Genomic DNA, 144179 nt, shown 5'->3' with positions numbered 1-144179 from the left:
GAGAACTTTGAGAGGATGCGCAATTTTTTAAGTTTAATTATAATTGCCAAGTGTCGCACCAACGTTGTAAAAGCATTTAGTTTATCTGATAAAGCTGCTGTGTCCTCGAGATCACGGATATCACGGTAAGCCACTGCATCATCGGCAAATAAACGTATCTTACAAGTGAAATCCGCTGGAGCATTCATCCTAATAAAATACGAGGTACGTTCAACAAGTATCGCGACTTTTGACTTTTTTCAAAAATTATTTATATATTCATGAATATCTATTTCGGTCCCTTCAAAGTAATCCCCATTACATATTATACACTTGTGCCAACGTTTTTTCTAATCCTCGAGAAGCACTTCAGAAAATCATTTTTTGTGATCTTGCTCAGCTCCTACTTCGACGCAGTCTTTATCTCGTCAATCGTAGCGTAGCGTCGTCCTTTCACGGGCCTCTGTTTCGGAAACAAGAAAAAGTGACTGGGGGCCAGATCTGGGGACTACGGTGGCTGCGGCATCATAACGCCACAAAAAAATCGAAAATCAACTATACGCAACCCACGAAAACTATAAACACGCGATACTTTTTGAACAGACTTCGTAAGTTTGTAAAGTATTTCTACTAATGTTGTGGGTTTTAAGATTAGATCCCATCAAGGTTGGTTTTCTGGGGAGAGGAACTCACTCAGTTTTTACCCGCAGAGTACATGAAGAATTGGGAGAGGAATAAAAGTAGAAACGCCCAAAGTCTGTGAGGAGGGAATTTAGGGCAGAGCGATGAGGTTGGCAACCCTGCTTCCCCACGGGAGAGCCCCACGCCCTCGTGCGACCGATCCGATGATGGGAGATAAAGCGGCGCCTCTGGTTGATCACCGCGTGCAGCGCTTGTCTCTCGCCACGGCGCGGAAGAGGGGCGTGGACCCACGGCGGGAAAGGTTGACGCGAACGTCAGGGGGAAGGAGAGGGTGTGGGAGAGGGAGGGTTGGAGGAGAGGGGGTGGTTTCCTTGGAGGGGAGTGAATGGGGTTGCGAGATTAACTTTCGCCTAGTCTCGCGGCGCTACAAACGATAATAATGGACGCCCTTGAGGTCGTCTCCTCTTCCTCTCCTCTCGACCAATCTCTCCGGCGCCATCTACCCGCTTCCCTCTCGGCTCGCCTTTAAACCCCCGGGGGCCCAGGAACAAGAGAGTGGAGGGGCGGGAGAGAAAGGGAGAGAGAGGAGACCTTATGTAGGGAGGGTGCACCAATGCCTCTTTCGCGCACTCTTTTGTCATTGTTTGGGCAACGTAGCTCGCACTCAGGGCGACTGGGAAGGGCGTGGTATAATCTTCCAACCGATCATCAAAAACCACGATTTGAATTTCAGATTTTTATGGATCCTTTTTACCATAAGACGACGTAGGAAAGAGCTCGGTCATTAGCCCATTGTCTGCAGCAACTCTTCAACCCCTTAACCACAGGCTCCATCCCCCGTGCCCCCCCTTGAGCACTCGAGTTCCGTGATTAATAATCATTTGCCCGGGTGGAGAAACAAAACATTCTCGGGACGTCAAGATAGACGGGGGCCGGAGAGGGGGAGGGAGGTCGGAGGAAGAGAGGGGAGTGCGTGGGGCGGGGGGAGATAGATAGATAGATAGATAGATAGCGGGCTTTATTTGGGCGAAATTGAGACCAAATGGTCCCTTCTTCCATTTAACCCATCGTCATATACATACTTAGTATTATATTAGCCATTTAAACTTACAGTTACATTCAAATCTAAACGTAAACACATAGAGATAGACATAAATTCATTAATCCAAATTTGCACATCGAAAAGAAAAAAGTATATACATATATATAGACACACACATACACATACATACACATACACACACATATATACCTATATGCATACACATACATACACATATACATACATATCCACACACACATACATATACACACAGAAAACATACATACATGCATTCATACACATGCATAAATACATACATAAGTACGCACATACACACCCATACATACATACATATACATATATAAATTAAGAATACTCCTTCAAATACTCAAATTAAATGACAGTGAAGATAGAGTACAATAAAATGAGGAAAGTCTAAGCAAAGAATGAGGTTTGTGGGAAAAGCTAGGGAGAGCGTGGCATTGCTCAACTAGTATAAACCCACGCAGGAAAAACACCCACGAAGAGAAGGGGGGTGTGAAAAACCTGCGAAAACCCTATTAATTAGAGGAAAGATACATGTACATTGTAACAATCATTTTTACAGAGTATACATATTATTAAGTTACTGAAATTGAAATGGAGAAATTAAATACATTGACAACACATGCGGAGTAATGAGAAGCGTGATGTTTCTAAAAATAATTACGCAAACTCCTACCGCTTGAGATGACAAAACAAAAAGCAGGGTAAAAAACAAAGTAGACACAGTGATCTGTATAACAGCTGAGTGGAATGACGGAGGGATACTGGTTAAGTTAAGTACCTGAGGAAAATGAACTTGTGAAGTGCTCTTCTAAATGTTGTTGTTGATGAAGAGTTTTTTATATCATCTGGGAGAGAGTTCCACAGACGGCATGCTGTAACATGAAAAGATTTGTGATAGATTTCCGTGCGATGGTGTGGGACAAGAAGTTTGTTATTACCCCTGGTATTTCTGTTGTGGATTGAGTTGATGAAGAGGAAGTTTTTGTATAGATAATTAGGGGTGTGCTTTGAAAGTATTCCGTAGAGAAGTGAAAGAATATGTAAATGCCTGCGGCCTTCTAGCTTTAACCAGGATATTCTATTAAATGAGTCGGAAATATGATCGTACTTCCTAAGATCACATATGAACCGCACACAGGAATTATGGGTCTTCTGGAGTTTGGTTTTTAGTTCGCCTGAAAGGTCTTGGTATACTACATCACAGTAATCAAAGTGGGGTATGAGAAGAGTGGACACAAGAAGCATCTTTAAGGAGGGGGGAGCAATGTGCTTTAACCTTTTCAGTGAATGCAGGGATGAGTTAATTTTTCTGCAGATAGCAATTGCATGATCAGTCCAAGATAATGTTTCATTTATGGTTAAGCCTAAATTATTTACTGTCCTTAGGTATGGTATGATAGATCCTTGCAATTTCAGTGGTGGTAGTTTATCAATACTTATTTTAGAATGTATTTTATGGTATCCAATTATGATGGACTGACTTTTGATTGGGTTTATTTTCAATAAATTTTTTATTCCCCATAGTGACAAAGCAGCCAGATCTGCATTAATTTCGTTTATAATTGTAGGTAGGTCTTGAAGGCGGGAATGGTGATATATTTGTAAATCATCGGCATAAAGGTGATGATTGCAATTTAAAATGCATTTACTAATATCGTTTATATACAGGGAAAAAAGCAAGGGTCCAAGAATGGATCCTTGTGGAACACCCCTGTGTATTTGAAGCCAGTTAGAGGATGAATTAGGTGTAGTGACACTTTGGAATCGGTTACTTAGGTATGAGCGAATCCACAGTAAAGACGAGGAAGAAAAATTCAGGTTTTGAAGTTTTGCTAAGAGAATATCTTTGTCAATAGAGTCGAAGGCTTTGGTAAAGTCTAGGAGAGTCATTATTGTCACCTCTTTGCGATCCATGGATAGTCGGATGTCATCTGTTATTTTAAGGAGAGCGGTAGCTGTGCTGTGAGAGGACCGAAAGCCAGATTGTAGAGGATCAAGTAAGTTATTTTCATTCAGAAACTTTGAGATTTGTTCGTGAATGAGTCTCTCGAATGCTTTTGATAAAGGAGGCAAGATGCTGATTGGTCTGTATTCAGCAATGTTAGTGGGTGTGGATTTTTTGGGGATGGGACGGACGAGGGCACGTTTCCAGAGGGAGGGATATGTTTCAGTTAAAATAGACCAATTAAAGATATGAGTTAAAACAGGAAGTACAATGGGAAGTAACTTTTGTATGAGAGGGAGAGGAGAAGGGAGAGGGAGAGGAGAAGGGAGTAGAATAAGAAGGCTTACGTCACGTATCCGCGCGTGAATTGTTCCCAATGGGAACTACAATGCGCGCAGGGCAGCTTTGAAAAAAAATAATAAGTCCTTTGAGACTTGATAGTCCGATACACACACAAGCAAAAAATAAATAATTTTTAAAAAATAAAAAAGGACAAATCCTCGATCGGCCATTTGATTTCCCCGCGCAGTCGCCCCGAAGGAAAACAATGCGTCCACTTTTCACGGGATTTATGTTTTCATATTGAGGGTCTAATGAAGATGTTAATTCAACTCTCCTCCACACTTTTTGATTCGAGAAAAATAACGCTCTACAAGCGATCGGAGTGGAGGCCAATTATACCCGTACGCAAATACGCATGCCTTGCCGCAAAAAGTGCTTCGGAGTGGAGATGGGGTGGTGTGGGGGAGAATAACGGCCGATGGACAGAAAAGAAGACCCGAGGCAATGGAGTCGACCTTCCGAGAGCACCTCCGCCCAAAAGGACTCCCACACTCCGAGACTGAAGAATAATGACATCGGCAAATGCTTGTCCCCCTTATTTCCAAAAAGGCCGCCGTTTCATTTCGGAAGAAGTTCGTCGGGCACGAAAACGACGCTCTCTCTATCTCGTCATCTTAAATCTGCCTCCTTACGGGCCGTGGGACCAATGACGGTAAAGAAGGCGCATAACACTGGAGATTTTTTCTGCCTGAAATCCGATCTGTTTAGAGCATAACGAGAGTATTAACAGGTCTCTTCTGCTTTAACAATGGTACCCTGCAAGCTAGAGTACGTGGCAGGGGGTGATTACGCAATAGGCATTAAACAACAAAAAATGAAGGTTTCTCTATTATATATATACATATATATATATATATATATATATATATATATATATATATATATATACAATTATTATCACATGGTAATCTACCGAATAAGGTAGGTTTTTGGATGGACATAATTATTAATTAAATAATTTGTGACCCCTAGCAAAACACAACATCCTACTCTACATCAGGTCCCTCTTCAGCTCTGAGTACTTTCTTCCTCCCTTCATCCTGTCCAAAATCCCTATCCTGTTCCTTCCCTTTCCTCGTTTGCCTAACATTCTCCCCTCAATTACAGTCTTCAACATTCCAATGTCAGTCAATACCCCCTTCATCCGTTTCTCCTGCTTCCATAGGATTTCTCCCAACAAACCCCTCTCTTCGCCCACCGTACCAAGAACTTCCTCATTTGTTTTCTTCTCCGTCCATTTCACCTTCTCCATTCTTCTCCAAACCCACATTTTAAAAGCCTCCAATCTACCCCCATCCTCCTGCTTCAATGTCCACGTTTCCGCGCCGTACATAGCTACGCTCCATATCAAAGTTTTTACGAGTCTTTTCTTAATATCCTAACTCAACGACCCTGTCATCAACTCCCTCCTCCTTGTGAAAGCCTCTTTGCCTGGCGCATTCTTCTCCTTATGTCCCTACTGCTTTGACCGTGTTGGTCAAAAACACTGCCCAGATACTTCAACTAATCTACCTCCTCTAGTTTTTGCCCTCCTATTTTAATGTTTAGCTTAGCCTTTTTCTTTATAGAAAATCGCATAACCTTTGTTCGCATAATCGCATACCTCCTGGTTCTATTGTATATTCCTCTCGATTAATAACTCATTACTGCAATGGCATCACGCGTACCTCTCCCCTTCCTAAACCCAAACTGATCATCCCCTAAGTAATCATTTGCCCTACTCTCTATCCTTTTGTTTATGATCCTTAGAACAACTTTAGCTGCGTAATATATCAATCTTATCGTCCTGTAGTCCTCACATGATGTAGCCTTTACCTTTTTCGGAATAGGAACTAAAACTGATCTCACAAAGTCTTTCGGCCAGGTTCCTTCCTCATAAATACTACGGATCAGCCCATACAGCCTCTTCCTCCCACATTTTCCTAAGCATTTTAAAAGTTCCACGGGAATGTTATCCACCCCCACGGCCTTATTTAGTTTCATCTCCCTTAATGCCCTTTCTATCTCATCGTCTAGTATGCCTGGACCTAAGCTATCTTCCTCTACGTCATGTTCCTTTTCTATGTCTAGCTTTGTTGGTCGAAGCTCTTTACTATACAGTTCTTCTATATACTCCTTCAATCTCTCTTGGATCTTTCCTCTGTCAACTATTGCCTTACCCACCTTATCTCTAACTGCTATCGTTGATCTCCCTTTCTTACTTCCCGATAAAGATTTAACTTTGCTGTACAGTTCACCGATTTCACCCTTCCTCTGCAGACATTCCATATCCTCGCACTGCGTCTTCCACCAGGCTTCTTTTGCCTTATTTATTGCCCGCATCAATTTATTGTATAGTTCTTTGTACTTCGTTTTGCCTAATTCTGTATTTACATTCTTCCATTTTCGCCGTCACCATTCTTCCATGCCATCGCCAGATGGTTGAATGAACGAGGCGTTTAATCGAGAATTAGAATGTGAACATGAATATGATCGACTTGAATCAGACCAATCAGTTCAAACAAATTCACCCCTGCTGCACCACCAACAAAAGGAAGTATATGATACATTACTGAAGTCATTTGATGACGGAAATGGTGGTTTATCTTTACTGGATGCCCCTGGTGGAACTGGGAAGACATTCCTCATATGATTGCTCTTGGACACTGTTTATGCGCGATCGGACTTCGCGGTAGCAGTTTATTCTTCTGGCATAGCGGCCACATTGTTGGAAGGATGCCGTACGGCTCATTCAGCGTTTAAGTTGCCCTTAAACCAACAGAATTCTGAGCAAGTGACATGTAACATTTCGAAACAGTCCGCGGATGAGAATCAATATTTATGAAACAAATTTTATGCGATTTTCTAGAAAGAAAAAGGCTAAGCTAAACATTAAAATAGGAGGGCAAAAACTAGAGCAGGTAGAACAGTTTGCGTATCTCGAAAGTGATTTGGACCATTGCAGGAGTAATATCAATCCTGTCCTGTCTTCTTCCACGTTTCTCACGCCCACCCCCGGTTACCTCCGCCGCAATAGCGACCAGGAGGAGAGTCGCGAGTGGCAACCGTAAAAAGAGGGTTTTTTTCCACGTTGTGCATTTGAACGATACGTTAAGAATCCGAGCCTAACGGGGGAGGTGGCGGTAAAAGGAAATTCCAAAATTAATTTCCCACGACCTCGACAGCAAGCTTAGTTTGTCAACAACAAGAAATAAACAAGTAATCGAAAAACCTGAACCACGTTCTCTCTCTCTCTCTTTTTGTCTTTATCTTTCGCTAGAAAAGTGGAGGAGACAGAGCAATGTGGTCGGAAAAAACTGGGTGTGGTTTTTTTCTTACTGTCTAGATTCAGAAACGACGTGCGACAACGCGACACATTGAGATGACTGCACTTTCATGTTCTCGATATTCCCGAAGGGCTAAGCGAACTGAAAGAAAGTGAATAGGGCGCAGTGTCCCAAGGAAGAAACAAAAGTGCATGTTCGGCAGTTCGTCAGTGGGAAGAGCATGTTCCTCTCCATAAAAATCTACTCTACCAAAAAATTAAGCCTCAGTGATCATACGACATAGGCGTCCATCATCATAAATCATCCGGTGGCACACACCTACCTTACGAGACAAACGTAAGTATTTTTGTTATTTGGACAACGGTATTCGGCAACACAAAAGGTCAAGGACAAGATTTCTACAACTGCCTATGACAAAAAAAATAAAATGCATAAACCGATTAGCGCAAGGTTTATACTAGGAGTGAATTTCGCAGAAAGTAAAATTCCTCTTTCTCACATGCTCAAGTTAGAAATCCGTGGAGATCACTCGGCACCACAGAGATAATAATTACTAATGCAGGATCATTTATGTTCATCCCCAAAGAAATCAAATACGTCAACAAATTATATAATCCCCTTAAAGTTTTTTTGGGGGGAATTATTAATGATATTTATGACACCGACAAAATACAGACAACAAACAAAAAATAGGCGTCAGAGATATTTTTCTCCAATCAGCTCAGTTTCAGTATTGTAACCCCTAGTTTCCGACATGTTTGAGTCATCAGCCTCCCACAGGGATATTTGCGACTCTTCTCACGACAAGCCGCTGTTAAAACTATACCATGGTCTATGGAACATGCCACAATATGCCACACTCCGTATACTTGATTACGATCATTCAGTTACGTGAATTGGTCTGTATACATAATAAAAACGTCCTGAAAATATTTCGCTAGTCTTTGTAATTCCCACTTTTCACCTCGTATCAAACAAATCTGTCTATAACAGAACTGCCTTTCATGTCTTCGAACAAACAGACCAATTATTCTACACATTATACGCGTTTTGTTTTGAGACGAATGCGTCTTTCTTGCCATCTCATCTCTATTGTCTCTAGCCATCATGGAAAGTACTCCGCAGTGCGTTGAAATATCATATGTCCAAAGGAGAACTTAATTAGCATGGACTCAACGAGGTCATTCCAGATTTTATACAAAAAACGTGGACGTCAAATCCAGGTGCGTGCGGTGTGCGTTTAGATTGTAGCCGCGTGGATGTATTACATCTCTTTTGAGAATCCTTCCCGGAGAGGAAAGAGGAACAAAATTATTCACGGGCATCCGAATATCTCTCATGCGATTTTTTTTGGGACAACAACCCATCTCTCGATCTCCGAGCATCAGAACAAGCTCGCCGTGTAACAAGCCGTTACACACACACAAACACACATAACACGAGAGAGAGAGAGAGAGAATCGCTGAGCACGTGAAGAAAAAGACATCTTGGGAATGAATGGGAAGGAATCTTAGAAACGAGGGAAGTCTTAGTGTCGGATGGGGCCCAAGGACATTTAAATCTCTTGAATGGACCTACTATATACACACATGCTTTCCTTCGGAGTAGTAGTAGTAGTTTTGAGGGAAGGCGACCGACAGCTAAGGTCATTTGCGCCATAGGGGAAGGACAGGAAAGGATGAAGGGTGGAGAGAAACCCGGCGTCGGCATTAGCCTACTCTTTACGAAAGGCGCCAACGGGTCCGCCGTTTAACGTCCCATCCGACGGACGGCGTACTCACTCAAAGTGCCCTCCACAAAGCACCTCAAGTAGGGATCGAGATACCTCTGAAAAATATTCAACACCGCCGGGATTTGAACCCGCGCCCTCAGGGTGGGAAGCCAGTACGTTAGCCCCCGCACCATCTCGATCCCCTTTCCTTCGGGGAGACGATAAATAAAGTAAAGTCAGAAAAATATATTTGATCAAAAACATCGAGAATTGAGACATGCTTTCCAAAATGAATAAAACGTGGGAGTGACTTGGTGTCGGATGCTTTCGAGCCACAACTTCGACCTCCGTCGGCATTATTTTTTATCACCCATCGTTCTCCGTTAAAAAAATGTCTATCGGACTTCCGCTATACACCCATGACAATCACCATGCAGCGAGACCCATGTACATCATATATAAAAAAACTAGAAAAGGTAGAAAAATATATTTTACAGCGAGAGCTAGATAAAAGTGTGTGCGTGTGTGTGTGGAGAAAATACCTTTAATTAAACACGCCATCCTGTTTATATGGAATTCTATGATTGTTTACATCATTGCCATGGATGCAATATAACTGAGAGAAATTATAACCAAGTAAAAAGAAGGTTTTATTTTAATGGGAAATTCGAGCGTGCCCATTCTATTTCGGAGTTCCCCGGTAAGGGAAGGCATCAGGGACGAGTGGCTGGCATTACGCAGACGCAAAAGGAGGCAGGATGCATTGAGGGCGAACAAATCGCCCTCTCCGGGCACTTTTCCGTATTATATTTTATGGCCGGAAATGAGTGGTTGCGAGAAATGACATAAAGAGTGGGGGGAGACGGTAAGGGAGAAGGGAAGGAAGGAAGGAGGGAGATGAAAGGAAGGAAAAGAATGTATAAACAAAATAACGAACGCAACAAGCAGGAATAGAGAGGTGAAGCAATCGGCGTTCGAACGAAAAAAAAACACTCGTGGTGGTTCCAAATGATCCAACGTTGAGGTGAACCAATGACTTGGAATGTTTTCTTGTTTTTATTTGACAATTTCCCTCTTCTCTCTCTTTTCTCTCTCTCTCTCTCTTTCTTTCCTCTCCACAACATTCCTTTTAACTTGAGAATGGCAGCCCTCAAGAAAGAAACAATCATCGGTTTATCTACGCATGTAGAGAAGTACGGATGTGACGTGGTTAAATTAAATAAAATGGTCCGTTCTCAGCAAACCAAGTCCGATGTGTCCGTAGTCCACACCCTGTCTCTTTCTCCCCGACTTTTCACCGATGTCTACAGAGTAGATTTGGTACGAACTATTGACTTTGAGAATTGAAAGGATTCCACTAATAAGCAATAGGCGATGCGCCGAGACCACTTAATTAAACGTCAGAGAGGTCATCAACTTAGGTCGTCTAATGAGGACGTTACAACCGTGTTTTTTTAATTGTGCGCGACCCTTTCCGCTCTGAATTGACGGTTGCAGTCACTGGCACCCTCGCTTTTTCCGGCAATAAGCATTAACCACAATTTCCACCCCTAATAACTGACACGGATCTAACACCTTAATGGCGAGATTGGCCTCGAGCGTCTTCCGCAGTAATGATTGCTAAACTTTTCGTAAAACATGATTGAGGATTGCCCGGCATGCATCGCGCGCTCGCCGGCACCTCGTAAGGCTACCCGTTTGATTCCCATCTCGGAATGGGATGCGTTTATTCAAGTTCAATTTACAGTTGGGCTATTGGGCCTTCGGTCGAATGTTTGAAAAAATTAATCACAGCTATAGGGTCGAAAGCTTGTCAACACTACTCAATTTTTACATATCCTCTAAAAAAGTGGGAAACTTAAAATACAAAACTCATTTGACCATATAAATTGGAATGTTTTAAGGGTCGCAGATGATTTTTTTATTGGAACTTCTATTTGGCATGCTTCAAGTACATTTTTTTAAATCAACTCTTGGCCATGGAAAACAAGTTGCCGGGAAACCATTATTTCTCCACGGAATTACTTCGCCATCGCATTCAAGATTTCCAGGGTTTGTGGGCGGGTGATAATAAATGCCACATCTCTCTCCACATCTCCACTGCCTACGCGCCCTAGAGTTCCGGGCGGAGTCTTAAAGAGGAAGGATCCAGGAGAGCGGACGTGGCGGCATTGACCGAGAGGACCGAATTTAAGGGATGGGACTCTCGAACAGAGTCAGGAAATGAAATCACTATAATTTCACACGATGAACGTAAATGAGCCCAAGTCCCGCTTAAAAAAAATTGGGAGGAAAAGATTTTTGTTTGGGAAAAAGATATTCAAGGCGAAGATAAAAAATACGCGCCTTTTGACAGGAAAAAGAGATTTCCCATTATCATCGCGTATGGATGGATCGTAGGCGTGTAAACGTAGGCCAACAGATGTACGGCCCTTTTGCCGCTAAAGCACAGATCCACTATTTCCTTAGTCTATTAAGGTATTGGGATGCCATTCTTAGGAACACAACTCGGTAATTAATTATACGATTTGAAGAATCAGTAGGGAGACAGAAAAATCAGTAGGCTTTCTCATGGACCTACATCACTGATATTCAAATATTTTTTCCGGCGACTACTGTTAAAAAAAACGCAATGCCTTCGACCCACCGACGTAAGAACTCGTTGTAAATCGTCAAAAACGATTTTCAAAAGAGCTCTACGACATCTCTAGCAGCCCACCAGCCTTTGGTGATGAGATGTCCTCAGAATAGAACCGCTTTTTTTGTTTCTCAATGTCTTAAAGGTACACGCAACTCTGAATGTATGTATATATATATATATATATATATATATATATATATATATATATATATATATATATATATATATATATATGCGTATATTTATACATACATATAAGTCATCATTCAATGAAATTTCCACTCAAATGAAGGGAGAGTACCAGAACCCCGATTTTGATAACTCTATCAGGGTCCCTGGTTGTGGCCGGGTAAGACGAAATGCAACCGGCCCACCAGGGCGGCCTGACTCGTGTAACTGACTCTTCACCGGTCATATTCGTTCAATGTAGCATCTCTCGCGTCGAACGAAAGGGAATATGTGGGGTTCCCCACAATAACATTTTAATGCCCCAGGGGGAAAGAAAAGAGCATTGTGTGTGTGTGTTGCCCCCCCCAACCCCGCCCCTTCGACCACGTCGCGTTCTCAACATTCCAACGGCTCCCACACGCTCACTCACTCACCTCTTGCCCGCACTATCTCCTCCTCGCTTCTTCCTTCCTCCTCCTCCTCCGTTGTATCTTCTTCGCACTCGGGAAGGTGGTCAGCGGCGGGGGCCGGTACTCCTCCGGGCCAGCGGCAGGGCCATTCTCTTCCCCGGAGAGAGGGAGATATATAGACACAGGGGGGGTTGGAGAGTGGGGGCGAGAGGTCAGAGGCGGGCGACGCGGCGCTAGCGAGGGGGGAGGGGGTCTACGCCCGAGAGACCCGCGACGTCGTCGGCGTATATCTCTCACCCCTTCAATCGCGGGGGAATCCACTCAGCTTTGTGGCGGGACAATCCGAATTCTGAGAGGGCACGGCCGTCGAGTCAACAACACACGCACTCCCCCTTCCTCCCTTTCGACGAGTCCACTGCGATTGTCCAACCCAAAACAACTAGCCTTCTTCGGCGTGGGCACACCAGGGGGAGAGGAAGATCGGTCGTCGAAGTCTCCTTCGCGGACTGATTGGAAAGAAGCCGCTCTATGACACGGAGAGGACGACAACTCAAACCACGCCCGCTCTCAATCTTTCCTGGACCGTCGGGCGATGATGCACAGGAAGGTTTGCGAGTCGTCGCCGGGTGTCCTGGGGCACGGGAAAGAAAAAGATTGTCCTTCCCTTCTTTGTTTATTTTTGCTGGGAAAAAATAAACTGGAGGGCAAGGAGCGTCTATCGGCGGTGTTGGTCACGGCTTCGCACGTTCTGTGTAGTCCGTATTTGACAGACGATAGCGCAGATCAAGGGGGCGGGGAGACGCTGATGCGGAACGCGAGAGCGGCGCACGGCGGCGGTCGATCGTTCGGCTTTCGTTCGTTTCACGGCACGGAGCGATCCCTTCCGACACCGCTCACCGACTGAGCCGCTCGTGGAGAAACGGGACGCCGCCGGACGGTGTATCGGGGAGGGGAAGGAGCGAAGACAGGGGCGGGAGGGGAGGGGAGAAAGCAAAGAAGTGAGGAGAGAGAGATCAACCCTTCTTTTCCCCCTACCCTCCCCATCCCACCACCCTGAATCCCATTCCCCCAGCGAAGAAATTAAAAAAAAAAACTTATCCTCCTCTCCAACCATCTCAACCACCTTCCGAACACGACAACCTCCGATCCCTTTCATAAACCCACAACTTGACAAGTTAACTATTTCACAAGCCCAAGTCCCAGGCGAGCACGGCGGAATGACTCAACAGGGCCGTTTCCGTGGATTTGCAGCAGTAACGGACAACTTACATCCCGAGGAGGGACGTCAATGAGTTACGCGAGCTTTCGGGCATAAATAGGTGGACCGACGGACTTGAAGACTCTTTCACTTGTAACTTGTCGGGTAGGGATTTACGAATCAAACCCATGCCCCCCGCCAACTTCCGAAACCTACGTCTGGTTAAAAAAAACCCTCTGGACTCTATCCCTTGGCATCCTAGTTCGCCGCCGACCTCTCCTTCCCCCTTTCCCGACCCTCCTCCTCCCCCACCTATCTTGAAAAAAGAAAAGCGTGTTCAAAAACATCCCTCGCTCGGTCTCACACCCTCCCTGGTCTCCGTCGCGCGCGGGAGGACCGGCGTTCCTGGCTCGAGGGGGTTCGCGCTGGCCCCTGTGGGAACCCTCGGCCGCTTATCCACCCCCCCACCCCTCCCCTCTCCACCACCGCTCGGAACGGAAGCGCACGGAGTTGTGGTCAGGTTTGACCGTAGAGAGGGCACCGCGGAGGACGGAAATCGCAGTTCTGTCCTCCGCGAATCGCACAAGTATTTACCCGATTCTGTGGCTCTCATTTTCATTGTTTTAATTTGACCGAATACCCTTAAGTTCTGTCGATATTATACAAGTCGCAATATTCCCCATACCTTTGTATGACAAGAATGATAATCGCCACCCGCATCGTGATGTAAATAATTAGTTTTATTTATACAATTATGCAAGCATTTTACACTAATCTCGTGTGTTTTACTGGCAAATTCCTCACCGCATGCCCGCATGGGACTAACTTCCCATTGATGTAGTGCATGCTACAACGCTACCCAAAATATTGCGTTGTATTTTCACTCTTCCCTTTCCATTCATTTTCCCTCTCCGTGGGGGCGATGCAGTCCACTATCAATAGCGGGGTGGCACATTCTCTACTTGTGACTTCAGGGGCGGGGGGGATCATAAGTTCCTTCCTATCCCTTCATACGCCAATTCCCACGACCTTTCATTCGACCAGTGTTTTGCTCTCAGCATCCTAGAATCCCTACCAGATTCAGCCACCAATATAGAGGGGAGAACACGAGAATCCGCGTACATATTAGCTTTCCGATCTTTCAAAATTCCCACCCTTAACCGCCATGTTTAATTTCCCTCCCAGCATTCCCTGCACCACACCTCCCCTCCCAGCCCATACCCCTTACCCCTCTCCAGCATATTTTCAGTCTTACTTGAAGAAGGCCTCGGAGAAGGCCGAAAGCTCAAACAATTTACCGTGTGAGTGTCCTTTTAAATGTTTGGGACCTGATGTAGAGTAGGATGTTGTGTTTTGCTAGGGGTCACAAAATTTTTTATTTAATTAGTAATTATGTCCATCCAAATATCTACCTTAACAAGTAGATTACCTAATAATAATAATAATAATATATATATATATATATATATACTCATATATACAGAAACATATATAAGGAAAAGGGATAGGAACACGTATAAAGGACGAACACAATAGAGGTGGGGAAGGCGGAATCGAACGGATCACAAGAGTAAAAATATTTCCTCAACCGGGACTCGAACACCGGATCTTTCCACTTGCCGGGCGGATGCTCTTAACCACTTGAGCTATCGAGGATATGTAATTTACCCTGAGATCCGTGGGTCTTATATGCCGCCAAGCGCCCCGATTCTTTAGCCAAGAGATGGCGTCAGGGGGCTGTTTCACCCACCAAAGGAGAAATAGACAATACTATACACAAGAGGAAAGGACAGTGGTTAGAATTCATACAACATCATACAGGAAAAGAACAGTGCGTTTTGTGGCACGCATAGCCAGAAGAAAGAGATGAGCCACATTGGCCAAATACACATTCAAACACGAAATCCCGCCAAACGGCGAATAAATACTCATATATACAGAAACATATATAAGGAAAAGGGATAGGAACACGTATAAAGGACGAACACAATAGAGGTGGGGAAGGCGGAATCGAACGGATCACAAGAGTAAAAATTTTTTACTCTTGTGATCCGTTCGATTCCGCCTTCCCCACCTCTATTGTGTTCGTCCTTTATACGTGTTCCTATCCCTTTTCCTTATATATGTTTCTGTATATATGAGTATTTATTCGCCGTTTGGCGGGATTTCGTGTTTGAATGTGTATATATATATATATATATATATATATATATATATATATATATATATATATATATATATATATATATATATATATATATAATCATTATTAGGTAATCTACGGGTTAAGGTAGGTTTTTGGATGGACAGAGCTAAATTAATAAATATGTGTGTGTGTGAGTGTGCGTGCGTGTGTATGTGTTTGTGTGTGTGTGTATGTGTTTTTCCCCGAAGAGTTGGAGAATGCTTTACGCACCATCGCAAGTCATCGAGACTTACGGTGTGTGGGACTCTCCTAGGGTGGGCACTGCTGCCACCGGTGTCCATCCCTTGGCCTACCCACTAAACTCCCAACTCTTTAGTGCCTGCCCCCCGGAAACCGCCGCTAGGCATTACTTCGGTGGGGCAGTCATGCCCTTTAGGCCACTCCCGATGCTCTTTCAAGCTCAGATTGGCTCCGCTTCCATCCTCCTTTCTTCCTGTTGCCTTAGGCGACTCAGCTCCTCTACAATTTGTGATGCGAACGCGTATTTTCGAGATCTACGAAACAGGCAAATACCTCCTGGTTGTGTTTTATATTCCTCTCGATTAATAACCTCATTACTTCAATGGCATCACGCGTACCCCTCCCCCTCCTAAACCCAAACTGATCCTCCCCTAAGTAATCATTTGCCCTACTCTCTATACTTTTGTTTATGATCCTGAGAACAACTTTAGCTGCGTGGGATATCAAACTTATCGTCCTGTAGTCATCACATGATGTAGCCTTTACCCTTTTCGGAATAGGAACTAAAACTGATCTCACAAATTCTTCCGGCCAGATTCTTTCCTCATAAATACTACGGATCAGCCCATCCAGCCTCTTCTTCCCACATTTTCCTAAGCCTTTTAAAAGTTCCACGGGAATGTTATCCACCCCCACGGCCTTATTTAGTTTCATCTCCCTTAATGCCCTTTCTATCTCATCGTCTAGTATGCCTGGACCTAAGCTATCTTCCTCTACGTCATGTTCCTTTTCTATGTCTAGCTTTGTTGGTCGAAGCTCTTTACTATACAGTTCTTCTATATACTCCTTCAATCTCTCTTGGATCTTTCCTCTGTCAACTATTGCCTTACCCACCTTATCTCTAACTGCTATCGTTGATCTCCCTTTCTTACTTCCCGATAAAGATTTAAATTTACTTTAGAGCGCACCGATTTCACCCTTACTCTGCAGACTTTCCATATCCTCGCACTGCGTCTCCCAGCATGCTTCTTTTGCTTTATTTGTTGCCCGCCTCAATTTATTGTTTAATTCTTTGTACTTCATTTTGCCTAATTCTGTATTTACATTCTTCCATTTTCGCCGCTCATCCATCTTTGTAATCATCTCATCCGTGATCCATGGTTTCCTAGTCCTTTTAGTGTTAACGGTTCCAATAGTGTCTTTTGCGGCTTTAGACAACCCTTTCTTAATACTTTCCCATTTTTCTTCGATAGTACTTAGCTCTTTACCATCCTCCATGATTTCCTCTACCGCCTTTTTGTATTGCTTCCTTTTCAAACCATTTATTGCTTCCACATTCCATTTTCTAACTCGCCGCCCCTGCCTTATCTTTTTGAAACAGACGCTACATTTCATAACAACTTAAATTGTGGTCAGAATCAGCATACGCTCCCGGGAAGCTGTGCGAATTTATCACACTATTACTAAACCTGTGTCTAACCAGGATATAATCTAGCTGATATCTTCCCCAGTCACCTGGCATTTTCCATGTATACCTGCGTCTTTTGTGGTGTATGAACCAAGTGTTGGTGATAACTAAGCCCTGTCTCCTGCAGAACTCAACTGCTTTCTCCCCGCGGTCATTCCTCGTGCCTAAACCATAGTCCCCCACCTCATCACCATCTCTCCCTTCGCCTACTGTCGCATTCCAATCCCCCATCACTATCAAATGTTTCCCTGCAGGAACACACGCAATCATGTCCTCTAACTGATCGTATATCCTATCGACCTCTTCTTCCTTATGGTTGCTCGGTGGCATGTATACCTGAATAATAACTAAGTTCGTCGGTTCTGCTTTTATCTACACTAGTAGTATTCTATCCGTTACCTGCTCTATGTTGACTACGCTTCTTCCTACCTCTTCATTTAATACTATGGCAACCCCTTGTTGGCTCTCGTCCCCGCCGCTGTATATTATTCTATACTTATCACTCCAGTAATCCCCGCTATCTTTCCATCTCACCTCGCATAGACCTAAAATATCTATACTAGTATTTCCCCATTCCATCTCTCGCTTAACATTCTCCAATTTTCCTGTCCTCATCATTGTCCTAACATTCCACGTTCCTATTCTAACTAATGTGGTCTTCTTCTCCTGCGTCTTCTGTCCTGCTGCTGCTGGTTTTCCCTTGCAAGGGTTTCGTGGGATGACGACCGCGGAAGCCTTGCCTCCCATATATATATATATATATATATATATATATATATATACTACCTTTATCAAAAAGTTCCCGGAATAACCACCGTGTGGCGCTCCCATCGTTCCGATTTGAGTTCTGTTTTTTTTTGTTAAATTGGTACATCTGTTGTTGATATTCCCTTTAAATCTTAGTGTCATAACTTGACATTTGCAAAAGTTACGTAGCCAAGAGTACATCTATCTCTGTGTGTGTTGGCGATTTTTTACAATTGCAGAAATGGATTTAAATTTGCAACAACGAACTTGTATTAAATTTTGCGTAAAAAACGGATTTAGTGGCGCACGGACGTTGGAAATGTTGGAAAAGTGTTTCGGCAACGATTCTCTAAAAAAAACGGTCGTTTACCAGTGGCACGAGCGGTTCAGAAGTGGTCGTGAGTCAATCGAAGATGATGAACGCAGTGGCAGACCATCGACATCGAAAGTCGGTGAAAAAATTGATAAAGTAAAAGAAATGTTGGTCAATAACCGCAAATTAACCATCAGAGAAATAGCGGAGGACTTGAACATTGCCTATGGATCCGCCCAAGACATTGTGGTTAATGATTTGCGTTTCCGTCGTGTAGCAGCAAAGTTGGTGCCAAAAGACCTCAATTTCATGCAAAAAAGAGACCGTGTTGACGTCGCAAAAGACATGATTTGCGAGGCTGAATCCGATCCCACATTCATCAAAAGGATCATTACTGGAGACGAGACGTGGGTTTATGAGTACGACACGCAATCCAGACATCAGGCAAGTGAATGGCGTTCACCAAATGAGCCGAGACCAAAAAAACCACGTCGTTTTCAGTCAAAAAAGAAGGCAATGCTGACGGTTTTCATGGATTACAACGGTGTAGTGCATCATGAATTTTTGCCAGAAGGCCAGACAGTAAACAAAGAGTATTATTTGGGCGTAATGAGACGTTTGCGTGAAGCAATTCGCCGAAAGAGACCAGAAATGTGGGCAGTAAACTCGTGGATTTTGCACCATGATAACGCACCGTCGCACAGTGCTATCATTATTCGTAATTTTTTGACGAAAAATGCAACAAATACCATCCAACAGCCACCGAATTCACCTGATTTGGCTCCCTGTGACTTCTTTCTGTTCAATCGAGTTAAAAAACCATTACGGGGAACGCGTTTTAGCAGCCGAGAGGAAGTAATGGAAAAATCGCAGGAAGCACTGATGGACATACCGAAAACCGAATATAAAAAATGTTTCGAGGATTGGATCAAGCGCTGGCATAAGTGTGTTGCAGTCGATGGGGATTACTTTGAAGGGGACAATATAGATTTAGATGAATAAACTTGTATTTTTAATTTTCTGAATAAATTCCGGGAAATTTTTGATCAAGGTAGTATATATATATATATATTAATTATTTAAATATTTCAGAAGATGTTTCAAGCAATTCTTCACAGTTCATTATTCTAATGAGTTGCATTGAAAATGTCATCCACTCTCTGGCCACCTTACAACTTTTTCCCATCAATTAAATGGCTCAACTTTCGACCAATGTTCAAGTGAAAGATCATGAAGACGTTAGGAGGCGAATGGTTGGTCGCATGGGTTCAATGGACATTAAAGTAGGCTCTATCCACGGTCACACCAGGATCGCGAAGATGAAATTAGCTACCAGTTTATGGGCTCTCAAGAAAATCCTCGCCTGCAAAATGACCCACTTCGTTGAACTAAGGGTTGAGAACGGTGAATGTCAACTCGACCTGTTTGTGCACGAACGCCATGTTTTCTTCCGAAGTTACAAGTGAAAAAATAATTTACCACAGTTTCTTACGTCAAGTTATCTCCAAGACTTATTTTCACCACAATTTACGCTCAGACTCCTTCCCGTTGGACTGCTTTGTATTATGATTGATGAAGCTGGAGAGTGCCGCCGAATGATATCCGATTACCTTTCCCGTGTCGAGGTCATTATTTGCCGATTCAAAACAAATCAGAGAGAGGCCTTTCATGCAGGAGCTTCGAGCAGGAGGGTAGTTTTAATGAGTCGAAAGAAAACTCAGGCGTCATAAGCGGGCGTCGCATAATAGCACGCCTTTGTCGGCGTTGCTTGCGTCTTAGCAACCGCCGGTGTCACGTGACGCGGGCATAATTTATTTATAAGGCCCAGATGAGGAAACGCGATAGCGGGGACTCCTTCGGTGACCTCTTCACTATTCCCGAGGGGCAACGATGAAAGTCTTGGAGGCGCTCATTTAGTGCATGCATCGATTGAAATGAGAATCCGCTCCCCCCCCCCATGCCGTTGCACCCTTCCTCGAGAGGCGTCCTTGTCCTCAGACCCCGTGGCCGCCTTCTCCATTCACCGCGACTGTGAGGTGGTGTGGGGGTCGCGCCTTGGGAAGGGCCGCCGAAGTTAAGGAAATTCTTTAATGTCACATTATTTATTCTTTTAGCGCGAAATGCGCTATCTTGCATTTTAATTCGTTCCATGCCAGTGGCCCCCAAATATGAAGAATGGAGGCGTTCGTTATCTGCAAACCGAGGGCAACGACCAAGTGTCACCTTGGTATCTTGGAAAGGCTTTCTTACTCATCACTGGAGTAACTCCTTGGGAGGTCGTCATCTTTTACTTTTGATTTCTGCCCATTGCTCTGAATGCCAAAGTGAAGAAATTCAAGCAAGCGCGGGTAAACGGCGGGAGTAACTATGACTCTCATAAGAGTGGTAGCTTGCTCACTCTTGATGAGCGGTTAGTTGGTCCACTCATTCCCGTAATACCCCCTTCCTCCTCGTGGAGAGAGCCAGTAACGGTTGGTTTTCTGAAGAGGTTCTACCTTTGCGGATCGCCGGAGGAGTAAACGGCCAAATGTGGGGCGGTTCACCGGACGTCCGGGTTGCCTCCCCGGACGTTCTTTTTTTGTTTGGTCTCGATAAGAAAGTAAAAGTTGGTTTCTCCCTTCCGTTCTCGGATGACGGACCTCGGCGGAACTCCTGTGGAGACTATGCTGGGAGCCCAACAAACTCAATTCCTGCGACCAGCACTTGCCTGCCTCCTTCAAACCTAAAGAACGTCTGTGAAGTTTGTAGCGTTTCCTTTACCACCAAAACCGGCCTTGAAGTTCACATCAGGCGTAGACATCCCGTTCTGACAGACGCTATGATCTCAACCGTTAGGAAAAAGCCCCGTCGGGAAACCGAGGAGCTTCGGCTCCTTGCGGAGGTGGAGAGAAGAGCAATTGACCGTGGTTTAAGGTTTATTAATCAGCACCTCGCCCAAGAGTTTCCTGAGTGGACCTTGGAGCAAATCAAAAATAAGCGGATGAAGCCAGAATATAAGGCTATCTTGGAAGAGCTCATGACACCGAGAGCTCCTTCTTCTCCCAAACCGGCGAACAGCGAGAGCCAACACCCATTCCGCCTACGTGTGTTTGTCCCCTCGAGAAATGGCTGCGAGAAGCTTGCTCGCGGCTCTCGAGGGAAGAGAGCCCCTTGCCCCAACAGCAGGCGAATATCTGCCAATCCGCTCTCGAGGGAAAGGACTGCCGAATCCTGGTCTCTGATTGAGTGAAAGCAGCCTTCCCGTGCCCTAAGAAAGCTTTTCCGAAGCGGAATAACACCAAGAGATCTTCCCCCGAGGAAAGTAGGAAAATGCGAAAGCGCAGACTGTATGCCGAAATTCAGAACACGTGGCGAAAGAACACAGTGGCAGCAGCCCAGCGTATCCTTGATGGGAAGCCCAGTTTACCGGCCTTTCTCGATTCTCGGGAGATGTTGGGATACTGGGGTGGGATGTGGGGACCTGATGGAGACGCCCTGTACTGGTAATCCCCGAGTCGGCGAACACCTGCCGGCGGCGGATTCTCCGCTTATCTTGAAGCTCGTCACTGCGGAGGAGGTGGTGGCAAACGAGCTTAGGAAATGTTCTGCCCTTGGGCTGGACGGTTTTAAGGTGGAAGATTGGAGGACACTTTCACCAAATCTGCGCGCTACTCTTTTTAATATTATATTGCTGAAAGGAGAGATCCCTTCTGACTTGGCTCTTAGCCGAACAGCCCTCATTCCTAAGTCTTTGGAACCGAAGGAACCCGGGGACTTTCGACCGCTCTCAGTAGCGTCGGTAGTGCTCCGGCAGATGATTAAGATCTTGGACATCCGATTGATAGAGAAAACCGCTGGAGACACACGTCAGAGGGCTTTTGGCCCTGTAGACGGTGTGTGCGAGAATGTGGCATCGCTTGATGCCCTCTTGCTGCATGCCCGATCGCGTCGGGCCCAGGTCCATCTGGCTATTGTTTATGTGTCAAAGGTATTTGATACGGTAGACCACGATGCGACCGTGGGCGTGGCACACGAGAATGCCGGAAGGGCTGGGATACCCCCAAGCCACATTGAGGCTCTTCACAATCCAGCAAGCACGAGAATCGGGTGGCATGGAAAGACTCGGAATGAGGTACGTCGGAGAGGAGTCAGGGAAGAGGACCACCCATTGAGCTCCTTCCTGTTTAATCGAGTCATAGATGGAGTACACAAAGCGATACCGAACGAGGTTGGATATCAGCTGGGAAATGTTAGGGTTAACGCCCTGGCTTTCGCGGATGATGTGATCCTCGTTTCGGGGACAGCTGTCGGTATGCGAAGGTCTTTGGCTAGATTTGAGGAAGTGGCTAGTAAGCAAGGCCTAGCTTTATCTACCTCGAAAAGCAAAACTTTCCCTCTAGTGACTGATGGGAAAGGCAAGCGGCTCAAGGTCGCCACGGATTTAGGCTTCTCGCTGAGCGGGGGTCAGATCCTGGAAGCGTTGGATTCCACTTCCACCTGGAGGTACCTGGAAGTGAAGTATGGCCCGGCTAGTGGAGTAAGTCCAGTGCAGTCAAAACTCTCCGAGCACCTAGAGAGTGTGAGTAAGTCCCCTTTGAAGCCACAGCAGACGCTTCATTTGTTAAGGGCCTTCGTCATACCTAGGTTGACTCACAGCCTGGTCTTGGGGAAGGCCACGAAAGGGGTCCTGATTACATTGTATCGCCAAATCCGAGCTTCGGTAAGGAAATGGCTCCACCTACCGCATGCCGTTACGGAGGGGTATTTTCATGCTTCCCAAAAGGATGGGGGCCTAGGTATTCCCAATCTCGAAACTCTGATTCCAACCTGGAAAATTGAACGCCTAAACCGCCTGAACATCTCTTTGTACGACGTTTTACGGGTGGCTTTCGAGTCTCCCGCTATTCAACTCCAGCTGAAGTGGGCCAACAAGATCCTGGACCACCATAAGATCCCAGCTAGTACGAAGGACGCGGTGCGAAAGATGTTCGGTGAAAAATTACGTCAATCCACCGATGGGAGAGGATTAAGGGAGTGTTTCCGGACTACCCTCTCAACGAGCTGGATCTCGGCGCACACACGGGGCATCCCCGGTCGCGACTTTTGCCACTTTCACCAAGTACGCAAATCGCTTTGCCTACGCGCATGAGAACCACCAGGGGACGGCGGGAGGGTGGAGTCGACACTAAGTGTCGTGCAGGCTGTAACATCCAAGAGTCTGCAGGTCATGTGGTTCAGGGGTAGTTTAGAACACATGGCCTAAGAGCGCGGAGGTATGACGGCATATAAGAGTCTGCCGGTCATGTGGTTCAGGGGTAGTTTAGAACACATGGCCTAAGAGTGCGGAGGTATGACGGCATATAAGAGTCTGCCGGTCATGTGGTTCAGGGGTAGTTTAGAACACATGGCCTAAGAGTGCGGAGGTATGACGGCATATAAGAGTCTGCCGGTCATGTGGTTCAGGGGTAGTTTAGAACACATGGCCTAAGAGTGCGGAGGTATGACGGCATATAAGAGTCTGCCGGTCATGTGGTTCAGGGGTAGTTTAGAACACATGGCCTAAGAGTGCGGAGGTATGACGGCATATAAGAGTCTGCCGGTCATGTGGTTCAGGGGTAGTTTAGAACACATGGCCTAAGAGTGCGGAGGTATGACGGCATATAAGAGTCTGCCGGTCATGTGGTTCAGGGGTAGTTTAGAACACATGGCCTAAGAGTGCGGAGGTATGACGGCATATAAGAGTCTGCCGGTCATGTGGTTCAGGGGTAGTTTAGAACACATGGCCTAAGAGTGCGGAGGTATGACGGCATATAAGAGTCTGCCGGTCATGTGGTTCAGGGGTAGTTTAGAACACATGGCCTAAGAGTGCGGAGGTATGACGGCATATAAGAGTCTGCCGGTCATGTGGTTCAGGGGTAGTTTAGAACACATGGCCTAAGAGTGCGGAGGTATGACGGCATATAAGAGTCTGCCGGTCATGTGGTTCAGGGGTAGTTTAGAACACATGGCCTAAGAGTGCGGAGGTATGACGGCATATAAGAGTCTGCGGGTCATGTGGTTCAGGGGTAGTTTAGAACACATGGCCTAAGAGTGCGGAGGTATGACGGCATATAAGAGTCTGCCGGTCATGTGGTTCAGGGGTAGTTTAGAACACATGGCCTAAGAGTGCGGAGGTATGACGGCATATAAGAGTCTGCCGGTCATGTGGTTCAGGGGTAGTTTAGAACACATGGCCTAAGAGTGCGGAAGTATGACGGCATATGCGGCTTTCTTGCGGACAATTTGAAGGGGCAGAATTATGTGGTGGAGAGGGAGGAGATTTACCAGTCAGATGAAGGCTATCGAAAGCCAGATATAATCGCCGCCAAGGACGGCAAGGTGGTTATGGATATGTCGTTCAGGAAGTAACTGATTCGGAGCCTCTCGACGGATCACACCGTCGGAAGGAATCCTACTACAGTGCCAACTAAAGCCTTAAGGCACGCATAGCGGAACGATGGGGGGTGGAACGCTCCGCTCTGACCTCGACTACCTGTACGCTGTTGTGGAGAGGTGTTTGGTCTGGGAAATCTGCGGAGGAACTCGGGAAACTGGGGATCTCCAAGGGTGCCCTAGCAAGAATTACTACGAGGGCGCTACAGGGTTCATGGATGCCATTTTGGGCATGGGGGCGTATGGCGTTCCGGGGACGAACCGATGACAGGGCAGGTTGAATAAATGAGAGGCAATGGTTGCGATGGTGATGACCCACTCAGGGGGAAGATCACCATGAAAATACGCTATGGAAGTGACGCTGTCTATTCCTGTTAAAAGCGAGTCTGAGTAGCCAAATGCCTCGTCGTCCAATTAGTGACGCGCATGAATGGATTAACGAGATTCCCACTGTCCCTATCTTCTATCTAGCGAAGCCACAGCCAAGGGCTTGGAAGAATCAGCGGGGAAAGAAGACCCTGTTGAGCTTGACTCTAGTCTGGCACTTTAAGGAGACATGAGAGGTGTAGCATAAGTGGCAGCTGTGGTTCCCTCGGGGACCGCAGTCGACGGTGAAATACCACTACTTTGATAGTTTCTTTACTTACTCGGCGAGGCGGAGAGCGTCACGGTGTTCTCGTTCCAAGGGTGTCAGGGTTGCGGGCGATACATAGACGCAGGCTGTCGCGGGGCGGTCGTCCAGGCCGAGGGTGACCTTCGGCCGCCTCGGCCCTAGCCCGTGTTTATCCCACCCGATCGGATCCGAGGACACCGCCAGGCTGGGAGTTTGACTGGGGCGGTACATCTGTCAAAGGATAACGCAGGTGTCCAAAGGCCAGCTCAGCGAGAACTGAAACCTCACGTGGATCAAAAGGGCAAATGCTGGCTTGATCCCGATGCTCAGTACGCATTGGGTCTGCGAAAGCCCGGCCTATCGATCCTTTGGGGTTTGACATGGAAACCTAGGACCAATCGATGGTTTACGGCGTAACTTTATGAAATCCATTGATTTTGGACATGAAACCATAGAAACTAGTCATTGCAATACAAATTTCTGACGACGCACCTGAAGATGACGTTGGAACGTCGAAACCCGGGTAGTATCGTAATACATTTTCAATTGAATCATTATGTTACCATTTATTACATAGACATTGTGTTTAAATAAAATATGATACCATTTAATTTATCTTGGCCTTAATATAAATATATGAGAGATCAAACATATAAATAGAAACGTCAAGTGTTCAAGTTAGTAATACTTGGACCATACCTTTCTCGTGTGACATTTGGTTAGCAAATATTTATTAAGTCCGTAATGTTTCAAATGACGATGACAATTGTTTCCAATATTACCTGTGATCTTTGGTAAATAGATCGGCCGTTCTATAGCGCTGGTCTCTTGTATCCTCTTGCAGTGGGAAGGCAACTACGACGCTTTGCGTTTCGGCGATCGGAATTACGTAATGACCGGATGGAAAAAAATTATCCTTGGAACAACAACGATGAAACTTCGCTCAGTGAATGTTAGTACGAAGAAAAAAAATCCCACGGCCTAACCAATTTCGTACATAAAATGGTTTTCCAATGCGAAGCTAGTGTAAGGCCTTGAAGAGTAACGACTTAACCTGACCAATTCCCATCCGCCCCAGGTGACAAACACGTTCGATATTATGAACGACAACTATTCCATTTACATCGACGCCTTTTGGATGAGGAGAACTATATATGGGTATAGTACCTTTCTTTTTCCTTCCGAAAGACAAAAGAAACCCGAACAATGCCCCCTTTACACAATAAATGAAAAATAAACTATTGAGAAAGTTTCCAAGGTTTGATTGGCATTTCGCCGCCGTAGCCAATGCTCATTCTCAGTCTAATTTCCGATATTCAACGTTTTTAGTCAAATTTTCCACTACCAACGTTTTTCCTTCCAATTTTCGATTTACTATGTTTTTCGCATCGCCATCTTTCCAATTTATGTTCTTCTACACATTAAATGAAGATCAAATGTAAAATAAACTATTCATAATGTTTCCAAGCTTTATTTCCATTCCTCCGCCATAACCAATAAGCGTACGTAGCATCATTTCCGATTTTCAAAGTTTTTCATAATCGCCATCTTCCCCATTTTTGCAAATTTTCACTCTCATTTGTTTTATGACAGACGTACCACCGATATTGTTCTTAATTAAAGGTAAAAGCATTAAATAAAGGCAATGAAGAGAACATGCCAGCACAAATGAGCGATTATAAATGCCTTCTTTAGATATTGCAAAATCGATCGACCGATGCATATCGGGTTGCCGGGAGTTCCCCTTGCCATCGCCGGGACTAGGGTTGGTCTCTCCTCGGGGTGCTGAGTTGGGTTCTCTCACCGGGTGGCTGGGAATACATCCGGTGTGTGATACTTCCCAGACGACCGTTTATTTACGGAGTGCGATAAACGGTATGGGAGTGCACTCCAACTCAATGCAAACCTTGTCCTACAAGCGTGTGTACCGGTAAGTAGGGCTGACGCTGGCCCAAACCCCTTATAAACCTCACATATCAGTCGTGCCAATTGCTAATGCAAAGCCTCGGATGCCTCACAGTTCTAGCCCCAACTGTGAGGAAAATTCGGGTGGTGGACGATACCCGATACGACCCTGCGACCGAACGGCTAACGAATACTGGATCATATACCCTATTCAGCCGCCATTCCCGTGCCCGCTATGCGCTAGCGAAATGCCTAACGTAAGAGGGATCACGGGACATGTTAGAATGGTGCACCCTGGTACGAGGCAACGATTTCGATGTTCGAAATGTGCAACGGAGTTTAGATCCCACCAATCCGTTGCATGCCACTATCCGCACTGCAAAGAGCAGATGAGTGGCGCCAGGGGGCCGGTTGAAAAAGAATTCCCTTGTGAAGGATGCCCGAGGTGTTTCCCCACGGCTCGGGGGTTAGCGGCCCATGGACGTCATACGCATCCCGCATTGCGAAATGAGAGGCGCCTCCAGTCGAGCCTAGTTCCGAAGGTTCCAAAACAATCGGGACGAAAGGAATATCTTTGGACCGAGGAAGAGTCTTCGAGTATCTCCGTGTTGATCAAGGAATTCCCTGGAGGCCGCCGCGTGAATATAAGCATTTCTGAGGCTTTAGGGTCCAAGACCCCGGCCCAGGTGGGTGCATGCTCGGATAGGGAGCGAAAAGCGGAATTGACGAAAGCCTCAATCGGGGACCTAGAAAAGCAAAGTATTCAGATGCCGCCAAAATGCTCAGATACCGGATCGGCAGAAGCAGAAAAGCTTGGACGGGGCTCTGATATCGAATCGGAAACGGCTTCCATCGAGTCAACCTACCTGGAATCGAGGGAGGAGAACCCTCGTCAGGTGAGGAGAGTTGCGCAACTGTCAGAGGGGAATCTTCCAAAAATCGCTCGACATCGGCGCGCCTAAAGGGGAAAAGGCGGCCGAGTTATGTAGCGCACTGGACGGTATCCTATGCAGAGCCATCCTAGGATTGGCCGGGGGGCGGATCCGTCATTTGATCGAAAACTTCGTGACCGACTGGCTGCACCCGTCTTTGATTCCAGACGAAGGAGAAGAGGAAGAGAAAAAGTGCTCACGCCGGGCAGTAAGTTCCTGCGGAAGGGCCCTCCGAGGAACGAAAGAGTAGCAAACGAAAACGGCTTGTCTACGCGAGGAGCTCTGATATGTTTGAGGACTGTGGATCGATTGGACTCGCTTAGGCAAGGAGGTGACGAGGACGAGAAACCGCCCGCCCACGCGGTGCGGAGCCTATACGAGGGACTCTGGGGGAAAGCTGCAGAGGACCACTTACTTGGTTCTAGGTGAATCCAGAGTCAAATCGAACCACAGTAATTTCGATACACTGGTGCCCCAAGGAGGTGAGGACACGACTGGGGACAACCCGTCCAGGGACCGCAGCTGGCCTGGATGGGATGGTCATTTGGTGAACTTCCCGGGCATTGCAAAGGTATTAGCGCAGCTCTTTAACTTACTGCTTGGGACAGGTTACTTTCCGAAAGAATGGAAGAAAAATAGGACCACCCTCCTTCCGAAGGACGAGTGTGATACGAGGAAATCAGAGAATTGGCGACCGATAAAGATCTCATCGCTCGTCGCGAGATTGTACTCCGCCCTGATAGCCGAAAGGCTGGGTAGGACGGTGACTCCCTCCACGCGGCAAAAGGGATTCGTATCGGAAAATGACTGTTTCCCAAACTTATTCCTCTTACACGAGGTAACGAAACTGGCCAAGGTCAAGGCCGGATCCACGGTAGCTCTGTTGAACGTCTCCAAGGCGTTCGACTCAATACCGCACTCTGCGATCCTGAAAGCACTAAGGTCAAAGGGAGTTCTCCCGCACGTACTGCGACTCGTCACTGAAATGTACACAGGGTCTCTACGGAGATCGGGGGCTTCGGGAAGGGTATCCGGCTTGATATCCGCAAGGGTGCCAAGCAGGGAGACCCCCTCTCGCCGCTTCTGTTCAATGTTCTATTAAACCCTCTGCAAATTGGAGAAACCCGGCCTCGGAGCGGTTGTTCCATCTGGGAAACTCCCCGTACTCGCTTTTGCCGACGATCTGACCCTGATAGGTCAAAATCCACATGAATGCCAACTCCTAATAAATGCCACGATTAAGTACTTAAACGCTCTAGGCATGAGGCTTAACGCGGGCAAATGTTCCTGTTTTTCAATCCGTAAGGTCGGGAGAACCTACACAGTCGAGGACCCCATGTTAATGATTGGGGACTCATTTGTCCCTGTAACTGACGCAGAAAAGTCGGTCACATACTTGGGAATGCCGGTCAGTACGGAATGGACTATTGAGCCACTGCAAAATGTCGGGAGGGCAGTGTTAAAAGAGCGGGGACTCAAGCGTTGAAGCCGAGCCGGAAACTACATCTAATATGCTCTTTCATAATTCCCAAATTCCCTTACAGACCGTGTGCGGGAGGACCATCGGTCGCGGCCCTGGAAAGGTTAGACCTAAATATGCGTAACGTTTACCGTAAGATTTACCACCTGCCTAATTCCACCGTCGTTAGCGTGTTCTACGCGCGACGGAGGGACGGTGGGCTAGGTATGTCTCGGTTGCGTTACACAATTCCGCTCTCAAGCATAAGGTCGATGCTTCGTCTGAAGGAGACCAAATGACCCAATCCATAATAGCGGCAAGCAGGATCGACGACCGCATACGGGACCTTGCCCGCGGTGTAAGGATAAAAGCCCCCGAAGGCTTGGGGAAGAGAGAGAATGGATCAAGAGGACTCTCTGCCAAAGGGAGATTAAGGAATGGTCTTCGAGGAAGTCGCAGAGAGTAGGCATCTCATTCTTTGAGGATGACCCCGACGCCAATTGTTGGCTCACGGAGGGCGAGATCCTCCTCCCCTCGCGGGAGAAAGAGGAGATCAAACTCCTGACGAACACCGTTGCCACACACGAAGCCCTGAAGCGGGATCGCCCGAATCAGGGGCGCGAGCCCTTGTGCCGTAGGTGTGGAGATCGAGTCGAAACGATCGGGCAAATCTTAGTCGAGTGCGGCGCTGTGAAAGGGCTTCGTATGCGACGTCACGACGCGATAGTGTCGAGCCTTGGCAACCACTTTCTGAAGATCCCAGGGGCGTAGGTCGCGAGAGAGCAAAGATGGTTTCGGTGGGTACGGAGGGGGAGTACCTGATTCCCGAACTGGTGGTTGCGGTTGAGAACGTAGTCTACGTGATCGATGCTACCGTCAGGTTCGAGGCGGAAGGCTCCCTCGAAGCTGCCCATACCGAAAAGCTTCTTAAGTACGAGCGACTCATACCCCAAGCCAAAACAATCTTCGAGGCAAAAGTAGACAAAGTGCTGGCAATAGTAGTGGGGGCCCGGGGAGCCCTTCCCAAGGAAACGAAGGCTCAGCTTAAAGAACTCGGTTTAGCGACGAAAGCGTATCTACGGTCACTATGCGTGGATACGCTTAAATCGAGTTTAAATATGCTTGCATGCTTTATGGATTTCGATAGTGCTAGACGAGACAAACATTTTTTGACAGTCTCTAAAGTGACAATAATACTTTGGTATTACTGTAAATATGTAAAGTAGCTCTAAGCTTGTTTCTGTAAATAATATTACATGTATATTTATTGTCAAGTTTTAAAGTAATAATTTATTTGTAGATACTAGTTATATTTATTTAACGTAAGGAAAAATCTTCATTCATTGAATTATTAATTACAGGTGGTGAACCGTTTATACGGCTGACAACCACAAGGGTCCCCAAGACGGAAATGAAGGGGAGCCCAAGATGCGAGGGTGCCACAGCCAGCCCACGCATTTCCAGTAAGTGGTCCAACGCAGTCTCGACGACCACTGCAGAGGTCTGCACTCGAGCGAGACGAATCACCCCAAAGATGGTCATCGGTAGGGCGGTCCGGAGGAAGGACTTGGTGGGAAGAGAGGATCCAATACCCCCCGCTGAGCCAACCGACCCAACCCAAGGATGTGAGCCTTCGAGGATGGTGGACCAAATAATTAAGAGGGAATCTGTAGAGAGAAAAGAAAGTCCACGGGGGACTCCCGGAAATGAGGATGGGAGTAACATTCCTCCTTAGTCGGAAGCCAAATGCCTAGTCAACCAATTAGTGACGCGTATGAATGGATTAACGATTAACAGTTATTAAGAAAGTCGATCTACGCTTATGATAATTCCCTATTGGGGATAGGTGGGTAATTTGGATTTTCAGGGAATGGGTGGAAGGGGAGATTTCGTTTCCCTTCATTGTTACGTTGAGAATATGATTTGTTTTTAAACTATATGAACTTCATAAGGATAATAATGGGATTTAACCATTTAATTAATAAGTTACAGATTTCTATTGACACTAATTTCCCCCTTAAATGGAACTCAATTTTCAATATTATTATTAACAGTGATACACACCTATATTTGGCTTCAATTTATCTAATGAAGACATTGTTTTGTCAAAGTTCAGGTCGAAACTGAGTGTGAACATAACAGTTTCAGGTTTAACTTTGTGGAATTCTTTCATTTTGAGGGTAAAAAGAAACTTAAGATTTCCACAATAATGATTCGATACCTCACACGACCATGGTTTCGATGATGTGCAGAATCATCGAAACCGTGGTCGTGTGAGGTATCGAATCATTATTGTGGAAGTGTTCAGTTCCTTTTTACCCTCATACTGAGAGTGAATTTTGCTTTACATTTAAGACAGATTGATTATTCCATAATTTTGGATTGCAAATAAAATGTTATTTTTAACTATAGTCCTATTGATTTGATCGCTCTCTCTGAGCCCATTGAACTCATTCATGATATAATCCTACTAATAGAATTCCAATAAACATGGAGAATGTGATTATTCAATTTGTTGAGTTGGACCACTTAAATGTTGTCATTGTAGGTAAAATGAGGTGGAAAAAACCCCCGTGTCTGCATTTGCCTCACACATCGTTACTTATTCGCGAATATTTGGCCAAAAATAACACACTAATAATTGCTGCAGCCACCGTATTCCCCAGATCTGGCCTCCAGTGACTTTTTCTCGTTCCCGAAACTGAAGAGGCCCATGAAAGGACGACGCTACGCTACGATTGACGAGATAAAGACTGCATCGAAGGAGGAGCTGAGCAAGATCACAAGAAATGATTTTTTAAAGTGCATTGAGGATAAGAAGAAACCTAGGCACAAATGTATAATATGTAATGGGGATTACTTTGAAGGGAACAAAATAGATATTAATGAATGAATAAATAAATTTTGAAATAACATAAAAGTCGCGATACTTTTTGAACAGACCTCGTCTGTGATATCTTCAGGTAACTCCGGTAGCTGAAGAAGTACCTAAAAGTATGAGACTATACTGGTTGTCCCGCAATACAATTTGGTGAATTATACCATTAAGTATTTTCTAAATCCTCAATATGTGATTTCACAAGGAGGAGTGAGATAACTTTTGTTAAGGAGTGATAAATTTGAATTAAGATGTCTCTAGCACTCTGCCAAAGCTTTAGACAAGGAATTCTTGCCCAGCCATCTCAGCTGGCCCCCATCAGCTGGAGGTAGGGTACTACTTACTTACTACTTCCCTCCATTCTACGCCTGTACATATATTTCATAAAACAGAAACATACAGTACCCTCAAGCTCAACATGAATAATACGAAATCACATCTCAATGACCTTACAGTAAAAGTATGAAACAAATTCATATCAATCTTGACACAGGTGCACAACGGCTTCACTGGCAAAAGGTGTCCAGGGAAGAGAGTAACTTAACAATATAAATCAAACTTCTTGTTCTGTCATCCTCACACATGGTTGCCTTACCTTTTTTGGAATGGGAACTAAAACTGATCTCACAAAGTCTTCCAACCAGATTCCTACCGAATAGATACTTCAAATCAGTCCAAATAGTCTCTTCCTCCCACATTTGCGTAAACCTTTCAGTAGTTCCACAGGAATGTTGTCTACTTTCATGGCTTTATTTGATTTCATCTCCCTTAATGCCCTTTCTACCTCATCATCGAGTATGTCTGGACCTGAGATATCTTCATCTTAGTCATATTTTCTTTCTATGTCCAACCTTTCTGGCATACATTCTTTACCAAACAATTCTTCTGAAATCTCCTTCCATCTCGCTTTGATCTTCCCACGTTCACTTTATATTCATCCTCGCATACGTTCGATTGTTTGCACATATTTTCCTTTCTTACAGCACCCCTTGCACCTTCCTGTACAGTACACCAATTACACCCTTCCTTTGCAAATATCACATAGCTTACACTTTGAGATTAATTGCTTGTATTTGAGAAGAATGATCCAGGAGGACAGCCAATTAACTAGATTAATTGAGCCATCAATTTGCACCCACCTCTTAAGGTTAGTGAATACACTGGCTCATTCCCATTAGGTGTTTTCAATAACATCCAGGTTCCCTGGGATATACCATTTAAAAATATTTTTTCAATATCATTCATAGAGGGAAAAACTCAAAAGAAAAGAAAGGGGTAATTAATTAAAGACATTAGTTGACAGTTGGGAAGGCCACCGAATAGTTAACTTCCTTTTGAAAAAACAAAATATTTTCAATGACCTGAACCTTCAGATTAATAATGCCAATAAAACATTTAAAGGAACTAACTAGTGATAATTGATTATTACAGCAGCTTTCACAAGAAAAATCTCCCAACATCGCATGCTTTTGTCTGAAATTTGCCATTTTCCTTTTGGAAAGGTGGGAGACTTATCAAAACTACCCGAGACCGTAATTGGTTGAACTACTTACAGACAGACTGCCACTGTCTGCCAGGTATACCAAAGTGCTTCATGGCATTTTTCCAACTCCATGCCGAGGCACAGGCTGTGCAACCATACAAAGGCACCTCATAAAGTCTATTCAAAGTGCCAAGAAATTCCAAAAATCAAATGCGGCTTTTAACTCCTCCATCATCAGCTATCATTTTTTTCTAGTGCACAACAAAACACTTGTAAGTCACTGGCCTTTCTCAAAATTGATTGAGTCAAAAATAGTGGTGAGGACTTTAAAAAGATCTACGATCCATAATATCTCTATGCAAAATGGGAAGCATACCACGGCTGAATGAGATGGAAACCTTTCACTTAACTGAGCTCTCTCTCTCCACAAAAGGCATTGAGTGTGGTTCAACTGGAAAAGAATGCACTGAAACAACAGCATTAAAATGTACAACTGCATATATAGCCCAGATATCTTGCTTTGAAATAGGGGCTGCACTTCAGTACCTAATTTACAATGAAAAGTATTCAGACAAAGAACCAGTGAGAATTAAACTGTTTACATGTCATCATCCACATATGCAATGAGATATTCGTGATTTTCAAGTTCATAAATGTGCTCAGAATACCTTATTCAATGGAATACCACACATATTTGATAAAATTTATTGGGGCAGCAATAACCTCCCTAAACATAGAATGCAAATATATGTCTTCAATGCATACAAATTTTCATGAACGAACGCCATATTTCTTAATGATTTATGAAATTTGTTTTATGTGCAATAATTAGATATAAATTCAAGGCATGTTCGTGGAAAGTAGAGAAGAATGGTCAATCGAAACACATTAAAGGAGCTATCTTTTGTAAAATAGAAATTCTAGATTCTGACTCGCACAATAGATTTCTCACAAGGAAGTATTCTCGGCATAACCTTTCACTTTCTATTTTCTCCTCGAAATAATCCCCTCCAAATGCCAGACTTCTCTGCACTAAAACCCCACTCAAAAGTAATGAGCAGAAAAAGAAGAACAAGGAAAATAAAAGTCGTTACCATAAACATGGGTCAGGTAATCTACATTTACTTCCATTGCAGAGTGAAATGCCCGGGATACGGAGATACCTGAAAGGCACCGAGGGAGACTTTCCCAAGAATCAAGTAGTCTGTCCTGAAATGAACCCCAAAATCTAATACAGTGCCTTGAATCTGCTTCTATTACTAGGAATAAATAATCCACTACCACCCGTTAATGTTGAAAAACAATTTATTGTTATGGCTGAAGCAGTGAATCTCACTGTGATGCTTGATCCCTGAAACTCCTCAGGGTCATTAGATACACACAAGCAAAATTTAAAGAAACACATTTGAACCACTCACTCCATGTAAGAAATTAAATTATGTTCCTTGAGAACCATGTAAATTATCCCCTTATGACCCCCCCCCCCAACATTGAACATGGATGAAATAGATTAGTTTGCAGTTTTTTTTAAGCAAAGCAATAATTGCAACAGTATAATTTGGCCGCTGGTGAATCATTGGACCATCATTGAAAAATACGGAGTTTATTATAAGAATAACATCGGTATCTTTTGTTAAGCATTTTCCTAATATTTCATAATATTAGTAACACGACGAGCAGAAAGGGATATTTCATTCATTTGGTAACAATGCGATTTGCAAGAATTCTGAATTAATGAGTTTTCCATAACAACAGCAATGAATGCATCATGATAAAAAGAGTCTTAACATGACACAAGTATTGTTTTTTAAAATATTTTACTACGGTAAAAAAACATCAGGTTCAATTATTACATGAACAAATAATAAATATTGAATTTAAACTTAACAATCAATATATATATGATTTTTAATTAACAAAATATGCAATAGCCAATATCAACTGAGAATAGAGATTTGAAAATGGGTAAATTATATATATATATATATATATATATATATATATATATATATATATATATATATATATATATATATATATATATATATATATATATATATATTTATATATATATATATATATATATATATATATATATATATATATATATATTTTTATATATATATATATATATATATATATATATATATATATATATATATATAATATATATATATATATTATACCAAATGCATGCCATGAATTTTAAATGCAATCACATATTTTTTAAAAAGTGCAAAACTTTAAAAAGAATACAAAATTCAAACATATTTGCACATTTGTATTTGATTAATAAACTAAAAACACGGACTAGTTGCCATGAAAATCTCCCATAGTATCATGAGTGGTAATATTTCATAATGAGCAAGTTATACATTCCATAACAACATGGAATCAAACCTTGGCATGAGCGTCTCACGACATCATGATTTGTTACAATGCAAAGTAAAAACCCACCATCAGTCATGCACACTGAGGTAGAACTCTCTCAGCGAAGCTTCCTCTCAATTTCGATGATAAGGGTATTGATTCGCTCAGATACACCCCTGAACTGAGATGGCGGAGGGCCTATCATCTGAATGAGCTGGGGGACGTCCTGCTGCGAGATGGTGCAGAAGCGCTGAAGGGCCTTGAAGCAACGGTAGAGCAGCTCTTCATCCCGGGAACCAGAGCTGAAGAACTCAAGCAATGCCATGGTTAGCTCCACAGCCACATCATCAAACACCTATGGAGAAGTGAAAATATTCACTCACAAAAACATTGGACGTGTAATTCACACACACACACACACAAAGCTGAGACCCACTGCACTTCTAACTCCTTACTGCATGCCCTTACCACAAGATATCGCTATCTAATCATGCTAGGGGCTCATCAACCATGGCACACTTGGTCTCACCCAAAAACCCATTACAATGAGAACGTGTCAGATGATCTGCCGGTAAAAATCAATGGCCAATCAATTGAGCATGCGACAGAATGCAAATTTCTAGGTATTCCTCTATGTGCAAATATTTCTTGAGATACTCATGTAAAAACCCTTCAACACAAATGCAAAAGAAAACGATGAGAGACATGAAGAATGATCTGGTACTTGTGATGATCTGGTACAATGAGAGACATCACCAGGAAACCTCACAATGCTCCATCAAGGCCCATTTTCCATGAATTAAATTCCACTCCCGTGCATCTACATTATGTTTTTAATTCTATATATAAAAAATAACATCGGCAACTATTCTCTTAACTCTGCCTATCATCATCATTACACCAGAGGCAGGAATGACTTCCATTTTGGGAATATAAGAACTAAAGCATTGAAATTAGGACCCAATGAAATGGGCATCAGATTATATAACAAACTAAATGGAGAAAGACAATATGGCGGCCGTTGGTTGTGTTCCGCAATGTGGCGTGTGTAATAGCTCGATTGATATTACGATTAAATCCGTTCAATGCATCTATTGCCCTCGCAATTTTCATTCTAAATGCTCGAGGCTCACGGACCTCTCTCTGAAAGCGTTATCTGAGTGCCGTGACATTTTCTGGAAACGTTTTTCTTGCCGGGCATCACCTTTTAATATTGGCAACATTGCCGCCGATATTAAAATGCTGAAAGATGGACTAAATAACCTCATATCTTCTCATGAGCCCACCATTCTGAAGCAATGTAAAAATGTCTCATTCTCGGATGCCGCTAAATCGGCATTTCCGTTGTCTAAAACACCACTACCTGTAGCAACTTCCCACGAACGACCCGTGACTCGACAAGTAAGTAGAAAAAGTGAACGACAACCTCCTGAATTGTCAATTGATTCCTCCGTTGAGGATTCAAAAACCTTTACCACCGATCCTTCCAGTCAAAGTGCGAATCATTTACGTGATGAATTGTGAGGTGATAGTGACGATGTGAATCCAGCTCCAGCTAGCAACGACGCTTTCGCTATCGTCAAAGCTAAACGCAAGCGTCGCCCAGCCCCGAGCATGGGCACCTCTATCAAGGAGTAGTAGTAGTATTTTTGTTTATGGGGTGCATCGACGGCTGAGGTCATTTTGCACCACGTCGAAACTTTTAAAAACCACAGTTAAGGTTTAATAAATAAATAAATAAATAAATAGATAAATATTAAAAACAAATGACATCGACAAGAATAAAAATACCACGGCTAAAGTTGCCTCATTAGGCCAGTTTCCTTTAAAAATAATAAAACCTTGCTTAAAGAGTTGGGGTCATCTCCTAATATTTGTTTCAAATCTCCCCTTACATGAAACTTTTCTCTAGCCCTTATATATTTTTGGCACTGCGTAAGAATATGTTTCATTGTAAGGGGCACGTCGCACTCATTGCAGCGCGGTTGCACTTTTCCCTCCGTGAAGAGGTACGAGTGCTCTATCAAGGAGCCCTCGCTTAAGGGCATTCCCAAACTCTCTCATGGGCATATCTGGAACCTTCCCAAAAATACCACGAAGGAAAGTGTACTTCAGTATATTAAAGATGAATTGCCCGACTCCGCAAATGTTACTCCCGATATTGAACAACTTGTGGTTACACGAGGGGAGTATGCCTCGTTTCGTATTACCGTCAGTGATGATCTGGGTGCTAAACTACTCACTCCTGGTTTCTGGCCTAAATATGTTCATTGGGGAAACTTTTTTTCCCCAAACTTCGCCCAAAATTGCAAGTGAGTGAGCACGAAGTTTGTATGTCCTTCATGTTAACATTCAGTGTCTGCGGAACAAACAACTTGACATGGAAGTGCTTCTCTCTCATCACCAGCCTGATGTAATTTGCATTGATGAGCATTGGTTCACGGCTAATGAACTTGCTTCTTTCCAGTTATCTGGCTATGTTGTGGCCGATGCTTTCTGTCGCTCCACACTCAAAAATGGTCGAGTCCTAATTCTTGTTTCTGTTTTTAACTTAACCTTTTGCTGCGTAACCTTTCCATATAATTGTCTCAATGTTGAACAGGTGTTCGAATCCAGCGTGACTATTGTCCACTTCTGTGATATCAGTTTTTTTATCTTCACTATATATCGCTCTCCCTGTGGTAATTTCAATGTGTTTATTGATAAATTTTCCAGCATTCTGACCAATGTTTATAACTCGGCTGATAAAACCCCTGTTGATTGTCACTGGTGACTTTAATTGTGACCTTCTTCATGGCACCAAAGAAAAATCAGAACTATTAGATGTTCTTTCCCTGTATAACTTAAATGTAACTGCTGACAAACCCACCAGGGTCAGCTCTACTTCTGCATCTGCCATTGATAACATTTTTACAAATATTGATTTTTGATTCGTGAAAACCGAGGTTATAATATCCCATATCTCCGACCACTATCCATTACTCTCCACATTCTGCATCAATGCCTCCGACAAGATTATAACAAAATACAGGAGAAAGTTCTCTGATGAGGATGTAAATGCTTTCTGCAATTTGCTCGTGTCTCATGCTTGGACCAATGTTGACTCCATGAGCTCCTTTGAAGATGGTTTTAATTGTTTTTACTCAACCTATTTATCCTATTTTGATTTTTGTTTTCCTGTATTACCTGTTAAAATTAAAAATTCGTCTCTGTCTAAGGGCAGAAAGTCATGGGTCACTGATGAAATCCAGTATGCATCCAGAGTCATGAAAAACATGGCTCTCCGTGACAAAAACAGATCGGTCCCCATTGAACCTCTCGAATACAAGGCAATGAGAAAGAATTACAAATGTCTTCTTCGTAATGCAAAAAGAACTTTTAATGATCGTAGAATATATAATGCTGGAAATAGATCAAAAGAAATATGGAAAATTATCAAGGAGTCAAAATTTCCTAAATCATTAACCCCCAATCTCAGGTTACTGGACTCTCAAGGTAATGAACTTGAGGACAGTTCTGCTATTGCCATGGCTTTTAATGACTTTTTCACTTCTCACCAGTCACCCAACGTGACTCAACAAAGCTATCATAGACAAACATCAAGCCAATGTAATTCCCTATTTCTCCGCCCATGCTCTGACATTGAATTAACTAATATCTTAAACAAAATGGGAAATAAGTACACCTCTGGTCCAGATGGCATTCCTTTTATCATCATTAAAAAATCCTTTGATGTCATTAAACCCCCTCTATTATTCTTAGTCAATGAATCTCTTAGGCTTGGTCAGTTTCCATCATCCCTTAAAAGCACCAAAGTCTTCCCCTTTATAAAGGTAAAGGAAATAAACAGCACATGAGCTCTTATCGTCTAATATCTATACTCAATCAATTCAGTAAAATTTTTGAATTAGTGTTTTATTCTCAATTAATATCATACCTGGAATCGCACAAACTGTTATCAACCTCCGAGCATGGATTTAGAAAATCCATGTCCACTACCAATGCTACCTACCATTGTATAAACAAAATATTGTCTGACCGAGACAATAAACTGGAATCTCTTGTTTTATTATTTGATTTCTCCAAGGCCTTTGAATGTGTCAATCACCATATGTTATTGCTGAAACTTCAAGAATCTGGCATAAGAGGTACTCCATATAATTGGATTAAATCTTTTCTAAACAACAGACAACAGAGTGTAAGTGTTACGAAAGATGGAATATCTCATGCATCGCCTGCAAAAACAATATCCTGCGGGGCTCCCCAGGGATCTGTTCTTGGCCCAGTGTTTTTTCTCATATACATAAATGACCTCCCTAGGATGCTTAATTCTGTACCTAATACACTTCCCATACTGTATGCCGACGACACAAATGTCTTAGTGTCTGCCTCTTCAATCAACGGCCTCATATCAAGTGCTAACAATACTATCCACCTTTTGCAAGTGTGGTTTGATCGTAATTTTCTTCATATTGATAAGGAAAAAACAAATTTAATATACCTTGTAAACAAAAATAAGCTTCTAACAGATAATTCAGTGTCTTTTGACAATGTGATTATTCCAAGGAGTGATAATGCCTCCTTCCTGGGTTTTACCCTGGATAGTAGACTAAACTGGGATAGCCATATTTCTAGTTTACGCTGAAAACTCTGTTCAGCGTGCTATTTGGTACGTTCTATCAGGCAAACTGTAAATAATGAAGTTCTTATGTCTATCTATTATGGTGAGTTTTATGCCCACGTAATTTTTAGTATTCTTTTTTGGGGCCCATTACCCTGCGCTCATGTTGTATTTAAAATCCAACAGAGGATACTAAGACTAATGTGCAATGCACCCCTCAGAGCTCCATGTCGCCCCCTTTTCAAAAAACTTTGTATTCTCCCTCTTCCCTGTGTGTATATGCTAAGTGCTATTGTTTATGCTAAACGCCATATCTCATTATATACCACTAACAATAGCATTCACAATCATTATACCAGGACCTGCAGTCATCTACACGTGAACTTCATCAGAACTTGCAAGCCCACTTTTTCCCTCCATAACATGGGACTCTTATTGTATAATAACCTTCCTCTGGTTATCAAGAGCATAGAAAAAATGTCCACCTTTTAATTCAAAGTGAGGGACTTTTTCATGCTACACTTATTCCACACTATTGATGAGTTTCTGAATATGTAACAATGTATATTGTATTTTATGTTGAGATCTTTGATGAGCCGTATATCGTGGAACATGAATGTACCCAGATCCTCAGGCAAATTAATAAATAAATAAATAAAATAAATAAACTACCCAAAAGTACCAAGGATACAAAGGGAACTGCTGCAATCAGGCATAAATTAAAAAGATATCTAAGTGAATATTGATTTCATTTTCTAAATAAGTACTTTAAAAATAATGAATTATAAACATTTAAAAAGAGTTCAAATTCTAATTTAAACTAAAAATTGATGCCATCAAAAATTAAGAAATAACATGGCACAGAAAAATATTAACAAATATATTTTTGCCCTTAAAGAAGAACACAACATAATTCAATGTCCAACAATCATCAAAGAATTTTCTACAGGTTTGCATTGAATTGCATACCAAAAACTAATTAGCTTGAAGGCTTTTAATCTGTAGGAAAATCAAAGCATCTAAATTATGCGTAGCACTCACTTTCACGCTCAGATATAATTAAGAATTTCCAAGGAATGGGCCCTTGTCCCAGTGATTGAATAAATATTGATGATTCAGCATTTAGAATAGTACGTACCAGCCAGAACATTACAATAAATATTGATGAATTACATTTCAGGGCTTCCTGCTACCAAAAGTGGACATCACTTGAAGATGCTAGAGTGCATCTAGCAAACATGAAGAAGATTTCTCAAGGAAAAATGCGAATGAGAGCATAATGTGAGATGACAGAGAGAAGACACAGGCGATATCAGGGGATACAGACCACAGTTTTTACCTCCTTGCAGGCCAAATTATGAATTATAGCAGAACCTCTGTCTCTCAGTGTATCATTTTGGGAAAGAAGAGCATTCACAGCAACCTTGGTTGTAATTCGTATGTTGCTTATGGTTTGGCCGTTGAGCTCCCATTCAGAAATGTACAACAGCCACTCTGAACTGCTCAAGTTCTCAAAGAGATTCGCCACCTGAAAGTAAAAACAGAGAAAATCAATTGATGTGCTTGACTTGACCCCAAAATAGAGTTTTTCCAATGTGAAAACTGTGAGACGTATTTTGCACCAAGTGGAATGTGAATTACGAGGTTACAATTAAAGATTCACAATTCGAGGAAAGTAAATGCACTCAGCAACATAAAGTGAATGAATGAAAATAAACAGTCAATATATGTGCAACCTTTACATGTCTCAGACTGCTCAGGTGCAAGTGGGAAACGGGGAGTCCAGATTGGGCAGTGTTAGGAAGGGGTGTGAGGCAGGGTTACCCATTATGACCGTTGCTGTTCAACCTGTATGCAGAGGAAATGATTAAAGAGGCATGGGAAGAACTCGACGTAAGAATGAAAGTGGGTGGGGAATTCATAAAATCAGTTAGGTTTGCTGATGACCAAGCTTTAGTTTATCAGTCAGCCAAGGGGCTGCAAGCATTGCTGAGTGAATTGGAAATTCAGTGCGACAGGTATGGGATGAGAATCAATATTAATAAAACAAAGGTTATGCGATTTTATAGAGAGAAAAAGGCTAAGCTAAAAATAGCTAAACATTAAAATAGGAGGGCAAAAACTAGAGCAGGTAGAACAGTTTACGTATCTCGAAACTGTTTCGGACCAAGACAGTCAAAGTAAGTGGGGACGTAAGGAGAAGAATTGTGCTAGGCAAAGAGACTTTCACAAGGAGGAGGGAGTTGATGACAGGGACGAGTAAGGATCTTAAGAAAAGACTCGTAAAACCTTTGATGTGGAGCGTAGCTATGTACAGCGCGGAAACGTGGTAATTGAAGCAGGAGGGGAGACATAGATTGGAGGCTTTCGAAATGTGGGTCTGGAGAAGAATGGAGAAGGTGAAATGGAGTGAAAGGAAAAGAAATGAGGATGTGCTAGGTATGGTGTACAATGAGAGAGGATTGTGGGGAGAAATCATAAGGAGGCAAAAAAATTGATGAAGGACGTATTGATCGGCAGTGGGATGTTGAAGACTGTAATAGAGGGGAGAATGTTAGGCAAATGAGGAAACAGCAGGCATAGGACAGGGATGTTGGACGGAATGTTGGATGGGATGAAGGGATGAAGGAAGTACTCAGGGATGAAGATGGGCTTGTTATAATATTGTATGTCGGGTTGTTTTTTTTTTTAGAGAGACAAAATATTTATTTGGTGGTTGTGTCCATCCAAAACTTACGTTAACCAATAGATTACCTAATAATAATATATGCAAATTGAAGCATGACAAAATATTTTCGAGGTAAGAAAGATTCATTATTTTCCTAAAGATTTGCCAAAAGTCTGCTAAGTCACTTTCCATTCAATAAAGAATTCATCAGCAACGATATAAGAGAGTTAAGATCATGCAAATGAAAGAAGAGAGAAAAGCGCTCACTAGTAAGGTAAGGGCCAGTTGTTCTTCGAGGGGAAGACGGTCAACACCATGCGCATAATTCATCAGAACATGCTCCCTCCGATCTTGGTGCAGTAAGAGGATGACATCGTCCTTCAAAGCTGCAGCAGCCAGGACTTTGAGTATACACAATCTCACATCCATTCGAAATGTTGTGTCATGAAGAATTCGGCCTGAAATACATATGACAAGATAAAACATTTCTAATGATGCAAGAGAAAACAATAGGTCTCAGATGAAACCCGCAAGGAAGGAAGAACAGAATGTATGCACCACAAGATGGTTAACTGAGAGTTCACTGGACATAAATATTTGGAAATCAGGAATAAATACCTTAGAGTAAGTGCAATGTACACATATCCTAAGCTGAAACCTATTATATACTATATATATATGTACGCTAGATTTCTGCCACCTCAGTGACTTCTATAACTCGTATTTATTGGTCTTATCTCAGATATATATACCTATACAATATTGTCAGTTTCTTCAAGGTCTGGTGACTAGTATTTAAAAGTAGAAACAAATATTGGACTGTTAATGTCCAGAAAACAGAAAAAACTTTAAATTTAACATTTCAAATGAAGGGTAACATGTTATATGGTAATATAATTTTGAATGAGCAACTATTATGAATTGTTTAAGTTTCCATCCTTGGCTTAATGTTATATTGAGCAATGTGCCCCATCCCATCCCTCGTGCTATGGTTAGAAATTTCATAGGACAAAGAAACAGTCCTCCTATTTGGAATGGGGACCCTCTTGATTTTGTTGTGGATGCAAAATTTTATAAATTTCTGTCTTTATTACGATAAGCAGAAATTATGTTACTGGTTGAATCAATCACAAGTGAGAAACATGAAACTTCAACACTTTTCTGTGCCATCATTATGCACTGTACATGAATGATTCATAATCCAAAAAGGTTTTGTTTACATATGACAATTTTTGAAATGCCCAGTACTTATATACTGTTACCTGCTGGAATATCAACTCAGATTGGAGCAGCTCAATTTTTGCGTAAAACAAACTAAATTACCATCTGATCATCCCCAGAGCATGCCGACAATATTTTACCTAAGATCATGGCATAAATATCACAAAATCTTACCAACAAAATTGAGGAAGCTATCACTAAGAGCCCAAGAGCCCTCATCTTCCAACATGTACTGGTGCAACTCCTCCAGGGACTGCTGTTCTTCTGGGTTTAAAAGGTTCCCCACATGCCCAACTAATGCATCAAATTCAACTTGAACCTGTTGAAAAAAATTAAATCCAATAATTCATTAAACCCAACTCAGTAAAACACACACATTTGAATCACGCCATTGGAACTTCCCAAAGTAGAATATTATAAAAATACCATTTGGTCAGCTCAAAAATTGTAATCAACACCAGTGGATGGAAGCATTAACCATAGCTTTTATAAAAATGCTTTGAAATGTCATTTGGGCCAAATTGAACCAAAAGTAATCATGAGTATGTTAATAATGCAATTCCAACTGTGGTCAAAAGAAAACTTTAATGCTTCACCACACTAGAAGCATTAAAACTGTACCCTGGAAAGGTTTTCAGCAAAATATAGGTAAATAGTAAGGAAGTATTTGTTTCTTCCCCACAGTTAGTGAAGATTTTCTAGGTTTCTTTTTGGTGTGATAAGTAAGTAAGTGGACCAATACATCTTAATTATATACTGACAGATGGTCATACAACAAGGTGATAAGTTAGTCGGGTTGCAAACCTTATTACTCCATTGGTTTCTCTAATAAATAACAAGATACCAAGACTGCCATAGATCCTTAAGTTGAAGAGACAATATGTAAAGACACCTTCTACGTAGATGTAAGCAGCCATTTTGGAATGATTTTTTTTGGATTGGTAAAAACCTTGGTCAAGCATTTCTCAACTCTGACCTGTCTTCCAATTAAAGCTCATTTCTTCTCTAAATGATGTGAGGTGCCTAGAATTTTATTCTCAATCAAAATTACAGTATATGGATAGAGTAGAAATTCATTTGCTCATACATTTGTGACCTCAGTGCAGAGGACAAATCTTCTTTGCCACCAACTGCTTTATGAAATTAAAATTTTCCCAAATAATTTTTCTTTCATCATTATCTGACGACCATCACCAAATAGAATTAAGCAACGAATTTCAAAAGGAATCAGAATACAAAAGAAAACCAGAGTCAAAAATATATGGCATACATAGCATACTCAAAATAATTAGAAATTCAAAATAAATGGATGATTCGGTACGTATTTGTTAAATGGCAATAAATATGAAAAATTGGCATGAAAATGAATACTTTAGATTAACAGTGAAAAACTATTAGATGGAGCCTTATTAATAAATGACAACAAGAACATCCCACTAGTTTCCATGCACATAAATGATTTAATATTTGCATTGAATCCATTTGCCAATTTATTTGCCGAGATAATTGATTTTACCACAACATAAGGAATAAAAAAGAAAGGCACTCACTTAACAAGACAAAAATGTCAAAAGAATATGCAGCGTTACATCGAAGAGTTTGCACGGTTTATTTTATGCATGAAACAGAGAAAATGATGATAGGATGCAGAGGAGTGAAAAACGATTTAGATATATGATTAATCACTTGAAGTTTTATAATCTACAAATACCCAGCAGTCTTCATTTTCCGATTCACTCATATTATCAAAGACTTTTAAGTTGCCTTCTACAATGTTCTCATGAGTTAAGAGAGTATTCTGCACATTGGCAGTATTCTACTACATTTTATAATGCATAAACATGAATTCATGCAAACAAAATTCAGCGCAATTGGCGATAACCAGCAGTGATATCTCTTCTCACCCTTAATTGCCCTTGCTTTATCATGAGGAGGAGGAATTTAATATTCAAAAAAGCAAAGCGATTAGTTGCCAAGGCATTGCATTTTGCATGGAGACAAGGGGGACTACATTTCAACGGTTATGCAAGAGGACACGTACATCGACGGCATCCTTGAACACAATGGGAGGGTCCCGCTGCTTCTTCTTGGCTGCCTCCCTCTCCTTCCTCTCCTCCGCCTCCATCTCGGCAGCCATCTCCTCAGCCCCACGCCCCCCCTGCCTATCCACCCTCGGCCCGTCCTCGCCGTTCGCTCCGCCCTCCTCCACCGCCCCATTGCTCCCGCCCACGCTCGCCATGGCCTTCACGCCTGCTGCCGCCGACTGTGGACTCTCTAGAGCCGCCAAGCTGCAATCGTTGAGATTTTTTTCAGTTAGCGAGGAAGAGCTACCACTGGCACTGCTGCTTTTCCTCTTCCCGTCCCCTCCACCCCCCTCTCCGCCCCCCCCTTCCTCCTTCTTCTTCTTCTTCTTCTTCTCCTTCTTCACGAGTTTCTCGTTGATGGCGTTGCGCTTCTCCTCCAACGCAACCGAGTCCCTCCTGCTCATGGGTCAAAGGGGGACAGGGAAGGGGGTCGGATTGGGGCCACGGAGGTTATCCCCACGCCAGGAGTGGAGCCGAGAGAGAGAGAAAAGGGAGGGACAAGTAAGGGAGAAGGAGGGGTCAAGAACCGAGGAGAAAGAGAGGAGAGAAAGAGAGAAGAGAAAGTGATCATTGAGACACCAACCCCACCACCCATGCACCAGAGTTAAGTAGACAAAGCTGTTTCAAGGCAAAGCATCAGAAAGGCAACTTCAAGACTACAGAAAAAAAAATAAGTTAGCGTGCCATCATGACATAAAATATAATGAGTGAAAAAAAAATTCACGAGAAAATATATACATTTTCCAAGACTTCTCATTAGCCATCAACACATGTATGCATTATTAGAGACAATGTTCTTCGATAAATATGTACAGTAACCATAAAGTTGACATGACTTCTTACATTAAATGTAGAAATACATACATACATATATCTTCAACACAAAGTGAATGGAAGAAACATGATTTCATACCACCTGTGATAATTTAAGAAAATGGTAAATGTTTAAGAATATCCCACATAATATTATTTTGAAAATTCACAAGTCTCCAAACTAAATATGAACATATAATTATTCAACACCCTTCGACAGATCCACATAAATGATATCTGAACACTAATGATTTCTAAACACAGAACACGTACATCACCAAAACTTAAAATCCCTTTCAACAAAGGAAAATTGATTGCAGGGAATCCATCAGAACCTCAGCAAACTAAGTTTAATGCATGAGGACAAGTCAATGATTATACGAATTCATCCTGTCATCAGCTAATTATTTCATAACATATTGCACCAATACGCTCAGATAACTTCCTCTTATCCTCGGTTATTAATCAATAATATTTACTATTTTTCTAAATGCTCACAAAATTCCCTGTCATTTTAGAACTAAACTGAAGAGCAAATTGAGTAGCTCCAGGCGTGATGCGGTGGAAATCGAACATAATGAATAACTGATCGTAGCACTTCTCCACTTGATGATTTTTTTAAATTTACGACCAGGTTTCAGTGTATTACATCATCATCAGGTGGTGATGATGTAATACATCAAAACATGGTCGTGAAATAAAATTTTATCAAGTGGAAAAGTGCTACGATCAGTTATTCATTATAAACTGAAGAGGTTAAAAATCCTTAGTTCAGTTCATAATTTACTGCTTTAATGCAATCTGATTTGGATTACTGCTTCTTATTAACTTCAAGAATAGTTAGGATAATAAGTGCATTTGCCTGAAATCAAACTCCCGGCTGTTACCTACTTTTTTTAATTAAAATATTTACAAGTGATTACTCAAGAAAGTGATTCAAATATAGTAATGGAGAGTACCTGAGTTAATGATATAAAATTACTTTTTTCTAGGTATTTTGTGCTTGTAATCATTACATTTCAACAAATTACTGGTAATTTTCTCATGGTTTTCTGAAAGCAATCATGAATTTCAGTAATCATTGCTTCATTTCAAATTCATAACATATATCTAAACCAATTCTGGCATAATCCTTCTCTCCCCTTATGTCAGAGCTTGAACAATAGTGATATCAAATTTGGAAGTTAAAGAGGAAGGTTTCTCTTAAACCTGTAAGTATCAAAACTTGTAAAATGCAGCTGAATAATATGTACTTTTACATTTCAATCTATGTATATGTGCCGCATAACTCCTGATAATTTATATTCAAGCACCTCTGTCAATAATGCTATTTTTATTTATCAAACATTATAAGTACGTCTTCCTCTCACTGAACTCATCATCTAGGCCCACTATTAACATTTGATCAAAAGCTAACTGCAATCCACTCGTAACTATTTATTATCAATCAACAGTACCAACTTGAGGTAGGTTATTGATGGACTATGTCTCTAAACACTACCGTAATCCTATGCCCTAACTGACGTGGCACAAGGAATCCTTCAACCCAACATCACTATTATTCATTCTTTAACTTTGCACACTTTCCAACTCCCTTAATCTCATCCAAGATGCCTTTTCCTTTCCCCCGTCCATCTCACTTTCCCAGAATTCTTCCCTCTTATCACCATCATCAATCAGCATCCCATTTCTCTCTCATCTTCTTCCACTTAAGCTGCCCTCTTCACATTTTTCCCAGCAGCCTCCTCCCTTCCTCTACCATGAATACAACTGCATCATTGGTCTTTATTTCTCTCCATTTTCTTTGAAAAGCCTCTGGTCTACACTTATCCTCTCACCTCAACAGCCAAGTCTTTGAATCAAACAGACAACACTCCATATTAAAGTTTTCAATAGACTTCTATTTGCATTTTTATGCTAGGTGCATGCAATTGCCTTCCGCCTCTTTACATATGACTTTTTACCAATTAAAATTCTTATTTTTAGGTCACCAGCACTCTGAACAACCTCCTCCAAAATACTTTCCAAATAGGTTTAACTGTTCCAACTGGTCTATTTCATGTACACCAACTTAAATGCTTATCTTAGCCATCACATTTCTTGAGACTCTCATTACCTTCATTGAATTATCATCCCAAATCTATCACACTAACTCTGCAACACCCTATGTAATGACTGTGATCCTGCAGCTGACTGACCATTTAACTAACACTTGATCATCTAATTGCTTGAAGAGTTCCCTCCCTGCTTTCAATCCAACCTCCAGCCCTTTCTAAGACTCCCTTCCGTTTCCCCTGCACGTACTACACTGAGAAGAGCACATGATGATGGCCATCCCCATCTTCCTCCCTCCCCTGCCAATCACTGCACAAACCAACACTCCATTTGCTGTCCATCCCTGCTCAGTCTGAGATTTGAAAACATTCTGGATGAGTCATCTATTTCTCCAGTCCGCTCCAACATTTTACAATATGTTCAATAACTATTCCCAATTCATTTGGTCCAATGCCATCTCAATTAATAAAAAAAATGTAATAGACACTGGCAACTGGTTGCAAATATAGAAGAGAAATAAAATGAAACCTTTACTTTTTTTAATATTCTCACATCTTTGGGTACTAATTAAAATATTAAATCAATTTAAGTAACAGACAAAAACAAATCTTCCCTCATCTCCAAGCAATTTTTTTGGCCATTTAAAAACTTGAACTCAAAATGAAGTTAAAGATAAACCAAAGGATAATTATAAAAATAGCAAACTTAACTATGGTAAGAAAGAATACGAAAACAAAAGTATGAACAATGCCAGAGAACATCAAACGACAATGAGTTTCATGTGCTCGTCCAACAATTAAAAAATTACATTAACCACAATGAATTATCTGTGAGCACTTGGCATTGAATGGTAATGATATCTCAGGATCAGATCCAGTGAATATGCAAGGATCCATTGCATCAAGGATTTCAAATTCAGTTACTTCATGAATTGATCATTTTCCTTGAGTGAATTTCTCGCAAAAAGAACGGCCATTACCTGCACCAGAGAACGATTTTGATGAATGCCTTGTGCAATGAATGATTACACACAAAAATTATTGACAATTGCTATTTTTTATAAGAAGAATTTTTAAGTAAAAAGTAGGAGAGTAGTCTTATACGTCCCATAGTGTAATTCAACTTTTCTTCATCAGCAATAACAAATGTAATACCATTGTCAAAGCAGGTATCTTAATCTTAGCTTTGGCATGTAACTATGGTTACTTATTTGGCAAAGCAATGATGCAATTAAAAATGTGCTATTCTAACAGGGTTATTCGCACACTTTACTTCAAAGAGCTAAATTAAATCGCAAAAGATTGGCACACAATTTCACAAGTGAAATATTTAACACAAAACAAGTAGATATTGAATGTTATAAGGTTATCAACAGAGCATTATTTTTACCTGACCTCAACCGCTGACCAAGAAACCACACTTCTTGAATACAAAATGTAACCTGGGTAATGTGTACCTAGGATGACGTCTGAGCAATACAGGAGAGCAACCCCAAAAGCTCTCCTAAAGAAATAACCCAGGAATAGTACGACATAAGCAATTAGGTGATGAGTGATATTATCATGCTTGAAAATATATATTATAAACCATTAAGCACACCTTCTTCAAGCACAGCCACACATCCTCAACATCAAGGTAAACAATCTGTCACAAAGCAGTCAGTCACACAAATGAATACATATATATACAAATATGTACATAGTGTTTCAAGAAATTTGCCATAAATTAAGAAAAAGACAAGAAACCCTTAGTCCTTCGGCCAGAGCCAAGATGAGCGACACAATGAGTGGGAGTCCTCATAGCCCTTGTTTTATTTAGCTTACACAGATGTATGTAGCCAGGCTATTTCTCCTTTGGGTCCCCAAATAAAAAGACCTAAAAATAAATATTTAAAGATCCGGCAGACAGCTATGAGGGCTCCTCTTCAGTTTTAGCAGCTAAGGTACAGTTTCACATGCATATTAAAATTGCAGAAACCATTATTGCACTGTCAAAGAGCATAAATGTGAGATGATGAAGCTTAGTAAACTTGTTAGCAAACATTGCATTCAATCATTCAAATTTTGGCCGAATGCAGCAATTACAGAAGGAGGAAATAAAAGTTAGGGTGTATCTTTTTACAATGGGAAGAGTAGGAGAAAGGACATTGTTTGCAGATTCCAAGATGACACATATTTTCAAAGAGTTGATAACCTAATTAATAGAGCATTTAATGCATAATTTTCATTTGAATTCTTTTTGTCATTCTCTGATATATTAGTTCTTGTCTCATTCATTTAACCAAGAGCAAGTTAAAAAACAAATTTCCCCAAAGCAATAATTAGCCTATTGGACTGAATTTAAAAAATAAATGTACTTCTTGATAAGCATTACCGATAAGCAAGTTAAACCAAACACTTTTTTTTTATTTTAAAATTTATCTAAGAATATGCATAAGGAACAATGTCAGCCAAGAGAAGTGTGACTAAAAATGCACCCAAAATTTGATGCAGCACATCTGGTTGCATTTCGATGGTTTCATAAATTATTTGATGACACTTGAAAATGGACTTGTGAAATTCATTGAGAGGGGCATGTGTAGGATTAGTGTAATGCATTTCATAAATAGCATCAATCGTGATTAAAAAAACGGCAGTGAGATAATTAAAAATGATTTAGGATTGCATCCAAGTATTATATAGTATAGGCATGAAACCAATTGAATAAATAAATGAAAACTGAGAAGTTTTAATGCTAAGTAATTAATATATTGAACGAACAGTTATGACTGCAATTATGTTTGCAATGACCGCGCTAACCAGGGCAAAGAGGGAAAAAAATTCCTTAATTAACTTAACCAAATTATTTACTGCAAAATGTTATGCAGTGAGGCATAAAAGAAGAGGTGTCAACAAAATTGTAAAGTAAGAATTAAACCAATGCTTTCTCTAGTGATTTTATGAGCAACAAGCACAAACACAGAGGCCGATGTAGAAGTTCAAATATCACAAAAAATATGTATGTCATATATATATAGTACGTGTTCGAATGTACGATTAAGTGAGTCAGGGGGGGGGGCCACGAGATGTGCAGCCAATTATCAATGCACTAAGCTGCTCATCAATTAGATTATCTGCGCGCGACAAAAAAAACCAATCATAATTGCCGACAAATTTTATAAACATGGAGTCAAAAAACTGATGTATTATAAACAGTAATTACTTCAACATAGTTCACATAAAAAATTAGGTGTCTTTTTCTCCAGTTAAACAGTTGTAGTGACAGTACATTTAAAAGATGACAGTGACCAAGTATCAGAGACTTGAATACCATACTCGTTAAAAGAAAACTTTTTTTGCAAAAATTAGCATGCCAGCCAGCCTTGCCATTTCCAACACTGCATAGTACTCACGTTTCTTCTTCCATTGCTACTGAGCACTAATTCCTTCAAGTTGGTTGCGCGATATATTAGCCTGAAATTAGTTAAGGCAATAATTCACCTCACTAGACCAGAAATATTTCTACGTGAAAAAAGTATAAGCTTTCATGAGCAGAAGCAAAGTGAGAAGCATTGAAACAGCGCTCATTTTCGAGAATCTTCTGACTAAAGAGCCCCCAAACATACACAAGGGCCAGGGAAAAAATCTTAGAAGAGAGACATCAAGACTGCCTTGGCCAAACACTAATTCTCCCACACCCCCAAATGGAATTTCTCATAGTTTACAGGGGCGAATAGCATTATAATGTCAAATTAATGTTTGTACTTTCACCTAAAATAGCTCCCAAACTAATATGCATCAAAACAAAAATCAGCCGAGGAGAAATTTTCTTTAAAAATATGTTATATCAAACGCATATAGCGACCCCAACGAATTCATGAATCTCCAACAAATAATCACTTCAATGCCCCAGGATGCCATTCCAGCTTCTGTTCCAGCTATTCTTCAACGAAATTACTTTTTATGAAGATATAATGAAAAAACCACCCGAAGAAGAAAACAAAAATTACATATGATGAAGGGAGCAAAAGGGAAAAATATCCAACAGCTTTAACAGGTAAATAATTCGTGTGATATTTTTCGCACTTGATTTCAGTACATCTCCAACATCTGTGTTGTGTGCAGTTAATGAAAAGCCTAAACAAATGGAATTAAAAGTTTTTTTTCAACACTCCATTAAATAACCGCATTTAGTAGAATGTAGCATACACAGCAAGAAACACTTCCAGAGGGAGTTAATTCTGCTTTTGAGCATTTCCATGGGAAATTAATCGTAGCACGTTTCTCAGAGAAGGATGGCATTAAACCAGGGAAAGAAAATGAAGGCCTCTTACCTGGCTGCCTCGATAGCGGTGTTTAGTTCTGACAAATCAGGCGAGTTGCCCCGTTGCACTGAAGCACGTGATGGGATCTGAGGATGTCGATTGGATGCTGCCTGACCCAAGGCAATGCCCCCAGCAGACCCCTCACCAACTAGAGACAAGCCTTCCAGCAGGGGCCTCAATGTCTGTCCTAATGGCCTATAAAGGTAATAATGCAACAGCCATCAAATTATCGAACTAGTTCCAAGAAGTAAAACATTAGCGCCAAGTCTGGGATAAGATACTGTCTTAAGTATGAGGGTGAGTCAAATGAATACCTTAAACACAAATTGAGTAGCTTCAGGCGTGATGTGACGGAAGTCAAAAATAATGAATAACTGATCGTGGCACTTTTCCGCTTGATTTTTTATTTTACCACCAGGTTTCGATGTATTACATCATCATCAGGCCAGATCAGAATACCTTAAAACTTAAAAATGTTTTCATCTTGTGATTTCTTGAACATTAAAGGTTCTCACTCATACATTTTCATATGGGGTCCTCTAAGCGTACACTAGAAGTATTCCAGTGCTTCGAAAGTCCATGTATATGTCTAGAAGAACCATAACGGCTTTAACTGCTCTTTTTAAAGGCCTCTGTTGTCACAGCGCGGTGTGTGCCTGACCTGGTCGAGGGGAGTCTGATACGGAACTGTCACTCCTGTTAAGAACTTCTAGTCCAGGCGCCATTGCCACCTAAAGTGAAATAGGTGAAACACCATTCTGAATTTCCCTTAGTTGAGGAATTTACGTTTCACGCCCCATTACTACTGAATAAAAGAATGAAAGATCACTGCTTCTCCGAGGTGCATGTTGAAAGTGGATAATGCTTACACTATTGTTGTGTTCTGATATCATGCTGCCATCTGTAGGTCACACTTCAAACCATCACATATCACTATAGGGAAACAAAAATTGGCACCGGCACCAAGATGTTTCGAAAATGTGGAGCAGTTTGACAGGATTTTACTTGACTCATTCTCATAAGCTGACCACACAAGAAACTCTTTCATTTCAACAAAGAGATCTACGATGCGCATGGGAGGTGCAGATTATGGCATGCAACGCCATCAAAATGTGCCAGAAAAACTATTTTTAAAAATATATTATGTACATGTATCATGCAGGAATTCATCAGCTGTGTTTTCTGAAGGAAATATCAATTGAACAAGCATTGACCATTGATTGCTGCGATACTTATTCAGCGAAGCAATGGTTGTAAATTGCACTTCATTCGGTGTGAATGAATAAACAGTGAGAAGAATGCAAGTGTTCACATTTAGACAAGTAACCCCTATATTTTCAATATTTGAACATTGTAATAAACTATGACTATTTCTAACCATAGTATTATTTGTTTAATTACCTAACTATGCAAACACAAAATTCATGAAATGCAGTTATTTTAACACACAAGGCCTGTCTGAAAAGTGTCGGTTTCAATTTTTCCCTGACATGCATTGAATGCAAGCACCATTATCACTGAAAATTTGGTGATATGAAAGAGCTGCGCTAAACTCGTCTTACCGGAGGCCTCACAGACGAATGGCCAAGAGCAGAGCTGAGAGTGTCTGCTTGCAAAGACTTTCTGCAACGACATCACGATGATTCCCCAAATCCCTCATTGTTCAAACTTGGCACCAGCAGACTATTATTTTTATTCCTATAAAAGTGAAATCATGCCTCACAGGACAGCACCACAATGGGGACACCAAGTCAAGCCATCAAAGAATCTCGTACATGTGCCCATAAGGACTTTCCAGAATTCACCTACCATGGAGCCTTTGAAGTCTTTGAAAAGCCACAAGGGCAAAAGTGTGTGTCAACGCTGTTAAGACGCCGTACTTTGGAGAAGGCATTGCAGCAATACGAGGGCGGTTCAATAAGTACCCGCATTTGAAGACAAAGGGCATTCCTGAGGGAAGTTTATGTTATCATCGGGTGCTGCCATCTATCAAACGACGGTGAAAAAAATTTCAGACTGATTTAAAGGTTAGTTTGGATTTGTCAGCCATTTGAGTGAGACACGTTTCGTGATTTTCGCTAAGATGGAAAAAGAGCAGTATCGTTCGATAATTTCCTTTTTGTTTTTGGATGGGAAGAAATGCAAGAAGGTAAAAGCAAAGTTGGATGCTGTTTATGGTCACTATTAGTCATCTATGACCACCACAGTTAGATATTGGTTCAACTAATTTAAACGTGGGCGAACATCTGTTTTTGATGAGGAGCGACCAGGACGCCCGGCAGACGTGGTTACCGAGGAAACCATTCAAAAAGTCCACGCCATGATTCTCGGTGATCGACGTACGAAAGTGAGCGAAGTAGCAGAGGCCGTGGGTGTGTCGACTGGAACGGCAATTAATATTTTACATGATAAGTTGGCGATGAAAAAATTGTCGGCCCGATGGGTGCCGCAATTGCTCACGGTGGATAACAAGCTGGTCTGGCTGTCAACTTCGAAGCAGTGTTTGCAGCAATTTAAGCGAGATCCGAAGGTGTTTTTGCGTCGAGTTATCACTGTTGACGAAACCTGGATTCACAATTACACACCAGAAACTAAACAACAATCAAAGCAATGGATTTCTCCCGGTGAATCTGCTCCAAAGAAGGTGAAGATGGCCCGATCAGCCAGAAAGGCCATGGCGACTGTTTTTTGGGATGCAAATGGCGTCATCCTCATGGATTTTTTAGAAAAAGGAAGAACGATCCTTGGGAAATGCTACAGTTGACCCCTTTGACAAAAAATTGAAGGAGACACGGCCACATTTGGTGAAAAAGAAGGTGCTGTTTCACCACGATAACGCACCAGCACATTGATCCGGAGTTGTCGCCGCCAAACTGCATGAACTACGTTATGAATTGCTGCCGCACCCCCCGTATTCACCCGATCTGGCTCCCATCAACTTTTTCTTATTCCCTAACATGAAGAAATGGCTCGCAGGAAAAAAATTAAGATCAAAGGAAGAAGTTATCGCCGAGACAGAGGCATATTTTGGAGAGTTCGACAAATCCTATTTTTTGGAGAGGTTAAAAAAATGGCTGGAACGTTGGGAGAAGTGTATCTATATAAAAGGGGACTATGTTGCAAAATAAAAAAAATGTTTTTGAAAAAATAGTTTCTTCATTTCTAACACGGGTACTTATTGAACCGCCTTCGTACCTTGAATAAATCTATTTTTCCAAACAATTTTCCCAATACTTTTCATACAAACCATGTTATTTGCATCCAATCAGGCCGAAGGACACCACACAAAAAGGAGCTCTTATATTGTCACAACTACAGATGAATTGACTACAATGACTGACAAGGAAACGTACACTAATATTTGTTGCATTAATCATTGGGACTCTACCAGCAAAGAGAAGTCAGGCCACCCTTGCCCACCATTGCAATGTCTTTGGGGCTTAGAATGGTATAATATGGCACCTCAATATTTCTTAGCAATAAGGCCTGTTTTTTAATTAGCAATGAACCATGGCAATCCACCCTAGGGTTGCTTGAGCAGAGAGCTCTATCCCCTGACCCCTGTTTAGAGGGGAGAGGAATACTGGGGGATTGGGAAGGAGCACGTAGGGAACGGGAGTGACCAACCACCATCCTCCAAAATACCAAATGTTAACATGTTAATGGTTTTTCTCATTCATTATTGTAATTTTTTCCATTGGTTGACAGGTTGGTTTTGGTTAATCCTGAAATATCTTTCATAAAATGATTAGATTTTACAGCTCAACTTTTGCACAGATTAATATGATAAGTTCAATGAAATTCAGATAAATACTTGTTGCTGTGCGATGCCAACACACATATTACAGTCTAAATGATAGAAAAACGTAAATTACATATGTATTGAAGACAATTTGCAATCAGTGATTGAAATACTAACGTGCTAAGAAGTTCTTCTGGAAGGTCAAGGATATATTTTGGAATGGATGACCCACACAGAAACTGGGCAACTTCGTCAGAGAAATTGTTACAGTTGTTCTTCACCAGGTTGTAAGTCCCAGGGCTGTAAGCAGACACCAACACTAATTAATGATTAAAATTATGACATAGTTAGCGTAACATTTTGAAAAGGACTAGACATGCAGGGAGAAATGATGGAATAATTACATTCTGCATAATGAACTAATCAATCCCATGACAAAAAACAATGCTCTGTCCTCATAAATATGTAGTATCGGGATAATTGAAAGATACTGTACGTATTAAAGTTACCTCGTTGGACTTTTCCAATATGGAGGAGAAAGGAATGAAGATCACTTCCTTTTAAGTTAACCCTGAATTACTATGGCGTGATTCAAAGCTCTGCTCTCTTCAAAGATCTGCTCGAGCTCCCTCCCTTGAACCGGTTCGACCCTACCTGAGGCTACCTGCGTGCCTGCTGTTACTTCTGTGCCTCTGTGTTTGTTCTTCCCTAGTGAAGTGTGGTGTAGTGTGTGCTTTAATTTTGTGAAATAGTTTAGTTTATTTAGTTTTTGTGTTGCTTGTTATTAGTTTTTATTTGTGTGGTGGTATTCCTAGGGGGTACTCTTAGTGGCTTGCGGTGGTTTTTGTCCTTCGAATCTAATTGGTTATCGGTGAGTTCTTTCTTTTCTTTACTGTCCTTTTTCTTTACTATCGAGATCGAGGCGGTGGTCAAAGGCACGAAGTGCTCTAGGCTGCAGGTCGTGGCCCATGTGGGCACCAACGACGTCACGGACCGTGGATCCGAGGGGGTCCTCCGTTCCCTTAGGGAACTGAGCTCCGAGGTGAAGTGCATCCAGGGCGTCGAGGGTGTTCGGCTGGGACTAACGGTCTGCAGCATCGTTCCGAGGGAGGATCGCGGGTCTCTGGTTTGGAGCCGAATGGAAGGCATACACCAGAGACTTTCGAGATTCTGCTCGGACATAGGAGCCTCCTTCGTCGACCTGAGACCAACCCTCCGATCTTGCAGGACTTCCCTTAACCGTTCTGGGGTCCATTACACGGCGGAAGCGGCGAGTAAGGTAGCGGATAGGATACTCGACCACTGTAGGCCTTTTTTAGGATAGAGGGCAGGTCACTTAGACGGTCAGTAACATCTGGGGATAGCACGTATAATATTATTAATAAAAATATAAGAGTCATCGACAACACTGGCATTGATTTAGAAAGACATGTGACACGCACTTCCCCACAAAGGCGTCCTAAACTACAGTCAGGCACAAATAAGGACGTTATTCAACATCAAAATAATTTAACTATACTTGTTATAAATTGCAGAAGCCTCAAGAACAAATCAGCAGATCTAGAACACATAATCCAATGTTATTCCGCTGATATAGTATTAGATACATAGAGTTGGCTGTGCAATGACATAAATGACCAAGTAATTTTCCCAATAGATTTCAAAGTTTACCGACCCGATAGAGATACAAGACCCGGAGGAGGGGTTTTCGTGGCAGTGAAAAGTCATTTTGAAAGCAGGCAAGTTTCATTTGAAAATAATAACATAGAAAGTGTTTGGTGCACCTTTCTACGGACCAATCAACCCAACATAAATGTATGCTCTTTCTACAGACCTCCAGACTCAGATCTGAAAACACTTCACACCCTCAACGATCAAATTTACAATTTTACAGGTAAAAATAATAACAGTAATATAAATAACATAATTGGTGGCGACTTTAACCTCCCTGGTATCGATTGGAAAAGCAATAGCGTTAAATCTTGGACCGGTGATCGCGAATCTTGCAATTCCTTGATAAAATTGGTTCAAAGAAATTCCCTCCAACAAGCAGTATGCATGCCTACCCGTGGAAAGAACATATTGGATCTATTCCAAAGAAACTGCGGGAGATGCCGCAACAGTAACTTTTAACGGAGTCATCCGCTAATGTGCATTTCAATGCAACAATTTCAGAGTGTAAAAATCATTCGCCTTGACCCAGTCAAGGCGAATGATTTTTACACTCTGAAATTGTTGCATTGATATTGGATCTATTTCTTACAAACACGCCCGAACGTATTATTAGTGTATCAACTGATGAGGGCTTGAGTGACCATAAAGCAGTTAATGTCCACTTCGACATAGATATAAAAAAGATTGTTAAAACAAAAATAAAAAATTATAATTACCATCGACAGAGATATAAAAAAGATTGTTAAAACAAAAATAAAAAATTATAATTACCATAAAGGAGACTTTGAAACTTTTACCAATCAATTAAACTCTTCACTACCCGAGTTCAAAACCCGCTTAAGCCAGGCCAACGTGGAAGAAACTTGGACAGAATTTGTCAATATTATGCAAAAAGGCATCATAGATTTCATCCCTATAAAATATGTCAAAGAAAATCGCGACCCCAGACTGATGATATATCCTATCGATCTCCAGAGGAAGAGGTCGATAAGATGTACAATCAGTTAGAGGACATAATGGCATGTGTTCCCGCAGGGAAATATTTGATAGTGATGGGGGATTGGAATGCGACGGTAGGCAAAGGAAGAGATGCTGATGAGCTGGGGGACTACGGTTTAGGCACGAGGAATGACCGTGGGGAGAAAGCAGTCGAGTTCTACAGGAGACAGGGTTAGTCATCATCAACACTTGGTTTAGAAACCACAAAAGACGCAGGTATACATGGAAAATGCCAGGTGACTCAGAAAGGTATCAGCTAGATTATATTCTGGTTACATACAGGTTTAGGAACAGTGTGATAAATTCGCACAGCTTCCCGGGAGCGGATGCGGATTCTGACCACAATTTAGTTGTCATGAAATGTAGCGTCCGTTTCAAAAAGATAAGGCAGGGGCGGCGAGTTAGAAAATGGAATGTAGAAGCATCAAATGGTTTGAAAAGGAAGGAGTACCAACAGGCAGTAGAGGAAATCATGGAGGATGGTACAGAGCTAAGTACTATCGAAGAAAAATGGGAAAGTATCAAGAAAGGGTTGTCGAAAGCCGCAAAAGACACTATTGGAACCGTTAACCCTGAAAGGACTAGGAAACCATGGATCATGGATAAGATGATTACAAAGATGGATGAGTGGAGAAAATGGAAGAATGTAAATACAGAGTTAGGCAAAATGAAGTACAAAGAATTAAACAATAAATTGAGGCGGGCAACAAATAAAGCAAAAGAAGCATGGTGGAAGATGCAGTGTGAGGATATGGAAAGTCTGCAGAGGAAGGGTGAAATTGGTGCGCTGCACAGGAAAGTTAAATCTTTATCAGGAAGTAAGAAAGGAAGATCAACAATAGCAGTTAGAGATAAGGCGGGTAAGGTAATAATTGACGCAGGAAAGATCCAGGAGAGATGGAAGGAATATATAGAAGAACTGTAAAGTAAAGAGCTTAGACCAACAAAGTTAGGCATAGAAAAGGAACATGACGTAGAGGAAGATAGCTTAGGTCCAGGCATACTCGACCATGAGTTAGAAAGGGCATTAAGGGAGATGAACCTAAATAAGGCCGTGGGGGTGGATAACATTCCCGCGGAACTATTGACATGTTTAGGAAAATGTGGGAGGAAGAGGCTATAGGGGCTGATTCGTAGTATCTATGAGGAAAAAATCTGGCCGGAAGACTTTGTGAGATCTGTGTTAGTTCCTATTCCGAAAAGGGTAAAGGCTACATCATGTGAAAACTACAGGACAATAAGTTTGATATCCTACGCAGTTAAAGTTGTTCTCAGGATCATAAACAAAAGGATAGAGTAGGGCAAATGATTAATTAGTGGATGATCGGTTTGGGTTAGGTACACGTGCAGTTAGGGCAGAGGTACGTGTGATGCCATTGCAGTGATGAGATTGTTAATCGAGAGGAATATAGAATACAACTGGAGGTATTTGTCTGTTTCGTAGATTTTGCAAAAGCGTTTGATAGAGTGAATTGGGAAAAACTAATGAGTATATTGTGTTGTGATAGAGGGGAGAATGTTGGGCAAAAGAGGAAATCGAAGGAACAGGATAGGGATGTGGGACGGGATGAAGGGAGGAAGAAAGTACTGAGAGATGAAGAGGGACCTGATGTAAAGTAGGATACCGGATTTTGTATTTTGATAGGATTCACAAAATATTTATTTAGTGGATGTGTCCATCCAAAAACCTACCTTTACCGTTAGATTATCTAATAATAATAATTATATATATATATATATATATATATATATATATATATATATATATATATATATATATATATATATATATATATATATATATATATATATACAAACATATACATAAATGTATGTATGATGTAATGTATGATGCAACAGTCGGGGCATCATTTAAGCATTTTTCTTGAGGATTAATAAATGATAACAAATTTAAAAATAACTATTTCGCAAGGCAAGCCAAACCAAATCATAGTTTCTAAAAAATGTTATAAATATCAAAGTTTAAATAGATTGGTAGAAAAGGAATGTAAAGCAACCAAATATTCAAACATAGTCGTATTGCGATTATTGTTACAGTACATTTGTAATTGCCTACAGTTGCTCGTAATTAAGCCATTTGGGGGTGTATTGCGAGTGACTGCCTGACTAGTACACTTCACTAGAAATCGTAAATGCATAAAAGTTCATCCCATTTGCACCTGGTAATTACTGACTATAGGAGATTAAAATCTTTTTTTTGGTTAGCAGTGTTAGCAATTTCTCACCAATTATCTTTAATTGTATTTCATTTTTGCCATGAAATTCAGTTACAAAGAAAATGTTAAACCTGCTATGTGACTCATGGCCAGGACATTTTAACTTGATGATTTATTGCTTCACATGTGATGCCAGCAAATGCATGCGAGTCTGCTCAAACTGCTGACATGTGAACCAAAAAACTAATAAATATATTGCTATTTTTAATATTTACCTAAAAGATGATTCTCCAAGCCCAAGGAGATATTCCAAGAAGAGTTGATACGGAATACAACTTTCTCCAAGTTTCACAACACGGTCAGGTGTTCCCAAAACAGTTCCTCCCTTTAGAATAAAAGCAAATAAAATGGAAGAACATTGAATTATAATCAATTACTGGGTTAAATATCAATATTTATTCATTCATTCAATATTTAATCTAATATTAGTGACTTGAATTTCAACATAGACACATTTTAGACAGGTCTTACAGAACTAAGGGGAAAGTACTACACAGATGAAACTGGAGTATTATTTTTTCCCCCCTCTTAATTTAGAAGGCTGTGTATCTCCCCCCAAGAAATAATTAAAAAAAACATAAGCACAGCAATCAACCCAAAGATCGGTTTCTTAGGTGATGGTAGAGTTCACCCAGAACTAAGCCCTATATGAAGTGTGAAATCCACACATTAGCAGGGTTATAAGGGGGGAAAGTTCCTTTCCCTGTGGACGTTATGGTTTCCCAGGAAGATCTGGCAACCGAAAAATTACACAGCTCAGGGTGATGCTGAGGATGCCCAAAAAGGTATGTCCAGGAATCAAACCTGGACCCTCTGGTCTGAAGTGTCTAAGCTCTACCCCTGGACTACCACGTCCCATTTTGAAATAAATATCACAGGCATGAATAATATCTTAGAAAATAACTTGTTCATAACAAACACATTATTTTCGTCCTTCATCACTGCAACTTCCAAATAATTCAAAACCAGCTCCCCTCGTGTGATGGCTAATGCAAGAAATAAACAGTGTGGTACACGATAAATCTTGAACTAAATACAATCTCCTGGATTGAAGTTGCCCACCAAATGTATGTAGTATGAGTAGTAGTTATTAGGGAAGTTGGTGACTTACAGCAAAAGGCCGTTTGTGCCAGAAGGGATGGGATAGGGGGGTAATCTGGTCGGGGTAGGATATTAAGGGAATGGATGATGGGTGGAGTGAAACCCATTGTCGGCATTGACCTACCCTACTGACAAAAGAACCCGAGGGGTCACACACACAGCTTAACGTCCCATCCGACATCCAGTTTAGCTTGCTTTAAATGTTCTCCATGCAGCACACCAGGTACAGATCCTTATACTACTGAAAAATCCATTCATCACTGGGATTCGAACCTGGTTGCTTGTGGTGGGAAGCCCACCACTACATTAGTCTCTGCACCATCCCGAACCCCCGATTGTATGTTTCTAAAGCTCTCTACTATGCCACTAGATATGGTAGAGAGGGGAACACAGTTGTTAAATAAGCCAATAGCTGTTGAGTCCAATTCACGTCTAGGGAAGAAATTTGACAGATAACGTGAAAACAAAACATCTCTGCAATGATGTATTTTGTAACCTACTCTTATGACAGAAGAATTATGCATACCCTCTACAAGAATCAGGTTACAACAATACAAACAAAAAAAGGGAGAAAAATAGCAGCCAAAATAAACAAAGGAGTAAGACAAGGACGAAACCTCTCGCCAGCAAATTCCAACGTACACCTGGAAGAGGCAATAAAAGAAACACAAGAATTGGGTATCAAAGGAATCAAGGTAAATGGAGAAGAAATCAGCATGCTTCGGTTTGCAATTTGACATTGCAGTGGTGGCGGAAACGCGAGAGGACCTGCAAGCAACTCCAAGTGCTACGGGTCAACTATTGGGGGAATATAATATGAACATCAACAAGAAGAAAACTAAAATCCATGCGCGCGGAAGAGAGAGGCTGAATGCAGATATCACCATTTGAGGAAACTCGAGTGAAACTAGAGGAAGTAGAATCCTTCATCTACCTGGGCAGCAGTATAACTCAGAATGGAAGAAGTTCGACCGTCATCAAGCAAAGAATAGCCCAAGCTAAGAACGCTTTCATGAAGAAGAGGCATAAGAGACAAAATGCACACTGATGAACAAAATTAAATTACTGATATGAATAGATGGAACTGGAATGAAGACTGAATTGAGAGAAATGAACTGGACCAAAGAAACTGCATTGATTGAGATATGAATACAGGTAAATATTGGCATCCTATTAAAAAACTGAAACATGGCTCCGAAGCAGTTACGAAGTAAAACTATACCAATGGTATAGTTTTATTTCTTAACTGCTGGTAACTGCTGCTAATAGGCTGCATTCGCCGCTAAGAGCAGCTATGGAAGGACAGAGCCAAGCTCCTTTGTTCCCTTGCTTTCCTCCTGAGGTGCAGGGACGAGGACGTTATAGCCAGATTCGTCAGCCTTCGACCCCCGGTGAATTCATCGGCAGCCAGACGCATCATGAGACGTCCCAGCCTCGCACTATTGCGCAAACGGATACACCACCACCTTGATGACAACGCCTTCTGGAGTGGCAGCCCGCCTTTCTCCATTGGACTGGGAGTACATCGATAGAGCCTCTGCTGCGCAAGGGGAGATGCTGCGTCGTAGGAACACACAGAGGCAAAAACAGAAGTACGAACGTTTGGACGTGAGAATATTGGATACTATCTCCTCTCTCGACCGACAACGAGTCGTCATCAACCTGACCGACACGGAAATTGACGAACCTACTTCCTTGGTGCTCTCCAAAGGATTGAATTTCGTCCCAACTCCAGGGTCCATCCCCTACCTTGACATAGTAGGGAGTGTGGAGCAAGCCATCCGAAAACTCCCCCAGGAGGAATCGGAAGAGGGCTGAAGTCGCTATGGCCCTCAAGAGGGCCATTCTGCCCAAACCTAATGTTTGAACAGCACCCTTAAGACCAAAATACTTCTTCAGATATGTGGATGACACCTTCATCGTGTGGCCACACGGACCGGAAGCACTCACCGAATTCCTCGGCCATATGAATAGTGTCCACCCGAACATCCAGCTAACCATGGAGACTGAAACGATAAACCCCTGCCTTTCCTCGATATTCTCATTGAGAGGAAAAGAGACGGCAGCTTAGGCCATCAAGTCTATCGGAAACCGACCCACACTGACCTATACCTGAACGGGAGAAGTCGTCATCATCCCGTACAAAAGAGAGGAGTGATTTCCACACTCGTGCACCGAGCTACTTCAGTTTCGGACGAAGAGCATCTTGAGGTGGAAATACATCACCTAGGGAAGACGTTCCAGCAGAATGAGTATGGGACCCGGGAAATCAACATGTCCCTTAAAAAGACCTTCACAAATCCTGGAGGTAGGGGAGAAGAGGCAGAAAAACCTGTTGCAAGAGCCTGCATCCCGTTTGTCTCTACGATTTCCAATAAAATCTCTAGGATATTAAGGAAGTACAAGGTGGAAACTATCCACAAACCGATAAGGAAGCTGCAATCAGTCCTGGACACGGCTAAAGACAAACGGGGATTGAAGACCTCAGGAGTGTACCGGATTCCTTGCGAGTGCGGCCAAGCGTACATTGGGGAGACTGGCCACACCATAGAAACACGCCTAAAGGAACACGAGAGGTGCATCAGATTAATATACCCAGCGAAATCTGCGGTCGCCCAACATTACCTCAATAACGACCACAGAATTAACTTTACCGGCACGAAGAGGCTATGCCACGCCAACGGCTACTGGGATCGCGGGGTGAAAGAAGCCGTTGAAATCAGACTAGACACCAACACTTTCAACAGAGACAATGGCTTCCAAATCAGTAACACTTGGAAGCCAGTGCTAAAGAAAATAAAAATGCACGGGAACGCACCCGATTGCCTGTAGCAGAGCACACTAACGCTTCAGACCAATCAGGGCACACCTGAGCATTGGTGGAGAGTGTAAATACCAGGCCTTTTTTATGCTCTGAACTTCACCCTGAAGATGATGGCAGAGTCAGCCTTCGAAACGTCGGTGTATTGCAACCTGACCCGGTGGGAAACCCGAGAGAACTTCTTGAATATACCAATGGTTAGCGGTTGAACAATTACCAAGCAATGGAGCCTGAATATACATAATGAAGGTAAAAAGTAAACATTGAAAAACCATGGAGCAAAGTCTTGTCTATGTATACATTGATCAGGAAGTGAATGAAATACGTATTTATTCCCTGGATTTCTAAATCAAGAGATAAATTACATAAAAATTATAATTTCGTACCACTACATGAAGATAATCTGTTTTCAAAGAGGAAATCATAGATACATGGAATAATATTTTCTAATTCTAGCCATTGACTCTATTCATTAAAAATCACCCAAAAGAATTCAAATTCAATCTCAAGCATAATTTCTATGATTTTGTTTCAACCCTTAAAAACATGGCAATGTTTAATTAAGAATCAAAAGATGTTTTGCAAAATACTTGGAGATAAAGTGATTTGAAATAAATGATACTGTCAGCAAGTCCAAATAAAAGACATTTCCATGAAACATACTATTACAAAGGTGGCAAGAACAATTAAAGATCGATAAAAGCAGAGAACTTTAGTAAAACAATGGAGCATTCTCATTGGTAAGAGAAATGCTTCTTTGATTCTGCGGCCAGACAGGTAAAATGGTTATCTTCCCTAAAGCAAATTGTGACCTCACATATAATATATCTTGTACATGTCGCACTTCAAGTTTCAGAATTACCTGCATGTTAACATCTACTAATATTTGAGTATGTTATTTCGACCATGTCTACTGAAATTACGAGAACCATCAATAGCAATTAGCGGTTATCAATCAGGGCATCTCAGGCCAGTCACAATAAGCCAAGGCGTGCAGTACTTACAAGACCATTCAACAGACCAAGACCTACTAGACTGCTCCAGGGAGAGAAGTGGCAAGGCAGGAGAGAGTTGTGGAAGGAAAATGGAGCAATGCACTGCTGCCATCACCTTCCAAGAGCCAAGCAGGAAAACCAATCGTACAAAGGGGAGGATGAGAGAGGTGGGGACAAATGGGTGAAAGAAAGATTTCCCCACACCACTGAGTCACTGCCGTTTCCATGAAAGATGAAAATGTGATGATCGCAGGGAATAATGTTGGTCAGAATATGTGAGGCTTATGCTCTAAAATTAACACCTAAATTCTGAGTCAATTGAGTCGTCAAACGAGACCCACTATCACATGTCATTTTTTCCAATTTTTAAGTTGGATCCCTCTCAAACAAATCCAAAAACAAGACATACACACACAAACGACTCCCTGACTCCAATTGTTCAGCATCATCTCCTATCGAGCAAAAACCAATAAAAACAGAAGTCAGAAATGGAGAAAGAGACAAGCTATTCAGGAAGAGTGGTTGCATTTTCAATCCTCTCCACTCCTTCCAAAGGCTTTGAGGTCTCAAGTAATGCTGGGGGATCTACGGAGGCAAATCTGTCATAAGAAAACACAACATCCAAACCTGAGGCTAGATTAGCCTGTGCCTGTGGACCTAAGGTTAATTGGAAATTTAACCTTAGGTCCACAGGAAGCAAGTAGGTCAGATGAATTGGCATCTATCTCTCCATTTTGTTAATTAAATAATGTGATGGAAATGAAGTAAAAATACTGATACTGAATACTGAGAAGTAAAAAAAGCTCTCACAAACACATCTTGGATATAAGTTGTTAAAACATACTATATCTGTTATCAGTTTGGAAACTGGCCAAAAAATATGTCTGCCAATTTTGAAATGTGACTACATAGAATCGAAAAGGGAGAGACAAAACATGCAGGAAGCAATGGGGATGGTATGGGAGGAGAAAGTATTGCACGTAACAATTTAAAGAAGGCCACACTAATGAATGCATATTGTATGGAAACGGAATATTGAGGACTTTTGTCAGAGAGAGAGGAATATTGCAATAGCATGGCAGGAAAAGAAAAGACATACTGTGAGAAATGAAGGGAGGTAGGAAGTTCGTGGAGTTGACCAATAGATCATTATAATGCAAGGCAATATGGTATGCAGTTTTTGTAGCAGGTGGGTCTCCTGAGAGAAAGTGCTTAATTCCGGGAACCATTAAAAACCTAAAATAAGGACTTTTAATAAATATATTTCCCATACATTTACACATTGAAATGATTGATCAAAATCGGGGTCCTTCGGCTATGTTTTCACAGCATTGTCAGCTTTGATAGCCGAGTGGGAAACTATTGCCCATCATCACATCGGAGGTGGAGTACTGCTTAGAGATTCTTTTATATGAAGAGGAATATTGTTTCAAGGAAGCAAAGTCTAATAACATTTGGAGATCAACCCAAAATGATCCGCCAATCAACTGATACATTGCAACTGAGCAGTCGTACCATAAATGAATGCGCACTAATAGGTTAACTATTTGATAACTTATTTTATAACTGTTTAACGTGGGATTAGAGCAGGAAAATCTAACACATGCCTGATTAATGAATTCACAGAATAATTGAAATGCAATCACTAATTCCAAAATAAAATCACATAGAGCTTATTGGGTGCGTTATGTGACAGGAAAATTACGACAGGTTGTTGCCATGATAATCACTAGGCAAATCTCATTGACCAAAGGTAATTTAACTACATCAATGCATTTAAAAAATAATCTTCTGAGCGTAAATATATCCCATGACAACATATATACATATGTATATGGGGAAATATTTCAGCAATTACCAGGCATTTCTAATTTCTGTAAATGCCCAAATATTTTGCACAAAGGAAAACGATATAAGATTAACTCCGAGGTCACTGCCAATCGGATGGGGGTGGGAGGAGCATTAAAAACCATTTGAAATATGAATTTACCGAGAATATTTTTCAGGATTTATAATTTTTAACAAAGTGTACTAAAAAAATGTACAGTCGTCAAAGCTGAATGCATTATCATTTTTATTAATCTAAATATTCGATCAACTATGGAATTAAAAGATCCATAAATTCTTCTTGCGTGTTAATAAATCCTCAACAATCTCGTCGCAATACTTTATCCCCAAAATTTTATTGAGGCAGCATATTGAATAAGAAACAATGCACTACCTTTCGGGTCTAAACACGTGGATTGAATATCTTGAAAAGAGATTTGGTCAAAAATTAAATAGAACACAAATGTCTTCGATGTGCTCGAAGGGAGGAAACCAACAAGAAAGCCTTTCACACATTTGCTTTGAAATGAGCCAACGTCATAATCTTCGCCCGGCGAACGGAGAAGCGCGATGGTGCGAGAGAGGGGATCCCCCCTCTCCCCCCAGAGAGGGAAGATAACCCGAAACCCACGAAAATTCCGAAACTGATCACAGGCTTCGGCAACCCACGTCTTTTGTTCAGAACCGCCCGTAGTTTATTGACCAACGCATTTACTTCACAGTCGGCCAAGCAGATCAGTTGGCCAAGTTCAAGAGGGTCCACCAGACGGGAACAAGATGGAAGGCTTCCATATAGGTTTTCCTCCCGCACAGAGCACATTTTTCAAAGGGACAAAACCAAGAGAGAGAGGGACTCGGAGACGCGGGATTCATACGAACTGTTGAAGGCCGGGGACTGTCGACCGTCGGGAGACAAGCCGTGCTTACGTACGCGGTCGATCGGATAGGTAGCGAACACCATGAGGCACCACCGAACATTTCCAACGAGTTATGCAGGGGGTGGGAGGGAGCGTCCGGGGGGGAGGGGATAGAATCTTAGGGGGAGGGGTTCTTCAGGAAACAGAGATTTACCTCCTTCTGGGAGAGAGCACCTCACTTCCTCTCGCAAAAAATTCAGGGTTTTTCACGGCCGGGAACTAACAACTATCCTGGACTGTCTTACCGGCTCCCGCAGAGAAAGCAGAAGCGGAGAGGGAGGGAGGGAGGGAAGTGGACGGTGGGGGCGGAAGAGAGGGGCGGGGGAGGAGAGGGGGCGGCGGGGGCCTGAGGTGGAGCGCGGCGGCGAGCCTGGCTTCCTCAGTGGACGACCCCTCAGGGGATGTTGGTGCCGGCCTAATCTTAGAGAGCCTCCTAAAATTAGAAAGAAGTGAGGGGACAAGGGAGGGTGGCGAAGAGGGGGGGGCAGGGGGGGACGGTGGTTGGGGAAGCGGTGGCAAGATCCGACCGTGGCATTGTACAAGGTGGGGATGGGCACCTCAAAAATCAAAATTATCACCTGCAGCAGTACTTAGGGAGGACCGCCGATACGTCGACAATTCCATAATTATCAATTGATGTCAACGCAGCTGAAATGAAATGTTCTCTTAATTTCCGACTTTGTTCCCTCGCATTTTTGGGACCAAAGGCGGCCTGACCTGACCGTGGCGATAGGATTTTCGTAAGAAAATTGAGTGGCACGTGGATAAAAATACCAGTGCATCGATACGGATGCAATGTACTGCACACATATCACACACATATCGAATGAGCGTATCGGATGACATCCGATACGCTCATTCGAGATTAGTTCGGAGACTCATAGCAACAGCACCGATTGATTGATGTCCTAATGACTCCTAAAAATATGGAATTTGATTTTTATTTGATGATTAAGGCAACTGTTAAAATAAAGAGAGTCGATGTCCCTATTGAGTATTAAAACACACATGAAAGTCGAGAAAAACGTGCGTTCTGATCAGTTTACCGCATAAATTATTTAGATGCGTACATAATATAAACCCTGCGTTGATCTGGATTTTCTTTAGTGATAAATTGAACAAAACGATGATCTCTTGATTAGAGGAGGTCAACGATACCTCATTAGCCAGAGAGGTAAGGTCATAAATATTTTTGCCAGGAAATGATTCTAAGAAGATTATTATTTACGTAATCTACCGGTTAAGGTAGGTTTCGGATGGACACAACTACCAAATAAATATTTTGTTTCTCCTGACAAAACACAACCCAAAATACAATATTATAATTAGTCATTCTTCGATTCCGTATACTTCCATCCTCCCGTCCAACATCACTGTTCTATTCCTGCCCTTTCCTCGTTTGCCTAACATTCTCCCCTCTATATCACAGTCTTAAACATATCTTGAAATAAATGCGCATCAAAAAACATCGAAAAAATATTGCCAATATTCGATGCGATACGCACAGAATTATTATCGAATGGGAAGTATCGAAGTGCATTGGTACCGAATATAATGATATATCGTCCCGTTAAGGGGGGGGAAGGATGGTGTTTGGAAGGGAATCGGGTGGCGATGGCAGGGGACGAAGCAACGACCTTAGCGCCGCTGGCGTGCGATGGAGAAAGGGTTGAACGGGGGGTGGGATGTGATGTTCAGGGTGGGGGGAGGAGAGGGGCGGGATGGGAGAAAGGAAGAGAATGATGGGGAGGAGGAAAGGATTCGTACGAGGGGGGAAGGGGAAGAAACGTGTTCCTGTTGGAGCGGATGACATTCCACACCGCAGGGGCCACACCCTGGAGCGCACGAGTTGCATCTCCTTCGTTCGTTGGGGTGGGGGAGACAATGCCAAAAGAAAACACCCTTTTGCGCACAGGGCCGGAATTACCCTTCCGCGACGCTCGCGCCTGCGTATCTGCCTGGCGATCGGATTGGTTTTCTCAAAAGGGTCTTGAGTGTATCGAGAGACGGACTGCAGAGAAATCCAACGGAGTAATTAAAAAATTAACGCATACACAAAAACGGTGAAACCATTGCAAAGATACTGCATTCCCAAGTCCCCTCCACACGTTTAAAATTTTTCCACTGACTTACAGACAATCTTCAATTTCGAATTTTAGTCGCGGCGACCACTTAGATTAAGAAATACATATAAGACAAATACCATTAGCACTTTTCCACAGATATTGTGACGTACAACGCGTTTCAGTTTATCGAACCATATTCAGGTACAAGACAAGGTCTTGTATCTGAAGATTTTTCGTACAAGAAAACCTCAAATTTCGTTTTTCTCATAATGACGAACTTCCACTACATCTCGCCTGAATCTATTGAATATATCAAGAAATATGTGTTCAACAGTAGAAATGCGCCGGTTATTTTCATTATTATTATTAGGTAACCTACCGGTTAAGGTAGGTTTTTTGGATGGACTTAATTACTAATGAAATAATTTGTGACCCCTAGCAAAACACAACATCCTACTCAACATCAGGTCCCTCTTCAGCTCTGAGCACTTTCTTCCTCCCTTCATCCCGTCCAACATCCCTATCCTGTTCCTTCCCTTTCCTCGTTTGCCAAAAATTCTCCCCTCAATTACAGCCTTCAGAATCGCATAACCTTTGTTTTATTAACATTGATTCTCATCCCATACCTGTCGCACTAAATTTCAAATGCACTAAGCAATGCTTGCAGCCCCTTGGCTGACTGACAAACTTAAGCTTGATCATCAGCAAACCTAACTGATTTTACGAATTCCCGTCCCACTTTCATTCCTACCTCCAATTCTTCCCATGCCTCCTAAATCATTTCCTCTCCATACAGGTTGAACAGCAACGGTGATAATGGGCAACCCTGCCTTACACCTCTTCCTAACACTGCCCATCCGGACTCCCCGTTCCCCACCCGCACCTGAGCAGTCTGAGATATGTACAGGTTGCGGATTAGCCTCCTTTCCCTGCAATCAATTCCTATTTTCCACAATATACCCATTCGTTTTTCCCAATTCACTCTATCAAACGCTTTTTCGAAATCTACGAAACACGCAAATACTTCCTGGTTGTGTTCTATATTCCTCTCGATTAACAATCTCATTAATGCAATGGCACCACGCGTACCTCTCCCCTTCCTAAACCCAAACTGATCATCCCCTAAGTAATCATATTCCCTACTCTCTATCCTTTTGTTTATGATCCTGAGAACAACTTTAGCTGCGTAGGATATCAAACTTATGGTCCTGTATTCCTCACATGATCGGCCTTTACCTTTTTCGGAATAGGAACTGACACTGATCTCACAAAGTCTTCCGGCCAGATTCCTTCCTCATAGATACTACGAATCAACCCATATAGCCTCTTCCTCCCATATGTTGACGACATCTTCTCTGTATTCGATACGACTAAGGGCGAACTTAATGACTTTGTGAACAATCTCAATAGTCTTTCCCCTTCCATCAATTTCACGGTTGAAACCGAAAAGAATAACATCCTCCCTTTCCTAGACCTGTCCCTCAATAGATCGAACGATAAATTACTTTTTGACATATACCGGAAACCCACACACACAAACAACTACATCCATAAACATTCTTTTGACCATCCCAGCCACAAATACGCTGTCTACCATTCTCTCATACACAGAATGATAAATGTCCCTTTGGAAACCATGGCTTACAATAAAGAATTAGAATACATTAAAAATATTGCCAAACGTAATGGTTTCCAAGAATCACTGATTGACAGCATATTAAAGAAACACAAATTAAAAAAATTAATTTCCACGGCCACCACACACAAAAAAGACGCAACAAAGAAATACATTAAATTACCCTTCTATCCTCAGTTAACCAGAGGCATCGAAATAATTTCCAAGACTGTTGGCACGAAAATTTCTTACACCAACAACAGCAAACTAAAACAGCTCCAAGGAAACACCAAAGACAAAACACCTACAACAGAGAAGTCTGGCATTTACCAAATCAACTGTGGGACTTGCCAAGCTTCTTACATAGGCCAAACACGCAGAAACATTCTTACTAGATATAAAGAACACTACGCCCACTACAAACACAAGAAACCAGACAAATCCAGTGTGGCACAGCATTTAATTGAAACAGGACACCACATGACAAAAACAATTTAAATCTCCTAAAACAAACTACGAATAATTTACTTGACGCTTATGAGAGCATTTTAATTTTCAAAAACAGAGACAATCTCCTAAACAGTGACACAGGACCTATTTCATATTCCTCGCTTTTCTCCCTGTTAAATTTAAAATGCCCTTAGTTCTTTGTAAACCAACGTTGTCTCTTCAACGTTTGTGCTTCTTTTCCTTTCCCTTCCCTAACCGTCAATTTTCCGTTCTTGTGGTATTCCCTTCATCCTCTGTACGGTTTTTTTCCTCGCGCACGACTACGAATGCCTGTGACATTGTATGTACGGTATTTCCTCACAACAACTTGTTCCTTTAAAAGCCCCAAAATTTCAGAGTTTAAGATGACGCCTCGGTAGCTTAGGTGGCTAAAGCACTCGACCGGATGTTGAGGGATCTGGGTTCGAATCCCAGTCAAGGCGAATGATTTTTACACTCTGAAATTGTTGCATTCTTATCGATTACCTTGAATTTTTCTTATTTCCCCAATAGACGGAGCAATTAGAGTACTACTTCCTGCATACAATTCCGAATTCAACCACATCAGTAATTACGAGGGTAGGCTGATAACTAATGCACACATGCTTGTAGACCGCAAACAAAAAGACCTTCAGAAGCACTCCTGGTGGCACGTGGAAGTAAAATTCCCCCTCAACACGCACGCGCAGGTTTGAAGTCGCTACATTCACCCAGTGTATTTTGAGCTAGGTGTTGAGGGGGTATGTTACTTCCATATGCCACCAGGAGTGCTTCTGAGGGTCATTTTGTTTGTGGTCTACAAGCATGTGTGCATTAGTTTACAGCCTACCCTCGTAATCGTCGAAACAAGAAAACAGTGCGAATGTTCAAGTATCGAAGTTATTTGTCTCGGAGAAAAAACAATGACTCAGCAAAGAATTGAATCGCGCGGGTCTCTGCGGATTTATTCCCACCATGCCACCCTAAATTTAAAGAAGAATTCATCACTTGAGCGCTTGGTTGCCGCGCGAGGAATGCGCTCAAATGGAAATGGCATGGACCGAACGAAATCGGAGGCAGAAGCCCTGAGCGTGGACTGCAATGAAAAGCGCCAATGGTCACAATGACTCTAAGACTTGAACGAAGAGCAAGGAAAACATGTCGCCATGAGAGAGCCAGCAGTTCCGTGTTTGCGCAGGAATAAGCCATGGAGGAAGCTGGCAGACGAGAGAGGAGCACAATGGAAGCAAAAATATCTCGAGAGGGGGAGGGGGTGTTTGGGGAGGAAATCCGAAGGTACGACTCGGACGGAATTCAGAAGCGATCCTTAAATCGCCACCACACACACACACACATGTAAGGCCAAAAGACTGGAAAGTGCGACTGCATTCTGTGCGTAATAATAATAATACTAGGTTCATTTCATCTCCTCCTCCGTTGAAGCCTAGTCATCCAAATAGAATCAATTCTTGGACCAATCAAAATCTTCTTAAAATCAATGTCGTAGAGTTAAGAGGGGTTCGCGCGATTTGTTCACAAAAAACAGACACCCACCCTATAGTGTTAAATATGCGAGGGTAGGCTGTAAACTAATGCACACATGCTCGTAGACCACAAACAAAATGACCCTCAGAAGTGCGCCTGGTGGCACGTGGAAGTGACATTCCCTCTCCACATGCATGCTCAGGTTTGAGGTTTTTCATCCATCCAGTGTATTTCGAGAAGCGGAAGTATGGAGACGCACCTGTTCAGTGCCATGTCAACATGAGTTAAACGGCGTGCTGTTGTCGAATATTTAACTGCTGAAAAAGTGACCCCTATTGAGATCCATCGTCGTTTCAAGGCTAATTATGATGACGATAATGTTGATAGGCCTACAGTAAATCGATGGGCGGTAAAATTTTGTGTTGGCAAGCCTGGAAAAGCCGTAATTGTTGATGTAACACGCAGCGGACGTCCGATCACTACCACAGACGATAAACAAATATAAATAGACGATATACCTGTACATCGTAAACTAAATATTTTCCTAAACTTTTCAGTAGTTCCGCAGGAATGATATCCACCCCCACGGCCTTATTTAGTTTCATCTCCCCTAATGCCCTTTCTATCTCATTGTCTAGAATGCCTGGACCTAAGCTATCTTCCTCTACGTCATGTTCCTTTTCTATGCCTAACTTTGTTGGTCTAAGCTCTTTACTTTACAGTTCTTCTATATATTCTTTCCATCTCTCTTGGATCTTTCCTGCGTCAACTATTACCTTACCCGCCTTATCTGTAACTGCAACCGTTGATCTCCCTTTCTTACTTCCCGATAAATATTTAACTTTCCTGTGCAGCGCACCAATTTTACCCTTCCTCTGCAGACTTTCCTTATCCTCGCACTGCGTCTTCCACCATGCTTTTGCTTTATTTGTTGCCCGCCTCAATTTATTGTTTAATTCTTTGTACTTCATTTTGCCTACTTCTGTATTTACATTATATATATATATATATATATAATTATATATATATATATAATTATTATATATATAATTATATATACATATAATTATATATATAATTATTATATATACATTTAATTATTATATATATATATATATATATAATTATATATATATATATATATATCTTCGAAATGGAACGCTCTTCGGCGACGCACAAATATATAAAAAACAGATATAAATTTTTAGACTATAGAGACACAAAGAAAGGACACTCACAATATGTTACTTGACGTTTCGACGACTCGTCCTCTCTATGGAACCCTTCGGCCTATCCTATCGGCGTTTCCTTTCTTTTTGTCTCTATAGTTTAAAAATCTATATCTGTGGTTATATATATATATATATATATATATATATATATATATATATATATATATATATACACACACACACACAGTAATCAACCCGAAGGTCGGTTTGGTAGGTGATAGTAGATTTCACCCAATACTAAGCCCGACGGCGAGTGAAATTAACACATTAGAGTATGGGGGGCAGTTCCTTTCCCTGTGCTAGGCATGGTTTCCCAGGAAGATCTTATGCCCAAAAAATCACAGTTTGGGTGGAGCTGCTGGTGCCCAGAGTTCCTTGCCTGGGAATCGAACCCGGGACCCTCCGATAAGTAATCCAACGCTTTACCCCATGGACTACCACAACCCATATATATGGATTGGAAAGGAGTTTACATCGGGTGTTGGGGGGGGGGGAGGGGAATGTTCCCAGTGATTCCCTCGGGTGCATGTGCACCCATTCGTCCGAAACATAATATACTCTGGCCACCCCTGGAGCAGGGGTCCACTTCGGCATGGTTCACCTCTTAAATGCATCGGCTGGCCTGCGATGAGTTCACGCTATCCCGAGTGGCAGTATGGGAGAAGGGGAAAAGGTCAAGGAGCCATGTTATCTGTCGCTGGTCAGGCCTCATTTAGAATATTATTATTAGCTACTCTACCGGTTAAGCTAGGTTTTAGGATGGACAAAGCTACTAAATAAAACATTTCGTGATTCCTAACAAAATGCAAAATCCAGCATCCTACTCTATATCAGGTCCCCCTTCATCTCTGAGTACCTACCTTCTTCCTCCCTTCATCCCGTCCAACATCCAAATTGTTTAATTATTTGTCATTCTTTCTTTATTATTATTAAAAATACACATGTGCTGATAGACAGTGTCAGGTGGCACACAAGTCCCAAATAATCGCAAAAGATAATAGATAAAATCAGACTTCAAAACACAAATCTCTTTGACAAAACAAGCGAATCCCCATCCCATTTACAACCAGTAATCAGAAAGAAAAAAAGATCACCACTCATCAATCAAATTATTACATATATATCTTACATCTATACTCTATCTTTGTACTTCCTTTTGCCTAATTCTGTGATTACATTCTTCCATCTTTGTAATCATCTCATCCGTGATCCATGGTTTCCCAGTACTTTTAGCGTTAACGGTTCCAATAGTGTCTTTTGCGGCTTTAGACAACCCTTTCTTGATACTTTCCCATTTTTCTTCGATAGTACTTAGCTCTTTACCATTCTCCATGATTTCCTCCACCGCCTGTTTGTATCCCTTCCTTTTCAAACCATTTAATGCTTCTACATTCCATTTCTAAATCCACTACGTCAAGGTTGTAATCCACGGAGGGATATATATATATATATATATATATATATATATATATATATATATATATATATATATATATGTGTGTATATATATAATTATATATATGAATTGGAGGGTCGTCTCTTTAGCAGTTCAAAATGCATACTTACTCCCATCGCACTACGGTAGGAGAGATCATGCAAATAAAATTATAGAAATTATGTGTAGAACAGATAGATTTAAGATGTACTTTTGTCCACGAACGATAAGGTATCAGAATAATATTGTTTGACCGTGGTAGGGTCAACATTATTCTGGTAGTGTGTTCACCCCCTGCGCACACAGTGGAGACTTGGAGGGTACTGATAAATACAAATAATACAAGTACAAAGGAGATCTTAATCCATCATATTCAGTCAGGGGCATCATTTCGTTATTTGGGTGTTGGAAGGGTTTGGGGAGAGGAGGGAGGGACTAGGGTTTTGTCAGTGAAGACCCTTGTAAGGTCGATCGGTGTACCCCTCCTATTTTCAGGCTATTTACCGCAAATTTCCAGTTGACGCCAACAGGGTGTATGTGACTCATTGCGTAATGCGCACGCACTTGCTCGCTTTTAATATGGCATATACACGAATTCGTAACACCAAGATATTCATCTCTAAACAAGTCGAATCAATCTAATTTGATTTCTGGTATAAATGGAGTTTGTTTACAATTATTATTCGAATTGGCACCACCCGGGAGCGATGACTGAGGAAGGATGCTCTATGGGGAGGATGGAGACCCGCGGTTGGGCGCCCGAACGAGGAAATGGTTGCGGATGCGAGTATTTTCGGAGGAAGGGACAATCGGGGTGCGTGAAAAAATTCGTTGGATTTAGATGCGGCCCAGTAGTGAGAATATACGGCGATGCGAGAAGGTTTGCTAAAGGATATCTGGAGTCGCAATTGATTTCTCGGCTCGTCGAAATATAGAATGGGGGGTTGTCCGCGTGGAAGGACTCGACTCGAGCCTCATCTCTCTCCTTTTTTGCAGGGAAACTCCGGAGAGGATAAGGTGAGAGAGAGGGTTGTGGCTCCTTGAATTCGAATGAGAAAACAAAAGAGGGCGGTCGCGTGTGCATTGAAAATATTGTTCCTTGGCCGGCATCCAAGTCCGTCGCCGAAAATCGTCTTTTGAGTCATGGTCTTGGCACATATTTTCCTATTTTTTGTTCGCTTTGATAGAATGTTTTTTTTGTGAGAATCTCACATGTTTTGTAAAAATCGAGTCGAATTGAGTCGAATTTTAATGTTTTCTGTCACGTGCGCACAATTATGATTTATTTTAGAAGTACCGTTACTTTATTGTTAATATGTTGTAAAAATCTTGAGTGTGTCTCTCCGAGGACTACTGCGAAAACATTTACGTGCGATATCATCCATGACGGAGCGTTCGCGAATTCATTTCCGAGTCTACAAAATGATTTTTCTCGAGGAACTTCCAACGAAAGTATTAAATCGAGTTTGTTTTTCGTGTCGCGTTTCGTAGGCATCTCGTAATTTCCTGCGAATTCGTGTTTTTCGTGGAAACGACTTCTACGTAATAATCAGGTTAGTTTGGGAGGAGTTCGTGGCTTGCCATCTCCTTTGTGCCCTTTGAAATTCTTCGTCGTTAACACTTATTAGGAATACACAGAAGGTTATCATTAGACATAATGCTAAGAAATATGTAAGCAATGCCAACTATTCAGTCTATCCGTGAGATGTGGGAATGTGATTAGAGAAAACAATGATGGAGATTAGAGGAAAATGAAAAACCTTCGGCCATTTTCATCTTATTGGGTGACACAATTTCTCCTCTCAGCATTGTTCTTTTTCGTTTTGGTGCCAAGAGCACGAGGAAATGCAATTACTAGAAATTTCTATAATGGTTATGCATATTTTATATAAATATATATATATATATATATAATGCATAATATATATATAATATATTATATATATATAATGTATTATATATATAATGTATTATATATATAATGTATTATATATAATGTATTATATATATATATATATATATATATATATATATATATAATGGGCTGGCACAAAATAACACAAATAGAATAGCAACATTTAAAAGGACACTCACAAGGTAAATTGTTCGAGCTTCCGGCCCTCTCAGAGGCCTTCTTCAAGTGAGACTGAAAATATGCTCTAGCATTCTTTCCACTTGCCGGGCGAATGCTCTCAACCACTTCAGCTATCCAGGAAACGTAATTTACACTGAGATCTGCGATGCTTTATGCTACCAAGTGCCCCTATTCTTTGGCCAAGAGATGGCGTTAGGGCGCTGTTTCACCCACCAAAGGAGAAATAGACAAGACATAAGAGGAAGGATAGTAGTAAAGGAATCATACAACATCATAAAAGACAAGAACAGTGCGTTTCGTGGTGCGCATAGCCAGAAGAAGAGACGAGCCACATTGGCCTAATACACATTCAAACTCGAAATCCCGCCAAACGGCGAATAAAAATACTCCTTAATATAGAAACAGATATAATGAAAAGGGTAGGAACACACACAAAGGACGAAAACAGGAGAAGTGGGGAAGGCGGAATCCAGCAGATCACGAATGTAAAAATATTTCCTAGACCGGCATTTGAACTATAAACATTTTTGCATCCGTGATCTGCTTGATTCCGCCTTTCCCACCTCTCCTGTGTTCGTCCTTTGTGTGTGATCCTATCCCTTTTCCTTATATCTGTCTCTATATAAATGAGTATGTGTTCGCCGTTTGGCGGGATTTCGTGTTTTAATGTATATACTACCTTGATCAAAAATTTCCCGGAATTTATTCAGAAAATTAAAAATACAAGTTTATTCAACTAAATCTATATTGTCCCCTTCAAAGTAATCCCCATCGACTGCAACACACTTATGCCAGCGCTTGATCAAATCCTCGAAACATTTTTTATATTCGGTTTTCGGTATGTCCATCAGTGCTTCCTGCGATTTTTCCATTACTTCCTCTCGGCTGCTAAAACGCGTTCCCCGTAATGGTTTTTTAACTCGATTGAACAGAAAGAAGTCACAGGGAGCCAAATCAGGTGAATTCGGTGGCTGTTGGATGGTATTTGTTGCATTTTTCGTCAAAAAATTACGAATAATGATAGCACTGTGCGACGGTGCGTTATCATGGTGCAAAATCCACGAGTTTTCTGCCCACATTTCTGGTCTCTTTCGGCGAATTGCTTCACGCAAACGTCTCATAACGCCCAAATAATACTCTTTGTTTACTGTCTGGCCTTCTGGCAAAAATTCATGATGCACTACACCGTTGTAATCCATGAAAACCGTCAGCATTGCCTTCTTTTTTGACTGAAAACGACGTGGTTTTTTTGGTCTCGGCTCATTTGGTGAACGCCATTCACTTGCCTGATGTCTGGATTGCGTGTCGTACTCATAAACCCACGTCTCGTCTCCAGTAATGATCCTTTTGATGAATGTGGGATCGGATTCAGCCTCGCAAATCATGTCTTTTGCGACGTCAACACGGTCTCTTTTTTGCATGAAATTGAGGTCTTTTGGCATGCCACACGACGGAAACCCAAATCATTAACCACAATGTCTTGGGCGGATCCATAGGCAATGTTCAAGTCCTCCGCTATTTCTCTGATGGTTAATTTGCGGTTATTGACCAACATTTCTTTTACTTTATCAATTTTTTCACCGACTTTCGATGTCGATGGTCTGCCACTGCGTTCATCATCTTCGATTGACTCACGACCACTTCTGAACCGCTCGTGCCACTGGTAAACGACCGTTTTTTTTAGAGAATCGTTGCCGAAACACTTTTCCAACATTTCCAACGTCCGTGCGCCACTAAATCCGTTTTTTACGCAAAATTTAATACAAGTTCGTTGTTGCAAATTTAAATCCATTTCTGCAATTGTAAAAAATCGCCAACACACACAGAGATAGATGTACTCTTGGCTACGTAACTTTTGCAAATGTCAAGTTATGACACTAAGATTTAAAGGGAATATCAACAACAGATGTACCAATTTAACAAATAAAACAGAACTCAAATCGGAACGATGGGAGCGCCACACGGTGGTTATTCCGGGAACTTTTTGATCAAGGTAGTATATATATATCCACAACCAAACGCACGCACACGCGCACACACACGCACACAAACACACACTTTGAAACACGAAATCCCGTCGTATGACGAACAAATATTCATTCACATGGAAATAGATACAAGGGACAGGAAAACATAGAATGGGTGAACAAAGGGGAGTTGGGGAAGGCGCACTCGAACAGGTCACGAGCGCAAAAATATTTCCAAGACCGGGACTTGAACACCGGAACTTCCCACTTGCCGGAGCATTTTATATATATATATATATATATATATAAAATGCTCCGGCAAGTGGGAAGTTCCGGTGTTCCGGTGTATATATATATATATATATATATATATATATATATATATATATATATATATATATATATATATATATATATATATATATATATATATACACCGATTACGATTCCCATACGATTGTACGGAAAAACTCACACGAGCGGCACAATAATGGGCTGACACAATGTAACACAAATAGAAAAGAATAGACACATTTAAAAGAACACTCACACGGTAAATTGTTCGAGCTTTCGGCCCTCTCAGAGGCCTTCTTCAAGAGAGTCTCCCTTGAAGAAGGCCTCTGAGAGGGCCGAAAGCTCGAACACTACACAATTTAAAAGAACACTCACACGGTAAATTGTTCGAGCTTTCGGCCCTCTCAGAGGCCTTCTTCAAGAGAGTCTCCCTTGAAGAAGGCCTCTGAGAGGGCCGAAAGCTCGAACAATTTACCGTGTGAGTGCTCTTTTAAATGTGTCTATTCTTTTCTATTTGTGTTATATTGTGTCAGCCAATATATATATATATATATATATATATATATATATATATATATATATATATATATATATATATATATATATATATATATACTACCAGTAGAGATAAAAGTAGAACCGACGAACTTGGTTATTATTCAGGTATACATGCCACCGAGCAACCACAAGGAAGAAGAGGTCGATAGGATATACGATCAGTTGGAAGACATAATCGCGTGTGTTCCGGCAGGGAAACATTTGACAGTGATGGGGGATTGCATGCGACGGTAGGCGAAGGAAAAGAAGCTCATGAGGTGGGGGACTACGGTTTAGGAACGAGGAATGACCGTGGGGAGAAAGCAGTCGAGTTCTACAGGAGACAGGGTTAGTCATCATCAACACTTGGTTTAGACACCACAAAAGACGCAGGTATACATGGAAAATGCCAGGTGACTCAGAAAGGTATCAGCTAGATTATATTCTGGTTACATACAGGTTTAGGAGCAGTGTGATAAATTCGCACAGCTTCCCGGGAGCGGATGCGGATTCTGACCACAATTTAGTTGTCATGAAATGTAGCGTCCGTTTCAAAAAGATAAGGCAGGGGCGGCGAGTTATAAAATGGAATGTAGAAACATCAAATGGTTTGAAAAGGAAGGGATACAAACAGGCGGTAGAGAAAATCATGGAGGATGGTAAAGAGCTAAGTACTATAGAAGAAAAATGGGAAAGTATCAAGAAAGGGTTGTCTAAAGCCGCGAAAGACACTATTGGAATCGTCACGTGAGAAGGACTAGGAAACCATGGATCACGGATGAGATGATTACAAAGAGGAGAGGAGAAAATGGAAGAATGTAAATACAGAATTAGGCAAAACGAAGTACAAAGAACTAAACAATAAATTGAGGCGGGCAACAAATAAAGAAAAAAACGTTGTTGGAAGACGCAGTGCGAGGATAAGGAAAGTCTGCAGAGGAAGGGTGAAATTGGTGCGCTGTACAGCATAAGTAAATCTTTATCGGGAAGTAAGAAAGGATATCTCTGCTTACAGTTAGAGATAAGGCGGGTAAGATAATACGAGGGTCATCCGGAAAGTAGTACCCGTTCGTGAAATAAAGACACAAAAGTAAATATTAACAAACATAAAAAATTTTATTTGAAAGAGGATACTTTAAACTACTTCTCAACATAATCTCCAAGCAAATTAAGGCATTTGTCATAACGTGTGACAAGTTTCTGTATTCCTGCTGCATAGTCCTTCGCCGCCAGCTCATTGAGATACGCGAGGGACCCATCTTGCACAAATTTTTGCATAATGCAGATGGTGTTTAACAATTTCATGAACATTTGTTCGAGAAACATTGGGAAAATGCTCACAGATGTCATCAATTGTGACGCGCCGATCGTTCCTCACGAATTCGTCAACTGAGCTCACCAGTTGGTCTGTAATGACAGACGGTCTCCCCGAACGCTCATCGTCGTGTGTGTTCCCCCTCCCCATGTTGAAGTTGCGACACCACCGCCGAACAGACGACTCGTCCATTACATTGTCTCCATACACCTCCTTTAATTGGCGATGAATATCACATGGGCGAACGTTTCTTGCATTGAGGAATTTAATCACTGCCCTCACTTCACAACTGGCGGCGTTCTCAATTTTTTTAAACATTGTAAACAATCACAGAAACAACACAGGCAATGCTAGCGTCACGCAACTTGGCTCAGAGAAGGCAGACAAGCCACTGAAGCTATCTGACCTCGTCCAGCGGCTACTCGCGTCGTCAGCACTTCATGCGGCACGAACGGGTACTACTTTCCGGATGACCCTCGTAGTTGACGCAGGTAAGATCCAAGAAAGATGGAAGGAATATATAGAAAAACTGTATAATAAAGAACTTCGACCAACAAAGTTAGACATTGAAAAAGAATATGACGTAGAGGAAGATAGCTTAGGTCCAGGCATACTAGGCGATGAGATAGAAAGGTCATTAAGGGAGATGAAACTAAATAAGGCCGTGAGGGTGGATAACACTCTTGCGGAACTACTGAAATGTTTACGCAAATGCGGGAGGAAGAGGCTATAGGGGCTGATCCGTAGTATTTATGAGGAGGGCATCTGGCCGGAAGACTTTGTGAGATCAGTTTTAGTTCCTATTCCGAAAAAGGTGAAGGCTACAGCATGTGAGGACTACAGGACAATAAGTCTGACATCCCACGCAGCTAAAGTTGTTCTAAGGATCATAAACAAAAGGATAGAGAAGAGGGCAAATGATTACTTAGGGGATGATCAGTTTGGGTTTAGGAAGGAGAGAGGTACGAGTGATGCCATTGCAGTCATGAGATTATTTATCGAGAGGAATATAGAATACAGCCAGGAGGTATTTACCTGTTTCGTAAATTTCGAAAAAGCTTTTGATAGAGTGAATTGGGAAAAACTAATGAGTATAATGAAGAAAATAGGAATAGATTAGAGGGATAGAAGGCTAATCCGCAACCTGTACAGTCACAGACTAGAGAGTAGGTAAAATGATTACTTAGGGGATGATAAGTTTGAGTTCAGGAATAGAAAAGGCACGTGTGATGCCATTGCTAATGAGATCTCTAATCGACCGGAATATACGAGAATACAATCCGAACGTTTTTGCCTGTTTCGTAGATATCGAAAAAGCGTTTGATAGAGTGGATTAGGGAAAACGTAATGAGTATATTGACGAAAATAGGAATAGATTGGAGGGAAAGGAGGCTAATCCGCAACCTGTACATGTCTCAGACTGCTCAGATGCGAGTGGGGAACGGGGAGCTCGGTTGGGCAGTGTTAGGAAGAGGTGTAAGGCAGGGTTGCCCATTATCACCGTTGCTGTTCAACCTGAATGCAGAGGAAATGATTAAAGAGGCATGGGAAGAACTCGAGGTAGGAATGAAAGTGGGCGGGGAATTCGTAAAATGAGTTAGTTTAGCTGATAAACAAGCTTTGGTTCGTCAGTCAGCCAAGGGGTTGCAAGCATTGCTGAGTGAATTGGAAATTCAGTGCGACAGGTAAGGGATGAGAATCAATAGTAATAAAACAAAGGTTATGCGATTTTATAGAAAGGAAAAGGCTAACCCAAACATTAAAATAGGAGGGCAAAAACTAGAACAGGTAGAACAGTTTACGTATCTCGGAAGTGTTTTGGACCAACGCGGTGAAAGTAGTAGGAACGTAAGGAGAAGAATTGCGCTTGGCAAAGAGGCTTTCACAAGGAGGAGGGAGTAGATGACGGGGACGTAGAGTAAGGATATTAAGAAAAGACTCGTAAAAACTTTGATATGGAGCGTAGCTATGTACGGCGTGGAAACGTGGTCATTGAAGCAGGAGGATAGACGTAGGCTGGAGGCTTTTGAAATGTGGGTGCGGAGAAGAATGGAGAAGGTGAAATGGAATGAAAGGAAAACAAATGAGGAAGTGATTGGTATGGTGGGCGAAGAGAGGGTTTTGTTGGATGAAATCCTATGGAGGCAGGAAAAGTGGCTGAAGGGGGTATTGACCGGCAGCGGGATGTTGAAGACTGTGATTGAGGGGAGAATGTTAGGCAAACGAGGAAAGGGAAGGAACAGGATAGGGATGTTGGACGGGATGAAGGGTGGAAGAAGGTAGGTACTCAGAGATGAAGAGGGACCTGATATAGAGTAGGATGCTGGATTTTGCATTTTGTTAGGAATCACAAAATGTTTTATATAATAAATGTTAAACTCCAATAGCCGTAAACAGTTGTGTTACAGGTTGTGAGAGGCAGATTAAGAATAACATTAAGTCATTTAAAAGTACCCCATCTTCTTATTCTAAGCGTAACTTTAAAATAGTCAAAAGCTTAAGATCTAAAGATTGCTTTTACCTCAAGGCTGACAAAGGTAACTTGTGTGTCATTTTGGACAAAGACCAATATTTTGAAAAAGTCAGTATTTTGTTGTCAAACGGCTCTTACTCTGAGGTCAAAAAGAACCCAATTAACAAACTTGTGTCCCAGTGTAAATCTGTCCTAAATGATTGTCCTACTGTTATTGATAAGAAGACAAAATTCAAACTTCACGTGTCTAATCCCATTTTACCCAGACTTTATTGTCTCCCCAAACTGACAATAAGACAAACTGCCCCATGAGACCTATTGTTTCTAGTATTGATTCACCCACCTACCTGTTATCTAAATGGTTGGTTTCCCAATTCTCAAGCCTTAACTTCGTTAACCCTCACTCAGTTAAGAATAACGTAGACTTTGTGAATAAAATTAAAGACCATAACTTTTCAGAGGGTGAAATCATGGTTTCATTTGATGTCGCTAACTTGTTCCCTAGTGTCCCCATTCATATTGCCATCCAAGCATTGGAAAACTGGCTTAAATCGCTTCACTTAGATTCCAAAACAATTGACAAATATGTCAGACTCACCAATTTGGTGATGAACCAAAATTATTTTACGTTCCAAGGTAAATTTTACAGACAAGAGTTTGGAACTGCTATGGGCAACTCACTTTCTCCCTTCTTTGCCAATGTTTTCATGTTTCACTTTGAGTGCACTTTTAAAGAAAAATTCAGTTACTTCCCCGCGGTTTATTTACGATATGTTGACGACATCTTCTCTGTATTCGATACGACTAAGGGCGAACTTAATGACTTTGTGAACAATCTCAATAGTCTTTCCCCTTCCATCAATTTCACGGTTGAAACCGAAAAGAATAACATCCTCCCTTTCCTAGACCTGTCCCTCAATAGATCGAACGATAAATTACTTTTTGACATATACCGGAAACCCACACACACAAACAACTACATCCATAAACATTCTTTTGACCATCCCAGCCACAAATACGCTGTCTACCATTCTCTCATACACAGAATGATAAATGTCCCTTTGGAAACCATGGCTTACAATAAAGAATTAGAATACATTAAAAATATTGCCAAACGTAATGGTTTCCAAGAATCACTGATTGACAGCATATTAAAGAAACACAAATTAAAAAAATTAATTTCCACGGCCACCACACACAAAAAAGACGCAACAAAGAAATACATTAAATTACCCTTCTATCCTCAGTTAACCAGAGGCATCGAAATAATTTCCAAGACTGTTGGCACGAAAATTTCTTACACCAACAACAGCAAACTAAAACAGCTCCAAGGAAACACCAAAGACAAAACACCTACAACAGAGAAGTCTGGCATTTACCAAATCAACTGTGGGACTTGCCAAGCTTCTTACATAGGCCAAACACGCAGAAACATTCTTACTAGATATAAAGAACACTACGCCCACTACAAACACAAGAAACCAGACAAATCCAGTGTGGCACAGCATTTAATTGAAACAGGACACCACATGACAAAAACAATTTAAATCTCCTAAAACAAACTACGAATAATTTACTTGACGCTTATGAGAGCATTTTAATTTTCAAAAACAGAGACAATCTCCTAAACAGTGACACAGGACCTATTTCATATTCCTCGCTTTTCTCCCTGTTAAATTTAAAATGCCCTTAGTTCTTTGTAAACCAACGTTGTCTCTTCAACGTTTGTGCTTCTTTTCCTTTCCCTTCCCTAACCGTCAATTTTCCGTTCTTGTGGTATTCCCTTCATCCTCTGTACGGTTTTTTTCCTCGCGCACGACTACGAATGCCTGTGACATTGTATGTACGGTATTTCCTCACAACAACTTGTTCCTTTAAAAGCCCCAAAATTTCAGAGTTTAAGATGACGCCTCGGTAGCTTAGGTGGCTAAAGCACTCGACCGGATGTTGAGGGATCTGGGTTCGAATCCCAGTCAAGGCGAATGATTTTTACACTCTGAAATTGTTGCATTCTTATCGATTACCTTGAATTTTTCTTATTTCCCCAATAGACGGAGCAATTAGAGTACTACTTCCTGCATACAATTCCGAATTCAACCACATCAGTAATTACGAGGGTAGGCTGATAACTAATGCACACATGCTTGTAGACCGCAAACAAAAAGACCTTCAGAAGCACTCCTGGTGGCACGTGGAAGTAAAATTCCCCCTCAACACGCACGCGCAGGTTTGAAGTCGCTACATTCACCCAGTGTATTTTGAGCTAGGTGTTGAGGGGGTATGTTACTTCCATATGCCACCAGGAGTGCTTCTGAGGGTCATTTTGTTTGTGGTCTACAAGCATGTGTGCATTAGTTTACAGCCTACCCTCGTAATCGTCGAAACAAGAAAACAGTGCGAATGTTCAAGTATCGAAGTTATTTGTCTCGGAGAAAAAACAATGACTCAGCAAAGAATTGAATCGCGCGGGTCTCTGCGGATTTATTCCCACCATGCCACCCTAAATTTAAAGAAGAATTCATCACTTGAGCGCTTGGTTGCCGCGCGAGGAATGCGCTCAAATGGAAATGGCATGGACCGAACGAAATCGGAGGCAGAAGCCCTGAGCGTGGACTGCAATGAAAAGCGCCAATGGTCACAATGACTCTAAGACTTGAACGAAGAGCAAGGAAAACATGTCGCCATGAGAGAGCCAGCAGTTCCGTGTTTGCGCAGGAATAAGCCATGGAGGAAGCTGGCAGACGAGAGAGGAGCACAATGGAAGCAAAAATATCTCGAGAGGGGGAGGGGGTGTTTGGGGAGGAAATCCGAAGGTACGACTCGGACGGAATTCAGAAGCGATCCTTAAATCGCCACCACACACACACACACATGTAAGGCCAAAAGACTGGAAAGTGCGACTGCATTCTGTGCGTAATAATAATAATACTAGGTTCATTTCATCTCCTCCTCCGTTGAAGCCTAGTCATCCAAATAGAATCAATTCTTGGACCAATCAAAATCTTCTTAAAATCAATGTCGTAGAGTTAAGAGGGGTTCGCGCGATTTGTTCACAAAAAACAGACACCCACCCTATAGTGTTAAATATGCGAGGGTAGGCTGTAAACTAATGCACACATGCTCGTAGACCACAAACAAAATGACCCTCAGAAGTGCGCCTGGTGGCACGTGGAAGTGACATTCCCTCTCCACATGCATGCTCAGGTTTGAGGTTTTTCATCCATCCAGTGTATTTCGAGAAGCGGAAGTATGGAGACGCACCTGTTCAGTGCCATGTCAACATGAGTTAAACGGCGTGCTGTTGTCGAATATTTAACTGCTGAAAAAGTGACCCCTATTGAGATCCATCGTCGTTTCAAGGCTAATTATGATGACGATAATGTTGATAGGCCTACAGTAAATCGATGGGCGGTAAAATTTTGTGTTGGCAAGCCTGGAAAAGCCGTAATTGTTGATGTAACACGCAGCGGACGTCCGATCACTACCACAGACGATAAACAAATATAAATAGACGATATACCTGTACATCGTAAACTTGTCGAAGAATTGATTCAAAACGAGCGGCGAATCCCTCAAAAGCATATTGTAAACCATATTGGTCGAGTTTTTATTGTTAAAGGCAGCCTGGCGCCAATAATCTTGCAACATGGCTACGCTCGTCCACACTCCTCTCGCGCTCGACTTGATAGGCTCTGCGAAACATGAATTTTGAACCGATTCCACACCCTCCTTGTTCCTCCGATCTTGCGCCTTGCGATTTTTAGTTTTTCTTCAACTCAAGAGACACATCTCGAGGGTAATCACATTACACCTCGAGACGATGATATAAAGGCAGCTGCCAATAAGCCAAGTGGATTCGAGAAAAGTCGGAAGAGTTTTTCGATGACGGAATGAAAAAACTTGTTACACGTTGGATGAAATGATGGGTATTTCATTAAGGGCAGCCTTAATGTTGTCACTATGTTGAAAAATAAATATATGATTTTGAAACTTAATAACTGTGCATTAATGTTCTTTTTGACCGATCTCGTCATTTGTTTTTGTTCGCGCTCTTGACAAACACATGCGCGCATTACTTTTCAGTCCAACCTCGTACCTTTGGATGGAAAAACCTTTGTCTCAGCCTGAGAGTCTTCCGGATTTCTACGGCAGTATAAATTTAAGTACCAAAAATTCATCGTGATTCACATATAGACATTCTTCTAAATAAACTTAACTCATTGTCAAATTCCCAGAAACTGCGGGAGATGCCGCGACGGAAACTTTGAACTTTAAGTTATCCGCTATATTTGCCTTACAATGCGACAATTTCATATTGTAAAAAAATAATTCACCTTGAGAGGGATTAGAACTCGGATCGTACACGGTTTTTCGTCACAACATCTTGTTCCTTTAAAAAGCACCCAAAAAATTTCGGAGAGTCCGAGGACGCCTCGGTAGATTAACTGGCTAAAAAAAGCATTCGACCGGACATCGGTGGATCCGGGTTCGAATCCTGGTAAAGGCGAAAGATTTTTTAACACACTGAAATTTTTGCATTGTTTCAATTCGTTGTTTTTTCTCATTCGCGCTATTCGTTCCACTGTTTATGATAACGTTCTACTCTCAATCTATTCTGGTCTTTTTTTACTCCCATACTGTACCTAAACATATTGTTCTTCCCCTCAACTGTTTCTGTGTTCAAACCGCAAAAGAAAATTTTATGCTGGATAGCCAATGTTAGGTACGCATAATGTACATGCACATATATAAACGTGTAATAACAAGTATTACCCTTATCAGGAAGTACGATGTGTTACCTCCTGGATGTATTTATATTTTTACTGCAATTGTGTTTGTACAAAAGAATATAGTAATATTTTACATCGAATCTGTTGTAATTACGTGTAGCAGTCGTAATGTTAATAACTTGCATATTCCTTACTAAGTACAAACTAGGGCCGGGTAACAAGGGTTTCTTACAACAGTCTACCAGCTGAAATTAAAACCTCGATGTGCCTTACATCCTTCTGAAGTGTACATTTTGAATGCCTCTAGCAGTAGTGGTAGTATTTGGGGGAAGCGACCGACAGCTAAGGACATTTGAACCCTTAGGGGTGGATGGGAAAGGCAGGGTGGAGAGAAACCCGGAGTCGGTATTAGCCTACTCTTGTCGAAAGGCGCCAAGGGGTTCGCAGTTTAACGTCCCATCCGACGGACGGCGTACTCACTCAAAGCGCTCTCCACAAAGCACCTCGAGTAGGGATAGGAATACCGCTGAAAAGCCAATATTTGTTGTCTCCAGGATGAGAACCTGGGCCCTCTCGTTGGAAAGCCTGCACGTTAGCCACCGCCCCATCTCGATCCCAATTCAATGTACACCAATTTAAACGACAGCCAACCTCATGACCCGAAGGATGGTTTGATAGTTAACGGTCAGAGCTCATAAGATACTATAAAACACCTTAGGCGTGCAGAAGGGGGGGGGGTCAGGAGGTCAAGTTCATTCCCCTGTTCCGCCTTTGCTTCGCCCAGAACCCAGAAAGTGGCGGCGGCTCTCGGTTTGACCACGGTCCACCGAGGAAGTCTCAACCGGAATTGAAACCCCCCGCAAGCATCCAAGTGTCCCACTCACCAGGCTACCACACCGCCCGCTAAACGACCATGTTTGAAAAATAAAAATATAAACAAAAACTCCGCCCTTGGCAACAAGGAAATGACACGCAAAAATGGACAGGCGTGATTCGACCGAAGACTCAAAGAGAACTAAATCCAGTTCCCTTTGCGCGTTTATTCGACGGGAGGGGGGAGGGAGAAGGGTTTGGGGTGGAAAGGGGGGGGGGGGTTTGAGAGAGGAGAGTTCTTTCTCGCCTCGCCGCCCACCCAAAAGGCGACGGGCGCGGCGTCGGGAGGGTGTGTGGGTAGCCATTCTTATTCCGTCCCTCCGACAACTCCCATTTCTGCCAGAAGGTTTCGGGCGACATACTCGAGCCGATGCACCAAATAGCTATAGAAGGAAGAGATTGCTCCGCTTTAACTCTCATCCACCCAGTGTGCCCACTTTTGCTACTCTCCACATCAAAGTTTTAACCAGGAGTCTTTTCTTAACATCCTTACTCAAAGTCCCTGTCATCAACTCCCTCCTCCTTGTGAAAGCCTCTTTGCCTAACAGCGCAATACTTCTCCTTACGTCTCCTTACTACTTTGACCGTGTTGGTCCGAAACACTACCGAGATACGTAAACTGTTCTACCTGCTTTTGCCCTCCTATTCTAATGTTAATGTTAGACTTTTTCTTTCTAGAAAATCGCATAACCTTTGTTTTATTAATAATGATTCTCATCCCATACCTCTCGCACTGAATTTCCAATTCACTCAGCAATGCTTGCAACCCCTTGGCTGACTGACAAGCTAAAGTTTGATCATCAGCAAACCTAACTGATTTTACGAATTCCCGTCCCACTTTCATTCCTACCTCCAATTCTTCCCATGCCTCCTAAATCATTTCCTCTGCATACAGATTGAACAGCAACGGAGATAATGGGCAACCCTGCCTTACACCTCTTCCTAACACTGCCCAACCGGACTCCCCGTTCCCCACTCGCACCTGAGCAGTCTGAGACATGTGCAGGTTGCGGATTAGCCTCCTTTCCCTCCAATCTATTCCTATTTTCTTCAATATACTCATTAGTTTTTCCCAATTCACTCTATTAAACGCTTTTTCGAAATCTACGAAACACGGAAATACTTCCTGGTTGTGTTCTATATTCCTCTCGATTCCGATCTCATTACTGCAATGGCATCACGCGTACCTCTCCCCTTCCTAAACCCAAACTGATCATCCCCTAAGTAATCATTTGCCCTACTCTCTATCCTTTTGTTTATGATCCTGAGAACAACTTTAGCTGCGTAGGATATCAAACTTATCGTCCTTTAGTCCTCACATGATGTAGCCTTTACCTTTTTCGGAATAGGAACTAACACTGATCTCACAAAGTCTTCCGGCCAGATTCCTTCCTCATAGATACTACGAATCAGCCCATATAGCCTCTTCCTCCCATATTTTCCTAAACTTTTCAGTAGTTCCGCAGGAATGTTATCCACCCCCACGGCCTTGTTTAGTTTCATCTCCCTTAAAGCCCTTTCTATCTCATCGCTGAGTATACCTGGACCTAAGCTATCTTCCTCTACGCCATGTTCCTTTTCTATGTCTAACAATGCCGTCGACAATACTACATACTATTAGATTTTTAAAAAAGTAAGCCTTTTCGGCAGCATTCGAATAAGTTAGCCCGGCCACATAAAACAAAATAATATGGAATTAAGCGAAGCCGCCTTACGCCCAATGATGGGGAAGTTTCTTTCAGCTTGAGGCCCCTGATACACACGTTCAAAGGGGGGATGAGGTTGCGCTCGGAATCGATCGAAAGACAATTCTCAGTGGATAGAGCTAAGGAGTCATGCGGGGAAATCACGATTCCGTTCAGCATTTCGGATGTCTTCTCCACCGCTCGCAACAATGTCACCAAGTCTTCCCGCTTCATGTTTCTCTCACTTACGTCACTCCCAAGTAACCCGAGAGGAATTATTTTGATTGTTACGAAACAACCGCCGGATGGAGCGCGCGCATTCAGGCAGGAAGGGGTAGTGTACGCATTAGAAAGAGGCATTCAATAATTGCAGCGCAACATGGCGCTGAAGTGGAGAATGGCGAGGAATATTAAATGGACAGAGACGAAGCGGACAACGAAGGAGTCTATAAAAGAGGAAAGTAGGACATGGAAAACTGAAACCATACTGGACCAAACTGGAATTCGGCTAAGATATCATCGACCACCCTCCTTACAGTCCGAACGTTGCCCCCAGCGACTACCACTTGTTTCCCGCTCCCAAAAAACACCTTGGAGGACAGAAATTCAAGTCAGACGAGGAAGTGCAAGAAGCAGTCGTCATTTGGCTTAGGGAAGCGGCGGGAGAAAGGTACGACGCCGGTATTAAAAAGCTGCTTACAAGGATGTAAAGTGATTGATCGTCAAGGAGACTATGTAGAAAAATAGCTAAATGCTCAACCTTTCCTACGATGTACGCGAAGTAGAGAATTAGTATGATTTTTGATGAAAAGAAAAATAGGAGACCTTACTTTTCGAATCGCCCTCGTACATCTGCGCCGGTGCTTTGATTAATGCGATGATATTCTGCGACTTTATTTTTTTAACTTCGTCAAATAACTATCAATACAGGTAAAGTTTCCTTGATAATACGATTCTTTGAATTTATAAAGAGGATCGTCTTCTTATTAATACTAAATCCCCTGCAAAATTTACCGTTCGATGCCACCTGATTCGTGTTAAATGAACTATTGCTAGCACCGAACCTCACTTCATTTAAAGATACATAATTTGGCAAATAATACTTCATTGTTTAACAATACTTGACCAACACGCTGACCAACACTTTAATCTTAAAAAGCGCTCAATAATTCTACCCTAATACACATCTGGCGGTCTCAGGCGTGTAATTAACACCAGTACGGTTCAGGGGATTGATTCCCTCAGGATTGAATCACCGGATGAAGGTCAACGAAGGACTCCTCTTTATCCCTGCAGAAAGCACGCAACCTCTGATTGATGCCTTCCACTCGGCTCCGAAACAGAGGTCCACAATAAATCCTCAAGGGGACAAGGCTGCAGATCGCGAGCGTCAAATCAACCCCCTCGACGCCGCCACCCACCCACTTCACTTCCGAGTTCAATTCCCTGAAGGAATTCAGAATCTCTTCAGATCCACGGTCGACGACATCGCTGACGCCAACATGAGCATTCCTGTAAATTGAAAAGGATTTTGGGAAAATTTCAGCGTCGACGACATCAGTGTGCGACAGCAGAATAGTGTGGGAGCAGAGGGAAGAGAGAGGGTTTCGACACGTTCCAAATACGACTTTCGAGGGCGACATTTGCTCGGGGAAAAAAGGCGGAAACTGCCACTTGAGTCGACCCGGGTGGTGGTCAGGGAGGCCGAAGGATTTGAAAGTCACTCCCGACTCGACGGACACCCTCTCTTCGGAGGGGTCGGTTCGTGCCGCAAGTGTGGCTGTTGGGGGGGAGAGCCCCTAACGCACCCTCCGATGGGCGGCAATTGCGGATCTAGACCCGGGAGGTGGGGTAACCCAACGTGCCAAATGGGGTGGCCTGGAAATAATATGGGGGGTCTAATGTTGAATCTTTGCGATCAACCGCATGTACTCGAAGAGGTTATACGTAATGAATAATTGATCGAAGCACTTTCCCACTTGATATTTTTTTTGTTTTACGACCGCGTTTCGATGTATTACATCATCATCATCGGACCTGATGATGATGTATCACATCGATCCCCCGTCGTAAAACAAAAAAAATCATCAAGTGGAAAAGTGCTTCGATCAGTTTTTCATTATGTTCGACTTCCACCACATCATGTCTGAAGCTACTCAATTTGAGGTTATACGTATCTCCCCTAGGAAGGAAATTATACGACTAGTTTCTTTTGCATCTGCACCTTAGAGTTTTCATTTCCATCATTTCAGAGGAGGCCTTCCACAATTTGTTTAACATTTTCTTTACTTTTTCTAGCAGAGAAAGAGAGGCACATCGGAGATCTTTCTAGGAAAGCATGGAAAATATTTTTTCTTTCCGTATAGGATTAAATGGAATATTAAAAAGTTCGAAGAGATGAATTTTTGCAAAAAGAGCGAGTCCCTCTCGAACGCCTGATGCATCGGGAACACCACAATGGAATGTGTAGACTCGATTAAATACCCTAGGGCGTTACCCCTACTCACGACCTCTATTCGGTGGAACATATGATACGGAGAATGCGAGGACAAGCTAACAAAAAATCAGGAATTAAGAGAAGAGTACTGGGTTTAAATGTGAATAAAAGGTTGAAATGAGAAATTTTATCTGTCGCTGGTTAGGCCTCATTTATAGAATATGATGGTAGTGTTATAAATGGAATCCTCATAAAGTTGGATTGATTGCCGAATTGGATCACGTGCAGCATAGAGGAGCTAGACTTCTAAAACGTTTTTATCGAAGGTTAAATTACAGATCAAATCTCTCTGTATTATTACCACCATCGTACTACGGCAGGAGAGATCACGTCAGTAAAATTAGAGAGAATAAGTGTGGAACAGATAAATTAAAGATGTCATGTTTCCACGAGCGAAGAGGGTCCACAATAACGCTGTCCGCCCGCGATAGGGATACAAATGCTCGGATCAAAATTAGTCGGGTGTGACGCACAAAGTAGCGGTCCCTTGCAGGGCACTAAATTTAAGGGTTGACTGATCCAGTAAAGTTGGTCAAAGAATAAAATATTGACACATCAAGAACAACGACTTAAATAAATAAGTTCTTAATGCAAATTTCACAACCACAATTAGGAATCATATGGGAGAGGAAAGGAAAAAATATTCAGAGCCTATAATATGTTTTTATCTCCCTCAAGTGCATATGACTACAAAGATTTTGGGTTATTGTATACATATTCCCTAAATCTTTTATTTCTGAATTTCGTCAAAGCCTGGCGACAATGTTTCCTTGATAACGCTTTAGCTGTTTTATGGCTACACGAGGTCTGTCCAACAAATACGCGAACTGTGACCATAAAAACTTTGATTTGCAAAATTTAGCCCACATCGATTTTGTCCCCTTCCAAGCACTCTCCATTCGTAGGCTATGCCTTCTTATTCCATCTTCTTTTCCAATTTTAAAGCACCCTTGGAAATTATCGGCAGCAGTTACACTGTTTGTCCTTCAGGAAGAAATTCATGATGAACAACACCTTTGTTCCACATCAAAGAAAACCAGGAGCATGACTTTAATTTCCGATCGGCTTCCTCTTGATTTTTCGGTTTGATTTAATCCACTTGAAAAGGGATGTTTTCTTCAGAGCATTATCATTCATAAACAGCTGTCAACACTTCAACAGTAATATCTTCATAACTTGCAACGCACTTCACCAAGAAACTTGATGTTGGATCGTTGCTCCGTGAGTTCGTCCATTTCCATTTTCCACCAACAGTAAAAACAAGGGCAACAGAAACAGACATCATAAATGGCACCGGACGCACAGCTCGACGATCCGCCAAGCACAGACGGCTGCTCATTGGGTCTCAGAGGCAACCAGCGCCACTAGTGGGCTATAGTCGGTGTCATGGCCGCCAGATTGCACCGGTTCGCGTATTTATTGGATATGAGCCGTACATTATTTCATTTCGTTCATTACTTTATTCGTCCATGAGTGATCCCCTCGCTAGTGAAAAACACGATCTTTGCTGTTTTCATGTACACGCACTTCAAAATCGTACCAAATAGGTACTGCCCTGTCACTTTTCAATCTACTAGGAATTAATAATGTCAAATCACCAGAGAGGTTTACAAACGGTTGATATTAGAAGAGAGTAAAACGTTTTGTGGTCAACCTTTCGGAACCAATTAAATTACATTATGCTGTAATAAGAAAGGACGAGGAGATTACGTCTACATGTATGTTAATTTGGCGGACACGCGTGTATCTAGATAGGTAGCACCCTTTCCAACGAAAACACTACCCTTCTGAGTGTCTATCCACGAACATTCTGCAACGGATCCCCATTTATAAGTATTCCCTGGCGTCCAAGGACTACAAAGACTTGGGGACTTCTCGTGTGCCGCGCTAATTTTAGTTTAAACGGCCTATGGAGAAAGATTCTGGAGGGAGCGGGGGGGTGCCATTGCTAAGGTGGCCAAAAACAATTTAGACCTTCAACCCGCGCGAGGGAGCGCTTTGATGGTTCGGCAGGCCTAGATGCGAGCGCCGCCGCGGAAAATGCAAATGCCGCTCGTCTAACTCCCCCCGCCCCCACTCTAAACCCCCGGGGGCGGGGTGGGGCGTCCGATTCAGAGGAACGCTTCTCCCGGGTGTCGAAAAGTTTGAAGCAGCCAGCAACCACCTCCCCCCCTCTCTGCGCGGGGGGATACATTGAGTGAGCTACTCGTCGCGTTTATGTTTATGACGTCACGGCAGTGGTTTACCGTTTAATCCGTAATCCCTAAGCTTTATCAGATAACCTTAAAGCTTTTACAACGCAGGTGCGAGACTGGGCAATTAGAATTAAACTGAAAAAAGTGCGTAGTTATGAATTTTGGGAAAATGAGCAATTCACTCCAGAACGCTTACTGCATCGGGAACAACGAAATGGAATGTGTAGACTGGATTAAATACTCTGAGGAGTTACCCTCAATCACGACATCTCCCGAGTGAAACATACATATACGGGGAGTATTTGGACAAGCTAACAAAACATTAGGATTTATTATCAGAGTACTGGGTAAATGTGACAAAAGGTCAAAGAGAAATGCTATCTTTCGCTGGTTAGGCCTCATTTAGACGATGCTGTTAGTAAATTATGGGATCCAGATGGGATGTTGGATTGAATGAGGAATTGGATCGCGTGCAGCGTAGAGGAACCAGATTTGTAAAATGTTGTCATGATAAACTAAGTAGCGTATCCAAAATATTAGAGCAGCTAAGCTGGGAATCATTTAATGGAGCGAAGGTTAAATTACACATTAAATCTCTTGCGTTAATTGGAAGGGCGTCATTTTATGTGTGATGTTGAAAATGTATCCTTACTCCCATCGCACTACGGTAGGAGAGATCATGTCAATGAAATTAGAGAGATTAAGCGTAGAACAGATACGAGAGTTAAGATGTCATTTTTTCCACGAATGATACGGGATCAGATTAATACTATCCGACCGCGGTAGAGTCAAAATTAGTCTGGTGTGTATTCAACCCCTGACACACACCCTAGCGGTGGCTTGCCAGGCGCTAAAAGCAAATTTAAAAAATATCACATCGGGCGCCATAAAAAGCGCCTTTAACGCCACTGCCATATGTTCAACAGGGTTAAGATGCCGACGGGTATATTGATGCCTAGGGCCACGTAATAATCTCCGTTAGTGTTTTTTATCGGCTACAGAAACGAGTGTCTTCCCAGGCATGACGGCATTTCCCTTTGTGCGGTCGAAAGGAAAGATTTACAACGTTATTCAACTAGTAATAAATAACTTTTAATTATGTAAATTGCCACTTTCACGATTGCCACTTTCCATGGAGCAATGATATGCGATCAAATTGTGCATTTAGCTTGGGAAATTGGGGTTGGGAGACCATGGCCATTGGATAATGATGCTTATGGAGATTGAGAAATGTCCCAAGTGATGGCTTTCTGTTTCTGCGCAGGATGTCCTGGGAGGATAGAGAGGAGGTTGACCGATGAGGAATGCCCATCGACAACACAATGTGTGATGAAATTGTGCAAAAAGTGAGAGAATTACAGATTAAATCTCTTGCATAAATTGGAAGGATGTATCTTCAGGGATGACGTTGGACGTGTGCCATTACCCACACCGTTCGACGGTAGGCGAGATCATGTGAATAAAATTAGAGAGATTAAATGTGGAATAGATAAATTTAAGATGCCATTTTTTCAACGAACGATAAGGGATCAGAATAACGTTTTCCAATTCGGGAAAAATATTCGGGTCAAAATTAGCCTGGTGTGCATTCACCCCCTGCCACACAACCAAGGGGTGGGAAAATGACATGTTGAATATATCTGTTCTTCCTTTAATCTCTCCCATTTTATTGACATTATCGCTCCTGCCGTAGTGCGATGGGGGTAATAACACAGTTTCAACATCACTGCTAAAGAGATGTCCTTCAAATTTATGCAAAAGATTTAATCTGCAATTTAAAATTTGCTCCACTGAGTGATTCCAAGCCTCAAGACTCTAATAATTTTGGGTACGCTACTTTGTTTATCACAAAAGCGTTTTACAAATCTAGCGCTCTTCTGCACTGCACGTGATCCAATTCGGCAATCAATCTAACTTAAAAATGATCCCAATGCTCTGTCGGAACGGACAGAGCACCCAACTTCCCTCGTCCTCACTGCAGTCCAACGTGTCAGGTTCATGCATTGATTTCATTTACAAAATTTATTAAATGGGAGAGAATATGCGAGTTTACAGTACTTTTAGGGATATCACCCAGTCCCAAATCCTTAAAGGTAGTCGAACCAACTATAGTCGTATATTATATTTTGTCAACAGTCAAATCCTTGAATAATTCATTATTGAGTCTCAGGGATATCCAAGCCATTTTGGTTTGCTCGCTTCGTAGGAATCATCACATGGCTTTCCCATACTTCCTCTCCGCAAACAACCTCGTTTCTCCTTTGGTCCATCTGATACAGGGTATATTCATAAAGTAATGAAATAGAATTTACCGCGCCGCTCCTATTTGTCGGAGTTGGATTAAATTACCTGGAGTAGGTGTGGAGATGGACGCTTACCTTTGCCGAGAAACCGGTCTCAGTGCTCTCCAAGCTATGGAAGCGGCAGGACGTCAGTTATTTTCAACCTCTGCGCGCAGACCGTGTCACGAAAAAAATGGAATCGACGATCGAGCAACGTTTCGCGATGACTAAGTTTTGTGCTAGACTGAATACAATCTCTAGAGGAGACCAACAAAATGATTCGTGGTGCTTACTTGGGGACTCTCCTCTCTCCCACTCACAAGTTTCGAGGTGGTTAAAAGCCTTTTAAAAGAGGGCCGGGAAGAGGTTCACGACGAACAACGCTCTCTCAACGGCCGTCAACCGACAACAATGTAGCTCGTGTTCGACAATTGTTGGACTCTGACCGTCGACTGAGTACCAAGACGGTTGCCAATGACATGAACTTGCCGTCTATTGTTGTGTTTCGCATTGTTGCTGAAGAATTAGCGATGAGGAAAGTGTGCGCCAAGATCGTGCCCAAGGTGATTGCCAAAATGTTCTAAGAGTCCGCGAGTTCCTGGCCAAACACCGGGTGCAAACGCTGCCCCTTTCCCCCCTATAGTCCTGACGTCGCCCCAGCAGGATTCTTTTCGTTCCCTCGGATTAAGGCAGCCCTGAAAGGAACCCCATTTTCGTCCATAAAAGAGATCCAATCAGCCGTGACGAAGACCTTGCGAGAGGTCCCCGAAGACGCCTTCCAGGGTGCGTATCATTCATGGCAGAGTCGCTGGAGAAAATTCGGAGAGGCCGAAGGAGAGTACTTTGAAGAATTATAAGTGTTTGTGCAAATCTGTTCAATAAATTACTTGTAAAAAATAATTGCATTACTTTTGGAACGCACCCTGTATATCTACAGCACTCAAGGTTTCTTGAGCTCCTATTATCAATCTCTATTCGTCACTGCCTGCCAGTAGGTTCACACTGCGAACGCAAACCACCACGGATATCTTCCGAGCCCTGCTCAACGTTTTGTTGACCCTATTTATCGATTTCGAGCCTTATCATTGAAGACGCTCTCTTCGCTGGAGCCGCTCCTCCCTACGCTCGATATCTGTGGAGATTATTATTCCATCTCTTCTCCTGCCTGCCTACAGCCAGTTGGACGTAAGATCCCAGTTGCCCTCGCTCCTCTCTCCACGGCGCGGGGGGGATGAGCCTTCAAATTCCTCGTTCCGCACGTTACATTAGGAGTACTCTCTTATGGAGCGAAGGTTTAAGTACACAGTTTTGATCTCTAGCATACGAATTGGAAGAACGTCTCTTTAGCAGTGATGATGTTGAAAATGTATTGACGGGTGCGTTACCAAAGTAATGCAATTATTTTTTTAGGTAATTTATTGAACAGATTTGCACAAACACTTAATATTCTTCAAAGTACTGTCCTTATACCTCAGCACATTTTTTGGATCCATCTCCGACCAATAGGAGCGGCGCGGAAATTCAATTGCATTACCTTCGGAACACGCCCTATATTGCCCCCATCGTACTACGGTGGGAGAGATCATGCCAATAAAATTAGAGAGTTCAAGGGTAGAACTGATAGATTTAAGATGTCATTTTTTGCCACGAACGATAAGGGATCAGAATAATATTGCGTGAACGCGTTTGGGGGGAAGTATTTTGGTCCATAAGTAGTGGAGTGTATCCACCTCCTGCCACACACCCTAGCAGTGGCTTGCAGGGTACTTAAAAAATCATTTCATTCATCACCACTTCATTCGGGTAAAGAAGATTGCGTCTCGCATAATTTTCAGGTCAAGGGTAGTCTGATGTGCAATCACCCTCTGCAACACACTCGAGTGGTGATGGCTCGCAGGGTACTAAATACGTAAATATAGTAAATTAATAAAATAAGTCGCGTTTGCGTGAGGAGCCGCACAAGGGTAGAGGGCGGTTTCACGCGGATGCGACCTTAAGGAATGGCACATTCACCCCCGGAGAAGGGGGAAACGCACGGGAATTTCATTCATTCATTCATTCTCTCCACTACTCATCTTCTTCCATTTGAAGAAGAGCAATTCTCAGCCGAACTTGATGAAATCACTCGCAACTGGACCGTGGTATGACACCTCTGCGAATTTCTAATCACCACCCAATTAGGGGCACCCTCCCGCCCCCCCATCCGGGGGCCGGGAGGCTGTCCCTAATTGTCCAACACGTCAATGGGAGATGAATATTGCGTCACTCACCGGGCTGCAGCTCTGCAATCCCTCGTGACCGAAGAAGTACTCCCGGCCGTAGGCGACGATCCCCGTGTGCCATATGCCATCGACGTGCCGGCCTGAAACGGAGAGAGAAGGTGAGAGCAACGAACGAACGAAATACATTCCATTTGGGGGAGGGTGGACCGAAGAGGACGACGCAGAGATTGCCGGAAGCTGTGAATGAGTACAGTCGACGGTGCCCGACAACAATGAAAGCCGTCATGAACCGGTTATTGGAACAGCACTAAGCCATCAAATTTCGGGTGAAACTGGGCAAAACCGGGAAAAAGACTCAAGCAGCATGCTCAAGGCAGTTTATGGTGATGCGAGTTTATACGATACTCGCCTAATGCCATGGGTAGATTGAAAGGGGTGTTTTTGATTGACACGAGTTGTTTCGGAGGAGGGTAGAGAAGACGCCGAACGTTCAGGACGCCCTTGGATCTCAAAAAGTGACGAAATTCTTGCAAGAGTGAAGGCTTTGTTGGACAGGGATCGCAGATTAAGTGTCCGCATCGTTTCTGATAAAGTTGGCAACCCTTAAAGTGATGTGTGACCGAAAACCAGGGGCATGAGAAAGGTGTTTGTGCGAAGTTGGTGCCGCGAGTGCTCTCGGACGAACGAAAGGAAACTCGCACACGCGGATCACTGCCAAGAACTTCTCAACCCTGCCTCAGTCACCATTCAGCCCGGACGTTGCCCCACCAGACTTCTTCACCTTCCCCCGACCCAAATTATAGCTGAAAGAACGTCACCGCGGTGAAAGCGTTACAATAGGCCGTGACGAGGGAGCCCAATGCGAAAACAGAACAAACCTATCGCTCTCATATTCACGAAATACGTATTACACAAATATAAAAGGCCTGTCACGATGGTAAGTAGAATATATCTGGGGAAATAATTCATAGCAGAAAAAAGTACAATTGCTAAAATTCTTCATAAGAGCACCCTTGTGAATCAACACGCCAAAGCCAGTGCCACCTTCACCGTGGTCCATGAGGTCCAAGGCAAGCACCGACAGCATTTTGGGGACCATCTTGGCCCGCACATTTCTCATGGCTAAATCTTCCGTAAGAATGCAAGCACTCGCAATGGTTTTCTGAATATCGCACCCTTCTGCAAATCACATTCTGACACTTGGGGGTCAATCAGAATCGAGCATGTGTCTCACTTTTTGCACAACGTCATCACACACTGTGTCATCGATGGGCATTCCTCATCGGTCAACCTCCTCTCTACCCTCCCAGGACATCCTGCGCAGAAACAGAAAGCCATCACTTGGGACATTTCTGGGGATCGAGATGGTGCGGGGGCTAACGTACTGGCTTCCCAAACAGAGGGCCCGGATTCAAATCCCGGCGGTGTTCAATATCTTTCAGAGATATCTCGATCCCTACTTGAGGTGCTTTGTGGAGGGCACTTTGAGTGAGTACGCCGTCCGTCGGATGGGATATTAAGCTGCGGACCCCTTGGCGCCTTTCGTTAAGAGTAGGCTAATGCCGACCCTGGGTTTCTCTCCACCCTTCCACCTTTCTAATCCATCCCCTATGGCGCAAATGACCTCAGCTCTCGGTCGCCTCCCCTAAATACTACTACTACTTGGGACATTTCTCAATCTCCATTAGCATCATCATCCAATGGCCATGGTCTTCCAACCCCAATTTGCCAAGCTAAATGCACAATTTGATCGCATATTATTGCTCCATGGAAAGTGGCAATTGTGAATTGGTGACGACGTGGCCTTCGAACAGGGGTCTACAGTCTAGCAGTAAGTAATCCGCGTACTGTAAATGCCCACGGTTAACTGATATGGGGTCGCGTTGCTTTGCCAAGATCTCCCATTACCTTTCCCATAACAAATCACCCCATTCCAGGCATCTGCATTGATGGAAAAATTGCTCCAATTTATTTTTGGGGCATACATGGCATGATATTTATTAGCAATGAAGACAGGGCGAGGCGCCAGTCAAACTTGGTGGACAACTTCTGAAACGTCCACCACGAAAGATGATGACCACTCCATGACTAGAAAATTCTGGACAATCACTCGTATGAGCATAATTATCTAAATAAATGAATCTCAATAATTTGCGTTTCAGATAAAGGAACAAAATGGCAAATCTAAAGTTGAATCTGCCATTATTAGAATGTTTAATGAAACCGTCGGCACGCTTTCGTTCCTCGGCCGCTGACTCCTTTACAGAAAGCAAACGCGACGCGAGCGACAATCAATGCGATGCGGCTTTGAAATGCAACCTCATCCGCCCTATTTATTCTCCCGAAATCACCCCAAGCGACTTTTTTTGAGACAGCAAGACAGCATTAGACAGACAGAGCACAGAGGACAGCAAGACAGCACAGCGATTAGACGACAGATCTAGACAGCACAGGCAGATCAGACAGCATAGAAGCGGTCGGTCAGCGATTAGACAGACAGCGAGACAGCAGCACAGATCCTGTACGATTACCTCAAGAAAGAAGTTTGCTGTTCGTCATAACCATTTGGTAATATAGCCCAGGTCGCAAGGCATCCGGGAGGAGTGGCTAACACAGCACCACTTTCTCACTCCCGGGTGGCGCTCTGCGCCTCATCAGTAATATAGATCGGTCGCCTCATTTCGGCTATCCGGCGAAGCGCCCCCTGGGTGCATTGCACTCGCCGGTGAACCGGGTGGGTCCCCACGCTAGGGTGTCCCTTAAATTTAATTAATACGAAATAAGGCATACATTAGCATACCAGTGTATGACCACCAAAAAATCGCCGTTGCCCAGGGCAGGCTACCGTACCATTTCGGAGCAACATCGCGCTCCGAAAATCATTACGAACTGGCCGATTCGTCTCATTCGGCGGAGAAAACCATCGATGTATGTCACATAACTCCGACGCCACCTCCCTTGCCGTTGCAGGGAATGTATAACCAGGTCTATACCTTCGGAATTCGAGCCACAGAAAATTCACGTCAAGGAGAAAACCAGGAAAATGGTAAAACCGGCACTGCGGGACAGAACCAGAGGCCAGATAAAACAGAGAAAGATACCCCTGTAGAAACTATTAGCTCTTTCAAACGACATAATATAATATCTTCACCATCTCCTGCGGCAGCCGCAGCCATTGCCGCCATTCAAAGCGGCAAATTAGCAACAACAACCAACAAGCGGCCAAAATTGCAGTTACCTCTAACACAGCCGCCCAAATCAAAAACACGGCCGCCAATAACGCAAACGAGCAAATAACAACGTCCACCTCTACAGCGATAACCACTGGTACCCTCCCTCTCGCCGTACCACTCATCACAGGCCCACATGCGCAAACACCGCATGGTCAAGGAGACGACGGCTTCACTGTCGTCTCCAGGAAAAAAGGTACCCCGTTAAAAAGGCGTAGGATCGTAGATTCTCCGGACATTACACACGCGAATAGGTTCACACCTATTGAAACTGCGGCTGAGGTGATGGAGACTCAGCCGACAGTGTAAAAATCTCCTAGTATTCCAGCCATAACTGTTCATAATGTAAAAGGGTGGGTGGAATTGGCGAAGGAGTTGAGGGCCAATCTGCTCTCGCCGCCCAAATGCATCCTCAAAGGAGCAAACACAGTGGCAATTACTTGTGCCAGCGTCGAGGATTTCATTAAAGTCAGGCAAATCCTTAAAACTAGGGATATGGAATATACGTCCTATCAGCTTCCAGCTGATATACTGAAGGAATATTGTATCAAGAATCTGGTGGGTGACGTCACTGCAAACAGACCTGGAAATGGAGTTAAATAAATGGGATACACAACAAAAAGCGTAGTGCAACTCACCGCCACAAAGCCAACTTATATGGATAAGGAAAAACGGAAAAACTACTGGCATCAAGCGATTGGTGCCAGTATACCATGTAATTCTAACAAACGATCCGCAACCAGGTGAACTTTTCAAAATTGAATATCTACTGACCATGCGGGTGAACATATCAAAATTCACCAAACCTAAGGGCGTTGTACAGAGCCACAAATGCCAGGGCTTCGGGCATACAAAAAATTATTGTAACATTCGGCCCCGTTGCGTTAAGTGTGCCGGTCCACAGTTAACTTCCGAATGTGAAAAGAAAGATCGCAGTACGCCCGCGCGATGCGTCAACTGCACAATGGAACACCCCGCCAATTATCGCGGATGTCCGTTTTTAAATGGGAGAATCAGCGAAGATTGGCGAGAGAAAAGCGCGACACAATTTCCCGAGGACCAGCCCAAGGGAAAACATTTATACCTGCCCCGGCTCCTGCTAGGAATGCTTGGGCTCCACGAGCTCAAGGTCCTTTGCAGGACCAAACATCTTTTACCGCCACCAACCCATTTCCCTCCTTACCCCCTCCCAGAATCCCTCCTCCCCATGTTATCAACCCTCTTATGCCCGGCGGCGCTATTTCACAATCCTCTTCTTCCTCTAACAGTCGCCTACCAAACCTCCCTGCTTCAAATTCCGTACACGGGGAACAGACACTGTTTGGATATTTCATGTCCATTCACAATCAGCTAAGTCTCTTAAAGACAAGAACGGAGAAGAAAATCTTTATGCTCCAGCAATAATGCGAGTTGCACGAGCTTAATGACAACTAAACTCCGCAACATTTGCCTTCTCAGTTGGAATTGAAATGGCCTACTCGGCCGCCAACGGGAATTCAAAACCTTTATCAGCTCTGGCAATTTCGATGTAGTCGCCCGTCAGGAGACACATCTGAAACCAAATCACACACTCAAAATACCAAACTATACCACATATCGGCGAGACCGTCCCACCGTTCGCGGTGGAGGCGTGCTTATCGCAGTAAAATCCTCGATAAAACACAAGGCATTGAAAGGACACGCCCTTAGTACATTCGAATGCGTCGGAATACGACTCCCAGCACCCATAGGTGAACTTGACATCTACTCTGCTTACCAACCTAGTGGTAAAACTATTGTTTCTGACGAAATTCGTCCCTTATTCCCGACTGACAGACGCGTCGTAGCCATCGGCGATTGGAATTCAAAGCATTTAGAATGGGGGTGCCGGTCCGCGAATAGTAATGGCCGGCGTTCGCATAACATTGTAAATTCCATCATGGCAGACGTCGAAGTGCCACTAACGGCGACGCACATTGATAGTCGTGGAGGGGAGGACATTCTCGATTTCTGCCTAACGAAAAACCTGCCTTGTATAACGACTCCAACTGTACTTCCCGATCTCTCCAGTGATCATTACCCGATTAAAGCCGACATTGCGACTGTCCGTTATGAGCAACCTCCTTCCATTCCTTCTAGGACGAACTGGAAACAGTTCGCCTCCCTTACAGAAGACGCCTTCTCGGCAATCCCCATCCCACGTTCCTCAGACCGGCAGGACATTGACACTCATGTCCTTGCCATCACAGAGGCAATGCGGGAAGCGCATGCATTCGCATCGCTCCCGTATCCTCATCCACCTCCTCCTTCAAACGCCCTACCCGACGACATCCTATTGCTCATAAAACAGCGCAACAAGGCTCGCAGACAATGGGCACGAACCAGGGATGGCGCCTATAAACGGCGTTATATCATTTTCGCGTCCTGCGTCAAACGCGAGATCAAAAATCGGTTTAATGACCAGTGGAGAAACAAACTCGACAACCTCTCCTTCGACGACGGTTCCCTTTGGAAGGTTGCTAAGCAACCACCAAAAAAGGCCGTCCTGACCAGCCCATCAGGCATAACAACAACTTGTATTTTGACGCCAATGACAAGGCAGAAATCCTCGCCAACGCGTTCCAGGGAACCATAACTCTTAGAACCGACTGGCCAAGAACGGAGGACGAAACTGCTGTAAGTAGCCTAAGTTTCCTTCCGACTCCGCCATTCCAACCAGTTACAGAGACGGAGCTAAGAATGACTATTAAATACTTGGACCCGAAAAAAGCCCCGGGTATTGATGACATTTCAAACAGGCATTTAAAGAACGCGCCACTGCCGGCCGTTCGTCATTTTCTGGGCTTATTTAACAACTGTCTTTCCTCTTGCTACTTTCCGGATTCCTGGAAAATAGCAAAACTTTGCCTGCTTACTAAGCCAGGCAAAGACCCGACAATTCCTCTAAACCGCAGACCTATCTCTTTACTTTCCCCTATCTCAAAACTGTTTGAATCAATTTTGAAATCCCGTCGAGACCTCTTCCTGCGGACCAACGACGTAATACGACCGGAACAAATGGGATTCCGGGAAGGACATTCCACCTCCCTGCAAATACTCAGACTAGCAGAGTATATCAGCCACGGCATGCAGAACAACCAACACATTGCGGTGTTGTTCTTGGATGTGGCCAAGGCATTCGACCAAGTCTGGCATGATGGATTGATGCATAAGTTAATTAAAATTGGGGTACCAATACATCTCATCAAGATGTTCCAAAGTTTACTCGCTTCACGAGCTACACATGTCGCCGAAAACGGAGCTCTGTCAGCCAGGAAACAGATAAACTGTGGCGTGCCGCAGGGCGCCATATTATCTCCTACTCTCTTCAACTGCCACGTCAATGATCTTCCTTCTTCTCCACAAACTCAAACTTTCATGTTCGCCGACGATACTGCTATCGCGGCAAGATCTTGGAGTGGCACGTGTGCCTTCCGAAAGATCCAAAACCACCTCTCTTTACTTGAAAAGTGGACCGTCAACTCGAAAGTCACAATTAATGCGGAGAAAAGCGTTGTTTTCGACTTTCGAAGGAAACGAAGCTATCTCCCAAATAACCTCTTACCTTTCAATCCCTGCGTATTCCGACGAAATTCACACACAAATTCTTAGGGATACATTTCGACTACAGACTGACATGGGCCACGCACGTACAGCATGCCTTACAAATTGCACAGGGCACAAGAGCACTTCTGTCTCCACTCTTGTGCTCCAAATCGCGCCTCACGCACCAAGTAAAAATCAGACTATTCCTTTCGTATATCCGTCCCAGGATGCTGTACGGTTGTGAAATTTTCGGGAACGCGACAAAAACAGACAGAAATCGCTTAGAAACATTCCAGAATAAAACACTTCGCTACCTCACAATCCAGAGTAAACTCGTTCGGATACAGGAGATTAGAAACGCACACAAAATACCAAAAGTACACGACTTCATTCGAGCGCAAGCTGAACGACTCGAGAGGTCCCTTCCACGAAACACGCTCACAAAAAACATATGGGATTACTCCCTACATAGAAAACGCCGTCCGAGCTACAGACTTCCAAAAGAAATTATATTTCGGTAACAAAACCGAATTCTTTCCTATGACTTTCATTTCTTATAAAATTATTACAATTTTTAGTATATTAAAACAAGGGTTTCTCTTTTTGTGAATATTCTGTAAATACATTGTAAAACAAATAATTATTTTATGTAAGTTTATATATATGAAGGCATCTAATGCAACTTATATATATACAATAGTAGGAGCAATTGGCCCCGACTCGACCTGATGTGTGCGCGTCTGTTGGTCAAATAGGAGCAAAAAGAAATTGATTTGAAAAAGAAAGAAAAAAAAGGATTAAATATATATATATAATAATATTTTTTTAAAAATTTAAAAAATAATAATAATAATAAAATGACTGAAAAAAGGATAAAAAACATAAGCAAAAGAGAAAAAAATATATATAGTATATAGTTTAGACCAGAGTTAAAAAGTTAATGTTTAATTTTAAGGTTTTAGGATTAGTAAATGTTATTCCGTTCTGTTGACGAGTTTTTGGGCAAAATATTCCCGCCCTTAAAGTTATGGTAATTTTAGTTCTTGCTTAAAGTTAAGGCCTATTGCCAACCCACTAGTGGTCTTTCTTTCAACTTCTCCTTCACTAACACCGGAAAGGTACACGTTCGTCACTTACACTTTCGTTCGCCATTGTATCCCGCGTGCCGATTGCACAAACACTGTCGCTGAAGGGGTGGACATTGTCGCACCGAAGCAGCAATCATAATGAAGGGCAAACGCCCTGACAATAGGGGTTCTGGTCTGGTGGTGCAAGCGACTTTTTTTTATTCCCAGGACTCAAAAAAATCATTGCGGGGTCGGAGATTTGGCAACACAAATGACGTCACTCAAGAGATGGAACAATGGTTTTCGACGTGATACTTTGAGTTCTAAATAGACCAAAAATTGAGTTCCTTTGTCGATTTATTTTATGGTAATAATTAAAAGTTTATGATTTCCGACCTTCAAGCTGAGCTGACCACTTCATCGCAAGTGTTATGCTGACATTAATAACTAAACTACATTGGCTCTATGAAATGGTACTACTACCGATACTACTGACCGGAGAGTCCCGGGTTCGATTCCCGGGCAAGTCTCTGGGCACCTGCAGCTCTACCCAAGCTAAAGTGATTTTTCGGGTACCAGGTCTTCCTGGGAAACCATAACCGGCACAGGGAAAGGAACTGGCCCCCCTACCCTGATGTGTGATTTTTCACACGCCGTATAGGGCTTACTACTGGGTGAACTCTCCCCTCACCTACCAAACCGACATTCGGATTGATTACTGTGTTTATGGTTTTTTTTATTTGTTTTTAAATGTTCACTAAAATATGATATGAGACACCCCACACCATCAAGAATCTTACTTTTTCAAAGCTTTATTTTCAACTGCAAACTTTAAATTTCCGTGCAACCTAGCTGGAAAAGAAAATAAGTAGCCTGAACAATAAATACGCGAACCGGTGCAATCTGGCGGCCATGACACCGACTATAGCCCACTAGTGGCGCTGGTTGCCTCTGAGACCCAATGAGCAGCCGTCTGTGCTTGGCGGATCGTCGAGCTGTGCGTCCGGTGCCATTTATGATGTCTGTTTCTGTTGCCCTTGTTTTTACTGTTGGTGGAAAATGGAAATGGACGAACTCACGGAGCAACGATCCAACATCAAGTTTCTTGGTGAAGTGCGTTGCAAGTTATGAAGATATTACTGTTGAAATGTTGACAGCTGTTTATGAATGATAATGCTCTGAAGAAAACATCCCTTTTCAAGTGGATTAACCTTTTTATAGATCACCGATAAGACGCCACGGATGCTGAAACGCCGGGACGACCTTCAAACACCTGTGTTGAGGACAACATTGATCGTGTGCGGCCACTTGTCCTTACGGATCGTCAAAAAACTGCCCGAATGATAGCTGATGAACTGAATTCAGGAAAATCAACAGTGCACGCCATTTTAACCGAACATGGTGGATGGATCCTTAACCATGACAATGCACCAATGCACATTCCGCATTGATTTTTCGCCAGATTCTGACAAAAACTTCAATCACCAACCTTGATCATCCTCCTTATTCGCCAGATCTCGCCCCCTGCGACCTTTTTCAATTCCCAAAATGCAAAGCTGTGATGAGGGGACATCACTAGGAAGATGTGGACACAATATAGCAAGAAACGACGAGGCAACTAAAAACCTAACTACCGAGGACTTCCAAATATACTTAAAACGGTGGAAAATAAAATGGAATGAGTGCATGCCAACGAATGGAGAGTACTTTGAAGGGAACAAAATCGATGTAGACTACATTTTGCAAAATAAAGGTTTCATGGGTTCAGTTCGCGTATTTATTGGACACGGTAGTACAGAAAATTGTCCATCCCATAGCCCTGGGGTGAGAGCGACGTATTGAATTCACTCTCGCTTGTTTTAAAAACAAATGAGATACTTAAGGATCTCACAGTTTTCCAATGAAATGGAAGATGCACCGATAATATATGGCTGCGTAGGTTTCCGCGGCGGTGGTTTGAAGGATTCTGCATTGTCGGGTTTCACCGCGTCGTTACTTGATTCTGACAACAGTTTCGCCGAAGTTGCATTCGCCGTCTTCAGGTTGAAGATGAGGGACTCGGTTCAGTTTCAGTTTTAAAGGTTTTTATTTCCGTAAAGCACAGTTTTACAAGAATATATGAAATATACATTAAAACATAATAAAAACAATACGGAAACCCCGTGTTAGGATATACTCCTCTTCGGGGTGGAAAAATTAAATAAAGGAAAGGCTATAAAGATGGTAGCGGTTGCGGAAAACCTTTGATATCTTTTCTTTTCAGCGGGAGCGGTATCGGCCCGGAGGGACTCGGAATTTGGCCACCGTTATATAGGTGGTCCCGTCTAGTGGCTGCTCGCTGATTGGTCCGTTTCCGGAGAACTCTCTTCCACGCGTTGTGGAGATGGTAGCCTTCATCTCTGTTAATGTTCTCCGGATTTTTTTTGCGATTCGATTTTTTCGATTTCGAGATAAAGATTCTGCATTATCGGGTTTCACCGCGTCGCTGTTTGATTCTGACAACAGTTTCGCTGAAGTTACATTCGGCGTCTTCAGGTCGAAGAGAACATTAACAGAGATGAAGGCTACCATCTCCACAACGCGTGGAAGAGAGTTCTCCGGAAATGGACCAATCAGCGAGCAGCCACTAGACAGAACCACCTATATAACGGTGGCCAAATTCCGAGTCCCTCTGAGCGAACGGGACTATCTCCGGATGTCTACTAGTAACTCTGCTTTTCCGGTGGTCCAGGTGACAAGGAAGACGCACCGACGAGTAAATTCCCTTGGAGACTTCGCGTCGACAAAGGAATATTTGTTCGTCAACAAGGCAAGGATTCACCGGCAATCTTGCCGGGAGGCTCTAAGCCTGCGGCGAAGGGATCATTGGGAGAAAAAGTCTTGGCACTCAGCCCTTTAAAGGGCTCGGGGGTGACGGAGGCCATAGGCAAGTATCCTTCCGAAGTGGCGGATCTCGGCCCTTTAGAGGGCCAGGTGGTGATGAAGGAGACTGCTTGCGGAGTGAGGCGGAAGATGGCACCTGGCAGGATGCCACTGCCAGCTGGAGTAATGGAGACGCAGTCACCAAGGCAGCAGGTTAGGGACAACGAAGAGGCGGAGCGAGCACTGAGTGCTGAGGAAGAGGAGGGAGACGACGAGGGATTTACCTTGGTTTCTTCTAAAGAGAAGAAGAGGAAATCACCTAGTACGTACGCACCCGTACCGGAAAAATCCAACCGGTGACGGTGACAAAGATGTCTCGACCGCCACCCATAGTAATCTATGGAGTGACGGACGTGCCGGGTCTAATTGACCAACTGTCTGATGCCTTGGGAGATGACTTCGGACTCGAAGTCCGAAAGGCTTCCATACGCATTCTAACAACCACCAGGGAAGGACATGAAAAAACCCTCTGCTTGCTGAAAAGCAGAAACATTCAGCATCACTCGCAGCCCATCGACCGAGTACCCGGGATGAAGCTTTTTATCAAGGGCATATCCCGTTGGATTGCAATAGACAAGGTATCCGAAGGACTTAAGTCCCTAGTATACAAAATACGGAGCGTCCGTCGTCTGACAGTCATGGAGGATGGGAAACCGGTCCCCATAGATCGTCACGCGGCGAACGTCGTTAAAACGCCGTCCGCCGTCGCCCCGGGGGACATCCGCCAGCTCTGCCACTGCTTTGTAAAGGTAGAGCGATTCCGAGGAGATAGGGGTCCTCTTCAGTGCAGCAACTGCATGCGATTCGGCCTCATAGGCATTGCTTGCTGGTGTACGAAACCCTGCATGCGCTGTGCGGGGGCACACGCGGTCGAGGAATGCTCCAGAGGAAGGGGAGATGAGGCCATCTGCGCCAATTGTGGAGGACCACCTGCGGCTGTCTCACGTCGATGCCCCGCCTTTCAAGAGGCGGAGAGGCGGCAAAATTCGAAAGCTCCCAGACAAGCAGCAGGGAAGCAGACACCCGAGAAACCTGCACCGACGCGAGCCACCCGTAAACCGTCCAGCACGGAAGGTGGAAAGCCACACTTCTTACGGAACGGTACTGAAAGGCCGTTTAAAGGACCATTCCCCTGCCGCTCAAAGAGAAGTGGAGGAAATGGAAGTTGAAGCCACTAATCCTGCCCAGGACGCAGAGAGGGAGAGCAAACCACCATCAGCGCTCACTTCGTGAAAAGTCGCCACGGTGGACTCGTCACCCGCTGTGAACCGCCCCCCGAATGATAATATTCCCTCCTCCAAGGGAAATAAAAAGAAAACGCCGTCACCAATGGAGGATAAGGACCAAGCGAGGCCAGCCCCTACCCAGAAGGCTGGTGGAATAACCGCCCAAAAAGCCACAGCAGCAGCAGCCGCTAAACCAAAGCCGGCGGAAAAACGGAAAGAAGACGATACGTCTTTGGATACGTCCTATAATGCCGCTGAGTCATTGCTGACAACTGAAGGAGAGGAAAAAGAGATATGGCACACCATAGCTGTGATTGCAAAGACCCTACGAAAACTAGTCGTCTCAACGCAGGGCAAACTTCTCCTCTCACTCCTGGAGGAGTTGGTGCGCAGCAGGATCGAAAACTCAACCAATAATGGCTGAACGACCCGTCCTGCTCGCACAATGGAACGCCAATGGGATTCTTAACCGCAGAGAAGAATCCCATTGGCGTTCCTCCAGGAGAAGGGAGCCATCGTCGCCGTTGTCAACGAGACGCACCTTCGACCCACAAAGTTTATCATGGCAACATTCGATCCAAAGTCGAGAGGATCCCACATACCAGCAGCATAATCTAAATGAGGCCTAACCAACAAAAGATAATATTTCTCTTTAAACTTTTGGATAACTAAATATCGTATAGTAGTTCACCAAAATGTGCATCTATGGGAGATTCCAAAATAAAAAACTTGGGCAAGTCAAATGTTGTTTTGAAATTCGTGGCCATGGAGAAAGGGTAAAAGCAGGGTGGAGGCAGTCTGTAAGCTTAACGCCAAACTAAGTAAGCACCCACTAGCAAATGAACTCATAGTTCAAATCTTACCATTCAAATTAAGCAATCCAGCGAAAGAGATAGTAAATGGGTGTAGGATCAATTTAGGAAGTCGTAAATACTGATGCATTGACATTGTCTCTGATCATCATCATCAGTATTTCAATCCTAGGATTGGTTTACGGCAGCCCTCCTTTCTTCCCTCTTTAGTGTTACTCCCCTCACTCACTGATAAGTTCCCTGTTCTACGTCCTTTTCAATTTGCCCTATGTACTTGTCTCTTTGCCTTTCTTGCGGGATCTTTCCTTCTATTATGTTTCTATCTTATGCATTGTGCCTCAAGGTATATCCAATCCATCTAGTTCTTCTTCGCCGTAGAGCGCTCTCCACATGGTCCTTTCCTCTTCTGCTCTTCCATATAATTTCTCGTTCCTCGCTTTGTCCGCCAATCAATAAACTTCAGCATTCTCCTCCAGCACCATGTTTCATATTCTTCTATTCTTCGTTGGTCCACTTTTCCAATATTCCATGTCTCCGATCCGTAGAGTGCCATGCTCCACACGAACGTTCTGACGAACTGCTTCCTTGTTTGCAATCTTTGAACATGGTAGTTGCCTCTTCTCAATGAACGCCTTCTTTGCTTGGGCTATTCTTCGCTTGATGTCGGTCGAGCTTCTTCCATCCCAAGTTATACTGCTGGTCTATCACTATGCGCTGAGTTATGCGCCAACTAAATCCACCGGTGAAAATGGAAATAGCATTCAACGGATGCCAAACGAAAAACCCTGAAGGGTCGGGTAATGAGAACACCACAGTGGTTAGTTATAACACTATCTTTGAGCAGAGAGCACGCACATGTGATGGCGGGAGTCTGAAGTAAGAAACCGAAGAAATACACATGGTTTGTTAAAGAAAAACGTAAATGATTTTTTCCGCCGACGTGGACGGCTGGAGTGGGGTGATTAGTGGCGGGATACGAATGTGGTAGGAGGGCTTGTGAAAGCAACGCGACCCGCGTCAGTTGTCTGTGGGCCGTTACAGAGTGCAGAACACCGCAAACCCGGACCCCTGTTCGAGGGTCGACAATACTACTCCGCTGTTGAGTGATATTCCTATTCTAGCCCTTCAAGCAGAGTCTGTGCATAAACCCCTATTGTTATTATTCGTAATCTACCGGTCAAGGTGGGCTTTGGTTGGACAAAGCCTAACACAATTGCACAACAATACATTTACTTGCCCCTCCTAATTAAACAACTTGACATCCTACTCTAAAAACAAATCCCCTCCCCCTTCATCTCTGAGTACTTCCTTCCTCCCTTCATCCCGTTCAACATCCCTATCCTGGCTTTCCCGATATTCTCCCCTCTCTAACAGTCTTCAACATCCCATTACTGCCGATCAATACGCCCTTCATCCATTTCTCCTGCCTCCTTATGATTTCTCCCGACAATCCCCTCTCCTCCCCTCCCACCTTATTTGTTTTCCTTCTCGTCCGCTTCACCTTCTCCATTACCACATTTCAAATTATTTACTTGAAATCACTTTTAAATATTTGTCCTCCCGCGAGGATAATTATTAACAGCCAGGTACGGTGCGGACTCTAAATTAGTGCGATTGAGAGAAATTTGAACCATAATTTTCAAATTTCTTTTTACGACAAATGGTTACAAGAGAGAAATATTTGTTTGAGTGAAGAAATTCCCTTCTCTAAGGGGTTTTCTGCACTCGCTACTGACACCACCACATGCCCAAATCTTGCCTACACCGGGAGCACCGAAATGGAATTTGTAGACTCGTTTAAGACAGGTTAGACTCGATTAAGATACGTTTATATGCCGACGATGCAGTGGTTTGCCGTGATATCCATGATCCTGAGGACACAGCAGCTTTGTCAGATTACCTTAATTCTATACAACGCTGGTGATACATTTGGCAATTAGAATTAAACTAAAAAAGTGCGGAGTCGTAATTATTTGGAAAAAGAGCAATTCCCACCCGAACGCCCACTGCATTGGGAACACTGAAATGGAATGTGTGGGCTCAATTAAATATCTAGGCGTTACCCTGGAAGACATGAGAATAAATTGAGAAGCGTATCCAAAACATTAGAGCAGCTAGGCTGGGCATCACTCAATGGAGCAAAGTTTAAATTACATATTGAAGCTCTTGCATTCAATAAGAAGGGTGTCTCTTTAGCAGTCATTTTGAAAAAGTATTATTACCCTCACCGTACATCGGTAGGAGAGATCATGTCAATAAAATTAGAGAGATTAAGAGTAAAACGGATAGATTTAAGATTTCATTTTTTCCACGAACGATGAGGGATCATAAAAACATCGTGCGAACTCGGTAGGGCCATGTTCGAGTAAAATTATTCTGGTGTGTATTCATCCCCTGCCACACACCCTGGCGGTGGCTTGCAGGGTGTATATAAATAAATAGATTAAATATCTAGGCGTTACTCTCACTCACGACCTCTCCCTTGGTGAAAATGGGATCCTCGCGAAGTTGGATTGATTGCCGAATTGTATCGCATGCAGAAAAGAGGAGCTGGATTTGTAAAACGTCGTTATGATAAACTTAGTAGCGTATCCAAAATATCGGAGGAAATAGGCTGGAAATGACTCAATGGAGCGAAGGTTAACTTACAGATTGAAGCTCTTGCATTTAACTAGAAGGACGTCTCTTTAGCAGTGATTTTGAAAATGTATTATTACCCCCATCGTACAACGGTAGGAGAGATTATGCTAATAAAATTAGAGAGATTAATTGTAGAACGATAAGGGATCAGAATAACGTTGTCCGAACACACTAGGGGGAGATTTTTCTTTTGTCATTCTAAGTAGCCTAGTATGTTACCATTACAATATTTTACCTTTGATATTGTCTCAGTTGCTACTAAGAGCTCCTATCGTATCCTGAGAGAAGTATATGCAACTTAGTTACCGCAAAGCATGTACCTCTAGTTATCATGATCTAAATTATTCGCATTATTCTACTAAAATACCGACACAAAACATTATGAAAAACTTTAATTTTTAATGTAGCATGGCAGCTGTGTGATTACTCCCTGCCACAAACCTCAGCGGTGGCTTTTAGGGCACCATATAGAAAAATAGATATATTCATTAGGTAAGAATACACCAAAATCGAGCAAAGACGAAATGTTAAGAGAGTTCAGGGAAGGCAGGTGTGGAAATTCATTGCAGTTATCTAACGACGGCCTAAAAACGATTTTTATTTAATTATTCTTTTTAGCCAATAAAAATAGCAAAAGTACTCGGTGATTCGGTCCTCGGTACTCAGCGATCTCAACAGTAGAGCGAAACCCTTTCAAGGTTTAACGAAGTTAACAGCGAACTTACCGTTCCATCAACAACGGCGTGCAGGTGGTAACACAATGAAGGGCGCAATGCGAAAATTTCCCCGATGCTTCCTTCTACCACTTGCCCCCTTTTGGTTTCCACGGAGTTTTCTCTCAAAGCTATATTCCGCACTTGTAAAGGGATGCGGTGGAAGCTTAATTGTCTTCTATACGAAAACAACACTTGGGTTGACTATTGTGGTTTAATCCGTTCTCACACACATTCAATCTGTATTTCGCAGTGATCGTTCAATTTTAAGTTTCCCACGAGTCGTATTTGAGGTAATTCACTCCTTACTACTATATCTTTCATAACTTCTTTGGACTCCTGCTATCTTTCGCCTCCACATTCATGCACTGATTCACACGTGCCCTCCGTCACGGATCAGTAAATCTATCGGGGGAGCAATCACGTGCACCGGGAAAAGAATTGTCGTGGTCGCAATCACGTGCACCGGGATCGGCTGGAGTCGACTTATCTCCAATGAGAATTCAAATATAAGGCCCAAGAGGACTTTATTAATAAAGAGCAACATTCCATCACTCATACCTTTAGTAATGTAGATTATCACAGGACCAATCATGGTCGCAGTTTTATTTGAATAGGCAGGGTTCGCTAAGAACATCTTCCAAAATTTTAACTCGTATACCTGTACATACCGCTTAGGCATATAAACCTTAATACACACACTTATGTTCCTTCACAAAATTTAGTTAATGCTACCATTCCATTTATATAGAAATTTATCGCTCATAAATTTTTAGTGAGATAAATGTAATATAATGACCCTTCGCATCTGAAACTGAAAATGCTGACGATTTTGTTGTCAATAACATTCTTTCCGTATAATCCAGAAATATGATTCTCGAAATATAAATAAATTCATTTCCCATGCGTCCACAAATATTCACAACAGAGAAAAAATATTATTTTTTTTAATTGCTTGATGATTCTCCAACCAATCTCTTGGGATAAGTCCTGTTTATAAAATGGGTATGGGAAATCCTGGTATCTATAAATATCCTGGGATTTTTCCACTTGCAGGAAACAAAACGGTCACCAGCAAGTATTCTGTGCGCAGGGTTTCAAAAGTAGACGCAACAATAACATTCCTTCAGCGCTGATTCAATTTCAAGCGAATGGCGATTGCCAGAATTGACACTGTCACCATATGTCATTAATGTCCTAATCCTTGGTAAACATTAATCGTTTGCGCTGAGATCGAATTTCATGGCTACTGATTACGTAGGAATTCGGACATGAAAAAACCGACAAACCTAAGTTTCGGCCGACCGCTCCTGCAGTTTGACGTCACCACTTTGTAATAATGTTTAACATTCATGGACATAGAGTGAAAAACATTATCCGCGTTGGTTTACTACACCGCCCACGCTTTCCATTCCACTGAATGCCACTAACGAGGTAACATTGACATTATCCTGATATCTAGATTCTTGTTGAAAAAATATCGACTAAATAAAACCGAAAAGGACATCAAACTGTGCTTTTTTTATTTTCACATCATGAACAACTGATCTTAATATGCAAACCAGTTCTAATACTTCTCATAGAGCATATTCGTGTAATAATATTCCTAGAAAATCTAAATATGCATTTTCATCTCAATTTAGAATGTCACATTTCTCGGGAGAAGCAAGTTACACACGAGTTAGGGACATCACCACTGACTTCGGTTCCTTCAGAATAATTGAATAGTCGCGGTAGTCCAGGGGGTAGAGCGTTTGACTACTGGCCCGGGTTCGATTTCCGGGCAAACCTCTCCGGGCACCTGCAGCTATGTCTTACCCAAGTTATGTGATTTTTCGGCTACCAGATCTTCCTGGGAAAACGATAACCGGCACATGGAAAGTAACTGGCTCTCCTACCCTGATGTGTGAATTTCCAACGTCGGCCTTAGTACTGGGTATACTCTACCATCACCCACCAAACCGACCTCAGGGTTAATTACTGCGTGTGCGAAGCTCCTTTCTCTGGATAAACGAGTTACAACTTGGGCCCCACGGGGCTGAGCCCTTTCTTCATTGGCTGGAATCTCAGTCCTTCGTAGGTGCGTGCACGCAGAAATTTTAGCATATCTATTTCCATCGTTTTATGTAACTATTCGTCGATCCTCGGGGTTTTTTTTCTTTTTTACCTCATTCGTTTTGGGAAAATTTCTGTGCATATAATTGCCAAGAAACTCGCTTATAATAGAAATGGGACGCGAAAGTAGGAACAGGGTGTATCCACGTCTCTGTCCCCACACCCTTCTTCATCCAAATGAAGAAAAAGGTGGAAAAGATGGGCCCTATTTCATCAAATGACTTATCCACGAAAAGTTAACGGGATAGGTAAGCTGAAAATTATTCTTCTGATTACTATTTCGCTTAATGGACTTGGTGTAATTTCAATAGGTGAGCAAGTAGACGTCTAATACTATTTATGGAGATAAAAAGTTTAGCCTGCTGAAGTTAATAACGGATACCTATGACTAATTTGCAGAAATCATACCATAACTAACACTTATGCAGCAGGGATGCAGTCATGTTTGTTGATTCTACACGGCGTCCTGAATTCACCAAGGCGTTCCCCCAAATAGAATATTTTCGGTTTCCCTTTGGCAGACAAACCTTTCGGTAGTACCTATATTCAGTTATAATTATCCCACAGATAAAAGAGTAATCTGACCTTGCGTCTAGACTTTTCCCTCATTTTCCCAAAGAGGACCGAGTGGAACGAAAGGTGAACTAAATGAAGACTCTTAGCAACCATTTGAAAAAAAAATTGACGTCACAGAAAAGGACGGCAGTTAAATGCTAGCTGTTGTAAGATATGGCAAGAAAGGGTAACATTTGCACCAGCTATTACAAAGTGCATTTTTTTGATATTAACATCAATGGCGTAATTCAAAACAATAAACATTGCAAGAAAAGAACTTGGAAGGTGTATTCATTTAAATCACATAATTGACATAGAGCAGAAGGTATTATATCAAACAAAAAAGATCAAATGGATATGATTGCCAAGGAAATATCATTGAAATCTACTATACACAAACAAACATGTATATAGGGGCACTAAATCAAATTATTAATTTTTATAACTCTGTAAAATGCAGCAAAATCGCTAAAAATATGGGCCAAAGAAAAAAATGGATGTGTACCTAGGAGTGCTCCAGACATTACGCGTGATAAACCGCGGGTCAGGTCATATATGTACACCTCCACATTTGTACCCTGAGTATTTTCTTCGCCGTTCATTTTGTACCAGTGGTTCCTGAAAGAAATATGGAAATGATTTTTAAAGATGACAATTATGTTAGAGAAAAATTATCAATTATATGAACTTACAATGAAACGTTAGGGTTGTAAGCATTCAATCCAGTATCTCTAAGCTTAATGATTATAAAGGATCCAAATGAGAACATTTTTCATAGATTATAAAAGCAGAGCTATCTAGATAAATAACATAACTTTCTCTTGGCGCAAATCCGATTGGCAAATTAAAATTTCAACGTAGATGTCTTATTTGTTTACAAAAACACCATGGATCAAAAGTTGATATTCAATTCATTTCAAATTTGACACTCTTCCATGGGGCAACAATAATGACTGTCAAGTTATATTAATCTATCATACCTTCAAAATTGCTGCTACTGCAGACCGGACACAACTAATGTAATAGTTAACCGTTTTAGGTCGTAAAACACACCGACTAAAAATTAACTGTGATTGCTAAACTAAGAAAATCCGTGAATCAATTTCCACCAGCACCTTAAGACTTCCACTGTTTTTTGCGGCCTTTAAGACTATATATATGACGAAGCATTCCTCAAAGAGAATAATTTGGAAAAGAATCAAAGATCCGCGTTCTCCACTGACACCTATTAAAAAAACAAAGAAACGCAAAAACAAAAGAAATCTCACAAATACGCACGGTATGAATCGTTGTTGTACAAATGTTCGAGTCATCGATTTGGTCATCGTGCTAATTTACCTGCGCTGCAGATTTGTGTGCACATAATTATACCGCGTTGATTTTTACGCACTTGGAAGATTACTGTCATTTGAGCAGCAATCTCGATGGGGAAAAACGACATTAGTTCTTTCACAGTTACAATTTCAACAGGAATGGTATCACATTTTTATTTAAGGTGATACGAGGATGTAAGTGGTGATGTATAGTGCTTAGTTCTCAGAGAACTTTAACGTATTTAATGATCAGTAAAAGGCTCTCTACCAATATATTCATAGCGCCAGTTTTGCTGGATGAATGAAGCATTTAGCTCGCGTAAGAATGATCTCTACACAATCCTCTCTTTGTGCCGAGAAATATGATTATAGCTCTTGGATAAATTTTTGTTTTCAGATTATTTTGAAAAAGCTTACATTTAATGTGTTGTATCGCAGTGTGCGGAATAGTTATTTGGAAATTAATTTACTGACAGCGGTGAGCAAGTACTACGAGAAAATAGTTTTCAGAAACTGCAATCTCACGAGCTTAAAATGGCCACTCAACCTCCTTTTTTAGTTATTAATCGACCGAAATATGTTAGCTTAAAACTCTTTGTAGTGAATTTGATATTTCAGGTGGTAGATGCATAACCAAACATTGGTAGACTGCTATGGGACCACTTGGCTTCTGTAAAGATGTTATCACGCGCCTGTTTCGAAGAATATGAAATTCTCCTTCGGAAAACCGAATTTAATTCCGAGTAGGTAGTTGCGATGCTTTCGTAGGTAAAATTATAGTAGTTTAATGTCAGAACTTAACCGGACGCTTCTTAAGAGATTTAATAATAATCGTGAGATTTAACTTGCCAAAATAGCTACTATAAGAACAAGCCGAAAGTGAAAGCTGCACAACTGCAATGTTCATAGAAAACACAATGAAAAAATCCTGTATGTTTTGCTCGCTAAGCCACGGTAATCAACCCGAAGATTTGCATATTAAGTAAGATGAGTGGTCGCTTAATAGTCGGACCTCGTGGTTCGGCAGGTATCTATTTCGAATTTTGCACCGATTTAGTTCGTAAGGATATAATAAGACGCTCCAAGTCTAATGGGCATTATGGAGGTTAGTTATTAACTTCGTTGGGGTTTTTGGCATTTTCATGTATTAAGAAGTGGCCATTCTGAGAGACCTAAACAAATTGATAGTATGAAAGCACTTTGTAACTAAAATGCTTCAGTGCTGTTCATCTTAATGTGAATGTTCAGTTCAAGACAGCCTCAATCCTGGAAAATTTCTTGGAAGAGAGTATTTTGGCCATTCATTTGCTGAAAATTGTACAAATGTGGGGAATGTGTTGTTCACCCAACTTTACAGTGAGGGCCGAGGTTCACATTGCTTACAATATTTCCTAAATCACCATCTCGGACCAAATTCACTGTTTGTCAATTATATCGCAGTGCATCATTGATACATTAATTGGACTTTGGGGCACACATTAACCGACTCACAACACAACTATTCACTATAGCACTGTTTCCTGGCCACATAGAAAGGTGTCCATGATCTTCATTCTTCACATTCATCAGGTGTACAACAAACTTTGTCTCATGATGCTTTGGGGTGAAACAACTTTGAATTTGGGTTTAATGTCATAGACACACAAGTTTTTAAATTTTCATTTTATTCTCATAATACCACTTATAAACGCTACAAAACTTGTACTTTTTGCCAACAGTGTAATCATTGATGCAGGGGCTATTCAAAACAGATGACGATTAACTTTATGAACAGGTTAAATACAAGACAAAAGCAGCATTACATGCAGATGCAAAGCATGGCAACTCAATGGTCAAGTGACTTTTAGGGTGAGTGTAATCGTAAGTTTTCCTTAAAGAGTGGTGAAACTTTAATAAATTAATCTCATTTCAAATTCTAATGTAAAAAAATGCAAGGCACACAGTGGCTCATCACTATGCTCTCCAAACCATAGCATTCATTAAATTCATTGAACCTTGAATTGGTAGCATCATTAGCACACTAGAAGAAGTTTGTCATCAAAAACACCTGAGATGTATGCACTTTTTTTAAAATAAAATCTCCCTCTCATACTATGGAATTCGTTCATGAAATACAAATTGCACCAAGAGATACCAAACGCTGCATCATCCTCTCCACTTAAATGCTTCGACAGCCAAAAAAACATGTATACATGACCCTTAATTTATACTTTGCGACAAAAGTAATACCAAAATCTATAATAGACTGATTTTACTCAAACCCCTCCTAAGTTATGCCTTAATACTTATTATGACTGTTATGCTTATTGTACCCTATTCACAACCAACCAAACTTTCTTTCCGATCTTGCTCACGGAGAAATAGACCAAGAATTACAAAATAATTTTACGATAATTGGAATAAAAATGTGCTTATATGTATGTGTATATATATAGTCACTATGAGTGAGAAGCCTTTCATTTCCAAAGATAAAAAGGGGATTGGTGAATACTACTTAATGCCATAGATTAATTAATTTAACACAAATGTCTAGACGACAACACTTACATTTGACATCTTAGGAATAACCTAAATATTTAAGGAGACAAACAATTGCACCAATTTTAGTAACTTAATAATACCTATTATTGATTAGAGACAGCAAATACTTCCACGACTTCAAATTGCACTTTTTCCATATAACGATATGGCCTTTTATCACAAGGAAAAACGCTGTTTTGGTGTATCCATTCAGTCTCTCATAGCACTCCAAGAAATATACGTAAATATCATGCAAATCAGATAAGATTAGCGTTCATGTTCAAAAAAAACTTTAACAAATTACCAATTAGCCCAAATGCTTAACATATAATAGTTAAACTGCTATCGGGCTTCACATTCAAAAGTGAAACGATATCACAACAAAAACAATTACAGATTTGAAAAAAATCAAATTATTCACACAGATGAGGGATAATTATGCGGACTAACCAATGTTGATATGCTTTAAAAGTAAACAAAATCAGCGCACAAAAAGAGGGGTTAAAAATCTCTCTCTAGCACCCTCTCACATCCACAGCATTTGTAAGCCTAACTTCAAAATCAGAGACCCCTCCATTTTACCGAATGACCTACTGCGAGAAAGAGGAAGTGATAGAGGGGATACAACAGTCCATAATGCAACAAGCAAGCCCACAACTGCGGCCTCGGTGGAGAAACCACGTTGAAGGCTCTCCTTGGCCATCGGGGATGTGTTTGCCACGTCAATGGCACCTTCCTCTCTCTCTCTGCCACCCCCTCGCAGCCAGCCGTGCCCTCCCCCCTTCACTTCCAGTCCTTCTTGATTTCAAAAGTCCACTCCCACTTCAGGTGCTGGTTCTTATCGTCGTCCGTGAAGAGGGAGTGCACCGAATACGTGCCCCGAGTCATGACCCCTGACGGAGCATCCTCTTGAGGCGTCGTGTAGCTCTGGATTTCAGTTTTCGGAGGATAACTCCCCACCATGTGTGTCATCTTGTCAACTGAAATGGGCGGCACCATTAACACAAGACTCCACTTAATACATACAAGTACAGTGCGATAAAAGCACTTAGGGGTGAGCACGTATTGAATGCTCTCAGAAGAGCACTCCTCTGAGACCTCCGATACGTCTTTTAAAGTTTCATACTGATGAAAATTTTTGAGATTTATTGGATTCATAAAATAATATTAATTTATAATTAATATAAATTAAGAGACTAAGCAAACGTGAAATCAAAAGCATGACCCATCTCATTAATCACTGTTGAATTCAGGGGCAACACGACTGGAGTTTAGAATCACCCAGGTTTCTTAACCTAATTTGGTACTTATTCAGTAATTATTTGGTAATGCGGTTAAGTATCGGTGTCTTAATTTCCTTGTCCAACCCAACCCCTTCTTCTTGAGCAACAGTCGATTGCTACGAGCGGAAAGGAAAATTGGAACATTTCAATGCATTCAGCAAAAACCTAAGTTATTGAAGTTGGAACATATTATCTTTGGATGAAAGGCTAACCATTATTAACTCTTCCCAGTGAGCATTACTTGCCATTACAGGAGAAACCTACCAGAAATAACACAATTGCTCTAAATCTCACCTCGAATCATATTTAGAATGGAAGGCCATGAGTGAGGTTGGTGATGCCAAGAGGAATATTTAAAACATGCGAATCCTCTTACTCAACCACAATTTTTATTCCAATGCATGACCTAGGACTGAATGCAAATAACTATAAAATTATACTTATGGCAAATGCTTCCTCCTCAAGTACTTGATATGCTTTGCGTCAGCTGTATTCTCAGTTACTTGATAAAGTATAGCACGAAATCTATAAGGGGCTGTCAGAATTATGTGACCAACTGAAGAATATAACATAAGTATAAACTATAGAATAACTTGTATTGAAACACTTTTAATTCCTTGATTCCAATGAAACAGTATTTGAATAAAACATCACTATTTTGGAGATACTAAGAAATGCACCAAATTTATTGTACAATAAAAAGAAAGTCTACACGAGGGACCACATTTAAAAAAATTATTTTCCTTCAATTTATATACATCTTAACTGGGAAAAGAAATGAGAGAACCATCGTAGGTTTGAATCAAAATCCCCAATGCATGTGATAAGATAGCAAAAATCATGTAAATCACAGGAAAATATTGACGGTATCCCTGTCCAGGGATCTAATATTTTTAAATTGCTAATTACACAATAAACCACCAATCATCGTTGACTTCAAAAAGGAGCAAGAATCAAAAAACTTATTATTATTATTATTAATTCCCCAGCATGACTTTAGGTTGGCGTTATTTAACACCAGCTGGTTTGGAATGTACATACATTACTCAGTGGGAACTGAGACAAAAATGAATTTGCAATTAAAGTACACCGATATATAAATTACTACAGCAGCAATGAAAGTTTGAAAACAAATGCAATACCATGATATACGTAAGACACCCACAATTATGACAATGGAAATACTCACCAGCAGAAGCTGTGAGTCCGTGCAAGCAAAAGAAAACAAAAATCAACATTATTAGCATTTATTAATAATTAGCTTCGCTAATTACTCCATGAGCTGCAACAAAGTCTTACTTATTTAATGGCTAAAGCATGCACTAAATTAAAACATTTATGAAAAAATTAAATTATGCAAGATGGCTATATACACATAGGCAGTGACCGGATGAAGAAATTAATTAAAAAATAAACAACTCTATCAGACACTGGAGAAGGCCTACTTTTCAGGCACCAAACTTCCAAATTAGAAATATTTCTGAATAGAATGTTGGTTACTTTACTTGAATTAAAAATGTCATTGTTACACGTGATTTTTGAGGGACAGGAACATTATAATTAATTAAAAATAGCAATTTTCCACAAAAATAAAATTTAATTCGACCGGTTTCAATGTTACTACATCAGCATCAGGTGATGATGATGTAGTAACATTGAAACCGGTCGCATTAAATTTTATTTTTGTGGAAAATTGCTATTTTTAATTAATCATGATATTCCACCATATCACGCCTGAAACATCTCTTTTTATTAGGAACATTATAGTTCTTGAGATACTGGGTGATCCCATTGGTACGGTGGCTAGTGCACTGGCTTCCCACCCAGAGGGCTCGGATTGAAATCCTGGAGACTGCCGATATCTACCGCTGATATCCTGATCCCTACTTGAGGTGCTTTACGTGCGAGAGCACTTAAAGTGAGTACGCCATCTGTCAGATGGGACTTAATAACTGCAGACCCCTAGGTGCTTTTCATTATGAGTATGCCAATGCCAAATTTCGGTCCACCCTTCGTCCTTTCGCATCCATCCCCAATGCCACAAATGACCTCAGCTGCCAGTCACCTTCCCTAAATCTCACACTACTCGAGCTACTGTTCAGGTTCATTCATGAGAATTTTTAAATAAATAGATACTGGTTACGCCATAAGCAGAAGATACATTTTAATAAACACCTCAATGAAGGTAAGCAGGTAATCTTAAATCTTTCGGGTAAAATTTATCCCTTCCATAAACATTACACCTTTATAAAATTTGTCCACACACGCAAGGATTCTGATAGAATACATCTCCCTTTTAATCATTACTGGGCTCAAATTTAAGTGTTCCTCATTGAAGTGGTCACATTTCCTCATCCTTTCACCCATAGTGAAACACTGATTTTTAAATGAAAGTGGAGGCTAATGTGCAGGATTTATTTAACAACTTTATTTGGGTGAGACTTCATAGCATGTTGTCCCACGCAACCCCTACATGTATCACATTAAAGACAAACAACCAAGCCCTAAGTGGAGGGAAACCCATCTAAGCGGAAATCAAACCCATGCATGACCTCTTGATTTGGCAGGTGAGGACATTACCCCACCACTAACAGGGCCGGCATATTATGGGTAGTAATCTCTTTCTCCAGGGGTTTCCACATCATTATCAGATCTTTTCAAACGCTATTAATGGTATATTGTCCCCTCAATGAAACCTTAAATGCTAAATCCGCACCAATTTCTTCAAACAAACTGCTTTGTCAATCCCATTACTGTATCAACTCAAGTAATGGCTGAGATCCCTTGACATGAAAATGAATATCAATGCAGAAAAATCAAAAGCAATTCAATGAAACCCATTAGAGAAAAATCTAAACGTAAAGCAACCAATCTCCAAACACTTGTCTATTTGATGATCAGTTTAAAGCTGCAGTTCAGCGCTGAAATATGAACTCCATTCAGGAACCGTTTCAGCTCAAAGTGTGAAAATGTAAACAAGCTTCACTAACTAGTCTACCTAGGAAAAAATTGTAAATGCAATACTCAAGCCAAAATTATAATTATGTAAATTCATACTGTACAATATTTAACCTCATTCATTTTACTATTTTTGATGTCATTTTCAAGAAAACTCCAAACTGAATTCTCCATTCTATAAAGAAATGTCGACTGCTCTTATTCCACAGATATATGATAAGTAGCAAATTCACAAAGATTATTATTCCTACATCTGAAAAAAATTATACTATGTATCTAGGGAATGGAGATAAGGGAGCTTTAGGCAATAGTTGCTCCCATTGTCTGCCTACACTTTCACATTGAATTTCATGATGGCTGCAACTCATTTGAAAGAAATGTGTTTTTAATACTTCTTGAGGACAACAATGATTCATTATTTCCCATAAAACAATATTGCATAAAATATTCCAAAATCAACTTAAAAGGTCAATACCATGCACAACAAATCTAATTACACAACTTAGAGCAGTGAAACATTTGGTTTGAACACACACTTAAAAGAAACCATAAAATAATAAGTAATTAAGAACTGAGTAAAGAAACGCACAGCAGAGATGGTCATAAATAACTAAACACCAAAATTATATCCATTATTCACATTTTTTTATACGATTTCAGATTTGCCTTAATTGCAACAGCCATTGTAATTGTTTTTTCTTCAGAGCCATTTTATGCTAATGCTGCTAAGATTCAACCGAAGTAATATTCACAACTCCGCCAATCAGAAAATCAAAAATCTTCCAACAGAAGGATTATCTCTGATCTTTCCTTAAGTTCACCAGAAAATTCCAATGAAAGAATGAAGATTTTCTTCAAGATATGAACCCATAAAAACGGCTATCGTCAAACCAAAGGTTGGTTTGGCAGGTGATGGCAGAGTTCACCCAATACTAAGCCCAATGGTGTTTGAAATCCCCAAATTAGCAGGGTAAGGGGGCCAGTCCCTTTCCCTGTGCCGGGTATGGTTTCCCAGGAAGATCTGGTACTTGAAAAATCACATAGCTTGAGTGGAGCTACGGGTGCCCAGAGACGCTACCCTGGGAATCAAACCTGGCCCCTCCGATCAGTAGTCCAAAGCTCTATCCCTTTGACTATCAAGTCCCGTTAAAATAGAACTAATATTCTTACTCAACATGGTCAAATTACATCACATGGATGGCAAATACCCATGCAAGACTGAAAACAACAAGTGAAACATTAAGCCATATTGACATGGTATCGAGGAGGTACCGTCCATAGCCAATCAGAAACCAGCTTCCATCACAGCGCATTGATGTATAACAGTGCATTTCCAATCCAGGATCGAAGCTGATCTCTGACTGGTATGGGACCACACCTCCATTATAGTGGGTGAACCAAGACATTCCAAATCTTGAATTAAAACATGTTGCAAAGCATAATGAACACTCACCAGGCATACCCAATCTGTACGTCTTTTGTACATATTTCAAACCATGCACAATTTCCCTTTGCACCACAAAGTCTATTCTTATTTTGTATGAGACTCCTTCTTTGATGACAAAAACCTAAAAAGGAAAAAAATGAATGGCATATTAACAACAGAATCCAAAAATAGTTTTCTTGTTAGTGAAAGGCATGGACTGCGGGTTACTCATCCTTGAAAGCTGATGGCTAGGAACATTTTAATGTTGTGATAATGTGTATCACTCCTAGAGAGATTTCAACATTAATGAACCAGGAGAGCCGACAAAACAAGAAGAATCATGCTATGTACAAACATTGAAAAATTAAACTTACTCTCTGGTAGAAAATATAAGGAGCACATGTTTTTTTATGTAGATTACAAAAATGATTTATTCAAGGCTTAGCACCTCCAAATAAAGAAAAGAGTTCAATTAATCTTCTCTTCTTATTGAGAAAGCATGCCCATCATGTCCTCCTTTCATTATGCAGTAATTACTATTAAAATAATACTATTTACTATTGAAATAGTTGGTCCTTCAAGGTACTTCACTAATTAAGAGTAATATACTTTCAAGATGGCGATCTGTTGTGTGACTCCTGTAAAAATCCTATCGATTACACCAATAAATTTACCTGCTCTGACTTTTGTCCGCGATTTTTTCATATCAAATGTACGGGATAAATAAATAGGGACCTTCCTCAAAAAGCATTATTAGAATGCCGTGACTTATACTGGAAGTGTTCTTACTGCCGAGCGTCTGTCCATAAAATCTCCAAAATGGCGTCGGACATTGAATTTTTAAAGGAAGAATTGACTAAGTTAAAATCTGAACGCGAACTTACTACTGAAGAGCCTAAATATGCGACTACTTTTACAGACTGTTTAAAATCTGTTAATGTTCCGAAGCCTAATGCTCAAGTTCAACCGCCGATGCTTACAGAGAAAAAGCCTACCGTTGGTTGGTGCTCCAGAACGTCCGCAAACTCGTGCCTTCAAACGGAATGCATCTACAGTGCCTGCTACGTCCCCTGTTCAACCTCAATCTACCTCTCTATCTTCTGCATCCACCACTGAAATCCGTCGTCGTCACTCAACCAAGTGAATACACTGGTGAAAATGCTTCTGTTAGCCAACCTTCTTACATTTCTAGTGACGGCTTTAATGTTATACAACATAAGCGGCGATGCCGTACACCCGTCATGGGCTCCTCTGATAAAAAGTGCTCCATCTCTGGCATTAATCGACGTTCTCACGTGAATGTTTGGAATTTTCATCCTGACACCACGATAGAAGCAATTATGTCATATCTGAAGGACCACCTGCCCGAGCTCCCCGATACATCAGTAGACATCGAGCAGCTTAAGGTATCCAGGGGTAATTATGCCTCTTTTCATATCTCGATTGACGAAGATCTCCATGAGAAGCTCCTTTCCCCAGAGTTTTGGCCAAAAAATATTTTCCTTGGCAATTATTTTTTCCGAGATCCCACCGGAATACTCCGGATGATTAGTGCACCAATTGAAAACTCCCAAACCCTCAGGTAGTTCTAGTTGTTTTTCTGTCAACTTCCTTGCGCTTCATGCTCAGTGCCTAAGAAACAAGATTTGTGACCTGGAAATTCACTTGAACTCGGCAAATTATGACATTCTGTGTCTTTCCGAACACTGGTTACATGAGCAAGAAAGTGATCTATATCAAATAACGGGATATACTCTTGGCTCAATCTACTGTAGAAAATCTTTCAAAAATGGTGGTGTATGCATCTGTTTAAAAAATGATCTCCCCTGTAAACGATTGGATTTACATCGTTTTTGTATGGATCTACATTTTGAAATTGTTGCCGGGTACCATAAAGGAATGAGATTAATTGTGGCATCTATTTATCGTTCTCCAAATGGAGACTTCGATGTGTTCTGTGAACAGCTTGAGAAGGTTTTAACTTACCTTCAAAACTTTCACGCAATTATCGTTATAGGAACCGATTTAAATGTTGACATGGGTTGCCTTTCAAGGAATCATACTCAGCTAGACATTCTTCTCGGGGGCTTTGATTTATATTGTGCCATTTTGGAACCGACTAGGTTGAATGCCTGTCTTGACAATGTAATAACTAATGCTGACAAATCCGACTGTATTCTCAAAGTCTTTGACCCCATGCTCTCTCATCATTTTGCAATCTCCTTTTCATGGCACCCTAAGCTGTGTGTTAATAGCTATAACAAAACTTCCAAAACTGTGTATGTTAGACAGATGACTGTACACCATGTCTATGAATTCATAACTTTGCTTAATAACACTGACTGGGATGCCCAACTGACCTATACTGATTGTGAAAGAAAGTTTGCAACTTTTTTTAGTCATTCCTTGTCATTGTTTGAATGTGCATTCCCAAAGAAATTAATTCAGCTGAAACAGAAGCCCAATCCACAGGCAAATTGGTTTAATATTGACCTTGAGAATAAGAGAAGGAATTTACGCAACTTATATAAGCAGTATAAGCTATGTGGTAGTGATGATCTTAAAAAAACCTACAATAACCACAAGAAGGACTATTATACTGAGTAAGGATTGGCTAAATGTCATGCCAATGTTAGCTACATGAACAGTGCATCCAACAAATGCAGAGCAGCCTGGACTATCATCAAAAAAGGATTAAGTAAAAAGTCTGATGATGTTCCAATAGACTCTGAATCTTTTAATAACTACTTTATTAGTCCGGTTGACAGTATTATAGCTGATATAAATAATATTAATCAAACCTCAGCAAACACTGCTAATAACCTATTATGTAATACTCCCACCACCAATACTACATTTAGATGGAAAGAAGTTTCTCAGATAGATATAATTAAAGTAGTGAAAAAGTTCAAGAATTCTAATTGTAAAGATATGTTTGGGCTTTCAAATAATTCAATCAAATCTGTCATTGACTGGTTAGCATACCCTCTTGCCATTGTCATTAACTCTTGTCTCCAGTCTGGTTATTTTCCTGACCAGTTGAAGTTTTCCAAGGTCAATCCTATTCACAAACGTGGTGATATCAGTTCTCCAAACAATTATCGTCCTAATACAATTATTTCTCCACTTTCAAAAATCATTGAATCAGTTGTATTTAATCAAATCCTGGACCATTTTGAATCTTTAAATCTATTTACACTGACTCAGTTTGGTTTCAGACCCAACAAATGTACGACTCAAGCTGTTGAATATGTTATAAAGCAAATCATTAAGGCTTATGTAGGTAATCAATGTTTGGCTCTCTCGCTATGTGACCTCTCTTCGGCTTTTGACTAAAATTTATTTCTTCCTACTTACCCGATCGTAAGCAGTCAGTTTATGTAAATGGTAAACAGTCAAAACCATTAAATATTAAATATGGTGTGCCTCAGGGCTCTGTGCTTGGACCTCTTTTATTTCTGGTCATGATTAATGACTTGTGCCCCAATATGATTACTGACTGTGTCCTCTATGTGGATGATACTACTTTCCTACATAGTTCCCCCCATCATTCTGATGCGATGAATAGAGTTCCTATTATACTTAAAAAGGCAGTGGATTGGTTTTCTGCCTACAATCTCCTTCTGAATCCCAATAAAACTCAGCATCTTCTCCGTACACTAAAATCTGCTACACCAGAGAAACTGCTGGGATTTTATTTAAACTCCAAGTTAACATGGAGTGCTCATATTCTACACATTAGGAAGAAACTTGCACCAGCCTTATTTCTGCTCAGGAAATTGAAATTATATGTGAGTAAGGACTACTTAATTAATGCCTACTATGCATTCTTTCACTCACATATTACTTATGGCATTAGACTTATGGGGGCATGCATCTGATATTAAGCTAATCCTTGTGATGCAGAAAAAGGCAGTCCGTACCTTATCTAATTCATGCCCACTTGAACACTGTAGACCTCTCTTTTTAAATTTAAAAATGATGAGTCTACAATTTATATATATTCTATTCATTAGTTCATGTAAAAGAAAATATGAGTATGTACTCCACTAGGGCTGACTTTCACAGCCATAACACCAGAGCCAAGTCTAATATGGATTTTCCATACTATAGGCTAGAAAGGATTTACAAAGTTGAAGGTCTACCTATCAAATTGTTTAACATGCTTCCAAATTCAGTAAAGTCAGCCCGCAATGTGGTTTTCCGCAGGGTGCTGCGTGATTGGCTTACCTGCAATCCTTTATACTCAATAGAGGAGTATTATGAGCTTAACTTTACGAGCCTAAAACTACAAGGTCGAGTGTGAGTAGAATATTAGGTCTACGTATACAAATATTTTCAATACAAGTATTTTATGTGATTGTATATTGTGCTGTTAAGTATATTAACTATGAACAACTGTATGTTCCTATAAAAAGTCGCAATATATGTAACAGACAGTACAAATGCGAAAAATGATGACATCTACCATATGTGAATATGATTATGAGATGAATAAAGTATATTATTATTATCAATTTATCTCTCCTCCCCCCCCAAAAAAAATGAAATAAATTAACATTCAGCCCTCTAAACAATGTACATACATACAGGAAGTGCATCTGAATGAGCAGTACACATACTAGAAGGGTAAAAAGACAGGGCACATCACAACAGAAGAAACATATTAACAAATATTTATCAAGCAAGGCTCAATTGCCAGCTGATCCACACAAAGCATTATTTACATTCTATTTACAAACAGAAAATCTGAAATTACCATTGCACACGTTCTTGGAAAAAAAATGACATTTATTATGAGAATATTTTGGCAAAATGAATTAAAACTCAAATGCAGCACTTAGTTCAAGATTAAGCAAGAGAATTTGTATTACACGGCAAAAGTTTCTTCTTGCAATGCAAAATGTAGGAGCTAATTTACAAATCAAAACTTGTGCAATCTTTGAATTTTAAAATTATATTAACATTCTACTTTTAATACGTGAAACCAAAGTATATTTTCATGATGCTGCGATAGAATGAATTGAATATGTCAATTGCGTAAAACATGAACATCTGCAACAGTAACGCTTGAATTAAATATAGAATACTTCCACTATGTTAAACTAGAAATTTTCAATTTGTGGCTGACCATATGGCAGAGCACTGAAGACCATATCAGAAGAGAAAGTATGAGGTAGGGGAAGGAAAAGAACAATGAGCTCATTGGGACAGCAAACCAGCAGCTAGAACTATGAGGAACTGAAGAGGAAAAAGATGAACGACAAATGAGGGAAAGTTCATGTGATATGTAGCATGTACATTGTTAATGACCATCTAAAACCCCTATTTCCTTCAAGTGGATTTTCTTTCGTGACAATTAAAATAAAACTTAAGCAATCAAACGTCTCTGCTCTTTGAGAATCACGAGGAAGAACAATGCTCTACGACTTGGGCTAGGGTGCCTTAGTCAAGGTATAAAGAAAAGGTTTTAACAACCACAAATGGCAAATGCATAGTATTCTGACCATGTAGAGCCCCTCTTTGTAGCACTGAAGGAACTGCAACATGAGGTTACAGCAGTCTTATTATTTCAAACCAGACATCCAAGGGTTCATATTATGAGAGGTGTGAGAGAGAGAGAGAGAGAGAGAGAGAGAGAGAGAGAGAGAGAGAGAGAGGCAGGGAGGTGAATGTTGCAACTGTTCTCAATCAAAGGGTAATCGGTGCCAAATAACAAACAAATTGGTCCACAATGGTCTTTTGAATTGGGAATCCCGGGGAACGAAGTCTTATTTTGAGAATGGGAAAGACAAAGCCAATCAAATTATAACAATAATGAATCCCAAAAAGCCCATCTGCGAGAACTAAGAAGGTTGGGTCCTTGCTGATGCTCAAATAATAATTGGCCAACAGAGCACCAAGTAAGACGTGCCCACAGTGCATGGAAACCCTCGACGTACACATTACAGAGGGGAATATTCCATCAAGGCTCCACTCAAGCCTTCGGAATTCCTCCGAAAAAGTAGCAAAAAGAGCATCTTCTTCTCTATTTATCACATCGAATATTATAAAGAATCAAAATGCAAGAACAATCTTCCCACTGCTTTCTTAAGAAGAATATTCACTGCTCATGCAAGCATCCGTGTATTCCGCCAGAAACTGAATTTCACTGTCACCACTGCTGCCGTCACTTCCCTCCTCTTGGCAACGAATGCCACTCAAGTATGGACCCCATAATTTAACACTATGCACATTCTTTTCATGGCAGCAGGGCAATGGCCAAATTGTGAACATCAACACGGACGACACCTCAGATGACACCACGTACAGATGGATATGAAATACTTAAGTAATCCAAAGGGAACATTAAATATGGTAGATGTTTGATGACTTTTGCCACGCCATTGGAATGCACCGCTAAATGCTGTTCCTCCACCCTAGCCCTCGTGAGTCATCGTAAGCTAGGAGTCAGGAGCACTCTCTTAAAAGAGTGCAAAGTTGTCCGCCCTCAACTTAGCTTAGGTGTGCCACATGTCACAAGTTCATCACTTAACGAGTATGAAAATTACAACGGGGCCAATAAATATCACTTGCCTGTTTCTTTAGTTGTGTTAGATCGCCGGTAAGGTCGAGTTCCATGTCCGGTCTATCGACTACACAGAGGGCAAGCTTTTTCACTATCACCTTCCTAGGATCATCAGGTTCTGGAAATAATGCTGGTAATTAGTAGCATACTCTTATCTTTTGTGGTACATTACCATGCTAACCCACATATATTTAACAAGACGGAACCTTAAGGCATGATTTTTGCCTTTATTGGACTCCCTAGAGGTTTATGAGACCAAACTGTTACTCAAACTAAACCTTTTGGTGCCCAGGACTACACCAAAAGATTAACATAAGAACGGAGCAACTGCATGGCTACGAAAAGCTCATTCAATAGATGGAGAATAACATAATTCTTTTTAAACATGGATATGATTGATGGCTTCAACTCCAAATCAAGGGAATGAACATTTAGGTGATGTAAAATATCAGAACTATATCCTGATTGACTAGACTAGACGCATTAGAGGTTCCATTACATGAATCAGGCGTTCTTATATCACACAACTATATGTCTTTAACAAATAAAAGGGAAACTTAGGGAAAGCAGATTTTATTCACATGCATTTTAATATGGGTTGTGATTTCACACGTACATAGTGTTCATTTGGAATGTTATCAACATTTCATTTAAATATCAATCTAACTTTCACTCATGGGATTCAAAGTACACGTTTCTCCAGTAGAATTACTGCCATGAAATTTTAACATTGACTGTTAGCGGTGTGAAAATGATTTGGGGATAATAAAGCAACATATTAAAATAAATCTAATAATCATTAACCCCAACTTACAAATATAAAATACTCACACAAGTCATTTAAATTAGAAATAATGAGTATATAAATGTCATTCACAGTATATAAAACATCCTTGTGAATTTTGGATTTTTCTTAAGTTGAATTAACAGTGCTGCTATTAATTAAGTACTATGGTTGGCTGGACTATATAGCTGGTATATAGCTCTTCATGTGCTAAATCAGCAGTGCAGGGAGCTCTTAAAGGCGGAGAAAGGAGTGGCAGAATCTAGCATTCCTAGATTTAGGCATCAGGGCTCTTTAATAAGCAAGGGTATTACAAAAATGTGGATTGATATTCCTTCATTCACCCTTAACTCGGAAAACCTCAAAGTTAATGTACCTATTTCACCTTACAATAATCACTGAAGGATTTTCCTCGGTCCATTTGCAGTTACACAACCCTCACATCAAGAGAGCATACAATCCCTTTTTACTCATTACTTAAGGTGCAGGTTATGGCACGAGTCTACATATTCCTTCAATTGGGAATCAACACTAAGGATTTGAATGACCTTGGTACAGTGGCATCTGCAAAGGCTGTTACAATCAAAAGTCGACTTAATTGCAATGCCAATGCACTCAACTTGACTGGTCTCTACAGAAACTTTTAAGACACTTTTAAAATACCCAAAAGCATGAAGGGAAGTAATGAAAAGGTATTGAGAATTACCTCTAATGAAAACTGGATCTACATCTACCCATATATTCACACCATAAGCATTTAATGGTGCACACTCTCAAAACTGTTTTATACTCCAAATGGAATTCTTACCAAATTGGTAAATGAGAGAATATATTTATGATAATTAGTAATTGGGGTCAACAAATTTTTGGCTTGCATCATTTATGCTTAATAGAAATTTGAATTTATCAAATTATATTTTTTGTGATACAGTCGCAAAAATTATGGCTGGAGAATGTTCAAGAGAAGTTCTCACACTTCCCCAGAAAACAATTACATATAAAGATTACTTTTTTTGAAAAATGCACTTCATAAAATCATTACAAATACGACATTGCCTGATCAGTTTACTATGACATCGTGAGGTGAATTATATGACCACAACAATCCATAATAAATTCTACCAGTATTAATGCTTTTTTTAAGCAATCCTAGCCATTTATGGGCATTTTGCAGGTTTATGAATCAATAACTTGCAATATTCACTCTTAATTTACTTGGGACCGGTCGTAGACAGTTTTGATCATGAATAGATGACTTGGATTAATTCGATGGTTTCTAGCTCAACTTTGTGGAAGATAATGTTCATTAAATGAAGAGCACAATGTATATTTCCACTGTTCTTTATTTGGGTACTACTAGTTTCAACACCTAGGCGTCATCATCAGGTACAAATTAGTCAAAGTGTGGTTCATTTATATGCCATTCTTGTGGGGGAAGAGGTAAATAAGAGGGGGAGAAGCAGAGGGGGGGAGGGGGGGTCTTGATCGGTGTTGATGCGAAGGAGGAGAGGGTTGTTGGAAGCATCAGGAAAGGCGAGTAGTGGGCTTCACAGTGGGGGGGGGGGGAAGGGTAGTTAGGTCTTTCCATGAAGGAAAGGGATGCTTCCAGCATCGGGGAGAGGTATTCAAACAATAAATCATTCACCAAATGACCCTTTTTCAAATTCTTTCTGATTTCCAGCTCTTCCCACTAGTAGTACCAAAATAAAGAACAGTAGAAAAATACATTTTCCGCAATGGAAGGAGGGCACACTTGCCCTCACACTTTTCCATCTGGAAGCAATCGTGTTGTTTGCCAGGGACATAAGGGGCAAAGCATCCCCCCTTACCTGTACCATTGCCTGGAAACAGCAGCCGTAGGATTATGTTTTCTAATTTTATCATTACGCATAACCATGTAAACCTTAACATTTAGAGAGGGTCGTGAAAGTCACAATTCAGTAAGTTAAGAGGTGATCACATATTGAGCCATGACAATTAGTCTCACAGCCAGGTTTAGGTTCATCTCAATTGCATCTCTTTTTTATTGAATGCGTAGGTATGAAAAAATTAATGAGTGACTCCACTATGCTTATGTTTCGAGGCAATAATGAACTGAGGTGTATTGCCTGAGGGTGGCGAATCAACATGAATTATCAATTAAATCCCCAAGCAACAAAGCTTTGTGCATTTTATATTTCAGAAGTTCTTGTTGCATCTGTTGGTCTGATTTGTTGCTAACTTGGCAAAATCCTCTTACATCCCACACTCGCCTGCATTAGGGAGTGTCCTATGCACCCACCTGTTCACTTGGGCAATGCATGGGACTCATGAAAGAAAAGCAACTCATGATTTAGTTTGTCTTGCTGTTTTTATGGCAAAGAAGTTCATACCTTCTAGTTTTATCAAACTTTCCTCCTCAGACCTGGCTGAGAATGGGCAAGATGGACTTCCACTCACACTTTTGCTGATGAGAGATTATTGTGGAAAGTCTCAAGAAAGAAGTATTTATATATCCAGGTACCTGTGAATGCCAACATCATATATCCATCTAGAACCCCATCTTTGTTATTGGATGGAACCTAACAGTTGAATCTATCTATTTTTGTGCCACTCAATCAATGGATAGTATGCAAAAGGAGATGAAATAATATAGTGACTTGTTAACATAGGAACTAAATATAAATGTGAAAATATGCAATAATACATTAATTATTAATATGTTCAATACAAGGGAACTTAAACTTCATTGCATTCGAACTAAGGGAAATGTAAAGGCACGAAATATTCTATTTTTAAGGAATTTTTCTATATTATATTTACGAAATGGGGTAATAGACTCATGCAAGATTAGGAAACTCGAAAAAAATCATCAATTTCCTTGGACTATGGATAATTCAAAATTCTATTTAATGAGTACACCATAAAATGTGAAAAATAACACCATATATATCATTTTACTGCACCTCCATCTAAAAGTGAACCTTATATTTTTTATGAACCAGCTCCTATTCAAAAATGAATCAAGTCTAAAAATCAGTTCACAAAAACCTAAGGGAGTAATAAATTATATTATGATGATCAGCGAAGTGAAAATTAAGAGGTAAAGCATCTACAAGATCATTTTTTGCTAACAACTAGAGAGAAGACTTACCCACGATTACTTTCCCCTCTTTTGCTTCCCCGAGCAGAGTCTCTTTGTACTTTCTAAGACTTTCATCTTCTTTATCTGCTTCCAGTATTTCCTCAATCGTTTTCTCTGGAGGGGGTTTGTAAGTTGAATCTATTTCCTCGACATCGGGGCTGTCGACAATTCCAACATTATCACCTTGCACCGAGGGTTCAGACATACCTGCTGAATAAACGTGGATACTAAATTAGTCTAGAAATGGATAGTCGGAGAAATAATGGGTATATAAAGAAGACAGGAGATTTACAAAAAAAATCCCGCCAAAATATTCACTTAGCAGAAACAAATCGGGGAAGGGGTATTTAAGGAACGAACGACCATTTCATTTAACATAATGCACGACCCCCACATAGATTTCATCCTCTACTTTGTGCCTGCCAGACATTTCAACCCATTACGATGACGAATAACTGAATAAATGGTAAATCGCCGATAACTTACCGGGCTTAAATAATCTCAAATTCCAATGACGACAAGAACTTCCCACCAAGTCACCTCAGCAGACACCGCCTAGTTCCGCCCAAGCCGAAATCAACTTGATAAGCAAATAAGGATGTTGCGTACGTATAGAAAATACAGAGGTGCGATGTCAACGCTCTCGTGGAGAAACAGAGAAACGATACATTTTTACATTAGAAATAGACGGTGTGATCGTTTAAAATTGGGGCAGTCGTGATGTTGAGACATCTCTGCATGAAAGAGAAAATTTTGGATATAACTGCACTTATTATATGAAACAATAATGAATAATCATCAGTTTTATTTTTAATCCGTATAATATTTTCTACCTCCCAATTCCGGTTAGGCAGGCTAAGGAAAGGATTTTACTAAAAATACACTCTGATAACATAACATTTATACTAGGTAATAATCATCCTACCGAGGGGTTTTGAATGTTGATCGCATCTATACCCTGATGTACTCTATCTTCTGTTGTTTGCAATTCCTTGGGTCCACAATGTCATCATTTTTAGGTTGGCTAACAAGTCTAACTACTTTTTATTTTGCGTACGTCAGGGAATGGATCGCCTAGCATGTTATTATTCGTACAGGTTTGGTTAAAAAAATTTGAGAGTCCACCAAATTTTTTTGTTTGTTAGGTCAGAAGAGTGGGTACGTGTATTTCCAATAAGAGTGATCTCTAATAGCTGATTGACCAAGCACCGATGAGAGAGAGAGCGCGCGCGAACATTCAAATTGTAATGTGCTTCTTCCATATCAAACCAAATTTTACGGCGACAATGTTTCGAAAATTATTAGATATGGTTTTTTATCAATTTTATTTTCACGGGTAACAACCACTGAGGCAAGAAGACACTACGAAACGAGTATCAAAAGTGCTTCACACCAATCAACAAAAGATGATGATGTACTTTACTAGAAAGTGTCTTCTGTACCCGAAGAACTGAAATC

The 144179-nt window shown here is 41.6% G+C and overlaps 2 protein-coding genes across 6 annotated transcripts; both read right to left on the bottom strand.

Annotated features, from left to right (window-relative positions):
* Positions 1-36179: 36179 nt before the first annotated feature.
* On the bottom strand, positions 36180-123968 carry LOC139688639 (uncharacterized). Of its 4 annotated transcripts, none has more exons than XM_071586203.1 (11): positions 123726-123966; positions 123251-123363; positions 103950-104041; positions 62990-63099; positions 58042-58164; positions 54132-54317; positions 46909-47347; positions 45042-45186; positions 43914-44104; positions 42306-42506; positions 36180-36712 (listed from the first exon to the last, which is right to left on the bottom strand). In XM_071586203.1, exons 2-11 carry the CDS (start codon positions 123345-123347, stop codon positions 36476-36478), a joined length of 1821 nt encoding a protein of 606 aa, XP_071442304.1. In that variant the 5' UTR covers positions 123348-123363; positions 123726-123966; the 3' UTR covers positions 36180-36475. The 4 variants fall into 4 exon arrangements, with proteins under 4 accessions (XP_071442304.1, XP_071442305.1, XP_071442307.1 ...); XM_071586204.1 differs by having other exon boundaries at positions 42318-42506; XM_071586206.1 differs by having other exon boundaries at positions 46909-47155.
* A 1735-nt stretch (positions 123969-125703) lies between these two features.
* Positions 125704-143389, bottom strand: RhoGDI (rho GDP-dissociation inhibitor). 2 transcript variants are annotated; one of them, XM_071586199.1, is made up of 5 exons: positions 143208-143389; positions 142731-142928; positions 138822-138931; positions 132273-132387; positions 125704-127558 (listed from the first exon to the last, which is right to left on the bottom strand). In XM_071586199.1, exons 2-5 carry the CDS (start codon positions 142924-142926, stop codon positions 127362-127364), a joined length of 618 nt encoding a protein of 205 aa, XP_071442300.1. In that variant the 5' UTR covers positions 142927-142928; positions 143208-143389; the 3' UTR covers positions 125704-127361. The 2 variants fall into 2 exon arrangements, with proteins under 2 accessions (XP_071442300.1, XP_071442299.1); XM_071586198.1 differs by having other exon boundaries at positions 142731-142931; positions 143208-143388.
* Between the last annotated feature and the right edge of the window lie 790 nt (positions 143390-144179).

Source organism: Hetaerina americana, unplaced genomic scaffold, assembly GCF_022747635.1.
Source record: "Hetaerina americana unplaced genomic scaffold, ioHetAmer1.1.p SCAF_21, whole genome shotgun sequence".
NCBI classification, from domain to species: domain Eukaryota; kingdom Metazoa; phylum Arthropoda; class Insecta; order Odonata; family Calopterygidae; genus Hetaerina; species Hetaerina americana.
This window is presented reverse-complemented; position numbering and strand designations above follow the sequence as displayed.

What these genes read in the sequence shown, in the direction of transcription:
- RhoGDI (XM_071586199.1), bottom strand. Translation starts at nt 142,926, where the DNA reads ATGTCTGAACCCTCGGTGCAAGGTGATAATGTTGGAATTGTCGACAGC. An exon ending in TAACACAACTAAAGAAACAG is followed by an intron (nt 132,388 to 138,821) that starts GCAAGTGATATT and finishes TTTCCTTTTTAG; the next exon opens with GTTTTTGTCATCAAAGAAGG. An exon ending in GTACAGATTGGGTATGCCTG is followed by an intron (nt 127,559 to 132,272) that starts GTGAGTGTTCAT and finishes CGCCCATTTCAG; the next exon opens with TTGACAAGATGACACACATG.
- LOC139688639 (XM_071586203.1), bottom strand. Translation starts at nt 123,347, where the DNA reads ATGAACGGCGAAGAAAATACTCAGGGTACAAATGTGGAGGTGTACATA. An exon ending in ACCGCTATCGAGGCAGCCAG is followed by an intron (nt 47,348 to 54,131) that starts GTAAGAGGCCTT and finishes ACCCATGAGCAG; the next exon opens with GAGGGACTCGGTTGCGTTGG. An exon ending in TAGCTTCCTCAATTTTGTTG is followed by an intron (nt 44,105 to 45,041) that starts GTAAGATTTTGT and finishes TATGTATTTCAG; the next exon opens with GCCGAATTCTTCATGACACA.